General features: G+C 46.9%; 12 protein-coding genes and 1 long non-coding RNA gene across 30 annotated transcripts; 8 read left to right on the forward strand and 5 right to left on the reverse strand.

Annotated features, from left to right (window-relative positions):
• Positions 1–8,170: 8,170 nt before the first annotated feature.
• LOC120811806 (inositol monophosphatase 1) lies at positions 8,171–11,853 on the reverse strand. Of its 2 annotated transcripts, XM_040167456.2 has the most exons (9): positions 10,919–11,853; positions 9,847–9,942; positions 9,626–9,765; positions 9,439–9,543; positions 9,285–9,330; positions 9,096–9,204; positions 8,880–8,988; positions 8,470–8,621; positions 8,171–8,378 (listed from the first exon to the last, which is right to left on the reverse strand). In XM_040167456.2, exons 1-9 carry the CDS (start codon positions 11,048–11,050, stop codon positions 8,251–8,253), a joined length of 1,017 nt encoding a protein of 338 aa, XP_040023390.2. In that variant the 5' UTR covers positions 11,051–11,853; the 3' UTR covers positions 8,171–8,250. The 2 variants fall into 2 exon arrangements, with proteins under 2 accessions (XP_040023390.2, XP_077952219.1); XM_078096093.1 differs by having other exon boundaries at positions 9,626–9,942; positions 10,919–11,367.
• A 1,916-nt stretch (positions 11,854–13,769) lies between these two features.
• impa2 (inositol monophosphatase 2) lies at positions 13,770–17,915 on the reverse strand. Of its 2 annotated transcripts, none has more exons than XM_040167459.2 (9): positions 17,799–17,915; positions 17,371–17,502; positions 16,628–16,761; positions 16,273–16,377; positions 15,772–15,817; positions 15,506–15,614; positions 15,271–15,379; positions 14,808–14,959; positions 13,770–14,590 (listed from the first exon to the last, which is right to left on the reverse strand). In XM_040167459.2, exons 2-9 carry the CDS (start codon positions 17,431–17,433, stop codon positions 14,472–14,474), a joined length of 837 nt encoding a protein of 278 aa, XP_040023393.2. In that variant the 5' UTR covers positions 17,434–17,502; positions 17,799–17,915; the 3' UTR covers positions 13,770–14,471. The 2 variants fall into 2 exon arrangements, with proteins under 2 accessions (XP_040023393.2, XP_040023395.2); XM_040167461.2 differs by having other exon boundaries at positions 17,737–17,850.
• A 1,508-nt stretch (positions 17,916–19,423) lies between these two features.
• Positions 19,424–22,543, forward strand: LOC120811807 (ADP-ribosyl cyclase/cyclic ADP-ribose hydrolase 1-like). Its single transcript, XM_078096094.1, has 10 exons — positions 19,424–19,692; positions 19,937–20,019; positions 20,115–20,238; positions 20,388–20,511; positions 20,590–20,725; positions 20,830–20,912; positions 21,026–21,099; positions 21,182–21,274; positions 21,639–21,725; positions 21,804–22,543. The coding sequence occupies exons 2-10, from the start codon at positions 19,992–19,994 to the stop codon at positions 21,892–21,894; spliced, it is 840 nt and encodes a 279-aa protein (XP_077952220.1). The 5' UTR covers positions 19,424–19,692; positions 19,937–19,991; the 3' UTR covers positions 21,895–22,543.
• Positions 22,544–23,213: 670 nt separating this feature from the next.
• Positions 23,214–27,078, forward strand: LOC120811891 (ADP-ribosyl cyclase/cyclic ADP-ribose hydrolase 1). Its single transcript, XM_040167628.2, has 8 exons — positions 23,214–23,451; positions 24,339–24,465; positions 24,567–24,702; positions 24,810–24,892; positions 26,124–26,197; positions 26,440–26,526; positions 26,604–26,687; positions 26,775–27,078. The coding sequence occupies exons 1-8, from the start codon at positions 23,264–23,266 to the stop codon at positions 26,830–26,832; spliced, it is 837 nt and encodes a 278-aa protein (XP_040023562.2). The 5' UTR covers positions 23,214–23,263; the 3' UTR covers positions 26,833–27,078.
• Positions 27,079–29,802: 2,724 nt separating this feature from the next.
• Positions 29,803–37,756, forward strand: LOC144390076 (ADP-ribosyl cyclase/cyclic ADP-ribose hydrolase 1-like). Of its 2 annotated transcripts, XM_078096096.1 has the most exons (9): positions 29,803–29,983; positions 30,439–30,565; positions 30,668–30,803; positions 31,794–31,876; positions 35,392–35,465; positions 35,916–36,002; positions 36,107–36,190; positions 36,284–36,351; positions 36,576–37,756. In XM_078096096.1, the coding sequence occupies exons 1-8, from the start codon at positions 29,820–29,822 to the stop codon at positions 36,339–36,341; spliced, it is 813 nt and encodes a 270-aa protein (XP_077952222.1). In that variant the 5' UTR covers positions 29,803–29,819; the 3' UTR covers positions 36,342–36,351; positions 36,576–37,756. The 2 variants fall into 2 exon arrangements, with proteins under 2 accessions (XP_077952222.1, XP_077952221.1); XM_078096095.1 differs by lacking the exon at positions 36,576–37,756 and having other exon boundaries at positions 36,284–36,494.
• Positions 32,674–34,208, reverse strand: LOC144390078 (uncharacterized). 2 transcript variants are annotated; one of them, XR_013454146.1, is made up of 3 exons: positions 33,288–34,208; positions 32,967–32,998; positions 32,674–32,828 (listed from the first exon to the last, which is right to left on the reverse strand). It is a non-coding gene; the product is annotated as an uncharacterized LOC144390078 (long non-coding RNA). The 2 variants fall into 2 exon arrangements; XR_013454145.1 differs by lacking the exon at positions 33,288–34,208 and having other exon boundaries at positions 32,967–33,046.
• An 8,338-nt stretch (positions 37,757–46,094) lies between the features above and the next one.
• LOC120811890 (ADP-ribosyl cyclase/cyclic ADP-ribose hydrolase 1-like) lies at positions 46,095–49,893 on the forward strand. The gene is made up of 8 exons (XM_040167627.2): positions 46,095–46,287; positions 46,885–47,035; positions 47,128–47,263; positions 47,688–47,770; positions 48,804–48,877; positions 49,293–49,379; positions 49,502–49,585; positions 49,673–49,893. The coding sequence occupies exons 1-8, from the start codon at positions 46,112–46,114 to the stop codon at positions 49,722–49,724; spliced, it is 843 nt and encodes a 280-aa protein (XP_040023561.2). The 5' UTR covers positions 46,095–46,111; the 3' UTR covers positions 49,725–49,893.
• An 8,932-nt stretch (positions 49,894–58,825) lies between these two features.
• LOC120812094 (TNFAIP3-interacting protein 1) lies at positions 58,826–62,308 on the forward strand. The gene is made up of 10 exons (XM_040167922.2): positions 58,826–58,956; positions 59,551–59,642; positions 59,764–59,833; positions 60,088–60,150; positions 60,237–60,302; positions 60,424–60,507; positions 60,607–60,711; positions 60,797–60,874; positions 61,357–61,482; positions 61,576–62,308. The coding sequence occupies exons 1-10, from the start codon at positions 58,921–58,923 to the stop codon at positions 61,660–61,662; spliced, it is 807 nt and encodes a 268-aa protein (XP_040023856.2). The 5' UTR covers positions 58,826–58,920; the 3' UTR covers positions 61,663–62,308.
• A 1,047-nt stretch (positions 62,309–63,355) lies between these two features.
• On the reverse strand, positions 63,356–78,421 carry LOC144383050 (F-box/LRR-repeat protein 7-like). The gene is made up of 4 exons (XM_078096111.1): positions 77,968–78,421; positions 75,043–75,132; positions 65,423–66,028; positions 63,356–64,741 (listed from the first exon to the last, which is right to left on the reverse strand). Exons 1-4 carry the CDS (start codon positions 78,002–78,004, stop codon positions 64,005–64,007), a joined length of 1,470 nt encoding a protein of 489 aa, XP_077952237.1. The 5' UTR covers positions 78,005–78,421; the 3' UTR covers positions 63,356–64,004.
• A 961-nt stretch (positions 78,422–79,382) lies between these two features.
• med1l (mediator complex subunit 1-like) lies at positions 79,383–84,551 on the reverse strand. Of its 14 annotated transcripts, none has more exons than XM_078096106.1 (17): positions 83,738–84,551; positions 83,530–83,621; positions 82,547–82,622; positions 82,405–82,459; positions 82,177–82,303; positions 82,072–82,100; positions 81,927–81,998; positions 81,766–81,840; positions 81,595–81,671; positions 81,454–81,516; positions 81,221–81,356; positions 80,969–81,093; positions 80,685–80,797; positions 80,358–80,562; positions 80,163–80,258; positions 79,909–80,011; positions 79,383–79,765 (listed from the first exon to the last, which is right to left on the reverse strand). In XM_078096106.1, exons 2-17 carry the CDS (start codon positions 83,611–83,613, stop codon positions 79,468–79,470), a joined length of 1,734 nt encoding a protein of 577 aa, XP_077952232.1. In that variant the 5' UTR covers positions 83,614–83,621; positions 83,738–84,551; the 3' UTR covers positions 79,383–79,467. The 14 variants fall into 14 exon arrangements, with proteins under 14 accessions (XP_077952232.1, XP_077952231.1, XP_077952229.1 ...); XM_078096105.1 differs by having other exon boundaries at positions 80,163–80,261; XM_078096103.1 differs by having other exon boundaries at positions 81,221–81,380.
• Positions 83,967–89,396, forward strand: ralaa (v-ral simian leukemia viral oncogene homolog Aa (ras related)). Its single transcript, XM_040166592.2, has 5 exons — positions 83,967–84,168; positions 85,636–85,851; positions 85,935–86,143; positions 86,323–86,497; positions 86,591–89,396. Exons 2-5 carry the CDS (start codon positions 85,738–85,740, stop codon positions 86,711–86,713), a joined length of 621 nt encoding a protein of 206 aa, XP_040022526.1. The 5' UTR covers positions 83,967–84,168; positions 85,636–85,737; the 3' UTR covers positions 86,714–89,396.
• A 721-nt stretch (positions 89,397–90,117) lies between these two features.
• cdk13 (cyclin dependent kinase 13) lies at positions 90,118–98,018 on the forward strand. The gene is made up of 14 exons (XM_040166583.2): positions 90,118–92,254; positions 92,487–93,047; positions 93,128–93,286; positions 93,376–93,515; positions 93,656–93,826; positions 93,939–94,128; positions 94,224–94,280; positions 94,408–94,509; positions 94,596–94,673; positions 95,059–95,175; positions 95,257–95,388; positions 95,459–95,643; positions 95,936–96,424; positions 96,596–98,018. Exons 1-14 carry the CDS (start codon positions 91,113–91,115, stop codon positions 97,270–97,272), a joined length of 4,200 nt encoding a protein of 1,399 aa, XP_040022517.2. The 5' UTR covers positions 90,118–91,112; the 3' UTR covers positions 97,273–98,018.
• Positions 98,019–112,578: 14,560 nt separating this feature from the next.
• LOC144390024 (uncharacterized) lies at positions 112,579–117,224 on the forward strand. The gene is made up of 2 exons (XM_078095900.1): positions 112,579–116,930; positions 117,068–117,224. Exons 1-2 carry the CDS (start codon positions 112,586–112,588, stop codon positions 117,169–117,171), a joined length of 4,449 nt encoding a protein of 1,482 aa, XP_077952026.1. The 5' UTR covers positions 112,579–112,585; the 3' UTR covers positions 117,172–117,224.
• The last annotated feature ends 21,759 nt before the right edge of the window (positions 117,225–138,983 follow it).

A 138,983-nucleotide genomic window follows, 5' to 3' on the forward strand; every position in this document is an offset into this window, starting at 1 on the left:
TCGCCTACTTTTAATTTGAAATAAGAGCGCTGCTCCTGTTAAGGAAGTGCATTTCTTGCCGTCGGTGTAATTTAATCATTTAGGATTTACTGAATAATGGTACAAATCCCACCGGACATACTCGCATTAATCTGCTGCTATAGAATCCTGTTCAGGAAATGTTTGCCAGAATTTTCTCAATATACTAAATTCTGGAACAAAAACCCTCCAAACATCAATCCACCACCACTGTGTCACCCTAAGAATAACTTGAAACATAAACGTTAGATATTTCACATTTTCTCTTCTCCGGGTCAGCGACACCCAAGCTGTGCCTCTTCGTTTGACTCCCAAACCACTGGGGAGCCGTTTGCGTCCTTCCGCTGCACGTGGCATTTGCCCGCAATCGATTTGTCTCAGACCACCTTCATGGACCCTCGCGGTACGGAGCGCTTGGTGTGCTCCCGTTGAACCAGCGGAGGATCTTTGAAGGGCTGAAGACAGTCGAGGCAAATGACTCTGTTTGAAAACCATTTGCAGGTCGACGTGATTCCACCGCACCTCCGGAGGCCACAACTGTCCATCAGCCAGCCGAATAACGGCGGGGAAGAGAGCGCCACGCAACAGATGAAATGATGAATGCAGTAGCTATGCTGAGAAATGAGCAAAATGAATTCTCCTGGCCTTCTAGATCGGTTGGATAATACGAGCGACAGTATTTTCTCTTCACTGTCAACACGTAATTAGCTATTTTATGTTGGTCATAGAAAGTCTGCCTTTTTGTGGCACCTCTCACCAGTGCTTTGTTCATTCCTGCTCTTCCTCATGCTAACGATCGCTCTCACTATCACGCAGAAAGGCTCCTTTTCACGTAATCCACGTCTGTAATCAGTTTTTCTTCCTTTTTCCTTCCAGCGCGCCGTCGAAATCAGCCGGCGTGACCTCAGAATAATTTCTGTCGCGACTCGAGGCCAAAAGTCCGGGGGTCCCGACCGCTTACAAGGACTAGCCGTCCTCGCCGTGAGCCCGGAGCCCGTCCGCCTCTACCGGTCCGTCCGGCCCCCCCCGGAGGGCCGCCGGTAAACACGGCACGTCGACGCCGAGGCCAATTAGCCCGCGAGAGCAGCCTAGCGAGAGGCCTGCTGCAGAGGGGAGGGGGACTTAATTCAAAGAGCAGACTCTGTGAGAGCGCAGCTCTCCTAATCGCCAAAAAGAGCTCCGGTCCCGGGAGGAACATTCAGGCTTTCAAGAAATATAAAAGGAGTTTGTTGTTTGTAAAAAAAAACGGGTGGAGGAGCGGGGGGGGGACGATGCTCAATAGTGATTTTATATAATCATGTGGTGTTCGAATATGAAAAAATAACAAGCAAGGGAGCGAGTATCCGAAAGGGGGGGGGGGGGGCGTCGGGCCGTGACCCTTGGAGGCAGATCCACCTCCAAACTTCTTCTATCCACCGAGCCGGAGCACGTTCGGCTTCAGGCGAGTGAGGCGATTTTTGAATTGAGTTTTGGTCTCCAGTTCAGCGCGGCGACGGTTGAGGCTCGTAAACCCGCGACGGCGCGGACGGTGTGAGAAACCCGAGGTTAACGGGAGAGCATGTTTACCACTAAACCGTTTAATTAGAGCCACGCGGTATCCAAGCAACAGTAACGGGGCGCCGGGTTGAATCAGCTATTCAGTGGGGCTTTCTGTTGTCTCTCCAGGCGACCTCTGACCCGGACCTCCGCTCCGGACCCGTCACACCCGAAACCACCAGAGCGAGATGCGCAGCGTGGGCGATGTGTGTGAGCGGCTTCAAGAAGATACGACTGCAGGGTTGGTTTGTGGTTTTCAGACTTTTATTTAATTGTAAAAGTTTCTGCAGGAAATAATACACGAGAGCCCAAAAAAACATTCATGAAACCTCAGATTTGATACAAAACATTTACAATACAATATTAAATAATTGTATGCATGCTACATTTGGTCTCGTTGACTTTTGATCCGCTGTTCTGACGCGTCGCTCGACGTTTCCGCCGAGAGGATCCATCCGCCGCGTAACGCTTCTCCTTTTCTTCTTTGTTATCTCGCGTGTCACGCTGGTTGATCGTGGACTTTCTGCTCGACTCAGGCCATAAACCTTGAGAGACACGTGCGGCCTAACAAGCCTGAAGCAGGTCTGCTCTCTCTCTCTCTCTCTCTCTCTCTCTCTCTCTCTCTCTCTCTCTCTCTCTCTCTCGTTCTGTCTCCCCGCTTCAGAAAATGAGAGGAGCTCCTCACAAAATGTGACTCTTAACAGAAGCCCGGTCGTCCCCGAGGACACTGAGCCAGCGCGATCTGCCCGTCTGTCTCTTGTGACAAACCAACATCTTTCACCCGCGCGGCTCCTCTGGTGCTTTTCCCTTTTTCTTCCAGCAAAATTCTTCCCGATAACCCCTTTGCGCCCCCCCCCCCCCCCCCCCCCGTGGACGGCACTCGACGTCCATTTAAGCAAACGTGTCGAAAGGTCACAGAGCAGATGTAATTATTTTGTTTGTTATTCAGAATATTCCCCTCTGACTCGCAGGTTTCCGCTCATAGGGGAGGGGGGGTAGGGGGGGGGGGGGGAGTCGTGCAAAGCTCCGTTTTACCAGGTGAGCCGGCGGGCGATCCCTAAATCCTTCGGAGGCTGTATCCATTACGGGATCCAGGAGGGGCGGGTAGGCGCCGCTTGGCCGCACACACACACACACACACACACATCCTCTCTTTACACTCTAACTGGCAATTGTTAAATTCACACCCGTATCATTCTTCTTCACCATCTAGAGCCCTGTCAGGTATCTGCTCGTGGGCCAAACCCCCCCCCCGCGGCCGCCGGCGTCCAATCCTACAGTCTGATGGCGTCGCCCTGCCTTTTTCTTTTTCTTATTACACAGCGGCCTTAAAGATTCATGAGGGAACTTGCGTTGAAACAAGCTTAATATCCATCCCGCCTCACGCTAGCAACAACACGGCCGGGCGGAGGCGAGTGAATCATAGTGCCCCAGTGACTTGGAAGTGCCCGGATATGCAAATGCACGAGTTGGTGCAATAGATTATTCAAATGCATGGTGGCTTTGCCTCCCACCCCCTCCCCCCACTGCTGTAATGACTCCCTTCTCTCCGGATTCGAGGAGGGGGGGGTGGTGGGGGGGACCCAGTCACGAGGGTGACGCGCGGCGACGCGGCCTCGCCGGGGGCCTCGGCGGGACCACCCGCACGCGAAGGGCTGCCTGACACGCTGTACACCGATGTATAAATCGGCTTAGAGACATTTTGGGGAATTTAATTAGATGCTTGTTGTTTACGACCGAATGATTTGTTGTCGGCCGTGAAAGCCAAACAGAAGACGATGTGGTTTGAATAATGACGCTTAAATCCATTTGCACCATTTGCTTGGTTGACGAGGGTGACACGGAGGGTCCGGTTAGCCTAGCCTAGCTTAGCTTAGCTTAGCACACAGCTTCAAAGAAAACTCCACTTGGTAGCTTTGAAGCTCGCTGATTAAATACATACGATCTTTTTAGTTCAATCAGTATTTTCCTGTTTTTCATGCAGCTTTGGAATTTTTAATGTTCCGAAACGACAGCCGACTTAAGATAGTCGACATTTTCTCATCAAACGGCGTTTCCTTGTTTTTCTTCCCAGAGAAGATATACATGTACGTCACGCTCGGTTACACAGAGAAAACTTACAGTTTGAACAATTTAATTTCATATCGCCAGATGTCTCCTTTAACTCTCCAATTAAGAGTTTGAAAACTTTCGTGAGATCCACCACTCCTGTCAATTAAAAGTGCCAAAGTGCGAGGTGAGGCTGGCACATTCTGCATGGCTATTTGTCAAATCAGCAACTAATAGGAACCCCAGTTTGATCCATCTGCCACCGGTCTGAGGCTGTAACTGCTAATTACTAACGCCTACGCGGGGATATCGATTCCTCGTCCTCACATCGCAAACATGTTGAATGGCACGGAGAAACCAGTGGCGACAGGCCGCCACGTTGGCGCGGCATCACGCCGGAGGAGGGTGACTCCGCCACGAAACCACTTAGGAGCGTAACACATCAGGACAGGCGGCCAGTGGTTACCGAGGAGGGAAGGCGCACACTCCGCGAGGCCGCGAGTACGGCGTCAGCAGACGTGATTAAATCTGTGCTATGAAAAAAAGCAGATGTATAGAGTGCGTGTTTAGCAGATCGATAACGATGGACGTAGAAGACAAAGGAGACCAAAGGAGAAAATAGAGCACTTAGGCGAGCAATTACTCTGTCAGGGAAACCTCAAAGGGGCATAAAAAAAAGAAAAGAAATCCCGTTAAAATAAATGTAAGAACGGCTTCGAGCGCTATTACTTAGGATTATCACTATTGATTTTGTCTGTATCTGTGCGCGCGGCTAATATCTCCCATCGATTTCCCGCTTTTGATGGACGCCGCTCACACGCGGCGTCTCTTAACGCCCGGTTCAGGATTCCGTTTGCCACGTCCGGAACCGCTTCCTCCGGATTGTTAGGCGCATCGACCCGCCGCAGAAAGAAAGCATGAGTTTCGGATCGCTCGGCGGAAACGTGTCTCAACTCAGCGTAATGCAGTTGAGAAAAAAAAAAACCCAAAACAACCGGGACCCCGAGTCAGCGTGGCCGTCGGCCAGGACGAGCTAATTTCTCTGGCGCCGCTTCAGATGCTTTGCACTTACTGACTGACAAAAACCCAGGGAGGGGGAAAGAAAGAGGAAGCAGCGCTCACTGTGCAACGGTACTTCATTACGCCGGGTGTCCGCCGCTGTGGACCGGAGCACTTACAGCAACCACGGGCCTCCATCACCCAACGGTGACAGCTAATGCTAACTAGCACGAATTAAAAGGCTTCCTGTCTCTTCCACTCGGATTTACGGTTGCTGTTGTTTACTGTGCCGCTGCTCGCTGGACCCACGGGACTTGCAGACTCAATCTTTCTGCAGCCCTCTGTGCTTCTTGCTCTGTTGGAGCAGAAACGACCGAGTCTTGGTGGTTATCTGAGGGGCTCTCGCACTCCCGATGGTCCGGTGTTCAATTTCATTACACTCACCGACGCACTTAGACATTAATAGTAGGAAATCAGGAATTCAGGCAGCATTGCTTCTTTGCTCTCTTAAACTCCCGGCGCCATTGATTCCATTGCCCAATATACAACATATACTCTGCATTATTGATTGCTGAATACATACATCATAATCGAGCCGTTACATCGTAGATCATTTCTACAGATTGGACGAGTGCCTCCTCCCATTTGGGGAGGACAGAGATCCCCGGGGCTCTTGTTTCCTCTGCTTGGGACCCGGTAGCCCGCCGCCACTCCTCTTCTCCAGATTGCGTCTCTCGAGAGGTTTAGCGGTACCTTCTCGGTCACTGTTTCTGAATTCGTCCCCCCTGGAGCCACGTCGGCACATTTTCCCTCCGTAAAGGCACTTGAAGGGAGAATGATGGAGGACGTGTCAATGTGCTCCCTCTTCCCTTGTCACGATGATGCATGCAGTGGCAGCCGCAAATCTGGTGCATGAGGAGCAGGGTCGAGACGCTCAGTCAATTAGTTCACATCGACAAAATAATGTTTTGCACCTAAATCAATGCAGCGGATTTAAGAAACATCTCAGGCTACGCTGACGTACTTTCGAATGTTTCTAGTAAAACAAATATTTAGTTTTGGATTGTTGACTGAATAAGATGTTGAGCAATTAACCAGAGAATGGAAACCTGGCCCTCCGGTATCAGGTCCAGACTCATTCGCCTGCCGTCCTCCGTGCGTATGGGTTCATCCACTCTGCCGCACACGGTCACATCCGAGATGCAGAGGCACGTGTCAGCTCGTTCCATAGAAAGCTCCACCACTCTCCTCCCTTTGCTCGGGCCGCCGCCATGGAAGCAATCAGGCCGATGCAGCAACAACCGGGAACCAGCTCTGCTTCCACGCCTTAATATCACAGTGTCACTTCTCTGGACCTCGCCGTCCCTCGCCCGGCGCAACTTAAACCGCCTCAGCAGTCTGGCTTTTAATTGAATCCGACAGCACCTGAAAAGAGCTGAAAATCAGCAGATAGCCGGAGTCTCTCTGCAAACAGCAGCACCTTCGGGCCGGGCAATCATAACACCCACAGATGAACCACGGCTTAATTTGGTAGAGATTGTACCTGTTACAGTATTTGTCCAAAGGACAATTTACCGTTGATTCTTCGGCCAGAGTGACGGAGCGAAAAGCTCCAACAAGCAAGAAGATGATTGGAAATAATGAAATAATGAAGCGAACGTGACGTCGCTCATTCACACCACTGAATACGGCTAAGAGCATTTCAACAGTTATACGTAGAAGTATAACGGTCCTCAAAATAAAGCCGAATGATGGTTCATTTAAAATCAAAAGGTGTTTATTCTATAACGAAACCGGGACGAGGATCTCAGGGATTGTCTGGCTGCGCAAACCACATCATGCGGCGCGTTATAAACCAATGTCTTTATTATACACTGCCTCTAAATGCCTAATTAGGCTTCAAATGATGACTTTAATATTCAAAATATGTAAATGATTTCTAATAGAGTATAATCTAGACAAATAAAACAATTTATTCCGTTGCATCATTTCACAATAGAATGATTGGGAGGTTAAAAGATACATAAAGTACTCGCATCGTTACAGAATAAATGACATATTTAGTGTGTAAATACATTCATAAGTTAGGCCAATACAATGCATCAAATGTTAGTGAACTCAACTCTACTATTGAATTATTCGTTGTTGAGATGTGCTTGCATTAAAAATGTCACGAATAAGAATACAGAAAAAGTTTAAATGAATATGTTAAATTATTTTTTTCTGACCTCCGTGGCATTTACTGTATTGTCCTTCAAGGCAAATTCCAGCCATCTGGTACCCCGGGCGAGCGCAGGCAAATGTTAAAATGTACTATATTTGCAACCATCATCCGGCTCGGCTCCTGTGCAACACATCATCTCACCCCGTTCTCCTCACATGATGATGGAAAAAAGCTCCATATTTCACATCTGATGCTCAAAGTACTGACAGACAAACAGCATCTCTATTATAACATCACACACACACACACACACCATACACCATACACCACGGCAGCGGCAGATGTATAGTAGCATAATTATACAAAGAAATTGCAGTTATTTATATTTCAAAGGCACCAGTTCAACCCCCCCCCCCCTCACACACTCCCCCCGCCGCCTCCTGCTGTTATTTCTGCTGCTGTTGTTGTTCCTGCTGTTTGTGTTGCTGCTGCTGGAGCCGCAGCTCCGTCGCTGTTAGTTTTCGCTCTCAGCGTGCTCATCCACCTTTTCACTCCCCATGTGTGACCGATCTCGTAGCCAGCTGTTAATTTACAGGGAAAAATGAAGAAGAAAAAAAAAAAGCGAGCAACAATGGAAAAATAAGGGCGTTGCCTCAAGGGTGTGGTCATTTATTTATTTATTTTATTTCCCCTCATTGTTCGACTTAAAAAGCAGCTCCAGAGCCCGTTGAGGAGCTTTAATGTGGCCAAGTCCACGACATGAACTTAAAACAAATATTAAGTTCCACCACTGATGTCAAATGAGGGCATCTGTCTGCTGATGCATTACTGGCCTCTAGTGGCGATTGGTGGCGTCGGCGTAATAAATATACCCCTGAAACAGAGGCTCTCGGGCAATACGGTGATCTGTAAGTTATTCCTGTGACACTCGACAGGGCCGGTGTTTGTAAAGTCACTTCGCCATCGACTCGGCTCGGCGTTGCACTAATGAGAGTAATCACCCCGGCAGAATTCCTCTCGTTTCCATCAGATAATTACACATTAGCGTCACGCGAGACGGCGGGAGGAGAGACAAATTCAGTGATTGGGAATCCAGTCAGAACAAGCATCAGACTCACAGCAGCTTCTCGAGCGATCCGTGGGGCTTTGAATTGGGAGAAAATGAAGCGCCAATGAGAACGCAGACGAGCGCCGTTCACTTGCGATGTCTTTCAGAAGCGGGAAGCAAAAGGATGTTTGAGCAGAAAGAGCTGGTGGGCCGGAAACGGATCAAGACGACAGCGGCTTCCCAATTCACTGATTGTCATGAGAAGAGAGTGGAATGTAACCTGGACGCCACTTGAAATGAAATGATTTTCTTTAGTTTAAAAATGTGCAGCCAGTGAAACAGCCAGTATGCAAATGCCAACAAAAAAAGAGAATCTTTATTCAGGACATACAGCGTTAAACTTGACTTGTTCCTCTCGTACTCAGTTTATTTTTCCTCATTTCTTCTGCACTGGAGCGTCGTCCCTCACAACTGGGAAGATCTCAATCTCCTTGATGATCCTCCGAGCAATAACGTCGTTGTTCGCTGACATCATCCTCCGAGACATCAGATCGAAGGGCCCCCCTGGGTGGTCAAACAGAGCTGTTACTATTTTGCTGCACAATACCCTTGATAGTTTTCGGGGGGGGGTCTCTTTTCCAGAGCCTGAACGCACCGTCCACATCCAGGATGAGTCCTCCGGCTTCCTGGACGATAACCGCTCCGGCGGCAATGTCCCAGCAGTGGATCCCGATCTCGAAGAAGGCCTCCACCGCCCCCGACGCCACCAGGCACATGTTGGTGGCAGCTGTGCCCGACCCCCGCAGCCTGTCGGGACGCACCGGTTTGGAGTTGAATGAGTAAGCAAGGTTACAAACCTCTCTTCTTATCAGTTTATTGGAAAAAAATAGAAGATATTTTGCAACTGTAGGTCGTTCAGCCCCTTTAATGTTCATATTTAACACTACATAACTCATGAATTAACAATTGAGGGCGGGGCTAACTCATGATTGACGGGTCAATGCCACAGCGTTGTCTGGTCTGGGAGTTGTTTGTGTTATTGTTCAGGTGACATTCTGCACTCACCCATGCACTGGGATGCGGAGGATCTTCTGCATGGTGGAGAAGATCTTGGTCACTTTTTCTATGCTGCGGTCGGTTCCGTGCTCCGAGATGATAATGGACTTGTTGATATCTTCAACGACAGAAAGCCAAAAGGTTACAGGTGTGACACACGCACACAAGCTTCCAGTCTTCCGGATTGAATGTGTGCGACCTTTTTTGGAAACACGGCCGCGGTACCTTTTACATCGGACACCTGAATCTGCTCATCGTCGCAGAAAGCTCCCTGCCCCCTCCGCGCTTTGTACATTTTGTCTTCCAAGCAGCTGTACACCACACCGAACTCCAGCTGAAAAGAAAGACCGTCCTTTGACCTCGCTCATCTGGATGAAGCACTTTTAAACGGCTGTCGAGATGGATTTCACATACCTGCTTATTGACGGCAAACGCGATGGACACCGCGACGAAGGGGAATCTGTGAGGAAAAAGGTACTTTAGTCTTGTGCATCCTGGAACATCACGAACATCACCGTTCCAGGACCGTTTTCCAGTGAATGTGCCTTCAACGCATCTGCCGTCTCACCCATGCACAAAGTTCGTGGTGCCGTCGACGGGGTCTATGATCCACGTGGGCTTATCAGTCAAGATACACGCCTCCCCCTTAGAGACGGACTCTTCTCCAATGAAACTGCAGCACGGAAGAACCGATGACAAATATCAATAAATGCAACAAACATAGACATGCGTCTGTGTGTGTGTGTGAGACTGACCAGTGTGTGCCATCGCCGAATTGCTCCTTAAGAGACCCGATGATGATCTTCTCCACCCTCTCGTCAGTCTTGGTGACGAGGTCCACGGCGGAGCTCTTTGTCTGGATCTTTATTTCCTCCTCCCCGGCTTTCCTGATGACCTGAACGAAGAGCAGAGCGTTGGCGCGCGGCTCGGGGGTTAACGTGGGTGAAGTAGGGCGCGGCTCATTCTTTTTACGTACCGCTCCAGCCGCTCTTGCAACCTGAACAGCGAAGTCGTAGGCGGTCTGCCACGGGTCTGCCATGGTGTGTGCACGGGGGTCTTTGCTGAGGAGAGCCTGTAAAAGGAAGAAAGCTTGTAAAAGTGCAACTCGGACTCATAAATGCATCGACGGGGGCGTTTGTCCTTCATCAGAAACATAACACACTTTACAAAAATATGGTTATTAGCACCTTGTCAAATGTGTTGCTAACGACGACCGTCTCTGAGGACCCACAATGCAATACTTTTAATCCCGCGTGCTTAGCACACTGCTCTTACAATAGAGTTGCGCAACACTTTGCGTCTTTGTAACAAACCACCACCGGGGGCCACGCGCAGGTTCCACATTTTAAAATGTAAAGAAACGGTAGATTTCAGTGAATGATGAAGGAATTAAACGCACGTGAACTCCATTTCCTGAAAATTATATTTGATGATTTAAATACTTGATTTTGAAATTTGTTTTACAAGTTTAAACATGATTTACAGATTAGTTGCGGTGTTAATGTGGGAGTACACGCACTAATGCTGCAGCGTGAAAATACTCTGCTACGTTTAAAAGACTTCAAGTCTGTGAGTTTTATCAAGAAAAATAAGTGCGAAGCCGTCATGGTGCCAGTCAGTGTCTTTATATCACTGCTGAGGAAGTCTTTAACTCCTTTGTATATATCGTGATCAGTAATGCATCATGTTCTAGAATCTATGAGAAACATTTAGTTTTTTACTGGATGGAAATAAGATGAAAACAAAGAAAGTTACACATTCGTAAGAAGCAGCTTTGAGTTGCATACGATGAGAAATGTTGCTCTCATCAATATTTACAGTACTTCTCACTTATGTAACGCAGCGGCAAATATTCTACTTTCGGGCAACTTGTCTGACGGCTTTGGTGACTTTTCAGAATACGATTCCCACCTCAGAGTGTTTTCGGTGATGAGTTACACAAAAGCAACAACACGTGTTTGCCCAATTATCCATCCACTCCATCCAATTATCCATGCAGACACACACACAGGTATCATTGGAAAAAGGAAGAAGAAAAAAAACCTCACCTTGTGAAGAAAGACGGACCAGCTGTCAGTAGCTCCAGGATAACAGTGCACAGTCTTTTGAAGAGCCTTAAGTTCCTTATTGGAGAGATTAAGCAACTTATTTTTTCTCTTCTTTTTTTTTCTCTCTGGCATGACACAATGGGAAAAGTACCAGCACCGCCCTCCTGCAGGAAACCGACCCAAAGGAAGAGGCAACGATACGAAGGCCGACCTGCAACAACACGATGTGCTCAGCGCGCATCAATGTGAGCAAGTGGAAAATTTCACCAGTTTTTTTCAGGGCAACACACCCTGCTGCGTACTTCCTTTAGCCACATATGTGCATGCTAAAGCTGACATGGGTGGCAGTCACAGACGTTGGCATGAGTCACTCTTTGCGTTGATATTGGTGCATAAACCAGATTCGACGAGGAAACAAAAGCCCCGTCACTTGTGTACTTCCCGACACTTTCACAGCTATTGTGTTTTTCCTTTACGACCTCACGTGGCGTCCAGCGGGTGGAAAATACCACGAAAAGGTCTCCTGGCGCGTCAATGCGTGCATGCATGCCTCCTTCTCATTGTGCAATATCCTCGTAAAGTGGATGAAACTATTTTCCTCACACGGGTCGAGATGCGTCTGCACCGACATGCATGCGTCAAAATGTTTATCACAAGTGTTCACGCCTGAGCGCAAAACCGCTATCGCAATTAATTCAATAAGGAGCTGTTGCAACATCAAACAGCAATGCTGTGCGAGTAATTAAAAGAAGCATTTTCATAAATCCATTCGCTCCCACAGATACAGTGAATGTGCCATTTTAAACTAATTCATTTAAATGCAAGTTGCCCTTAAGTCCTGCGGAGTGCAGACTGCTTCGTGCTACGTCCCGTCAAACGCCGCGGGAGGTTCCCGTCGCCGGAAGTCACACCTTGCTGCAAGACGGATTGTTGAATCACCGGTAAGATCTCCATGTCTCAATGTGATCGCATTGTGCATGTCGACATGCCTACGGCCGGGAACCTGGGGGAGGGGGGGGGGTGACCAAGGGGGGTAAACATCTGCACACACCACATACATTTGTCATTATGTTTAATGGCCTTTTAAGAGCATGCATGTCTACATGTCGCAGGCACCTGAATTCCATCCGTTTTGGTTTTTTATTTCCGCGGCTCGTTCAGACATGACGTGAGTCACAGCCACACCTTGCATAACTCCACTCTGTGTGTTGAAATACCCGCTTCAACGGTCTGCTGTGCCGCATTAGCACAGAAAGAGGGTGAGCACCAACCGCACGAATTATCCCTGCTTGACCTCCTTGGTCTGGTCTGGATCTCCGTCTGATCCTTCTGGGGATCCAGAGCCGCCAAAACAAACCCATGAACCCCCCGCCAGATGGGTGTGCGTGGTAAAGTTTTAGTTTGACCCGCAGCAGCAGAGGAGCAGTCGTCGCCCCGCCGTGCACTAAATATGAGGCGTTGGGGGGGGGGGGGACACGCTGAGGGAAGTGATGGGACGAGCAAGACAAATACATCAGTCCCGCTGTCTCGCCGGCAGGTTCGTAATGAATAATTTATCCGGGGTGGCCGATGTTTTGGGTTGTTCGGTTCCCCCCCCCAGAATCACAGCTGTATTTGAGGCCTGCCACCCCGCTGGAGAGGCTGAAGGTCGACGGTACCTCCTGAAAGATGAGCGGCAGCTGCGAACACGTTTTTTTCACGCGTCCCCGCGTGGCCTTCGAATTGCGAACTGATGGCGCATCGTTCTGAAACGCCTGCAGGGCTCGACTCTCGCAACTCCCGGGGGAACATCTGTGCCCGCGCCCCTTTTTTTTAGCAAAGAGCAACGGCTGACGCTTCCGAACGGGCACAGGAACAAAGCTAAAGACCGGGACGCGGCAACGCAGGTGGAGTCGACAGGAGGTCGACGTTGCTCTCAGCTGGCTGAGCCTGGAAATCGGTCCCGGCGCTGGCGATTACGCCTGCCCCCCCCCTCCCCCCCGCTGCAGACTAAACACGGACCATTGATTCCTTGGGAGGGGGGCCCCCCTGCAGAACGGGACCCGCGTTTGCTCAAGTGTTTAACAAAAGAAAAGAAAAACATTGGTTAGTCATCAGCCAACGCAAGCTGCAAAAATAAAGAACTGACGGCAGTCTGTGGAGAGCCAAACTGGGCTATTTCCCAGAGAAGAAACGCCTGGGGGGGGTTAGTCGGCTGCTTTGCATGTGCAGTGTCTGCAGCACTGACTGAAAGGGCAGCAGAGAATGTCACATGGTGTAAATGCTTTCATCTCTTCACTAAATCACAGCGGGTGAAGCAGTGTGAGAGTTTTCTTTTCCACATGTTTCAGTGTCAGAGGCCTGTTTTCTGTTTACTGTTCATTTGGTTTGCTACAAGAGACACTTGCTTTCTTCAGAGATTTTTTATTTTTTTTTTAAATGAGAAAAAAATCCGTTTTCTAGGTTGGACGTCTACTCGAGGTCAGAACACAGTGGGACTGTCAGCGAGGTGTTCAGACTGGACTTTCCCATCTCCAGAGCAGTGCTGGATGATGTCCGATTGGAGGCGACGCCGGCTGGTGCAGAAGCTGCTGTTTCGTCTCGAGGAATCGGCCGTGGCAGATTTCCTTTTAACGCTGGCAACCGTTTCTTCACAAACGAATGACAGCAAACTCCTTTTTTCGTCAAAGAAATTCAACGTTTTGTGCACAAATGCCGGCGCTCAGGTTTTACTTCTTTCGCTAATGGTAGTCTTCGGTCTACGAGCGCAGCCGACGTGTGGATGCATGCTGACAGCTGTCCCGGCACGGCTTTAATGACATGCATTTATCCGTCTGCGGTGTGTCAGGAAGAGGCGGGGCCTCGCACGAGGTATATATAGGCCTCTTTATTCGCTCCTCCATCCAGTCGGCGTATTGCAGCCCGAACGAGAAGAAGTTATACAACAAAGTATTTATATACAAACCACGTTTGAAGTACAGGTTGCTGGATCAACTCGCGATGGCACTCAAAGATATTTACATAAAGATATTTGTGTATATAAGAGTGCACGTTGTGTTGTCGTGGAATGTGGATCAGCATGCAGCAGAACGCTGTGCAGAGGCCTCAGGCGACTGACTACACGTAATAAAGGGGCTAGTTCCTGGCTAACACGAGCTCAGCCAATCATCATTTAGCAGAAGACAGACGGACCAGCCAATAAATGTCACTCACATTCAACCAAATACAAAACCGAAGATTAAATCTGACACAAATAAGCAATAATATTGGTCAAACCCTGAAAACATTTACACTAAAATAGAGATTAGTGCCGTAAAGAGGAATTGTTCCATGAATAAATATATGACAGGAAATGGCAATAAAAGTGTGAGTATCAGGAAACACATTTCTTAAATACTAGGACTGAAAAGTCTAAATGTGTGAGAGGCAGAATGTAGAAACACAACAGGGACTTCTACAGAAAGCAGAAACAACGTACGTCCCGAATATCTTAAGTTCAGGGTTCTACCTCTTACGGCTAAAAGCATAATCGTAAACACAGAAGCAGGTCGGCAGAAGAGATGCTGCAGACGCGCTATCCATCCGTGTCGTCACGCCCGACGCGCAGCTCAGCGACCTGCTTGGCGATGCGTTCTGCTACGGCTCTGCTGCTGGCGACGATCAGCCTCCGGGACATCAGATCAAACGGTCCACCTGCAGGAGAGGAACGTCACCTCCACCCTTCTGCTGCTTTTTTTGGTCATAGTTTCATATCGTTTTAATTTGGATTTCGACACAGTTTGACCCCAATGTGAGCAAAGAGGACGGAGCATCCAGAGAGGCGTTTGGAAAGTGGTTCCACCTCAATGCCGCACGCACACACACACACGCACACACACACACGGCTTAAATATACAGAAATATGCCTCACCTGAAATGTCCATGATGACCCCCCCGGCCTCGGTAACCACCGCCGCCCCTCCGGCCATGTCCCAGCAGTGGATGCCCATGTGGTAGTAGGCGTCGGCCGAGCCGCACGCCACCAGGCACATGTTGACGGCCGCGCTGCCCGGCGAGCGGATGCTGAGGACGCACATGGGATTCCTGCTTATTTAAAGTTCCCTCATTGCTTCTCTCAGTTAGGACGGTTTCTAACACGCTTTGCTGATGGCGTCATCAGGCTGCCGGCGCGTCGCCTCATCGAGCGTTTAAAAATAAACACCGCTGCTTCACATTAAAAGCGTGACCCACTGGCGAAACACGGCGGGGGGGGGGGGGGGGGCTTTATTGTGAAGAGTCGACAGGAAACATGTTTACTGATGATTGATTGTGTCTAATTCGAGTAATGGCGCTCGGAGGAGCCGGCGTCGGCTGTAGCGCGTGCGCGTGTTTACCCGTGCACGGGGATGGTGAGGATGCTCTCGACGTTGGCCAACATCGTTTGGAAACGTGCGGGATCCTTGTCGAAGTTCATCTCCGTCAGCACCAGCGATCGGCTGATGTCTTCGATGACACGGACAAAACACCAGTAAAACACCAGCTGAACTAAAGAACACAGAGAGGCAGCTCGCCGACTTTGGCGCCACCTGCTGGACTTGTTGAAGGAGTGACGCCACTATCGGCGTTTACCTTCCTGCCCGGACACTTTGATGGGGGCTCCGTTGCAGAACGCCCCCTTCCCTTTGCGCGCCGTGTACATCTTGTCCTCGATGCAGCTGTAGACGACCCCGAACTCGATCTGAGGGCGAGACGCAGGGGGGCTGAGAATAGAACTACCGTGCCGCTCATCAGAAACACGCTGGGTTACTGCGGTAATGAATCTTTTGGTTTCGCCTAATTAAGATGTTACAGTGTCAAAAGCAAACGCTTGACTCGCCAACAGTAAAGCTCCGTACCTCTTTCTTCACGGTGAAGCCGATGGATACGGACACAAAGGGGAACCTGCATGAAAAGGAATTTTTAATATAAGAAAAGCATTCCTTTAATGAACTCCCTTTAGGTTTAAGCTCGGGAGGATTCAATTTCTGTTATCGGTTCAGTTTCATCTACATTGTCTAATTATACCTGACGGAGAGGACAATCCGAGAGAGAACCCAATTAAAAGATAAAAAGAAATAGGAGATAAACTAAATCCAGTGGCCGATCGGGCTTCTTAATGGCTCGTATGAGGCTTAATGTACAGCGAGCGGGTCGTTACTGCCTAATGAAGTCAGGGTTCAGAGGGTAAGCCGGTACCCCGACATGAGGTACTTTAATACAATATAGGAATCTAAATATCTCTCGTTCTCTTTTATTAAGAAAAGTATATTGTGTCCCTGTCACTGGGTATTGTATCCATGGCAACTGCAACACAGAGCAGCGGCTTGATACGAAGACCAATCAGAGTCGAGTTGTACCGGTGAACAAAGTTGGTGGTGCCATCGATGGGGTCGATGATCCAGGTGGGATCGTCCGTCAGGACGCTGGCGGCGCCTGCTGCTACCGACTCCTCGCCTATGAAGCTTGGAATCAGAAAGAAAATAAACTATTTGGACGGACCACTTGATGTCAGTATTAACAAATGACACGGAGCGTATTTAGTTCCTCTCTTTGTGTGAAAAAGAAATGCCGCCAACGTATAGAAAACTATCATCCACACGAAGAACCAAATAAGTAAAATGTAATTGAAGGCATGAAAACAAGGACCAAACTTTAAGGGATAAAGAGATGTAAAAATACACCGTCACTCCTCATGTCCCTCTGGTCAAGTACCTGTGAGTGGGGAACTTCTCCTTGATGGAGGAGATAATGAGCTGCTCCACTCGCTGGTCCGTCTCGGTCACCAGGTCCACTGGCGAGCTCTTCTGCATGACGGCGATGTCTTTCTGCAGCGCCTCGCGGATCATCTGGCAGAAACACGACAAACTCAGCGAGGGCGTTTTCTCGGGACGACCGCCCGCTACTTTAAGTCAGACGTGTCGCGTGTGATATGAGATAATAATGAAACGTCTTCACCGTTTCATGGTAACTTTAGGAAAATAAAAGATAACATTACTCTTTAATATGAACCTGGAGAAGTTAACTTCCTGACTCAAATTTGTAACAAAAAGGGAATATTGCTATAAACTCTTATTTTCTCTTTGCTGTAAGAAAGTCTTGTTCAGTCTATATTATTTTTTACAGTGTATTTGGAATGCTGTATGACCAACCTCATGTAATGTATACAAAAAATACCTTTTTTATCTTTTAACACCTTTTGAGGGAATGTTCTGACCATCTTTTGAGATGCTTGAACACCGGTCTGACCTCAAATTAAAAATGCAGAATTTTCCTTAGTTAATTTGCATTCATTTGCAATATTAAAACTCCTCTCAGGCCCCTTTCTTGGGGGCCAATGTGAATATTGAAACATTAAATTATCTTCTTGGATCTCATTTGATCACATCCGGCATCTGCAAGTCCCTTGCATACACGTTGCGTGGAAACAAACAGCAAAGGGGGGATTCTTCATTCACCTCGCCGGCCTTTTTGGTGACTTCCACACACAGATCCAAACACTCCTGCCAAGGATCACTCATGTTGAATCGGGGACGAGGAGCCAGAAGACTCGAGATTCCCAGATAATGACGGATTGAAACGTGTGTTTCCTGTTGAGGGGAAAAACCCACACGCGGGCTTAGTTTACAATAAACAAACAAAAACAATAATAAACAAAAGCAGCCGCAGACGAATCGGTCTTTGGACGAAAGAAGCGAGTCCAGTGAGTCAAGTCAAGTTAGCTTAACGTGCTAGCTAGCTTTGAAACTAATAAAGTTAACGCGTCACCACTTCTACGTAACGTTACAGGTTGGGCCAGGCAGCTTTGTAACGTCTTAATTTACGCTTTAATAGATTACAGTAGCGAGCGGGTCGATAAACTAAAGGTAACGTTAACTCGACCCACCTCCGCGCAGGATCCACTTCCGCACGGACTTTTAACATGCGCATGGCGGGGCGGGACTTTTGGTGGCTTCTCTCGCTCTCATTGGTTGAAAAGATTCAACCGGAAAAACAATCGCTGGTGTCATTGGCTAGAATGCTGTCGTCTCTCCACACAGGAAATTGGTGCATTTTAAATATTGTCATTTACTTGTTGGCATGTATGTATCAGAAGGCTGTAATAATGGATTATTCGGTGCGCTCTTTTTGTTATATTGTATTTGTATACTGTACTGAGCAGCAGGACTAAAAGTTGGTGTGGAGTAAATCAGCTGTCTTACCATGTTTTGTCCAGCAGGGGGCAGCAGCAGCTCTCCATACGATCGGATGTACAGATTTAAAAGGAACCTTTATCGCAGCAGGTTTCCACATTTGAGAAATTCACTGTTAAAGCCAGTTTCCCTAAAGCTTAATGGACGCATTATTTAATATACAAATTTGCATACGACTCCAGAACTATAAAGGTACTTTTTGTCACTTGGCTTTTCGGCACTTCTTAAATCAGTTTAATATTTTTAGCTGTAGGTTTCAGGAAACACGTTTAGGAATCATCAGGATTGTGGTAAAAATACTACATTATTTGCTTTATTTCTGGATTAAGTTATTCTGGTGTTAAGCTTCCTTTTGATTGAGTTAATAATTCACAGACTTCCCCAACCAGCAAGATATTTGGTTCTGCTTCCAAGAAACACATTTACACGCAGCGTACTGTACATTCAGAGGAATTACATCACACTACCGTTATAGCCCGGAGCTACACTGCATTTTGTCAACGACGCAGTGACGAATGTTTGAGAAGAGTGATCACACCTTGTCTCGCTTTTCTTTTAGGCTGTATTTGGTTATTAACCTTAAATAATGATGTCTCCCTGTGCGTGGTGCTAACAAAACAAATTAGCTTTTAAACAAAAGGGCACCATGAAATGTGTCTTACAGATTTACCCTCAGGCAGACGTTATCTCACAAAGATGTGGCAGCAATTCTCCATCATCATAAGCAGTTGAGGAAAAGTTGATCTTAAATCAGACCCATCTGTACAAACTGTATCCAAATTTCAACGAAATAAGTATTATTTTTATTAACAAAAAGGATATTGTGACGGCATGTGGAAGTTCCTGGTAAGTGTCCGCATGGTAACTCACCATCCGATCACACGCTGACACACACGCTGACAATTACCAGCATTGCCGTCACGCATGATATTTATTCATTGAAACCTTGGGTCAAGCATAACAAATCACTGAGCTTCCCCTCATTTCAAGTGATGCCAGGAAATTCACAGAGAAGATAAGACAAGACATAAGACTTTTAGGTTTTTTAGTTTTAAGCCTTCCAAGAAAAGTCTGATGAATGAAAATCACTCTTTAGTTGATGCATATGAACATATAAACATACGAATCCAGTTCTCATTGAACGATTAACCTGTGAAAAAAGCAGCAGGAAAAATGCATTGCAAACAACACTTATTCATAATGCCCTATGAATAAAGTTGATAGTACCAAAAAATATCATTTTTCAGGGCTTCCAAAACATGCAGACAGCCACAAACTCTTCCTCCAGCCCTTCTCACCACGACCCGGAGAACAGCGCACACTCTGTGTGGGGAGATTCTTATTGGGACCATAATGGGAGTCATGAGGATCTACTCTTTTCGACAGGAAGCTGTAAACAAAAAAAAAAAGAAACATCTCGTCTGTCCTCAAAGTACGACTCGGTGGCCTGTGTTTGTGGACACACAAAGACAAGCCCCTCGCTCGCGTCAACCAGGGACGTAGCAGAGCAACCGGACTCGGCCTGTGCACAAATGTGACCCGTGAGTCGAGACCTTTATCTCAAGTTGACCTTCTGCACGGAACAAGGTGAGCGTTTACCTCCTTCCTGTGGGATTGCAGCACTGGGAGTGTGCGCCGACTTCCTCGCGGTGTGTTCTGACTGCATGTTCTCAGTTACTTGAAACCAATTCCCATGAACGGTCTTATTGTTTGCTAAACGTCGGTTATACCACGTCAGTCAACCATGCAGAGCAAACACGCACCTTGCGAGTTCCTGAGAACAGCGTGTTTGTCATCAGAGGTAACAATTTACTGCTGTTAACCACAATAGGCTGGAGTACAGCGTGTAGCGACAAGAGGCCGATGCCCTCCGGTGTCTCGCTGCCATGAGCTCCTTTCAAACATCTTTCTTCGGCAAGTCACTTTCCCCCATTCATCTCCCACTCCTCCTTTTTGATTTGCCCTGCGCACGTTTGAACGAGATGTTTTTAATCCTCCTCTTCTCAAAGGGTTTTTCATCAGCCAGCTGTGCGTCGGTCAACTGAGAGCACAGCTGGGCACCACGCCGAACATTAAGCACATTGTGGTTGGACGGTGCTACAATTACATCACTCTAGTTAACCCCAGCTTGAGGTAACGTACGTTGCACAAGGACTTTCGTTATTGCAACACTTCTACAAACCTCGAGTGGGACTTTTAATATTTAGATTATTTTTAGCGAAAAAAGTCGAAAATTGATATTCTGCCAATGGACCAGCCGCCTGACAGGCTTCTGTGCGTAGGATTGACTGTGAGGAGATCTGGCGACGGTTTGAGGAGTCGGTCGTCTTCCGGTCCTCGTTCAACGCGACGGTGGATTACCGTCAGATGTTCGATGCCATTCCTCAAACGTGGCCTTGTAATACGGTGAGACAGGCTCTCACACCGGACATTCGTCATTCACAGATGCCCCTTTAGATGACCTCTTTGGCCTCGTGTCTATAGTGTCTCTTCTGGAGCAAAACCAGGAACCTGATGCACAGCTACGCAGCTGTGGAGCGTCACTTCTGGACCTTGGAGGACACGCTGGTTGGCTTCATGTTCAACGACCTGGTCTGGTGCGGACAGGAGAAACACTCCGGTACCTCGTTTGTAACGAGACGGCTGAAACTGAATTAAAAATTTGAATATCATCCAGGTGGGGGCCACTTGTTTTCAACTAAAAGCTGTGAATTTGACACGCAGGCTTTGGTTTCAGTTCCTGTCCGCCTTGGGCGGCGAGTACACATCACCCAGTGTATTCCCTGTGGAGGCACGCCTCACAGAACGTGAGTTTACGGTCCAAACCCACCTGTCGTTTGTCATTCGTGTGCGACACACTGCTCCAAAATTGGCTGTGTGACCATTTCTCCCAACGTGACTTTCCTCCCCCATTCGTCAGTTTGCGGAAATGGCGTGCGGCAACATCACTGTATTGCTGAATGGGTCCATTTCCAACGCCTTCAACAGGGAAAGGTAGAGAAATAAATGAAGACGCAAGTGTTTTATTAAAGGTGTTGGTTGAAAATGGATGAATCGTACATTTGTTTCTTCACAGCATGTTTGGAAGTGTCGAACTGGACGGTCTGGACCCCTGCAGAGTGGATTACGTCAACATAAAGGTGGTGACCAACCTGGAGGGACCTTTCACGTGAGGATAAAAACAGCAGTAAACCGCTGGATCTCCACCATGACTTATTATCTTCCACGTTTGCTTCTCTAACCCATCGAGAGGAGCCTCTAGAGGACAGCTTCCAAAATCCATGTGTTCCCATGAGAAGACTATATTTCCTGCTACGACAATAAAGCTGAAGTGAATCGTTGCTTGAAAAACGGATGAACTTAACTGAGGCGGTTTTCTTAAAGGCTTTGAGCTGAACCTTAAGTATAAAAACAATAAAATGAATGTTATTAACTATAATAAACCTTTGCTATTGCCATTAGTTCCAGCTCTACGAATGGTGACGTAATATTTAAATCAACAGCTCAAGTTCCCTTTGGTTCTTCTTCCGTAGAGAATCATGTAGTGAAGGGTCCATCGCAGACTTGATCCAGGTCTTGCGGTCCAGAGGCTTCCGCTGGACCTGCACACACAACGACGAGTAAGTGACGTCCGTGGAAGGAAAGGACACAAGTTGCTTCCCTCGAACATGCGTACTGATATAGATGTTTGTCCGCAGGACCCTGATGATCCTTCAGTGTGTTCAGAACCCCGAGCAGTCCTCCTGCCAACGATGTGCAAGCGGCTTCTCGCACGGACGCGACCTCTAGTCGGCCTGAATCACCCACAGATTCATGTGGCTGTTAAGACTGAAGGTGGACAAAAATGAATTGGCAGCTCAAAGATTTCCCGAAGCAAAGTGCTTCGGTTTGCCCCTCGTTCTCTTCACTGGATTCCATTTCATCAGCCGATCAAGTCAGAGAATTAAACCATTTTCTGCAGCTATATGATATCTGACTATTATTATGGGTTAAAAGGCTCTCACACATCCACATGCTGTCAGATCCTGGTGGAATCAAAGCTTTGAGATATAAACGCTCCACCCTCTGCTCCTCCGTCACCGTCTGCAGCCACGGCCGAGGACCAGAGCCGGCCGCTTACAACCTGCCGTCCCTCCAGGAGTTTCTCCCCTCCAGGTCTCTGAGTCGGGCCAGAAAGATTGTAGCCGACTCCGCTCTCTCCGTGGGGACAAACGGTTTGGTTCCCAATTCGTCCGGCTGGATGCTGCAGCCCATTGGGACTCAAAGAGCTGCTGTCTGCATGTGGACTCATCAACAAAGCCTGTACATACACTTTAATAACATGCTGGTTTGTTTGTTATATTTTATTGGAAGTTTTCCTATTTTCTGTTTTCAAGTCATGTGTTTTACTGTCACCCTGTGTTTAACTTTTTGGCAATAAAACGGTTTGATTTCTGACTTTGCAGAGATGAAAGAACCAGAGCAGACAGGTTAAGCAACCACTTAAAAACCACAAAGTCAGGGGAGGTGAGACTGGTCCAAAATTACTTTATGTTGCGTCACATTCATCAAGTTTACCATTGATGGAAATGAGTAAATGGTTGTATATCATTCACGAATTAGGGTCCGCAATAAATAAATAAAGACTATTGCATAGAAAAAAACGGATGACTAATATAGTTAGTATATATATATATATATATATATATATATATATATATATATATTTATTAAATAAATAAAGACTATTGCATAGAAAAAAACGGATGACTAATATAGTTAGTATATATATATATATATATATATATATATATATATATATATATATATATATATATATATATATAAAAGATTCTGCACAGATACAGAGTTGCTTGGTGAGTTCTCGGTTTGGGGGCACACTTGATTTTTTTTTTTGCTTTAGCCCATCCATCTCAGTCCTATATATATATATATATATATATATATATATATATATATATATATATATATATATATATATATATATATATATATATCACATCTACATGATCTATTTGGCATCCTCGCAACTCCCTTCGGGAGCCCCCATGGCTTGCGGGCACAACGCACGCGCTCAGCAAGTGCACCAGCCCCCCCTCCCCATAAATAGAAGCGCGGCCCCGCACGACGTCTCACTACACAGCAAACAAGTGGCGCAATGCAGCGCGCAGAGTCCGGTCCCGCGGAGAGGATACGCAGGAGACGCCGCCTCGTCGGCATCGGGGTCGCGGTCCTGGTCCTGGTGCTGCTGGGCGTCGTGGTCGCCGTGGCGGTGACTCTGTCGTTGCGGGGGAATACGCGCACGTTTAAGGAGACGTTCGTCGCGAGGTGCGAGGACTTCAATGGGTGAGTTTAAAAACCAGTGTACGTGCACGTAGCGGTTAGTGTAATAATAATAATAATAATAATAAACCACGCAGCAATGAGACTTAAGTCAGTTTGGCTTAATACACTTTAAGATTTGCTCAATATTTGCTGTAAGTAAATAAGTAATTCTAAGATATATATATATAAGATATATATATATATTATGACGAATATTACAAATATATTTTATATAATTGACTATACAATAGTCAACAATTGTGTTTCTGAAACACGGAATAATATTTGTAAATTAAAATATCTGTGCAAAATCTATGCTTTTCCTACACGTCCTTTCCGCCTGTCTCAGCTGAACTTGGGCCAGGTCCCAAAAGGCGGGTCTAAGAAGCAGTTTAGCCAATCACTGATTAAGCTAAATGAGTGACATATAATATCATTTTGGCGTCCTAAACTACACGCAGCGCTGGTCGGGACGAGACGCTCCTACAACATTCAACATAACATTGATACAAGACTCATTGACAGCGAGGGACAGAATTCAGTCCACATTCAGTCCTCCATTGGAGTTGTTTTGTGAAGCACGTACTTAAGAAAAAAAAAACTCCATCAATAAAATCTCTACCGTTGTAAATAAACTGTTTGAAAACTTCTTCCTTGTTGGTCATGTCCACATCATATCTAAAGTAGATATTGACTTGACTACAGTCAATAAGACAACAACATCAGGTCAATTAATCATTGATAAGAAGAGCAAGCAAAGCAAAACACACACCTGCGTGCTTCACAGGCCGCTCCACGAGCACGTTAACACTCGCCTCCATTGTGCGACTACCCTCCTACGATACTTTAACCTTTCCCAGCACAAAGGGGCCGATCAGCGTCTCTGAGACGTCTGCTTTGTTCTCCAGAACCGACTGTGAGAAGATCTGGGGCCTGTTTGAGGAGGCCTACGTGGGACGGGACCCTTGCAAAGTTCCCGTGGCAGCCTACTGGCCTTTGATCGCCGCCGCCCCCTTCACACCCAAATGCAACCAGGTGAACGCCGCTCGTCACGTGCGCGGTATCGCCTCTTAATCAATGCAGCACAATAGGTTCAACTTGTGTGCGTTTCTGTTTTGACGGGTCGGGGGGGATAGAGGATTTTCTGGAGCAAAACGAAGGCTGTGGTCCATGACTTCACTAAGAAGAGAAAGTGTTTTGAGACCGTGGAGGACACCCTGCTGGGATCGGTGCTGGACGGGCAGACCTGGTGCGGAAAGGAGGGCAGCAATGGTGAGACACTTTGTTTGTGCAGACTTTAGCAGTACGTGACGTCTCAGGGCTCCTGTGTTCTTTTACTCAAGTGAACATAAGTGTCGTCTCTGTGCTCGTCGCTATAGAAACGTTTGCTACCGGCTGCCCAGGATGGACCGACTGTGAAACCAGCGCCGTTCGCTCCTTTTGGAACGGAGCCTCCGCTGCAGTAAGTCATCAACAAGGACTCTCTGGTTCTGGCAACAACACGACACACGTGTGCTCGAGCAGCGGCCACAATAACGCACACGTGGAGCACGAGGTCAAACACCTCCTGTGATCAGGAAGAGAGCGGAGGAGAGGAATCAGTCAGCCGGCCCGCTTCCTCATCAATGAGGCTTTGTGCCGGTCTCCATGGAGACGCACCGCCGGGCTCTCTCCTGCACGAGCCGACCCACACACACCAGAACCAACACACACCAGAACCTACACACACCGGAACCTACACACACGAGAACCAACACACACCTGAACCAACACACACCAGAACCTACACACACCAGAACCTACACACACCAGAACCAACACACACCAGAACCTACACACACCAGAACCTACACACACGGTCTGGTATGTCTGGGTCTCATTCCGTTATAAAGCCACCAACACATACACACACTTTTAACCATAGTTCCCAATACAAAGCAATAAAAACACACAGATTTAATTCCGAGGGCCAAATGTTTGGGTTTAAGTTGTTGGTTGAGACTAGTGAATATGGATATGAGTCATAAGGCTCCCAACCTAAACAAACAGCTAAAGTTCACGCTTTCAAAATTAAACTGAGATGTTTGTCAGCGTCCTTGTTTCTGCTGCCTCCAGCCGGCCTAAAATGACAGTTCAGCTCTTGGTGGTTTAAAAATAACAACGATAGGAATTTTGAGCCTCCTGCCAACAATAATAAAAGATTAAAATACATAAATAACCATTGATGTTTTCCTATTGGCTTTAACAGTAGATCTAAGTATGTTAAAAATGCAACTCCGTCAGCACTAAATTAACTCTGCAAAAGAAGTCGTCGAGCTGTAGTTGGAATCTAAGGTGAAGTCCAGGACCGGACATTTAAAGTACTACTTTCTTCATAAAAAAATGAAAAAGGCCTTGGGGAGAAACACGGACGGGGAACACAAGCAAACAAACTCAGCGCCATAAACAAGACACTCAGCAGCACCGTAGGAAAATAAGTCAATGAACCGACACAGGACAAGAGACGCACGGTTTAAAGACACTGGGACGGTGCAGGTGATTGGACGCGGGAGACAATCGCCCACAGGAGAACACACCAGGGCAGGAAGTGAAGCTAACCCAGGGACACCAGAGGCAGGAAACTACTAAATGAAACAGGAAACAAACCCACACCGTGACAGCTGCATTTCCTCTAAAGTCGTCCTCTTGCTCAGTTTGCAGACGCCGCCTGCGGCGACGTCACAGTGATGCTCAACGGGGCCGCCGCCACGCCGTTCTATAATAAAAGGTGGGTGCTTATCAAAAGCTGAAGCTGGAAATAAAACAGAAAAGCTCAGTATGTAGTTGTGGCTGGAACGTTATTTAATGTCCCTTAATAAAGCATTTCAAAATAATAAAAAGCCACACTTCTGAATATCAAGACCATGGAACATGTGCAAGTCATTTTCTTTGATATTCCCTGTTGTTGTTGTTGTTGTTGTTGTCTCCCACCTTGCTGAGTAACAGCTGCTCTTTTGTCCTCGCTGTCAGTGTGTTTGCGACCATCGAGGTGCCGCGGTTCCGCCCCCCCAAGGTGCAAAGCCTGAAGGTCGTCCTGGTCACACAGGAGAACTCGCTGTAAGATTTCCGCCTCCTTGAATTTGAGTCGTTTCCCTCCGTCGATCCAAAAGTCACGTTTTCTGTTCCCTCTTCAGCACGAGCTGCGAGAACGAGTCTTTGAAGGACTTGCAGAGGAAGCTGGATGGAGGGATTACGTACAGCTGCAAGGCAGTGCCTGAGTACGTACAGCGTGTTTGTGTGAGAGGACGTGTCCATGTGTCCAGTGTGTGGACCCCATGTCACTCTCTCTCTCTCTCTCTCTGCAGGGCTCAGATCAACGACTGCAGCTCCCATCCAGAGAAGCCCTGCGGATCCTGTTGGTGAACTAAACAAAATAATGAAAGATGAAGCCATGCGCCGTGAATTCTTTTTGTACGTCGGCCAGTTTGACTTAATGTGAAATGCTTTGTAAAAGCCCCTCTTACCTTTTTAGTTTTTATGACTATACACGTTTTTATAATGTTTTTATTAAATGCTAAGTTGTGAGGGGAAACAGCAGTGCTGCGTCTCCCTCACGCCTGGTGGCGGAACATTTAAAATGCCTTTTAATAAAATGTTACGATGCCATCATGTGAAATTGTCTTCAGCTTCTTCTGATTGTTTATGTGAAACATATTTTGCACAAATCCCCCAAAACAATAACAAATGGGGGTATATTAAAGTTGTGTGACAGAATGAGACTCAGTATGTAGTTTATTTATATATTTTTATATGTCAATAGTTATTTAGTAATCAGTATTTCTTTTGCCACAATATTCATAAAGTATATGAATTTGGGGGATTTGTTTAAGCAAATTAAAAAATATGTTTATAGCGAGATTTCTTACTTAAGTATAACAACACAAGAAAATTAAAATTATTTGATTTAAGCAGAAGAGCAGGCCTTGGGGTGGAAATTATAATACATGGGATAATGATTAGTGTTAGAATTGTAGTGTTGTGTTATTGGATATTAGTTATTACATTAGCATGTTATATTATAAATAACTGCAATATCAATTAAACACAATTTATAGTTTATTACTGTACACACGACATTCTGCCACAATGCAAAGTTATGGATTTCTTGATCTTGATTTTGGACCAGATAAACAGAGTTAAACGGTTAAGATGTGATGAACTGTGCTGATTTAGGACAGTGATTCTCGACCTTTGCTTGGGAAAATAAAAATTAGAATTAACAGCTGGCTGTTTTGTTTTTTCATTAAACTTGTTTTTGTGTTGGTATACGTATTCTGTCTCCATACTATCTCAGGTTCAAACTGCAGTATATTTTCATTAAATAAATTTGAGAAGTTAAGAATGTTCCTCGATTTGGGTCGCGGCTTGTCATTAAGGGGTGATGGGGGGTCCCGGAGCTAGACCAGTTGAGAACCACTGCTTTGGGATGCGTTATCCGGCCATCAGATGGAGCCGGAGGAGAGAAATGACCCGTCTGCTCTTTGCGCCTCGCGCCACAGCGCGAGGAAACGTCACTCGCAACGTTGTAGTTGTAAAGCCTGTAAAGCAAAGTGAAGCGCCACTCTGCCCCCTGCTGGCTACACGGGGGAATGTACTTTATATACCAACGTAACGTATTTCATTTCATTTCATTACATTACATTACATTATTATTTCAGTTCCCGGCAAAACGGTTAATTTCATGCTCAAAATCACACATTGTTAACTAAACACTATTTGTCATAACACAAAAATACACAAAACATCACCAAAACACCCACACATATTGTCTTCCAACAGGAACATTTAGGCAATCATAGCACAATGTCATAAAAACACCAACATCAGACAGAATTACTGTACAGTATGTGTCTCAGAACATAGATCATAAATCGGAATCAGTAAAGGCATTTTGTTTCTTAATGATTGACACATCTCAGTGGTAGTAGCTTTATAGAATGTACGGTTGCTGTATTGAAAAAAGCAGACAGATAATTGCTGCAGGCTTTATTTGCAACAGGACATTACTGCACGATATGCAATATAGCTGCCATTTATATTACTGTAAGTGAAAATACTACGTAAATGGAACCCTACGTAATCCCATCCGCCTGGTCTTCCGCATTTGGCCACACGTTATCATCCACATCACACTTGATATCTTCACTGGCGAGGCATCTTGGGAAAAGGGGAGTGTTGGAGCCATAATGCAGGTTTTGGGGCTTTTGTTCATGTTTAGGGAAACGCCAGATGATTTGGGACGTGCAGTTCCTGCATTTGACCACAGGGCGGCTCATTGCCGTGGAAATGCATTTAAGTGGGTGCTGTGAACACAGGTGAGGATGAGAAGCAGTCACCATGTCGACAATAGCCAGTTCCTGTCTTTCATTTACTGTGAACTGTATTGACACACAAGTGTATACGGACCAAACTGTGAATCATTTCGCATTGCTTTCAGACAGAATTCATTCAATCACCACATTTTTTAATCTGGGTCGGCTTTGAGCTAAAATTATTATTATTATACAATTAGCTTGGACTGATTTTTCTTTGATTTTCTATATTTCAAAATAATGACTGAGGAAATTGAAATTTGTCATCATTCTGATTTAAATATGCTTTTATCGGTTTTGAAAGCAGTGTGTTTTAACATATGAAAAGTATCCTGCAAATATACATTTTTTTCAGTTTATGGAGTATGAATGATAAAAGGATTTTGAAAAATTGGTGATTGAATGCATTTTGTCTAAAAGTAATGTAAGCAAAATGATTCAGTTTGTTGCATGTTTAACATTCTGGACAAAAAATTTCTGACTGGCAAATATGAGGCTTATTAAAGGGTTATTAAAACTCTTATCTTATCTGGTCATACATTAGCATTTAATGTAATTTAGTTTTTTTTGTATTATTATTCAAACGGTGAAGAGTTAACAGAATAAGAGCAGACAAGTCAAGAAACCACAAAGCCAGGTGAGGGAATGGTCCAAAATGAGTTTATGCTGCACCACAAATACATAAATGTTCTTATACTGTTTCATTCACGAATTCGGGTCAGCAATAAATAAAGACTTTTTATTATTATTATTATTATTATTATTATTGCATAACTGCATGAACTGCTTGAAAAGAAAAAATATATATAATGGAACAGATGTGGAAAAAGTCTAATTAATTAATTATTATATTATGGGACAGAACGAAGGGAGAAAACTGTAGTATGTATTTTATTTATATATTATAATGCGTCTTAGGGGCGATTTCTTACGTAAGTATAGATAACAGCAAGCAAGTCAGCAAGTGCACCAGCCCCCTCCCCGCGAATGAAAGCGCGGCTCCGCGCGACGTCTCATTGACAGCAAACAACCGGTCCAATGGGTGACACAGAGTCCTGTCTCCCGGAGGGGATATGCACGAGACGCCGCAACATCGGCATCGGCATCGCGGTCACGGTGATCATCGTGGTCGCCGTGGCGGTGACTGTGTCGATGCGCACGTTTAAGCGCGGCTTCATCCAGAGGTGCGAGAAATTCAAGGGGTGAGTATTTCAAAACTTCACGTGCATGTAGCGGTTTGTTGGGACAGGTCCCAAAGGCCGGTCTAAGAAGCGGTTTAGCCAATCAGTCCACATTCAGTCCTCCATTGGAGTTGTTTTGTGAAGAACGTATTTAAAAAGAAAAAAGAGCTCCATCAATAAAATCTCTACCGTTGTAAAGAAACTGTTTGAAAACTTGTAGTCATGTCCACATCATATCTAAAGTAGATATTGACTTGACTACAGTCAATAAGACAACAACATCAGGTCAATTAATCATTGATAAGAAGAGCAAGCAAAGCAAAACACACAAAACACACACCTGCGTGCTTCACAGGCCGCTCCACGAGCACGTTAACACTCGCCTCCATTGTGCGACTACCCTCCTACGATACTTTAACCTTTCCCAGCACAAAGGGGCCGATCAGCGTCGCTGAGACGTCTGCTTTGTTCTCCAGAACCGACTGTGAGAAGATCTGGGGCCTGTTTGAGGAGGCCTACGTGGGACGGGACCCTTCCAAAGTTCCCGTGGCAGCCTACGGGCCTTTGATCGCCGCCGCCCCCTTCACACCCAAATGCAACCAGGTGAACGCCGCTCGTCACGTGCGCGGTATCGCCTCTTAATCAATGCAGCACAATAGGTTCAACTTGTGTTCCGTTTCTGTTTTGACGGGTCGGGGGGGTTAGATGCTGTTCTGGAGCGATACGAAGGCTGTGGTCCGTGCCTTCACTAAGAAGAGAAAGTGTTTTGTGACCTTGGAGGACACCCTGCTGGGATCGGTGCTGGACAAGCAGACCTGGTGCGGAAAGGAGGACAGCAATGGTGAGACACTTTGTTTGTGCAGACAACATCATTGCAGACTATTATCTACTAAAAAATAGATTAAAAGATGAATGACGGAAGAAAAGTAGCGGCAGCTCTTTAACAATATATGTTAATGTGCAATATGATGTCATATATAAAATGAATGATTATTTAAAAAGGCTTTTCATGACGTTTGGATTGAAAAAGTTCCCAATATTGTCATGATCCTAAGACGCGGAAGCAGATATGCGAGTGAAAACCAAGTTTATTAGGTCAGAGTCAATGAATGCCTCCTGGTGGTGGGTGGCGCATGAGCGGGGAGGTCAGCCCGTAGCCCGGGGAGAGGGATGATGATGATGAGCACCGGATTAGAGGGATCCAGCGACGACAAACTCAGGAACACGGGAACACCATACAAAGCAGGAGACTGGCACGCCGACAGGAACACGACACACACGGGAGACATCAAACAACGATCTGACAATGAGAGGAGGGACACTGAGAGTCTTATTGGGTGGCGAAAAGAGCTACAGCTGGCACGCAAAGTGTGATCAGCTGTTCTGTTGATTACGCTGCTGACTCCGCCCACTTCACACAGCCCCACATAACACACGATACCAGGAGAGGGCGCTGGATTCATGAACCGTGACAAATATAGCCCAAACTCTTAAAGGAAGAAAAAATTACAAATGACACAGTTCTAGTAGATAAAAGTGTTTTCTATCATGCTGGTAGTGAGAGCATCTTCATCTTTGTAATAATAGCACACAAAATATCTCAAAAAATCACCAATCAAAAATCTCCATCCATTATTTCTATTAATAAAACATCATACAAGTTTCCTTAACAAAGACAAACGTGTACACACAATTTCCAGAACAGTATTACAAATTTTTTAAAATGTATAAATAAGTCTCTTATTGTCCGTCTCAGTACGTGACGTCTCAGGGCTCCTTTGTTCTTTTACTCAAGTGAACATAAGTGTCGTCTCTGTGCTCGTCGCTATAGAAACGTTTGCTACCGGCTGCCCAGGATGGGACGAATGTGAAACCAGCGCCGTTCGCTCCTTTTGGAACGGAGCCTCCGCTGCAGTAAGTCATCAACAAGGACTTTCTGGTTCTGGCAACAACACGACACACGTGTGCTCGAGCAGCGGCCACAATAACGCACACGTGGAGCACGAGGTCAAACACCTCCTGTGATCAGGAAGAGAGCGGAGGAGAGGAATCAGTCAGCCGGCCCGCTTCCTCATCAATGAGGCTTTGTGTCGGTCTCCATGGAGACGCACCGCCGGGCTCTCTCCTGCACGAGCCGACCCACACACACCAGAACCAACACACACCAGAACCTACACACACCGGAACCTACACACACCAGAACCTACACACACGAGAACCAACACACACCTGAACCAACACACACCAGAACCTACACACACCAGAACCCACACACACCAGAACCAACACACACCAGAACCTACACACACCGGAACCTACACAGTAAAATCGCCAGTGTTAATACAACACTTAAAGAGTCAATTTTAACACTACCTCAGTGAACATATGGTCCCTATCTACAGAGTGTTAAATGTACACTGAACACAGAGTTAAATTTCCAGAGTCAATTTTACTCTGGTAAGAGTTAAAATTTTACACTAGGTGCAGTGTAGTGTAATAATATTAACTCTAAGAAGTGTCAATCAAGTTTTACACTATGTAAGAAGTAACACCCATAGTGTTATTCACATGTAACACTAAAAGAAATAACCTTTCCAGTGTTAAACCTACTTTACACTATGTTGATTACGAAATCACTCCAAAGAGTGTTGATTTTTAACCAACTCCTACCAGTGTTGCATATCTACGCAGGGGGAAAAACACACAGACAATTGTATCCATACTGCAATACATATTTATTCCAAGTAAACATGAAATATTGGCATCAAAAGTAAACCTAAAACATGTAAAGCTCACATCTTATCACAGTGGCAAAGATCTTGGTTGGTGCTGGATGACAGGACTGTTTTGATCAACATGATGGTATCTGCAAAGACAGCAAACTGAAATCAACATTATGATCTACAACCCCATACAAGCTGACAACCTGAAAATACCCTATTTCAGCTTTAAAAATCACAAACACAACTACATTTTCGGTCAAGTACATCAACTTATTACTTACCACCAGAGCACCACAGTACATTAAAGAACAATCTGAAAGAAAAAAGGAAAATATACATATTAAGTAACTACGTAACTACGTAACTACGTAGACCCCTCCGCCGTAGCCTGACGTGCACCTCCGAAAAAATCTAACTGCGAGTCGAGTTGACGTGGATCGCAAGTGCTGTGATTGGTCCGCTCAGAACGTAATTTGCGGCAGTTGCTGACATTTTAAAGTATCGAAAGTGCACTTGCTCGTCCAGGTCCCTCAGTGGGTGAACCAGTGTTGTAAATTCACGTCTTCTCCGTAGCCTGCGCTTCAATATGAGCTTCGGCTCACCAAGGATTCGGCACCCGCAGAAACACACAGCCACACCCGCCGCCGCCGTAACGCGGAAGCATAAATTAAGCTTACAGCAGCTACAGCCATAGACATAAAGAATAGACATCGCCCGCTGCTGCCTAGTGGTGCTGACGAGCCGCGGGGCCGCCAGCTTGGACCGGTCACCCGCTCCTCTCAGTGCCAGCTGGCGCAACGAAGTGTCAGCGCGTCACTCGCTGAATACAAAAGCGGATGTTCACGGCATTTTGTAGGCATGACACCGAAAACATGATTCGGCGTATTTTAATATTCATAGTAGTCGTAACAGTAATAATATTCTGGTATATAATATAATAAAAAATATTTGTTTGCGCCTCAGCAGCCAATGCAGCGTCTACTCTTTATATGTCTATGGCTACAGCAGCAGCTAACGGGAACCGAGCCTCTCGGAGCCGCGGCTCCGTTCACGTTAACTGGGTCGACTCGGTGCATTCCGCCGTCTGCCGGTGAACTAGCGGGTCCTATGAGCACGTCCGCACGTCCGCGACATGTCCCGCTATGCTCGACCAAATTGTGACGTGACGCTAAAGCGATTTGCTCCGGCTCAAATAGAAATAATAAATATGACTGCTTCAACAAATTTTTGTCGTCATTTTACTGAAATAAATGTGCAAGCATGACACATAACACACCAGGACAGCTCGTCCTCGCTGACATTAACGTTACCTCGTGTCGTTTTTGTTCAGTTTGGTGTTGCGAGTTCAGACATGTGGCTGCTACATTTAAGCTAACCGCCGACCCGATAATCACGTTAGCCATTTGAAATTCGGTATTTGAAGACACGTACCCAACATTGACTAGTGTGGTGAATGAAAACGTCCCTTTATTCTTATACAGATTCTACTGGAATGAAGAAAAACAACGGGAATAGTTTATAGTAGAAAGACTTACCACAGTATTTGATGCGAGGAAGATGGCGATGCCAGAATCCACATTCTCAGTTTGACCGGGAAAGTTGGTGGGCGGGGCTCTCCAGAGTATTTTTAGTGATACTCTGGAAGGTATCTTGCTCTAATCAGTGTTGAATCAGGGCCTGAGAGAGTCAATAACACTGACAGAGTAAAACCTCTGTTAACTCCGATTATTTTCACCAACACTGGAAGTTTTCTGGTTCAATTTTACTCTGTCCATTGTTGGAAGAACTCCGGAAGAATTAAAATAGTTTGACACTGCCTTTTTGACACTGGCAAATTTACTGTGTACACATAAACCCAGAACCTACACACACCAGAACCTACACACAACAGAACCTACACACACCAGAACCAACACATAAACCCAGAACCTACACACACCAGAACCAACACACACCAGAACCTACACACACCGGAACCTACACATAAACCCAGAACCTACACACACCAGAACCCACACACACCAGAACCAACACATAAACCCAGAACCTACACACACCAGAACCCACACACACCAGAACCTACACACACCAGAACCAACACACACCAGAACCCACACACACCAGAACCAACACACACCTGAACCTACACACACCAGAACCCACACACACCTGAACCCACACACACCAGAACCTACACACACCAGAACCTACACACACCATGTTACAAATGCAACTCCGTCAGTACTAAATTAGGAAGCATTGCATGTTTGTGTAACTCCTGCATGAATCTTAAATGTCTTAATAAACTCTGCAAAAGAAGTCGTCAGGCAGTTGGAATCTAAGGTGCCGTCACGAGGAAAGTCCAGGACCGGACATTTAAAGTACTACTTTCTTCATAAAAAAATGAAAAAGGCCTTGGGGAGAAACACGGACGGGGAACACAAGCAAACAAACTCAGCGCCATAAACAAGACACTCAGCAGCACCGTAGGAAACCCAGTCAATGAACCGACACAGGACAAGAGACGCACGGTTTAAAGACACTGGGACGGTGCAGGTGATTGGACGCGGGAGACAATCGCCCACAGGAGAACACACCAGGGCAGGAAGTGATGCTAACCCAGGGGGCAGGAAACTACTAAATGAAACAGGAAACAAACCCACACCGTGACAGCTGCATTTCCTCTAAAGTCGTCCTCTCGCTCAGTTTGCAGACGCCGCCTGCGGCGACGTCACAGTGATGCTCAACGGGGCCGCCGCCACGCCGTTCTATGATAAAAGGTGGGTGCTCTGCTCCTCCTGCCAAATAGAACTACCGTTAGCATGTCTTTACATTCTCATGAGATTGATTTTGTGGGTTATGTGTTACATGTTATGCCTGGTTTTCAAAAAATTACTGAATCACAGTTTTGTTTTAAAATCGTATGATTCTGCTCCAATTTTTTTTAAATGGGTGTAGATATGTTTTAATTATTAGATACTTTGATAAAAAAGGTCAGCAAGAAATTAAACACAATTAAATAAAGCGTGTTGTTGTGGCTGGAATGTTATGTCCCTTAATAAAGGATTTAAAAATAATAAGAAGCCAAACTTCTGAATATCAAGTCCATGAAACATGTGCAAGTCATTTTCTTTGATATCCCCTGTGTTGTTCTTGTTGTTGTTGTTGTTGTTGTTGTTGTTGTCTCCCACCTTGCTGAGTAACAGCTGCTATTTTGTCCTCGCTGTCAGTGTGTTTGCGACCATCGAGGTGCCGCGGTTCTACTCCCCCAGGGTGCGAAGCCTGAACGTCGTCCTGGTCACAAAGAAGAACTCGGTGTAAGATTTCTGCCTTTTGGATCTTCAATACCGAATGTGTTGAGTGCGTAAAGAATCCGAGTCATTAGTCGATCCTTAAGTCACGTTTTCTGTTCCTTCTTCAGCACGAGCTGCGAGAACGAGTCTTTGAAGGACTTGCAGAGGAAGCTGGATGGAGGAATTACGTACAGCTGCAAGGCAGTGCCTGAGTACGTACAGCGTGTTTGTGTGAGAGGGCGTCTCCATGTGTCCAGTGTGTGGACCCCATGTCTCTCTCTCTCTCTCTCTCTCTCTCTCTGCAGGGCTCAGATCAACGACTGCATCCCAGATCCGGAGAATGCCTGTGCAGTCTGTTGGTGAACTAAACAAAGTAATTAAAGATGAAGCGATGTGCCGTAAATTCTTTTTGTACCTGGGGCAGTTTGACTTAATGTGTAAAGGAATGTGCCACCTTTTGTGAAACATGATAATACACCTTTTCAAAATGTTTCATTACATCTTAAGGGTAATGGGGATCTGGGGATCAGGTTGATTGGGGACTTTAAATTGCCCGTAGGTGAATGTGAGTGTGAATGGTTGTATGTGCCTGTGTAGCCCTGCGATTGGCTGGCGACCAATTCAGGTTGAACCCCGTCTTTCGCCCGAAGTTGGCTGGGATGGACTCCAGCCCCCCTGCAACCCTGTGTGCAGGATAAGCGGTTTGACGATGGATGGATGGATATTTATACACAAATGGAGGTAAATTAAAGTTGGACAGAGACAGAGCTGAGCACACACACGCTGCTATGTGCTCTTTAATTTCAATGTTAGAATCAAAGCTTTGAGTCTGGTTCAAACGCTCCACCCTCTGCTCCTCCGTCACCGTCTGGTACGCTGCAGCCACGGCCGAGGACCAGAGCCGGCTGCGAATTGATAGAAATTAGTAAATTTTTGTATAGATATCATTCACGAATTAGGGTCGGCAATAAATAAACAAAGACTTATTATTGCATAGAAGGAACTGCATGACTTTCAACTGAAAGAAAAAAAATATTATATATATATATACTGTATATAATTGAACAGATGTACAAAAGGTCTAAATAATGAATTTATCGTTTTTTATTATTATTATTATGTGACAGAAGGACACAAGAAGACTCAGTAGGTAGTTCATTTATATATTTTTATGTCAATATTTTTTTAGCATTTATTTCACCCCAATATTTATAAAGAATGCTGGATTTATTTAAGCAAATGCAAAAATATTTTCATGGGGAGATTTCTTACTTAAGTAACACTCTAGTAATACCCTTGAACAAGAACATTATTTATACGTCTTATGTTAGGGATTTAAGCAGAAGAGCACGCATAGCGGTAGAAATTATAATAAGTAGGATAATGATTAGTGCATTTCAGTGTCCGCTCTTTACCACATAACATTAACGGTAGTGGAAGCATCTCTACAAAAGTATGAAAAATAATAATTTACAACAACAACATATTTACAACTTTCTTGTTTATTAGAACAGTATAAGTTTGAGCAAAAATAGCATCCAAACAACAAATTCAAACATTCAAGCCAAAATAAAATATACAAGTCAAAATAGAATGGATAGGTTGATAATTTGTAAAGAGAATTAAATAAAAAATACCCCATATTAATACAAAAAACTTGAACGAGAGTGAGACACAGACATGGTTGGGTGGTCAGTGAGTGAATGACTGAAATATGAAGAATTGTGTGTGTGTGTGTGTGTGTGTTACATGCCAGACGGGGACGGTCTGCATGTGTTCTTGTCGTTCTCCCTCCTGCTCATTGGTTTCTCTCCCTCAGTGATTATGCTGATTGGCCAACTCCAGACACAGGTGGAAAGCAATCAGCAGTTCCGGTGGCAGTCCATAAAGGAAGACTCCTGAGAAGTGAAAGGGGGGGTGTTCTGTGCTGCGGGTGGTGGCCAGTCTTCCTGTACGTGAGCTTTAGCTGGCTGCTAGCAAAACTGGAGTTTTGTAAGGTGGAGGTTGAGGACCTTAGTAAGTTGGGGTACCCTGTACATTCTTGCACGTAGGTATACCTTTGTATAGACACACTAGGTGTAGTGGTTGTTGCCTCCTGTGTAACGTTTTCCTTTAGTCCTTTTTTAGAGAAGGAGGTAAGGTATTTTGTTTGACTTGTTTTGGATGAAGAGCCAGTGGTGAGCTAGGCCTCGTTTTGTTATATTCATTTCATTTGTTTGGCACAACCTGTAGGTCCCATCTTCCACCATCTCCCTCCCTCTTGTTGGGAGCCATCTTTTCTGGTAAAGTGCCCTTGAAGTCTTCTACCAGTATTAATTGTCGAAGGGACTCAAAATTATCCTTTACTTCACTGGCAGCACACCATTTATCAAACAGTACCCCTTTCTCTCTAGCAAACTCCACAAAAGTTTGTTCACTAGTCTTTTTATGGTTCCTGAACTTTTGTCGGTATGCCTCAGGCACGAGCTCATAGGCACGCAAAATTGCCTCCTTGAGCATTTCATACTTCAAACACTCTTCTAATGAAAGAGATGACACAACCTCCTGGGCTTTACCCACCAGTTTACATTGAAGCAATATCGGCCACATGTCCTTGGGCCAGACCAGGGCAGTAGCTATTCTCTCAAAAGCGTTGAAGTAGGAGTCAACCTCAGACTCCCGAAATGTTGGCACAAGTGCAATGTTCTTGCTGACATCAAAACCTGTTTGGTTGTGGCTGGTATGGGAAGATTTTGAGGTGTGTGTCGACTGTGGTCCCGCAGCAATTCTCATGGCCTCTATGTCCAGCTGACGCAGCTTGACTTCTTTTTCAGCCGCTATCTCCAGCCTGCGTACCTGTAATTGAAGATCATAGTCTGCTTTACGCACCATTTCCTTTTCCTGGGCTTCGAGCTGAAGGCGGGCTAGGCGGACCTTCAGCCTGGCATCGCTTACTTTCCTTGTTTGGTCACATTTGGAATGTGCAAATAACATTCAGATCTCTACTCACAATGTACTCCTATCAGTACTTTCAAGTAAGCTATCTGGCCCCGGTGATGGCAGGTGCACAAATCAGCTGGACAATTTGTCTAAGCTGTAATGCAAGTTGCCACACTTCATTTTCAACTGGACTTTGAATCTCTCTGTGTCACCTATCAAGACTGGCAGGACCCTGAGTAGCATCCAATTCTGGACAGCAGAATTTATTTGCAAGTAAGTGAACTCCTTCTGTTCAATGACACGGCTGATATACAATGACCAGGTCATATGATACCATACCTTCAAAAAGATCATGGCCCAAGCAAGGCGGTAAACCAGGATTACAAACATGAAAAAGTTAATTGAACTTGAAATCATATTTAACATCAATAGATGAGTCTAAATCATTTGCAATTATTGGATGCACATTATTTTCATATATGGGATAAATGTTGCACGATCTATGTAACAAAATCTTCAAAAGTGAGTTTTCAATTGTTACGGCTGCCGACGGCAACCTCAGGTGAACAGGGAGTCAGGCTGCAACCTCCCACGACGCAGAGGGAAGACCGAAGCGGATCCGCCTGGAAGACTCCCAGCCAACCAGAAGAGGGCATTGGAGTGCGCGCCAGGCTTAAAAGGCCAAACGAATTGCAGCTGGGGGCGGCTACCAGATCCAGAGAGTGACTGTGAGAGCGAGGAAGAGGGCCAGGGCCAGGCACCACTGAAACACTGCACCTCACAGAACGTGTGTTAGCCACATTAGGAGCAGGGGTGCCATTGGGATGTATCTTTATGTTTTGGTTAATGTAAGTAAGGATTTTTGTTACTTGTTGGTTTTGTCATAGTCTTCCTTCTGAAGGTCTCCTTTTGTTCTATTCGGTTTTTGATTTACACGGCACCCCCGGCCCCTTCCCTCAGTTTGTACGCTCTTGTGTTTGATTCTTGTCTCCAAGAATAAATATTCTTTTCCACCCAACAAAAAAGTCTGGGTTTATGTATGCGTCCGTCTCCCCCTAGCGACTGGACGTAACACAATGAAACCACCGATGTTGTGTAATCCCAGATTATCTCTAGCATAGAGTGCCTTTCACCTGCCCATCCAGCGTGGCTATCCCATTATCCTCTCCATTTCTGAGATCTGCAACAAGTGTTATCTAAAGGCTTTTTCTTGGCCAAAGTACTTGTAATCCTGGTCCCCACATAGCAGAGCCACTACATGAGACCTGTTATGAGGTGCTATACTGGCAAGACTAACGTACACTGCAAGAACTTTATGCTTCTTTTTGCCTGAGCCAAGTGGTTTGGCAACTTCAAATGTATCCTGATATAGTACCAAACCCAAGGCATCATCTGATTGAAACAACAAATTACTTGTCATATTACTACGATCCCATACATCCCCAAAATGTCTTTTGGTCCATAACAAGACAGCATCTGCTGCTTTTGTGCATGAACTTGCTGTCTGACTGAGTCACACTGAAGAAGTGACTGACGAGGTGCATACTGAACAAAGCATTCCTTTCCAGATTCATTCTGCCCAAGATAAAAAAAAACATAGTTGTCTTTAGAGTATAAGTGTTGCAAACCCCAAAAAGATCATGTGATTTCAAGGCATCTTAAACATTACATTACATTACATTACATGTCATTTAGCGGACGCTTTTATCCAAAGCGACGTACAATAAGTGCATTCAACCATAGGGTACAAACTCAGAACAAGAAACAAGAAAGTGCAATTTCCTCAAATAAGCCAATTTACAATTTGCTATAGATGAGTGACGTTACAAGTACAATTTAAGTGCTACAATTTGTTAGTCTTTAGTCGAGGTAGAGTCTGAAGAGGTGTGTCTTTAGTTTGCGGTGGAAGATGTGAAGGCTCTCTGCGGTCCTGATGTCTTTAGAGAGCTCGTTCCACCATTTCGGCGCAAGGACAGCGAAGAGTCGAGACCTAGTCGAGTGTTTTGCTCTCAGTGAGGGAGGGACGAGTAGTTTTGCAGATGCAGAGCGGAGAGTGCGGGTTGGGATGTTTGACCATGTCCTGGATGTAAGCTGGACCCGATCCATTCACAGCATGGTACGTGAGCACCAATGTTTTGAACTGGATGCGGGCGGCCACCGGTAGCCAGTGAAGAGAGCGGAGGAGTGGAGTAGTGTGGGAGAATATCGGAAGGTTGAGAACCAGTCAAGCTGCTGCATTCATTCGGTTGATTTTCAGATGGTGGGCGGACATCCACTGAGAGATGTCAGTTAGACAGGCAGAGATCCGAGCCGCCACCTGGGTGTCCGAGTGAGGAAAGCGTAAACATTCTTAACGTCACCATCAGGAATCCTTAAAGTTGCCAGCTTTTCCTCAGTTTATGAAAACTGAAACAGATGAGATTGACTCATGTCATGCACTGCCTGGACATCTGATGCTCGGTGTAACTGTAGATGAGAGCAACAACTTAGCTTGAAGTTTAAAGTAAAACAAAGTTCAAAGTTCTTCAGGAAAAGTGGCCCATCTGTGCTTTCTGGAAACACTTCTTCCTGGTCTCTTTCTGTGTCATCATTAAGATTGGAAGCCTCTGCTTCTCCATGAGAGCCCCCTGCTTGCTCAACAGTATTCTCTCATTAGCGTTACCTCTATCTGATGTTGTCGGGCTTAAAAGATTATCAACTGCACAGCGTTTATGTGTTCTTGACAAGTCTGATGAAAATGTGGATATCCGATATCTCAGTAAAAACTTTACAACAGTTTTGGAATTGGACATAAGACTGGTCTTGAGTGAGTTTTGGAGGTTAGATTAACTGTTTGGCCAAAATTAATCTTTGTAATCTACTGTTTGAAGACTTTTGAAAATGTGGTTTCAGTATTGAACAATCCTTGCTAGCAATTGAAAAAACAGGTGCATTGTTTGCCTCTGAAATGTGAAATTACCTCAAAGAAATGTATTATCTATGTAGCTGAGGGTTTATGGTGTGCAATTGAAAACAACGTAATATCAGTGCAGTGAAAGCCGCATTGTTTGCCTCTGAAATGTATATTGCAGGTGCAATACAAGTACCTCAAATAAATGTATAGCCGAGGGTTTATGATGTGCAATTGAAAGGTACATGGCACAACGCACATGTTCAGCGAGTGCACCACTGCCCCCCCCCCCCCCCCCCCTCCCCCCATCCTCATCCCTCGTCGCGGTTGCCGTGGCGTTGCCTCTGGCGTTTTGGGCTGAAAATGTGCACATTCCAGAGCATTTTCATTATGATGTGTGAGGAGTTCAAAGGGTGCGCTTAATAAAACTTCACATGCATGTAGCGGTTAGTGTAAGATAAACCACGCAACACTGAAAGTGAGAGTTCAGTTGGGAAAACAGTTACATGTTAAACATTTACAGGAAGTAAGCATACTAAGGTTAAGGGTCCAAGTGTTGCTACGGTCTGGCTCCTCCACCACAACAAGTGACGGATGATTACGGCAATTAAGGTTTTTTAACAAAAAAAGTTGATTACATAAATATAAACCAGACTTTTGAAAAAAAACGGCATTGATGGAAGAGAGGCTTGTCGCCCCCCCAGTCGCACCGGGTGTCTTCAGGAAGAATGGGGCCCCGACACATCAGGTTGGGCGTCTCTTAAAGGCTGGCTGCGCTGGCCAGCCGCCTCCAATCTGGTAAACAGCCTCACCCTCCAACCACCCAGGAACATGCAAGACAGACAGACACACACCAACGGTCCTGGGACCCTCACAGTATGCATGAAACGGCAGTCTAACAGGGCTAAAAGGTCATTTCTGGGGAGAGTTTCTTAGCTTGCATTAGACGGGCAGGTGACACTTTTTTTTAATTATATTTTCCATCCCATTCATATCAATCAGTGAGTTTTGGATGAACAAACGGATGGATTGATAACTCTAGTAATCCACGATAGAAATGCTCTTGTGCAGCATTCAGCAAATAAACCGCACTTCAAAACACACAAATCCCACCTGCGTGCTTCACGGGCCGCTGCACGAGCGCGTTACCACTCGCCTCCATTGTGCAACTACCCTCCTATACCGATAAACAAAGGTACCTTTCTCCTTTATCTTCCAGATACGACTGTCAGAAGATCTGGGGCCTGTTTGAGCGGGCCCACGTGGGACGGGACCCTTGTGAAGTTCCTGTGGAAGCCTTCAAGCCTTTGATCGGCGCCGTGCCTTTCACACCCGAATGCAACCCGGGTAAACATCATCACGTTCACGCGTTCGCCTCTTAATCAATGCAACGCAATAGGTTCAACTTCTGTTTTGTGACCTTGCAGGACACCCTGCTGGGATCGGTGATGAGTAATCCTCTGTGGAATAGAGGATTTATAAGGAGGTAACGTGCTTTTCTAAATCCGTGGACAATGTCTCCTCACTTCCCCTGCAGAGCACCAGCTTTCCCTCATTGGTCAGGTGAAGTTGGCGCATGTTGCATGTGAAGGAGTACATTGTTTGCCTCTGTATACTATATACTACCAATACTGCAGGTGCAATACAACTACCTCAAAAAACGTTTATAGTACGTCTTTACTTAGTAATACAACAATAGACACGTGTTCCCTTTTTATCTTTCCATCTCCCCCTTTACAATAAAAGCATCTACACTGCAACACCAGTGAAATAATAGCTCACATCTACATTATTTATTTGGCACCCTCGCAACTTACTTCGGACAGCCTGCGTGGCCACGGGCACAACGCACGTGCACGAGCGCACCGGCCCCCCTCCTCTCACAGTTTTTTTCAATCGCTAACGAGCGTTTGTCCAAACAGTTGTCACATTTTTAAAACTCTAAACACAATTATCACAGCATCGGTGTTTTGTGGCCATACCATTCACACATTTCATGTCGTTTTCACACAATATGCAGTCAGTCAACACATGTCCACAACATTTTTCTTAACAGACAAGCCATACCTCCCAACAAAACGATGGATTGTTTTAGTAGTATTCACAAATGTTAACACACTATCCCACAATACCAAAAACAATATTCCAACCCGTAGATACAGTATAAAAACCTCTGCTTCTGCAATGATATCAGTTCAAAAACAATATATCTCAGCTCTTCCACCCTCTGGGGAAAGAGGAAAGCTCCTCAATTATGATCAAGAGCTTGCCATTGTAGAAATGGTTATTGCAAATAATGCAATTAAACTGCATGAAATTAAAATTACAATTGTGGAGGACCATGAGATATTTGCCAATATAGAAAGCATCAGCCTCACAACCATTACGCGGACATTGTCCAAACACAGAGTGCGGATGAAGCAGCTCTACACTGTTCCCTTTGAGAGGAACAGTGAGAGAGTCAAGGAGCTACGACGACAATATGTCCAGGTATAGTGTATATTCAATTCAATGTCCAGTTATATAAGCTTTGCACTTTGCAAGTAGGTAACCTACACAGTAATGGGTTACAGTACAGTTTGGTAGACACTAATGGCATGACATAAACTTTGTTTCAGAGAGTTATGGAAGTGGAGGCCAACCAGACCCCATTTACATCGCTGAGGCAGGATTCAATCTGTCCAAAAGGCGTCGACGTGGACGAAATATAATTGGAAAAAGGGCCACAGTTGATGTGCCAGGACAGAGAGGGGCAAACATTACTATGTGTGGAGCAATGTCAAATGCAGGATTACTCCTTTACAGATGCCAGGTTGGACCCTATAATACAGAGCGCCTCCTTGCGTTTCTTAATGATCTCCACCAGCGCCTGGTACCAGAGCAGGGTCAGGAGGGTGAAAACATGAGGACCTTTGTAATTACCTGGGACAATGTTGCTTTCCATCATTCACAAGCAATAACAGCATGGTTTGAAGTCCACCCAATACTGGTGAGTCTCTTGCTTCCACCCTATTCACCTTTCCTCAACCCCATAGAGGAGTTCTTTTCTGCATGGAGGTGGAAGGTCTATGACCATCAGCCACATGACCAGATGTCCCTCCTTGAAGCCATGGATGCTGGCTGCAGGGACATCACAGTTCAAGATTGCCAAGGGTGGATCCGACATGCCAAGCGGTTTGATCCCAGGTGCATCGCCTTAGATGATGTCAGATGTGATGTTGACGAAAACATGTGCCCGAACCCTGAAGATCGCAGGGATTAGATGCATACATTGTTTGCTATTTTTAGTTCCCCCCTTTTCATCTGGGCTTTTGGCTGTTGTTGTTTTTTTCAGAATGCTCGTGTGTTTCATGGATATTTTGTTACATTACATTACATTACATGTCATTTAGCGGACGCTTTTATCCAAAGCGACGTACAATAAGTGCATTCATCCATAGGGTACAAACGCAGGAGAACAGTTAAAATAAAATAAAATAAACCTTTTCTGTTCTATTATACTGCTTCTACTGTACCTTCTTTGGTAAACAGTTAAGAAAAAATAACTGATTTGCTTTTTACTGGAATGCGTTTGAATGTGAACATTACTGTACATGTGCGCATACAGTTTCAAACCAATAAATTTGGTGTAAATGGTGGATTGCATGTTACCTGAAACATAAAAGTCTATGCAATTTTTATAATGTCAACAATAGCCAGAATTTTGAAACCTGGTGTACTTCGTTGGACTGCATAAGTGAAAACAAATGTTATTCTTTGACAGAATAATTTCATTTTGAGTCAGATTTCCAGTGTTTTGGTAAAGTTAGTGTGTGCAGAGAAAGATGTGTTCTGTGTTGAAATTAAGAGTTGGTATATATTTAACAAAATGTGTTTTTGAGAAGAAAATTATCAATTTGGCCAAGTGTGTCTTGTAGGTGTGAGTCTGTGTTAAGAGTTTAGAAAAAATTTCTGAAGTATGGGTAAGTGCTTGTTAGCGATTGAAAAAAACTGTATATATTATAGTGCAAGGCAATTTCTTACGTAAGTATAGATAACACACTCATGCACAAGTAAAGTAAAGAAGAGTTATTGTCAGTGTTGTTAATGTACATTTACGATAATACATCATATTTTGTTGGAATCATTTTGCGTAAAATCTGCAAAGTAGCTTAATTTCAGTTTATTTGAGTAAAAAGTTCATCCTCGCAACTCACTTCGGGCCCCTCGAGGGACTCCTGCTGGAAGGCTCCGCGCACGCGCTCAGCAAGTGCACCAGCCCCCTCCCCGGTAAATAAAAGCGCGGCCCCGCGCGACGTCTCATTGACAGCAAACAATAGGTCCAATGGGTGACACAGAGTCCGGTCCCGCGCAGAGGATACGCAAGAGACGCCGCAACATCGGCATCGGCATCGCGGTCGCGGTCCTGGTTCTGGTGATCATCGTGGTCGCCGTGGCGGTGCCTCTGTCGTTGCGCACGTTTAAGCGCGGCTTCATCCAGAGGTGCGAGGACTTCAAGGAGTGAGTATTTTAAAAGTTCCCGTGCATGAGGCTGTTAGTGTAAAATAAACCACGCAGCACTGAGACTTAAGAACAAGTCAGTTTGGAATACAGCTTAAGATATGTTCAATATTTGGAGTAAGTATTCTAAGGTTAAAGCCGGCTGGTCCAGGATGGCCCCACCTTGATCCACAAAATATATAAATATATCTATATAATAATATTCCAAATACATTTTACAAATGGTCAATATTTCTGTATTTATGTTTTTGAAACATGGAATGTACAGAGTAATATTGTTAACAACATAACAATGATGTGACTTATGGCAGTGAGGGACAGAATTTAGTCCACATTCAGTCCTACAACAATTGGTGTTGTTTTGTAAAGCACGTATTTAAAAAAAAAAGAGCTCCATCAATAAAATCCTTACCATCATAAAGAAACTACGTGAAAACTTGTTCCTTGTTCATCCTGTCCACCTCATATCGAAAGTAGATATTGACTTTACAATCAATAAGACGACATGTAATCAAGTCATTGATCAGAAGAGCAAGCAAAGCGAAACCTCTGGACTCAACTCAAGCTTTTAACTTCTTCCTTTTTAACATTTCCCAGCAAAAAGGGGCTGATCCGCTCCAAATACGACTGTGAGAAGATCTGGGGCCTGTTTGAGGAGGCCTACGTGGGACGGGACCCTTGTAAAGTTCCCGTGGAAGCCTTCAAGCCTTTGCTCAACGCCGTCCCCTTCAAACGCAAATGCAACCAGGTAAACGCCGCTCGTCACGTGCACGACATCGCCTCTCGGTCAATGCAGCACAATAGGTTCAACATCTGTGCGTTTCTGTTCGGTGGAGTTAGACGATGCTCTGGAGCAAGACGAAGGCTGTGGTCCATGACTTCACCAAGAAGAGAAAGTGTTTTGAGACCTTGGAGGACACCCTGCTGGGATCAGTGCTGGACGAAATGAACTGGTGCGGAAAGGAGGGCAGCAATGGTGAGACACTTTGTGCAGATTACATCATTGCAGAATTTAATATTATCTACTAAAAATTGATTAAAAGCTGAATGACAGAAAGAAGAGTAGCAGCAGCTCTTTAACAATATATATATATATAATATAATATTTGGATTGGAAAAGGAAAAAAGAACAAATGTCACAGTTCAAGGAGGTAAAATAGTTTTCTATCATGCTGGTAGTGAGAGCATCTTCATCTTTGCAGTAATAGCACGCAAAATATCTTCAAAAAGCATTAGCCAATCAAAAAAGGGAGAGTGGTTTCTTCCAGAAGGATCTCCATCCATTCTATTTATTAAAAATAATATCCTACAAGTTTCCTCACCCAAGACAAACATAACTCCTGTTTTCTTTTTTTCAAGTTAACATACAGTAAGTGTCGACTCTGTGCTCGTCGCTATAGAAACATTTACTACCGGCTGCCCAGAAAGGACCGACTGTGTGTTCAACGCCCGTGACTCTTTTTGGAACGGAGCCTCCGCTGCAGTAAGTCATCAACAAGGACTCTCTGGTTCTGGCAACAACACGACACACGTGTGCTCGAGCAGCGGCCACAATAACGCACACGTGGAGCACGAGGTCAAACACCTCCTGTGATCAGGAAGAGAGCGGAGGAGAGGAATCAGTCAGCCGGCCCGCTTCCTCATCAATGAGGCTTTGTGTCGGTCTCCATGGAGACGCACCGCCGGGCTCTCTCCTGCACGAGCCGACCCACACACACCAGAACCAACACACACCAGAACCTACACACACCAGAACCCACACACACCTGAACCAACACACACCAGAACCTACACACACCAGAACCCACACACAACAGAACCTACACACACCAGAACCAACACACACCAGAACCAACACACACCAGAACCAACACACACAGGGTCTGGTATGTCTGGGTCTCATTCCGTTATGAAACCACCAACACATACGCACACTTTTAACCATAGTTCTCATAACAAAGCAACAAAAACACATAGATTTAATCGCAAAGGGCCAAATGTTTGGGTTTAAATTGTTGGTTGAGACTAACTGTTTGAGTGAATATTGAGCAATATTGAGCAATGTCTGTCAGCGTCCTTGTTTCTCCGGCCTCCAGCTGGCCAAAAATGACAGTTCAGCGCTTGGCTTTTACAGTAGAAGTATGTTAAAAATTCCGTCAGTACTAAATTAGGAAGCATTGCATGTTTGTGTAACTCCTGCATGAATCTTAAATGTCTTAATAAACTCTGCAAAAGAAGTCGTCAGGCAGTTGGAATCTAAGGTGCCGTCATGGGGAAAGTGCAGGACCGGAGACAGGAGGACTCAGACGCAGATTTAAACTTTATTCATTCAAAAATATAAAAGGCCTTGGAGAAAAACGAGCAAACAAACTCACCATAGACAAGACACGTCGGAAACTCAGTCAATGAACCGACAAAGGACAAGAGACACACGGTTTAAAGACACTGGGAAGGTGCAGGTGATTTGGAACAATTAGGGACAGCTGCATTTCCTCTAAAGTCGTCCTCTTGCTCAGTTTGCAGACGCCGCCTGCGGCGACGTCACAGTGATGCTCGCCGGGTCAGTCGCCACGCCGTTCTATGATAAAAGGTGGGTGCTCTGTTTCTCCTCCTGCCAAATACTATTAGCATGTCTTTACATTCTCATGAGATTGATTTTTTGGGTTATGCAGCATATGTTATTCCTAGTTTTAAAAAATTGAGTGACTGAATTTAAAATCGTGTGATTCTGGTCCAAATGTCTTAAATGTGTGTAGACATGTTTTAGTTATTAGATACTTTGATAAAAAACGTCAGCAGGAAGTAAAACAGAATTAGAAAAATCTTATTGTGTTGTTGTGGTTGGAAGATTGTTTATATGTTTAATAAAGCATTTCAAAATAATAAAAAGCCAAACTGCTGAGTATCAAGTCCATGAAACATTTCATATCCCCTCCGGTATTCTTGTTGTTGTTGTTGTCTCCCACCTTGCTGAGTAACAGCTGCTATTTTGTCCTCGCTGTCAGTGTGTTTGCGACCATCGAGGTGCCGCGGTTCTACTCCCCCAGGGTGCGAAGCCTGAAGGTCGTCCTGGTCACAAAGAAGAACTCGGTGTAAGATTTCTGCCTCCTTGTCTCCTTCGTCCTTTTGGATCTTCAATACCGAATGTGTTGAGTGCGTAAAGAATCCGAGTCATTAGTCGATCCTTAAGTCACGTTTTCTGTTCCCTCTTCAGCACAAACTGTGACAACGAGTCTTTAAAGGACTTGCAGAGGAAGCTGGGAAAAGGAATTAAGTACAACTGCACGAAAATGCCTGAGTACGTACAGCGTGTTTGTGTGAGAGGACGTCTCCATGTGTCCAGTGTGTGGACCCCATGTCACTCTCTCTCTCTCTCTCTCTGCAGGGATAAGATTTACGACTGGATCTCAGATCCAGAGGACTGCGTACCCTGTTAGTGAACCAAACTAAATAATTAACGATGGAGCAATGTGCCAAAAATATTTTTTTTATCTGGGCCAGTTTGATTTAATGTCAATAAATCTTAAGTTGTAAGGGGAAACAGCAGTGCTGCCGTCTCCCTCACGGTGGTGGCTGAACATTTAAAATGTCTTTTAATAACATTTTATAATGCAATCATGTAAAATTGTCTTCAGCTTGTTATGATTGTTACATAAACAAGTGTACTATTGATGGAAATGAGTAAATGTTTGTATCGATATCATTCACAAATAATCCGTAATAAATAAAGACTTATTATTGCATAGACGAAAATATGTTAATGGGGAGAAATCTTATTTACAGTTTTTTTCAATCGCTAACAAGCACTTACCCATACTTCAGAAATTTTTTCTAAACTCTTAACACAGACTCACACCTACAAGACACACTTGGCCAAATTGATAATTTTCTTCTCAAAAACACATTTTGTTAAATATATACCAACTCTTAATTTCAAAACAGAACACATCTTTCTCTGCACACACTAACTTTACCAAAACAGTGGAAATCTGACTCAAAATGAAATTATTCTGTCAAAGAATAAAATTTGTTTTCACTTATGCAGTCCAACGAAGTACACCAGGTTTCAAAATTCTGGCTATTGTTGACATTATAAAAATTGCATAGACTTTTATGTTTCAGGTAACATGCAATCCACCATTTACACCAAATTTATTGGTTTGAAACTGTATGCGCACATGTACAATAATGTTCACATTCAAACGCATTCCAGTAAAAAGCAAATCAGTTATTTTTTCTTAACTGTTTACCAAAGAAGGTACAGTAGAAACAGTATAATAGAACAGAAAAGGTTTATTTTATTTTATTTTAACTGTTCTCCTGAGTTTGTACCCTATGGTTGAATGCACTTATTGTACGTCGCTTTGGATAAAAGCGTCCGCTAAATGACATGTAATGTAATGTAATGTAACAAAATATCCATGAAACACACGAGCATTCTGAAAAAAACAACAACAGCCAAAAGCCCAGATGAAAAGGGGGGAACTAAAAATAGCAAACAATGTATGCATCTAATCCCTGCGATCTTCAGGGTTCGGCCACATGTTTTCATCAACATCACATCTGACATCATCTAAGGCGATGCACCTGGGATCAAACCGCTTGGCATGTCGGATCCACCCGTGGCAATCTTGAACTGTGATGTCCCTGCAGCCAGCATCCATGGCTTCAAGGAGGGACATCTGGTCATGTGGCTGATGGTCATAGACCTTCCACCTCCATGCAGAAAGGAACTCCTCTTCCTGCACCTGCACCTCTCACTGCACCTCCTTTTACATCTCTCACTGGACCTGCACCTCTTACTCTTCCTCTCACTGCACCTCCTACTGCACCTCTCACTGCTCCTCTTCCTGCACCTGCACCTCCTTCTACATCTCTCACTGGTCCTGCACCTCTCACTGCACCTCTTACTCTTCCTCTCACTGCTCCTCTTCCTGCACCTGCACCTCCTTCTGCACCTGCACCTCCTTCTTCACCTGCACCTCTCACTGGACCTGGTCTTCTCCCTGGGCCCTTGCTCTTCCTCTTCCTCGTCCAGACATTACAGTGTTTGTCTTTTTCTGTTTCCAAAAACATCACTCCTCAAAGTCCTCCTTAAATAAGCCAGACTGGAATCAGCTGTTGTTGGCCCAATTTACCCAACATAAATCAGCTGTCAATTATTCAATAGTTTGTTCTTTATCAGCTGAGATATATTGTTTTTGAACTGATATCATTGCAGAAGCAGAGGTTTTTATACTGTATCTACGGTTTGGAATATTGTTTTTGCTATTGTGGGATGGTGTGTGTTAACATTTGTGAATACTACTAAAACAATCCATCGTTTTGTTGGGAGGTATGGCTTGTCTGTTGTGGACTTGTGCCAAATAAAGAATGTTTATGTGAGCTATTATTTCACTGGTGTTGCAGTGTAGATGCTTTTATTGTGAAGGGGGAGATGGAAAGATGAAAAGGGAGCACGTGTCTATTGTTGTATTACTAAGTAGAGACGCACTATAAACGCTCGCCTACACAGATAATACGTTTTTTGAGGTAGTTGTATTGCACCTGCAGTATTAGTAGTATATAGTATACAGAGGCAAACAATGTACTCCTTCACATGCAACATGCGCCAACTTCACCTGACCAATGAGGGAAAGCTGGTGCTCTGCAGGGGAAGTGAGGAGACATTGTCCACGGATTTAGAAAAGCACGTTACCTCCTTATAAATCCTCTATTCCACAGAGGATTACCCACAATCCTTCCTGTCTTTTGGTCCGTACATGTACCACCGTGTAGCAGCAGGTGGCGCAGTTCATCCATTTTTGCAGGATTTATATCGAACCGTTTTAACTTTGTTACACATGGGTTATAGTTTCTATTCTTCACAATTCGTTTTTACATTGTAGAATTGTCACATGTGTTCTCTTGTCCTCTTTTAAGAACTTGGGGCGAAATGATTCCAGTCTGGCTTATTTAAGGAAGACTTTGAGGAGTGATGCTTTTGGAAACAGAAACAGAAACAAACACTGTGATGCAGCGGGTCCCAAACTCGAGAATGCCGCGGCCCAATTTGAAATCTGAAAATCTTTCGCGGCCCACCCGAACCTTTAATCACAACTCTGATGAAAACATAATGATTAAATGACCTTAAGAATTTAACCAAAACAAAACAAAAGTTCGTCTCGCGCGAGGTCTTTGCTCGCTTGTGAAACGTGAGCTTCGTTGCTCGCGGGGAGAATCTCTGCTCGCGCTCGAGGGAGTTTTCTACGCGCTCGCTGTGGTTCTGTCTGACAGGTGGAGACGGTGCGTTCAGGGTCCGATCGATGCCGCGAGGTGCGTCCGCTCCCGCTGCCCACTCCCCCCCCCCCCCCCCCCCCCCCCCCTCTCGCCATCCACGCCTTAAATCTTCGGCTCCTTTTAGAATAACTTATTCTCACATAAGTGTCGTCTCTGTGCTCGTCGCTATAGAAACGTTTGCTACCGGCTGCCCGGGATGGACCGACTGTGAGACCAGCGCCGTTCGCTCCTTTTGGAACGGAGCCTCCGTTGCTGTAAGTCATCAACAAGGACTTTCTGGTTCTGGCAACAAGACGACACACGTGTGCTCGAGCAGCGGCCCCAATAACGCACACGTGGAGCACGAGGTCAAACACCTCCTGTGATCAGGAAGAGAGCGGAGGAGAGGAATCAGTCAGCCGGCCCGCTTCCTCATCAATGAGGCTTTGTGCCGGTCTCCATGGAGACGCACCGCCGGGCTCTCTCCTGCACGAGCCGACCCACACACACCAGAACCAACACACACCAGAACCTACACACACCGGAACCTACACACACCAGAACCTACACACACCAGAACCTACACACACCAGAACCAACACACACCAGAACCTACACACACCAGAACCCACACACACCAGAACCAACACACACCAGAACCTACACACACCGGAACCTACACATAAACCCAGAACCTACACACACCAGAACCAACACACACCAGAACCCACACACACCAGAACCTACACACACCGGAACCTACACATAAACCCAGAACCCACACACACCAGAACCAACACACACCAGAACCCACACACACCAGAACCTATACACACCAGAACCTACACACACCAGAACCTACACACACCAGAACCTACACACACCAGAACCCACACACACCAGAACCTACACACACGAGAACCAACACACACCTGAACCAACACACACCAGAACCTACACACACCAGAACCTACACACACCAGAACCAACACACACCTGAACCTACACACACCAGAACCTACACACACCAGAACCTACACACACCTGAACCAACACACACCAGAACCAACACACACCTGAACCAACACACACCAGAACCAACACACACCTGAACCTACACACACCAGAACCTACACACACCTGAACCTACACACACCAGAACCTACACACACCAGAACCAACACACACCAGAACCCACACACACCAGAACCTACACACACCAGAACCAACACACACCTGAACCTACACACACCAGAACCCACACACACCTGAACCCACACACACCAGAACCAACACACACCAGAACCAACACACACCAGAACCCACACACACCAGAACCAACACACACCAGAACCCACACACACCAGAACCAACACACACCAGAACCCACACACACCAGAACCAACACACACCAGAACCTACACACACCAGAACCCACACACACCAGAACCAACACACACCAGAACCAACACACAACAGAACCGACACACACCAGAACCAACACACACCAGAACCAACACACACCAGAACCCACACACACCAGAACCAACACACACCAGAACCTACACACACCAGAACCCGCACACACCAGAACCAACACACACCAAAACCTACACACACCAGAACCCACACACACCAGAACCTATACACACCAGAACCAACACACAACAGAACCAACACACACCAGAACCCACACACACCAGAACCTATACACACGAGAACCAACACACACCTGAACCAACACACACCAGAACCAACACACACCAGAACCTACACACACCAGAACCAACACACACCAGAACCTATACACACCAGAACCAACACACAACAGAACCAACACACACCAGAACCTACACACAACAGAACCTGCACACACCAGAACCTACAGACACCAGAACCAACACACACAAGAACCCACACACAACAGAACCTGCACACACCAGAACCAACACACAACAGAACCCACACACACCAGAACCAACACACACCAGAACCCACACACACCAGAACCTACACACACCAGAACCAACACACAACAGAACCGACACACACCAGAACCAACACACACCAGAACCAACACACACCAGAACCTACACACAACAGAACCCACACACACCAGAACCCACACACACCAGAACCAACACACACAAGAACCCACACACACCAGAACCAACACACACCAGAACCTACACACACCAGAACCAACACACACCAGAACCTACACACAACAGAACCCACACACACCAGAACCCACACACACCAGAACCAACACACACAAGAACCCACACACACCAGAACCAACACACACCAGAACCTACACACACCAGAACCTACACACAACAGAACCTGCACACACCAGAACCAACACACACCAGAACCTACACACAACAGAACCTACACACAACAGAACCTGCACACACCAGAACCAACACACACCAGAACCTACACACAACAGAACCTACACACACCAGAACCTACACACAACAGAACCCACACACACCAGAACCTACACACAACAGAACCAACACACACGTTCTGGTATGTCTGGGTCTCATTGTAATCACAGTTCCTAAAACAAAGCAACAAAACCACACAGATTTAATCCATCATTTCAAACTTGTTTTCACAAAATATCTATGCTGGAAAGGTGACGTTTGCTCACCTGGTGAGATTCCTTCTAAACACCAAAAATAAGCATTCACCAGAACAGATGGACTTCTTTCAGTTGATTTGCTTGCATCCACTGCTGCATGAATCATGAATGCCTTAATGCCTTAAACACTGCAAAGGAAGTCGGCCTGTAGTTTGAATGCAAGGTGCATTTCCTCTAAAGTCGTCCTCATGCTCAGTTTGCAGAAGCCGCCTGTGGCGACGTCACAGTGATGCTCAACGGGGATAACACCACGCCATTCAATTCTTCAAGGTAAGGGTGCTCTGTAGTGATGGCAAAGTGAAGCTTTCTGAACCAGTGAAGCTTTCCAGCCAATTGTATCAGAAAAAGGTTCATTCATTCAATGCATCGCAAACTCTATGGTGACCTCTGCTGTTGAAAACCTATAGTGCAAATGTTCTGAAGTATGTATGTATGTTTGTGATCATACTAGCAGAAGAATTAATAGAATATATATATATAAAAAGAGAGAGCATGGGGGACGCTGAACTCAGCTGGTGGTCAGCACTGTGGCCTCATAGCATGAAGGTCTTAGGTTTGCATCGTCTCAGCGGTCTTTCTGCAGATTTGATCACTTTTTCTGTTAACCCATAACAAAGTCATAAACGAACCAAACTTTATGAATGTTTTTGTGACAAAGAAGCATCTGTTCCAATCACTCTATCGGAGAAAAATATGACTTGTAGAAATAACGGGAAACCTAAGAGGGCCATGACATTATGTTCTTAAGTGTATGTAAACCTTTGAACACAACTGTATGAACAGAACTAGTGGCACAACCCGCTTTTGATCCTGAATATTATGTGCGCACCAAGTCTGGACTCAGTGATTCATTACTCTTGAGAACGCTTTTTCTTCAGGATGACTGTATCTTGGTTTGCAATTTACGTTATTTTATATTTACTTTGTAATTGACGATAGCAGAAGTTAAAATCCATTGCAAACAATTGTATTTTTTGCAATGAAATTCTGGCAAACACAGCTGCCTGCAATTTACTTTGAGCGTTGTAATAAAGAAATCTTACAGCACTGTGTTTATCTAAGGACTGTAATTAGAGTGACAGTATAATAGCTGTTTGAAATTGTATCATATTTCGATGTAATTTATACAGCTTTACAATACACCTTTTCATTTGGAGAAAATTAAAAAATGTGAAATTTACAGTGGACAAAACACCATCCCATGATGTCCTACACGTTGTCACTGTCATTTCTCACTATTTTCAAATTACCATCAACCACTTTATAATATTTTTGTTTTTATATAGTCATTTTCCCTAAAGAAATAACAGTTTTGAACTGTGAAATTTACTGCCAAAAAACATACCGTAATGTCTCATACGTTGTGGTTGTCGTTTTTACGGTGAAGTTCTGGCAACCATTTTTTTTTTACAGTGTAGTACAATGAAATGTACATAATGGAAGATAATAAAAACCTTTGTATACAGTTATTCCTTATGGCGCGATAAAGATCCCACATCTAGACCATCGCACATGTGCCTAAAAAAATCGATTATAGTGTGGGAACCGAAAGCGCTTGTGTGTGTGTGTGTGTGTGTGTGTGTGTGTGTGTGTGTGTGTGTGTGTGTCTGTATGCATGTGAGACACAGACAGGAACACACAGTGTGAATGTCTTAGAGTGAGCTCACTGTGGCAGGAAGAAGAAGCCCAGTAATAACCTCCTCTTTCCTTTCTAGGGACACTGAGTGTTGTGTCACACGTACCGTAAACGGACAGCGGTGGGTGCTGGGAACACCCTGCACAGCTGTTACATGAAGAAAGCCGGAAGCCCCCCCCCCCCCCTCCATCAACCCCCCCATCGACTGTAAAAATAATGACATGGGGTGACAACTACTGCAATGTCGGTAACCACCACCACGCTTTTAGTCACCGAGCTTCTGAAACTACAAGCGCTTCTGAGACAGTGATCGGATGCCGATGATGACGATTCCACGCAGCCTTCTACAGCCGGCCGTTAAACTAAAGCCGCTTTACATCTGAGGCACTTCCTGTGACACCAGCGAATGATAATCATTGCGAGCAGTAGCCGTAACCATGCGGAACAACAGCGCTGCATACATGATTTTTTTATTTCAATGGCTTGTGATCTACCGGCGCTGCGTTGCTGAACGAACTGGTGCCCCTGGTCTAACGCATCCGCTCGCTCGCAGAGTGCGCCCCCCGGTGGGCTTTTTAGGGATAGCAGCTACTTACTTAGCAGAAATGCAATTTATGTCTTTCTGTAATTGTCACAGTAACAAAGTCATCCGGCGGGCCGCACTGGACCCCCCCCGGCGGGCCGGATTTGGCCCGCAGGCCTTAAGTTTGACACATGTGTGTTAGACGAAAAGCGTTTAAAACCTAAAATAATTCACAGTTGTGTCCGTCTCCCAGAGCCGGTGGTAACTTTGCTTGTGTCTCGAGTGCGTAGAGCCTTATTCTCCCTATTTACGGTGAACTTCACGGGTTAGGCTGCCTTACAGTCTTATGGCTGCATAAAATCAACCAACAGCAAATGAAGCTGCGGCCAAAAAAATGTCACCGCACTTTAAAGTTACATTAACGCACTGATTTGAAATTTAATTTCTCACCATGTCGGCACATGTTCTCTGACATATTGCAGAAAAGACAGATGTTCTCTTGGTGAAGTGGGATATCCCACACTACTCTGCAGAAACCTCCCTGACCTCTGCTAAAACCTAAAAGAACAAGTGGAACCTCCGACTTCACCTCGACAAATGTGCCCAGTCATCATTGGCGGTAAAAGTGGCACATGGGTTTTTTTCAGCCGGTTTTCATTCGGGCATCAGCTGTCTTTTGCTTTAACCAGTGGGTGGGTTACTTCAATAAGCAAAGCAGGCTCCAGAAACACGCGGAGATCACAGAGGAGTATCGATGACTGCAGGAGGAGCAGCGGCGGGGTTTCCCTTCTCCTCCTTCCCTGAAACGACCCGCCCCGACCGGCCGAACGACGTGTGATTTTCCCACAGCCTCAAACACGTTAGTTTCCTTTTTGTGTGTGTGTGTGTGTGTGTGTGTGTGTGTGTGTGTGTGTGTGTGTGTGCGTGTGTGTGTGTGTGAGAGAGACAGTTTCACTTTGACATCCGCGCCTTTGAAACGTTTTCCGGCTTTTACGTGTGAGCAGTTCAACGACGCAGGAAGAAAACGTCACCCCGCGGGGGGCCGCTGTAAAGAGAATGGCGAATCGAATCAAAATATTTGGATTCTCGTGAATAAAAAGTGTACTAATTTGGTCTGTTTTTTAGTGCCTAAAATGCCTTTTAAAAGCACTTAACAAATATATTATTATAAGTATTAATATAATTAGTATTTAGCCATAGTGTTTTAAAATATAATAATAAAATATTTTAAAAATAATTTCTTGACAATCACATATTCTTTCAAAATAAAAGGGTCCTACTAATACAGCTGCAGGAGCAAATAAAATCGTCGTTATTTCACTCATTGATTCATTAAAAATAAATGGCTACTAACGTTTAATGGACCCAAAAAAACACAGTGGCTCATTTATTGCAGCGCAGTCAGCTATTTCTCTTAGTCACCGATCCGTCCTGACATGACCAATTACCGGTTGTACTTTCCTTTCCTTCGATACAACCGGACGCTTCCGGTTCATCCACGTCACCGAGCCGCGCTATAACTTCACGTGCGGAACACGTTGCTTCTTCACACCACAGCTGTTGATGCGTCTGAGCATGTCGGGGAGAAGTAGCAACATGGTGAGATGTTTGCTCTCTTTTCATTATTAAGTCTGTTTAGTTTACTTTTGCACCGTTTAGAGAAAATCCTCCTCAAGGTGGGGCTCGGCTGTACGTTATGTTTAATTTTAGGACGGTTTATCGCGTGAGATGATGCGGTGTGAAAAGACTTTTCACAGGTGTTGAGATGCTTCAGTCTGTGTGGGTTTGGAGTCAGTTGTCACGATGTGTTATTTTTGCCACGTGCACACGTGGTCCACGCTTTATTTTCATGTATCTAATTTGTTAATCTATTCGCGTATTGTTATTGAAATAATTTCGATATTTATTTATTACTATGATAAGTCCATAAAATAAATATTTTTTGTCTTTTGGTATACTGTGTTGCTATTTCATATTTCATATTTATATCATATATTTAACATAATTATTTTCTCTTGATCTTTTCTTTTGTTAATAGCAAGTGAACTAAAGTGTATCTTTTAAAACAACCAAAGTCAAGAAAAGCAAAGTGCTATAATACAATGCCATTTCTAACATAGAATAAACATTATATGGAAAATGATGAGGAATATCTTCAAGGTGTAACGTATGTCTCCATCTGTGTTTTCACAGTCACAAAATGAAAACCCGGCGGACGGACCCCCTGTGGAGAGATCACGGACCACGTACCAGAGACTGTATCCGTCCCTGCCCGACACAGACAGGTGAGATCTCACACCGGATTTTAATGAGGTTTGCAGGCGTACATTAATAAATGTTTTCATGCACTGTGATGAAATAAATGGACACAGTTTTTAATTTCATAATGTCATCAAATGTTTTCAGGTTCAACGTTTGTGTGGCGGCAGAAAAGCTTCACACGGCTGCAGTTAATCCCCCCGGCAGAACCCCTCAGGTAATATCACCAGCCGCAGCGTAGTGAGATACGTCCGAGGGGATTATATTCACCAGCCGATTCTCTCACCACAAAGTAAAAACAACGTGTTCTTTTGGGGCTTAGTGACTGGAAACGCTTCGAAGCAAAACTTCCAAAAATATGCAAAAGGAAGTTCGTGGATACCAGCGATGTTGCACAATAGTTGGTGCAGTCATAGATGGAATTACTGTGTGCCACATTTTAATAGTTCCTCTTTTTTTCTTTGTACTCAGTCACAGGCGTCAGCGGGAGGCATGAAAGCACAGATGCTTCTTTTGGAGGAGCAGAAGCAGGAGGTGAGTACGTTCATGTTCACCCCAACAAACACACGTGTACTTTTCTTTGTGCGGTGAATAAATCCTGTTTGTTCCCTTTTCCTCAGCTTCTGTCTATTAACACAAAATGGGCAAAAGAGTACCGCACCATGGCGCGGTACTACAAAGCGAGGGTAAATTCCCACAACCTGCTTTTATTGAGCACTTTTTGAATTTTCGAGTCAGCTTTCTGATGACATTGTGTCTTTTCCGTGCTTTCATGCCTTTATGTCTTTTTCTCTGCCGATCGCTCAGATCCAGCATTTAAATGAACTACTGCAACGTGGCCACTCTGGAGAGGAGATGTGCGAAGAGGGAGGAAATAACCATAAAGAGAATGTAAATGCAGCCTCTATTTTTTGATTTGAGCATTTTAATGAACTCAAATCTGTGAGGAAAAAAAAAATATGTGTGTAATATCTTGATCTCTTCCCACAGACTGAAGACAAGTTACTGAAGGAGGCAGAGGGGCTGCGAGCACAAAACAGCACTTTGACACAAAAAGGGCAGCGTCAGCAGGACGAGATCAGACGACTGAACAAGGTGAGGCCTGACGCGATTCCTATTAGAGCAAAGGGGGTTTGAGTGTGATGGTGGTATCACAGCTGCTTTGACATGTTTCCTGCAGGCTCTAGAAGAAGCACTTAAGACTACTCAACCTCTCAGTGTGAGCAGTGAAACGCTACAAGATGTGTGGAAACATCAGGTGAGCTTTGTTCATATTTCCAGCTTCTGTATTGTTTCTTGCCAGTAGTTTGTTGAGAAGATTGGTACCAATCTCAAATGTGGAAGTGAAGCTGCAGGTAAAGTTTAGTTTAGCATAAAGCCAAGGAGGAAGGGGAAATAACTAGCCAGAGGTTATGACCAGGACCTCTAAAACGCACCCATTCATGTGTTATACGCTGAGTTTTAAGAAAAAGTCCAAATATGTTGTGTTGAAAAATATCATGGGGAAAAACAAGTAAATTAATATTACTGAAAAAAAGGTATGACGAAAAAAGTCAACTGTGTGGTCGAAAAATGTAATCGAAAAAAATAAATATTAGGTTTAAAATATTTCTTATTTGCTTATTATCTTATTTTCTTATATCAAATTTTTAGGTGAAACATTAAAACACGTCAAATTAAGATAAATTTATAATCTATACTCATTTTTGAATCCTTGTTTTATGTCTCCCTGCTGTTTAGGCAGACGTCTACAAAGAAGACTTTTTGAAGGAGCGCAGCGACAGGGAGAAGCTTATGGAGAAGCATCTGAAACAAGAGAAACAGTTTAGAAAGGTTCACAGTGAACTATGTGCCCTCAAATCTCAGGTACAACAATGCTGCTTTTCTGCCGTCTTCACCACAGAAAATATCAAACAAAGGCACGAAGACTTCAACGAAGCGCCTCTCTTGTTTTCACAGCTGAGGTCACCGCAGCCGGTACTCGCCGCCTGTCCACACCGTGAGGTCCGGCTGCAAGGAGGCCTCCCGCTCCACAGCAAACCCTGAGGGTCCACGACGTCCTCGCTCCTTCGCTCCAGGACGTGAGCTCCGTTCCGTTTCAGTCATGGGACCGTTTAGCTTCAGGAGGCCGATCGAGCGGCAGCACGACGCGGAAAACTCACTTAAGCAGCCTGTGAAACAGAAATGTGTCCCTCCCAGTGTAAACGCTTCCCGGGAGGAGAAAAGCAGCACTGAGGGGGGGAAAAAAAAACACTCTACCCATCGCGTGCAAAGTTCTGCTACGTCAGCCGTGAGGGACACATCATCTATTGCACTACAAACACTATTGACTTCATCCAAAGTGCAACATGGATGAGGGAGCTCCTTGCCACCACACAGTGCAGGAAGTGGACCCGACAGACAACAGTCGCAGTGCATCATGGGAGGAGGCTGACGTCGGATCACCCGCATCCATCTGGCGTATGAAGCAGCTCTGTGGAACGCACTTTAAGAAGATGGATAACGAGCGCCACGTGGCCAAGTCATTCAGCATTACCTCGTTAACACCCAAGGCCTTTCAGAGGAGAGATAGAGGTCGTGGGAAGCGACCCCAAATTATATTTGATAATTTATTTTAAAGTACATTTTAAAATGTTTGTTTCCTCAGTGTTTTTGTTCATCATAAACAAAATAAAGCGTTGAATGTCTCCATCGTCTTGTTGTTCTCTCCTAGCGATACTTGCATTGTGACCTTTGAAAGTAAACTTCTAAAGGAAATTAGGTTAAAACAATGAAAAGTATGAGAAGGAATGTACCTGCACCTGAATGGCCGCTGGGAGGCAGCAGACACAAATGGTGAAACCGACGGCTCCAGAATGCATCAGATCGTCTCTGGATTCCAAAGATTTGCAATATTCTGTAAAGATTTCAGATCAAGCAAAAACATTTCAGATATCAACATTTCCTCCCTTAAAACGAGGTACTGCACAACCTCGAGGCCTTCGAATCGGATCAAAAAGGAGCATTTCAAAATTCTCAAGAATTCTCCCTTATCTGTCAACCCCAAATAAAATGACATCCACTTGAATTAAATCAAACTGTTGCACAGTCGGTGCTATGAATCAAATCCATACTCATAATAAATCTGACTAAACAATTCTCTCAAGACTTCAGACCCCTTTGAGACAACCTGCAATGAGACTTACCACAAATCCAATTAACACCGGATACTAGACACACTTGTGGTGCAAATGATCACATGCAACACTTAATCCCCACTCTGTTGCAGTAATACGCAGTATAAATGTGTGTAAATGGTTTGTTTTACACTGTGCAACACCAGTGTAGCGGCAAGAACATTAAGGACACTGCTTGTGTGAATTATTGTGAGAAATTCGATAGTGGTAAATAAATAGCTAATTAATTAGGAATAACATTGTTATGCATAATGATTAGTATTTAATCTATGAATGGGTTCAAACCTCTTTTATGTGCACAGACCCTAAATAAATGCTTTAAACCACATCCTGGTCAGCGGCTGGAGGTTTAACCATCGTCACGCTGTATCCTACTGACACCTGGAGACACGGTGTGCAGGGTTTCAGTGTTAACACGCTGCTTCTTGCAGTTCAGTCCTTAAATCATCCAAACACGGTGTTACTGGGGAGTCTCTAGTCACTTTAATGACTCAAATGTGCAGGATTAAATCAGTTAAGACTGCAACTCAGGACCTGAGTAAAACGCTCACAGTCGAGGAGGCGGCTTTTGAAGAAGTTTATTGGCACAGTTATAGCAGCAACGTGTTCTTTGTTCATTTGTCTCAACAACCGTTTGTTTATATTTGGCTTTAAAATAAAAAGTCTCCGGTTAATAGTTTCAATTTACAGCAAATTAAAAAACGATGACGCTCATTTGAAGTGATTGTCGGCACAAATGCATGAAGTGCACATGCGACGTCAACAAAGCGAAACCAAGAATGAGCTCTGTTTCGTAGCTACATTCTTAGAGGTTTTAGTCTGAAGATACTCGCCGTTTATAAATAGATGCAGTATAATTATGGTTATGTTTCAGGGCTGTAAGGTGTTGACATAAAATATATAACAACGCCGCTACGTGGTGACACAACTGTACCCGGCGCTCCGTGTCGTGGCACGTTGCTATGTTGTAAAGTGTGAAGCCGTTGTACACTGAAATACTGTACTTCTCTGCCATTATACAGATAAATACGTTAAATACAGTCTACGGAAGTGTCCCCGGTGCACCCACAGCCACCGGGCGCACTCAAGGCGCGGCATCGGCTTCCCACCAGCTCCGACGACATCGCCCGCCGGACTCTTCCGACTCCATAGCGGGAATATCAGAACATCCACTTGTCAGAGGACCCCGGGCCCGAGGGCTCCCACCGGCCCTCAGTAGAAAGCCGGGTTCGTGTGCTCGATGACGCAGCGCCGGCAGTGGCGTCTCACGAACCGCAGGGCCTCCGGCGACACCTCGCAGTCCTGCACGTTGAGGAGCTGCAGCTCGCAGCAGTTGGCCGCCAGGGCCTTGAGGCCTCGGCCCGTCACGCTCTCGCAGGCCCTGAGGCTCACCCGCCTCAGGCCTTGGCAGTACATGGCCAGCTGCTCCAGGCCGCCGTCCGACACCAGCGGGCACTTGCCCACGTCCAGGGACTTGAGCCGCGGGCAGCTCCTGGCCAGGTGGCTCAGGCCGTGGTCCGTGAGCCCCTCGCAGCCCCTGGCGTTCAGGTAGCGCAGCCTCGGGCAGTAGCGGGCCACGTAGCGGACGCCCACGTCGGTGATGCGCGTGCAGTGGGCCACGCTCAGGTAGCGCAGGCAGCCCTCCAGGCGGGCGACTTCCCGCAGGCCGAAGTCCCCCACCAGGCGGCAGTCGCTGAGGCTGAGCTCCCGTATCGAGGGGCAGTGGACGGACAGGTGGCGCAGGGCCTCGTCCGTCAGCCGGGTGCAGCGGCGCAAGTACAGATGCGTCAGGCGGGGGCAGTGCGAGGCGATAGTTCGCAGGCCCTCGTCCTCGAGGGAAAAACAATCGGTCATGTCCAGGTAGTGGATGGAGATCTGCTGGCCGTGAAGTGGAGAGAGCTGCAGCGAGGCCTCCTGGGTGAGGCTGATGCACGTGACCTTGGAGCAGCCTGGAGGAGGAAGAGGAGGTTGTCAAAAGAGTCGATTTTGTTTAAAAGGGACAAGATCGTAGTGTCTTAAAACAACATTCAGGCGTCTCACACCACGAGGAGGCAAATTTATTGTTCAAGTCGTATTCTGAGTCGCCACCCGAGGGCGCCAGTAAAACCTGCTGTGTCTGCAGCAACAAGAAGCACCAACTGTTTGAGTCCGAACAAGTCCAAGAAAACCTAAAGGGTGGTGAAGGAGAATCAAAGGCTACGGTTTTCACCATTTGAAATAATGCACTACATTTCCTTTATTCTGTGCCATTTTAAATAAAAGCCACAAGTAGGCTACTTTTACACCAAAGGGCTAACTTCCTGGTGCTAATGGCGCAGACGTTGCTCTGCCACCAGATTCACGAAGTTGGAAGAAATGTTATTTGTGTCACTTAATGAAGGCAGCAGACAGCTCTCCTTTACTCACGTCGAGGTGAGTTCTGCTTTCCGCTAAAGGAAGCCTTTCTTCTCACACGCGGGAGCTTTAGGTCGGCTTAAAGTCTGCTCCTCTAATGGTTTCACCAGCTCCACTCGAAACAAATGAGAGGGACTCAGGAGGGGAATTCATTTTGTATGGATGTCGGGGAGAGAGAGACCATTACCGGGCCATTACTGCGAGGTTACAGAAGTACATTTCTCTTTCTCTCTTACCTGAGAGGTTCAGGTGCTCCAGGCTCGGGCAGCGGGACACCACCTCAAACACGGCCTCGTTGGAGACGTTGTAACAGCCGGCGACCTCCAGGCGGCGCAGCTCCGGGCAGCAGTGAGCCACCACGTGCAGCCCCCGGTCGGTGAGCCTTTTGCAGCCGTTCACCACCACCGTCTCCAGGGTCAGACACACGTTGGGGGTGTCCTGGCACAGCCGGTGGGTCAGGACCCTGATGGCCCGGTCGGCGTGGAGCAGCTCTCCGGTCAGCCGGACGGTGCCCCACAGCCGGGGGTCCCACGCCAGGTTGTACCAGCGGCGGCACACGCGCGCGCAGCGGCACAGCTGATTGGTGGGCAGGTGGGAGAAGATCTGTAGCAGGGCGTGGTCGGGCAGGAGGTCCACGGGGGCGTGGTGGTGGCTTTTGGAATGGCGCGAGCGGGTGTGGGTGCCGGGCTGGGAGTGGACCACGGCGACGGTCTCGGCGCGGGCCGAGGAGGAGGACGAGTTGGTGTCATGGCCGTTACTGGAGAGGGAGGAGGACTTGGACGGCAGGATGAGGCCGGGGCTCGGGGTGCTCAGGGTCCGGGTGCTGGAGTCTAAACCTAAACCTAAGAGAGGGGCAGAGAAAAGCTTGTTTGGGATTTGAACTTAAAACAGTTAAAAAGCTAAAGAAAAGGGATTGAAAAGTGCATCACAATGGTGCCACACATCCACACCAGCTATTATCGTCAACAAGGAGGCGTTTCCATAGATCCCCACGCGGTGTTTTGGGGTGTTTGGGAAAAGATGCGTCGGAGGCGCCTCTCCCATCAGATGAACTCCTCGAAGCGCCCAGCTGAGGAGCTTCGGTGCTGGGGCCGACATTGTACGGTTATCCCTTTCGTAAACACGGAGGCCCCCCCCCCCTCCCCCGACAGATGTGCGCTCTGAAGACGCAGCTGCGGTGATCGGGGGGCTGGATCCCATCCCGGTGGCGTGAGCCCTCGGCTTCGTAAGCCGGGGCGTCGGGATCGCGCACCCGGGGTCGACGGCTGTCACGCTGAGTGCTCCTCTCCGATGATATCTGCGTCTCCTCGTCGCCCCTCCAACTGGTCTTGGGCTCGGTTGAATTGATGGTCATCGCTAAAAGCATTTCAAGTAATGGTGCGTATGATGTCACTTGCTGTCCACTACAAGTCTGCAGGCCTTATGGGCAAAAAAACAGGACATATATGTGAAAGTCGCGTGTAACGATAAAAGAGGATCTCAACTTTTTAAGTTTTGAGTTAAAGGCTTTGACTTTTACAGGGGGGGGGGAAATGTGTCGTATCATTCTAGGAACCAGGAACTAGGAACTCAATAAGTTTAGACACATTTCTTTAGTAAGTCACTTACGTCACGAAAGTCATGCAAAATAAGTTGCGCGGGACGTGGACAGTGGTCTCCTGTGTTCAACCCACCTCTACCGACTATACCTCGACCAGGTACCTGCTTATAACACTTTGGCTTGTGTTTGTGTAGTTTGGCTTTCTTGAGGGAATTGTACTTCTTGTTCTGGGTCTGTACCCTCTTGGACCGACAGTCAGCCGGATCGGCATCGTCATGACGAATGGGCCGCATCCCGCCCGTCAGACAGGACAGCTGGGCAGTGACACCGTCCTGCAGATCTGTATTCCAGACCTGGGGAATCCGCCTCCCGCCTGGCCTCTGATGACATCCACAGGCCGGCCCTCCCGGGAACATGTCCACCGGTTCACGGCTACTTTGCAAACTCCTCTCTCGTGGGCCCTAAAAGGTCTCGTTGGGCTGCAGGTTCGGGGAAGAACTGTGAGAGTCCAATACGCATCGCGTGATAAGACCTGCACTCGGTATAGGCCTAATACATCACATTCTTGGGTGGTCTGCAAATGATTAGCTCAACTTTTAATGTCTGGGATTGTTTTGTTTACCCTGGCCTGTGTATTTCTATCTTAATACAAAGGATTTAACGGTTTGAGGCCCTTACAAACACTTCATCTATTTCGAATTTCACACACCTGTCCAAATATATCATGGCAGTGGTTGGTGCAAAGGCTTTTTAATGCTTATTCAAGCACGCTGCGAGGATTGCAAGATTCCCGAGTTAATACCTAGTTATCAACGAATTATCCAACATGGGCTGGAAACCGCACACTGTGCATCACAGAGCTGTATGAAATCAGTGTATTTTGGCCAAAGGATCGCCTGCTGTGACCTTTTCCCATTAAATAATAGGAATATTAATGCTATAAGCTCATATATTTACCGTTTGAAAGTTGAATTAAAGTGTCAACCCTCAGGCAAAGATCAACCAAAGTCTCCAACATGCGGGAGGAGATCGGATTGCACCGCTTGAGTCTCGCTGAATGCGTGTCTTTGTCGTCCAAACCCGAGCTAACGCGATGGATTCCGCACGCGGGGGACGAACTCGTCTGCCACTGGCCGAGGACAGACGTCCAAAATTGCGTAGTCACATGTGTCACTGATCAGAAGAGAGCTCCGAGCGGAGAAACACAGCGCTACTAATTAGACTGCATCCTCTCCTCCACCTCCCTCGAGTCACACGTCCACACAGCTGGAGGGAAAGTTAATTGAAGACAGCTTTGCAGATTAGCTCGGTTACGCTTGATTTTAGAGAGAGAGCGCTTGGGTCTCTTTGAGAACACTGTATTATTTTTTCCGAGTGGGAAAAGGCATCTTTTTATCCAATCACCAACGACTACTCGATACTGTAAATTATCTTGAGATTGAAATATTTTCTCTTCTTTCACACTTTGTCATTTCTGAGGAAGTGGTCAACTTTTTTCTGAAGTTGAAGAACCTCAAGTCGATTTTCAGCATGTGACATCTGTTGCAATCAACAGATGTTTTTTGAAGGCCTAAATATATTATAAGCATTTGATCAGGTGCCGAAAGTCTTGCCACAGCCTGACAAAAATCAAACCCTGCATCCTTTTAAATGAGAAGTGCCGTGGACAGCAGATCCATCTCCATGACAACCAAGTCAACTCACTTAATGAAGACCATCTGAAAATTCAAAGCTCCAGAAACAGTTGCCTCGGGTGATATTTGCTCTCAGCGCCAAAGTAGCCATGAAAGAAGGAACTTTGGAATCTGTGGAAGTTAACCAGTGGGGTGTTGTTTTATATGCGTGTATCACTGCAGACCTATCATTAACGGAACAGATACCGTGCAGCTGTTAAAATGCTCTTCAAGGGGACTGTAAGTGCAGATGGTGGGAGACTCAATTCAGTTTAGGAAATCAGAGGAGAAGCAGTGAAACATCTGGTCTTCACCCTCTACAAAGCACAACGGAACAGTGGTGAAATGAAAGAGAAAGTCATGCATTCTGAATGTGCGCGTAGCCACAGAGAGGCATACTTGGCTGAAATCACTGCCACTAATATCCAAATTTAAGCTGATCCGCAGCAGGATCCCATTAACATCACCTTACTTCTGAGACACATCTGGATCGGGCTTTGATGCCAGAAGTTTAATGTAAATCAATGGAAGTGATCACTGAAAGGACAACGTGCTCGCGTGAGGAGGAGGATGATGATGCAGCTGCGCGTTCGAAGTGATGTCGCTTTAATAGCAAGAATTTCTTCTTTTTTTTTTTTAAAGTAACACACAAAAACAGATTCAAGGGCCTCTGTAAGAAAACATCGGCGAGAGGGAAAGAGAGAGGGAAGATAAATTGGCAGAAGAGTCTGCAGACTTTGCAGAGACGGAGACAAGTGCAGAGTGGCAATCCGGTCAATGCAGAGTTTGACGCAGTCTGGTCATAAACCGACGCCGCGGGGTTCCTTTTTCAGCATCTCGCGCTGCTGTCGGGCTCTGCTGAGGCCCCCGCCGGCAGCTCGCTGTGTTATTACCTCTGCATCTGGCAGGACAGACCGATCCATTACCGCAATGCCATTAGCCCGGTGACATGTTGCTGCTCTGCCTCTCCCCCCACCCTCCTCCCCGAGAGCGTGACCGGCCGCGTGGTGCACGTTAGAACCCAGAGACGCTCGTTTTTCGACTCGACAGTCATGAAAATCAAATTCTGAATGAAAAAGTGCCCGCTAATAAAAAAAGGCGACCAGCAGAATGATTTTGCACTAAACCGCTACGTGCTGCGACTTTTCTTTTTGGGGTTTTTTTTTAAAGGGGAAACATCCGACTGAGAGGGAGAACTCCGTGGGATAAGAAACATCTGGGTCTGTCTTGGGTTTTATTGAATACATGGAAGTTGATCTTACCGTGCCGTGTGGCGGGCCGGGCTATCAGCAAAGCCTTCACTACAGGAAGGTGTTACGTCACCGGGCAACCTGAGAGACAATAGGGCCTTCTGGTTCCTTCACAATGTGCACACTTGGACAGGAAACAGACTCCCTCAGCTTCACACAACCCCCATAACTCCACCACCACTTCTGCACCGCGGCTACTCTCACACTCACTCAGCCTCTGGATTCAGTTGTTGTTGGGTTTTTTTAAAGCTCGGGTGCACGTGAGCCAAGAACTATTACGCTCTTTGCCCCGCAACGCGACTAATTTCCCCAGCGGAGTTTTCAGCCCTTTAAAGCCCTCCTGTCAGTTCAAAAGACGCAAACGTCTCCACGTGCAGAGGAGGACAGCCATGTCTTAAAGCCAAATTCAAAAGGCGCGATGCACTCGATGTCAAAAACCAGCATCTGCGTGCGTCTGTCCACCGCAGCACACGTTTTCCAGAATAAAGATGGCGGTCCAGACTCTGAAGCCAAACCTTTGGCAAATCATTGAAATCCACTCAAAGATGACTTTTTTTTTGTTGCTTTTCTGTGCAGTTCATGTGTGTGTGTGTGTGTGTGTGTGTGTGTGTGTGTGTGTGTGTGTGTGAGCGTTATAGAGCGCCGAGTGACACTCGTGTTGAATGACTCAGGAGGGTAACGTTGGCTACGCGCAGCAAACAGCGAGAAGAACCGCTCGTCAGACAGGAATGGAAAAGCCAGCGCTGGCCTGAGCTTTGCTTGGTGGTGATGAGGAGCAAATGTAATGATCTCATGTGGTTGAGGCGACAGAACAAGGGAAGAGCTGGGTAGTTCTGGTCAAACTCTCCATGAAAAAACGGTCCAATTTAACTCCCAAGCGGTTCCTTTAGATGAGTGAAAAACTAAAACTGCTTCATAAAACCAGCTCAAGGGTAAGCATGCTGGTCATTGTGAATATATACATTAAATCCTAACCCTTAAAATTGAAGCAGTAAGTAAGTTTTAAAAAGCCTGAAAGATACAACTTTGCCTGGAGAGTAGACTCTTTCCCCTTTAACCAAATATAATGTTAATTCAGGCCGTTTACCTCCGATGGAAGTGTGCTTTTGATCTGAGTTCACGAGCCGACACTAATGGTTCTGGTCCCTGAGAACCAGCGTGTTCTTCATTTAAAAGTCCAATTTCTGTGCTTCACGTGAACGATTCTGGTGTTATTTACACCCACAAAACGGCGTTTCGGTCCGACCACGACCCCCTTCAACTTTTCCGCTCATTTTCTGTAGCCTTGCAGCTTCAGCCACTTTGCTGCTTACGTAATGAAACAAACCACAGAGTGAGAAGAGGGGGGGGGGGGGGGGGGGGGCGAGTCCAATGTGTCGGTTCAGCTGGTCCGCAACCGTGCTCACCAGCCGCCACATAAAGGCCCCAAGACCCAGGTGAAAAAAAAAAAAACACCCACCCGTGAGCCAAAACCTGAAAAAAAAGGGACTGAAAAAAAAAAAAACCTGACGGCGTTGAAAACAACAGGGCCGGCGTCTCCCCTCCCCGGGACCGAGAAGGGACGAGCGGTAACCGGAGAGGAGTTATGTGATCTGCCCCTCCTTCCCCTCCTCCATCCCCTCCTCCGTCCCCTCCTCCATCCCCTCCGCCGCGGTGCAGAAAAGGAACTTGTGCTCCACCAATACAGCCGGCGCTGAATGAGTACGAGCTTCTGGAGGCTACGAATTCCCGAGCAGAGAAAGGAGAACTATCTCCAACCCTACTTCCTCTAATCCTCCGTAAAACAGTCAACCACCTGCCAAACATTTCCCTCTGAAGAAACAGATCCTCCTTCATACGCAGACAAACCACCTTTCCGACGCGACTGAAGGTCCAACGCAGACGAGCGGCACCATCGGCGCTGCAGACACATTCGTCACGCGAGCTCCAGGTTGGCCCAGCGAGAGGTCGGCCTGCCAAGTCTTCCGCAGTAATGAAAGATTAAAAAGTAGTGACAGCTTAAATCTGCCCTTCCGCCTTCGAGAACGTCCCCGGCGGGGGGGCCGCGACACGCGCGAACGCCTGGCCGGCCCGGCCTCTTCCATTCTTGGCCCGGCCAGAATCAACAGTGAAAGGCGATACGTGGGGCTTGAGTAAACACCAGCAGATGGGTCGCCAGTGAGCGAGGGCGGCCCGCGGATGAAGTGCGAGGGATCTGCGACGCCTTCGGGAGGGCAGAAATATGAACTTGTCGGACGTGCGGTTCAGACGGCATGGCTGAACCTCCACCATGGATATGTGTGTAGTGTGTGAGGCTGTAACGGTTATGAGAGAGTTTGTGGTTGCATCATCACCGAGCCAAATAAAAAGGCTTTTATTAGTATAAATAATCTAAAACACCTGAGCGAGTGTTGTGAGAATTGCATTTGCAAAATTCCAGTGAGGAACCCAAAAGATCTACTTTTTAAAAAGGTTTTTCATGAACTGCCTGCAACGATTCTCTGTAGGAAACAGAATCTAAAGGTTATTGCACATAAATCCTCTGTTTTCTGCTGTGGAAGGACACAGTCAGCTTTTCCCGTCACTCTTATCACTGTTGCTGTGGTCCTTGGCCGACGCAGAGGAAGTCGGCATGTTCATTGTTCCCACCGCCCCCCCCCTCACGTCCGTTCCTCAGCTACCTTCCCGGTGCCGTTACAAACGGCCGAAAGGAGCTGACCCGACCCTGAAGCAAAAGGCCGCTTTGACATCTGCGGGTCCCGCGTTGCCTCCCAATCCCGGCGCGGCGCCGAATTGGCTGATACGCGGCGAAGAAGACACGCAGGCCGAAAACCTCTCTGGGCACCAACCCCCCCCCCCGGGGAGGCCCAGACGGGGTCCCAAGCGCGACCCTCCTCACCCCCGGTGGGAGATACTGAGTTTCATCCCACAGGAAGGATTTACTGTGCCTTTCAGTCTGCGGCCAATAAGCAGCTGGGTCAGGCCGCCACAAGCGTCTGAATAACAAATGAAAAACAGACACTTTGCAGAACGTCTGCCAGATGATCGGTTGGTTTTCAGGAGCAGAACCAGTGTAACTTCCAAAATGTTGATTTTTGGGGGGGGGAACACATGTTACAGAAAATGGCCTCCTCCATCTTCATGCCGATATCCGGGCTGGACAATGATTCAATAGTTCACTGAGTTTAATTCCAGGGCTTGGAGATGATTATCGCATCTCTCGGTCTCTTCTGGTGACAGAAATCTTTATTTGTGGAGGAGTTAAGCATTTCTCGTCTACAGCGGCTTTGGTTTGTATCCAACACACACGGCCTTAAAGGGAAGATTATGTGTCTCTCAACAGAGGAAATTACTTTTACAAAAAAAAGAAGTTGAATCCATGAACATTCTCAACATTGAATAATAGCTGTGGTTTACTTTGTCTGGTGTGACCTGCAGCGTTTGGGGGATGACGCTGGTTAACTTGGATTGTGCCGTGTTGACACACTGTTTGGTGATTCTTCTCTACTTGTGACACTGTCACATAAAGCTTTTCATAATAACTATAAATGTAACCTTTAACAACCACGGTGGCTTTGAGCAAAAGTTATATCTTTAAGTGAAATTGCATGGTTCAGTTGTCCAAAAATAATATTTCAACTGCAGTTAAACATCCATTTGTTTATTATCAATTGGGCTCCATTCGACTTTAGAAAAACCTGGAGCAAATATATTTAAATATATATATTTCATTTATTAAAAAGACTACCTTAACTTAAAGGAATAATCCTGCCAATGCCGCTTGATCTCAACTATACAGAACACAACTCTTTTGTCCCTTTTTCTGACTACCGAAAATGTAGTGTTACGCATCAGCCATGGACAGAATCCAAGGCGGCTGTGCGTGAACGAGCTCCGCTACCTTTCTTCTGCCGCTGACATTAACCAACGGACTAATTGACCGGCAGTGACGGGCGTGCGCGCACGGTGTGAGGCCTCGTCCGAAAGACCCAGCGTGTGGTGGAAACGGCCCAGACTGCTTCCTGATCAGTGCAGCGGAGCGCAGGACCGGGCGGGCGAGGCGGAACCCGGACCGTGCAATCCGCCACGGTGAGTGTGTGAACGTGGTGTGTGCATGTGTGTGTGTGTGTGTGTTTTTAAGTAGGGGGGATTTGACTGTGGCCACGGTGGTTCCAGGACATGTAATTACTCCCACTTAGCATGGAGGGAAAAAAAAAAAACACACACACAGGCGGGAAATATGATCGGAAAGCCACTAGTCATGTTCTTCACTCTATATATATATATATATATGTATATATTTCTATCTGTGTGCAGGGACACACATTTAAAACAATTGCCGATTTCCCCCCCAAAATACTGGAGTTGGGCTTCTCGACGCAGAGATCCAAGTGAGTCAGCACTTCCAGCGAAATCCGATGAGTCACCCGCCTCGGGGCTAATGCGCAGGCGCAGGAGGGCGACCTCTTGTTCCGCGAGGTTAATCGGTGAATTAACCTCGCTGGAAACCGAGCCGTTGAAACGCGAGGGAGATCGTCGGCCGAGCGACGCTTGGGAACGCGTGCTGTAGCTGCCGTTTGTTTTCTTGTGGGCAGCTTCGACGCCACGGGAAGACCGCGTGCGTCCTGCCGGGGCAGATTTGAGATTGCCGATGGCGACGCACGAGAGGCTGGTGGCGAGCGAGCGCGCGGTAGAACACACACTTTGAGCTTCCCCCTCCTCAAAGTCAATGACGACTCGTCGGGTTCGGGGTCTCTTTTCCTGCTCGCTTGAAGTTCAACACACTCCCAAAAGCCGCGACCCCTGACGAGACGGGTGTTTTCCTCGGGACCGGGTGGAGACCAAAAAGGGGATAAAAAAAGGGGTTTTAGCAACGCATGTTTCTCCGCGTCGGCTGGATGTCAAAATAAGTTTGCGTACGTCTTTGAATCTGTCGGCTAATGTGTTCGTGTTTGTGTTTGCAGCTTTTCAGAAGAGACGGGAATTCAAATAACTCCGGTTTAGTGTAATGAAATCTTGACAGTTTGTCTGTGCGAGGAGGGGAGAGACGGCCGCAGGGTAACAAAGGGTGAAGCTCCTCTCCCATGTTTTACTCCACCACACCTTCCCCAGCACCGCCCCCTCCCTGGCAACGCTTTGAGCCCGATACGGCCACAGTTTAGATAAGCATTCTTCCACAGTGAGGAGTCAGGCGTGTTTTCTTTCTCTCTTTTTTTGTTCCTGCTCAAACGAAGCCTGAGAAAGGCCTTTGGTTTCTGATGGGAGCTGTGAGTTTGTTTTCCGTTTATACCGGGAACACGCAGGTTTCTCTCCAAAAATAGGCAGCGCAGAAAGTGGATGAGGAGGACAGAGAGGGGTGGTGGGAGGAGGAGGAGGAGATGGGGAGTTTGGTTAATGAGCACCAGATGCCTTACCTTCGGTGGTAGCCGCATTCTTTGGAGCTTTGGTTGGTGTGTGATCTGTACTCGAACTGATGTCAGAAGAGATGCTTGAGCTCCCTTTACCTGCGGGGGGAAAAACACAACTGCTGGGACACAGTATGGCAACTTTGGGATGACAAACTGCAGTTACGATTTATCTCTTTTTTTTTTCTTCACACAGCCTTTGATCCCTTCAAGTCGAGCGAAAACTCTTTTTATGGTTAATTCCTATTTGACGGAGACAAGGTGTTTCATGATGTATGTAATACGGTGAGGATGAAGGAAGTTTTCATGACTTCACTTTTGGATGAATGGTTGGGCTTGGCGCGTGCACAAAGTCTTCACTGGTTAGTTTGAGTGAGGCTCCGTTTTTTTTTAATGTTTGGACGAGGAATGACTTCTCCATAAATCCCCCCCCCCCGCCAGAACCTCCTTCGGCTCAAGAGTCCAGCGAGGCTTCGGCAGCAGATTCGGCCTCACCTCTGCTGCTCCGCTGGGAACAAAGCGAGGCGGACTCTCCTGAAGGGACACTACCGCTTCAGTCCAAAGGGGTCTCCAAGATCAACGCAAGACGAAAAGTTCTTCTGACTTCAGTTATGCTCATAAAGACGTACGGCGAGCGGCTCATTCTCCTTCAGGCCGTACAACTGCCACATGGAGGGGCAGAACCTTCCCTCTACCGGCCTTGCGTTGTTAGATTGCTGCACAGCAACACATTTTCAAAAGAGCTATTCTTTGACTGTGTGCCCGTGATGCCGGAGCGAATCAGGCCGGACCGCCGCGGCGGGTTTTGCGGCGCTTCATTCCTCTGTCACATCATAAATGCAGCTCTGCGGCTTTTCCTGAGACTAAGTGCGCGCCTCTCGCCCAGCACGGGGAAGTATTCTCACCCACGCGCGCACATCACGCGCACACCAGACAGTTCCCGAAATAGGCCGCGCGTATAAAAGTTTACGTAGGGATGCAATCAAGCAAAATGCAGAAAACGGTGCCTCCGCGTTCAGCCACACGAAAGACACGCGATCACGTATGATCTCTCATTTTACGCCGACGCAGCTCGTTTGCTGGGGCTCCGAGCTCGTTCCACTTTTTCTAATAGCAGAGCAGAGGGAACACGGCTGGAGGCCCCCGGCGACCTTCAGCTGGTAAAAAGGCCTCGGTTCCTCCGCGCGTGAGGATCCGCGCCACGCCGATGGGTTTCTGTTTGTCGCAGAGGAGCAACTTTGAGGGAAGCTCCTGCTCCCCGTCTTGTGCCGATACCTTGGGTTCAACATTCTGTTTTGTGGAAGGACTGTGGTTCTAACTCATGTTCAACAAAATAAATATGACTGGCACGATTTGTAAGATCTTCATGGAACCACTGCCAGATGGGAGCTTGTTTTTTTGGACAGTTTTGAATGAAACAACATTTTATCTTCTTGTGTGTCCCTGCACTTAACCAGAAAATTGTTCAGATCCTTGTGAACACACTAAAGATGGAAGTTTTAAATGGGGAACATCTGCAGGAACATCGAGCAGATGCCTCCACTAGAGGCTCTGCTGGGTTTAGAGTGTAAGGCTCATGCGTATGTTGAAATGAAGAATAAACACTGTGAAAAGTAATGTCTGCTGTCCTACTCAGAGGAATAAAAAAGAAATAATCAGTTGTCATGAAGCGGATTGAGCAAGAGGAGGAGCCACGTATGTGCTGGGATCTGGTCACCTGACCTGGTGGAGCTGGTCCCCTTGTTATGTTTAACGTCACGACGTCCAATCTGTTCGGTGCAGTTATTGACTTAGGAAGAGAGCTCACTGGAATGTTATTTATACAAACATCTCTGCTCCTGAGACCAAAATAATGTGGCCGAGTGGGAATACAGGTTTTTTTTTCTGAATAAGTAATGTTGATTAGATGGAAAAGACGGCCGGTGAGTGAAGAGGCAGAGTAATACAAACACTAATATGGAAGTTTAACTATGCATGTCCCGCTGAGCTCATCAATAAGTTCATGCTGTGTTTTTTACCAATAAATGGCTTTTGGAGGGAATATATATATATAAATATTACATAAATAAGATTCTACATGTACTACGCATAAGAAGAAAGGAGGATTTTTCTTTTCCTCTTCTGCATGTTTTTGTCGACATATGGATAATGTTGCAGGGGCCAACATGCACAACATGGCTGCCAAATCAAGTAACAGATGGGTTTTTAAGAGATTCGCGATGAAAAATTTTCAGGATTGGCTCTTTATCAAGATAAGACTGACTAAGTGCCAACAGGCCCAAACACTGGTGTCCTTTGACCCGCCTCCACTAAACCTGCAGACAACCACGCTTTGAGAAGTCCATAAATTAATGCACGGTGTCATCTGAAGATCTGGCTGCCAAGTCGGCTCTTTTTGACTGATTATGTGCAGATATTTCATGTATATATTTCATCACGTTTGCTAGTAAATGACATCCCTCTGTCTCAGTTTCATTATGGTACATACAAGTTACAGTAGCAGATTTTTGTATGAACTCCAAATTGTATACTGTACTAAGTGTTTAAAATAGACCACCAGATGTCACTCTGGATAAACGAAGAATATCAACTCATCGTTGATATTATCCCCAGGGGTATTAGCAGAATAATGATATACACGTATAAATAAAAAGTAGTCAATTTAAAGTAAAAAAATGCCACATCAGCACGCATTCTCACAATGTGCAGATGTTTGAATGGAGTTTGGTGCAAACAGAAAACGGTCTGCGGGGATTTGGGAGTTTTCAGCTGGTCCATTAATGTCTATTAGGCCGATCTCCAGGAAGCTACACGCACAAGAAGCATACATTGTTCTCTCTCGTTCTAGTTGCTGCAGATCGCTGTGTGCGGACTTCGATGCGGCGTTGAAACGGGGGGTGGGGGGGTTTTAAAGGCGGCGATGAGAGCACTTACCCTCGCTTCCATACTGTTTTCCATTGTTCGCACCCATTTCAAAGAAAAGATAATCTACGCGCAACACTCGGTGAATCCAACGCAGTTAAATTCCACAGAGGAACCCGGTGCTTCCATGAAGAGAGACGCGACGCAGGCCCGCCAGCCCCGACTCCAAATAGTCAATCCAGATGTGGAGCACGGGACGCCTCGGCATTACGCAAACCCAGAGTCCAGACTGGAGCTTCCAGCGGCGCAGACTTCATATATCTGAACGTCCGCGGGACAAAGAGCGCTGAAAGGCTACACGCACGCACGCACGCACGGACCCGCGCGCGCGCACGCGCAAATCCCCTTTTGGAGGAGTTGGAGAGAGAAGTTTTTTTTTTTTGTGAAGTGGCCCAAATGGCAAGCAGCTGTTTATCAGGCTGCGCGCGGCCAGACGACTCGGGGAGGACCCGCGGCTCTCCTCCTCGGGACCCGGACTTAAAGAGACCGCAGGCCGGCGGGGACATGCGGGCATTTAACCAAAGAAGCCCACGACGGGACAGGAATTCATTTCACTTCATTAGGAGTCACCAACTCACATGCCGGAGTAAAAGTGCACAAATCTTTAACGATACTTTAGGGAAGTGAAAAGTAAAATTTCTGCCCCTGAAGTGAGTAGAAGAAGCCTATAAAGTAGCTTAATACCTTCTTTCCACCCGTGGAATGACACAATCACAGTTCATAACTTACACAATGGAAGCAGTCAGTGTACCATTAAGTTATTCCTCCTTAAGTACGTAATTAACATTTAAGCATTATATCATCACAGGTGTGACTTTAAGATTTCCAGCCAATCAGAGTGAAGGACACATCATCTCTAAATGTTCTGAGGATACAGGCCCGCTGACAGAGGAGAATGGTCTAACCACATATTTGGGAATGTGTCTATGAATAGCAGTCGTACAGGTCATCGGATATCTAGGAGTAAAGCTGCAGGACAAAACCAGTTGTCTGCTGTCGACAGGTGACTTAATATCCTGGATGCATGTTGACATTCCTTTCTAAATGCACACAGGATTAACGTGGTATTTTGATATATACTTATATCAAATACAGATTAGAGTGGCCCCTTTAAAGTGTAGAGAAGTTACTTAATGCTTCTGTACAGTCGGTTTAAACTATGGACCAGCGCATGTCACTCTTGGCAAAACGGTTTAAATTGAATTTGGGAACATTCCTGGCTGGAGAGAGAAAACGGTTCCAAATTGAAGTTGAAGAGGTCGTAGGGCAAGTTTCAAGCTGCTCGCTGATGTCCGGGACGAACTAAACGAAGCTACAGACCCAAGGAAGCAATCGTCCACGCCGGAATGCGTCGTATCAAACGCTTGGACCTCCCGCAGAAGCTGTGATTGTTCACTGGATTCAAAAAAGAAAACTGCTGCATCAACTTTGTCTTTGCCAAAACCTTTATTCATTGGAGAAAGCGGCCCGAGTCACGCCATTGCATGCGAGTGATTCAGTTGCACGCGACGCTCACTGGTCACCCGGTGTGAAAACATCCGCGCGAGCGAACGGGTCGGGGTACGAGGCGCCAGCAGGACTCGCGGTTATTTCAGGAAGGAGCTCAGATTCGGCCACGGCGAGGCCTTCCTCCGGCCCCGCTGCACTCTGGGGGCGTGCGGTCAGGGCGCCGCTGGGGGCGGTCACGGTGGTGCTCGAGCGGTGATTTTCGGCCTCTGGGGTGGCCGGACGGCCGGGAGAGAGCGGAGCAGAGGAGGACTCCTCCAGCCTGCCGTGTAACGCCTTCAAGGTCACGGGAACGGACATGAACCTGAAAACGAGGTTAGAGAAAGAGAGAGACCAGGAACGCAAAGATCACTGGAACACAAGTCGATTTCACGCTGCTGCAAATCAGAACGATCTCAATCCCCGTGATGAAGGCCTGGAACTATCGTCCTCTTTAATGAGCCACACCTCTTCGTGACAGTGGAAAGGTATTCATCTACAGAGGGATCCACCATTCCGGAGCCGAACAAAGTGCAAGTGATCTGGCTGGAATCACAGACGTTCACCAGCACTGAGAGGAGAAGAGGACGGCAACAATAAGCCACACACGTTTTCTGTCCAAGTCTCTTAATTCATAAAGAACTGGGAGGCCAAGAGCATACAAATCGTAAAACATCAGATAAAAGATAAAAGGTCTTTGTTGTATATTCTGAAATGCTCACAAACGGCAAGCGAGTCGGCGTCAGGTCGCTGGAAGGTCACAGAAAAGCTGGTCTCAGACTCCGGGAGGACCTCCAAGTGCAGGTCAGGCACCGAACCTGCTTTGACGGAATCCATCAACAAACCATCACGTCGCGTTCGCCCGCCGCTGTTCCAGCGGTACCGGCTTTCACGACCTGCAAAAAACGCGCCCCTACCTGCTGCGCCGTCCCCCGGAGGGCCGATGCAGCTCCTCAGCAGCGTGTTGATGGCGCTCTGGTGCCGGAGCAGCTGCAGCAGCGCCGGCACGTGGGCCGGGTGGGTGAAGGGGATGCTGTCCACCGCCGCCGCTCTCTGGGCAGGCGCCTCCCCCCACGCCGCCGCGAGGAGGACGTAGCGGTGCAGCGCGCCACCGGGAAGAGGCTGCGCAGAGAAGCCATTGATTCCCCTTTCTGGAAAGGCTGGAATTATTTAGCCCGGCGCGAGCGCCGTTACATTTATTGTTGGGATTCCTCGCAAGTGCGTCAATGAACATACATCCGTACCACTGTAAAGATGGTATCCTGCTCATCTGGCAGCTCCCCGGGGCCGTTTGAACGCCCCGTCAGAAGCTTGGGTAAGGGTGCCCACTGCAGGTCAACATCTGGTATGGGAATATCTAGCAAACATCACAGTGGCGGAACAACGGGGAGTCAGAGGGGGCGATCCTTCTGGGCCATTCCTTCAAATTATAATACGTAACTTAATGCATCATGTGCTTTAAAAAGAGGTTAAACGGCGCTTTACATGGTGAAACCTAAATTATTACTTTTTTTAAAAACACACTGACCTGTAATGTGGCGGAGCTTGTCGACAAACGACAACGTCATTGGTACTGCCGGCTGCAGTTTGAGGAGGAAGCAGGCGGGCAGCGTCTCGTGAGGCGCCTCGGCAGACGACAGGAACACAGGATGACTAACCACACGCCACACAAGTTCACCACGTCAGCACCGCCGGCGCTCACATTCACCGCGGCGTGCCAAAGCAACAAAAAAACAAAAAAGACACGTGGGAGCGATTCAAAAAAACGGCAACACGTCACCCCTGGGGATCCAGCTGTGGAGGCTGTGGGAGCAGCGATGCCATCTGAAGCCTGTGAGCCGCGTCGCTGACACCCACGGTCACCCGGGCGGCCTGGACCGGCGGCTCCGTGGCGGCCGTTTCTTCAAAAAGAAGAGCTTTAGGGGGAAATGGAACAAATGCTGAGGCCCTAAAAGATGCCTCGTGCGTTCAAATGTTAACGGGTCTGTAGACCAAATGCGTTTGACAGCTCACGTCGATCTGAGGTCTTCATTCCATCAGTCGGAGGTGCGTAGAATTGGATCGTCATGGGGAAATCTAAAGCGATAAAACAAACGTGAGCTGAAGGAAGTGATGCGGCCGTTCTTTACGCCGCCGTTTCTCCTCTTCGTCTACCTTCTTTTTCAGCTATCAGACACCCACTTCTGCCGTGGTTCATCACGTCCACTCGGGGGTCCGAGTCCTTCGGCACGCTGGAAAAAATAAACATCTGCATGAATAAAATCCACTAAAAGTTGATTTGTTGCAGCTCTGATTTGTGGCCCTTGTGTTTTTAAAGTCCTTCACCTTGGCAGTTGGGAGATATGCTGCAAGTCTTTCCAGAGCCATTGCATGGATGAAAACAATTTCAATCGAGTTTCACTGAAACATCAAAAAAAGAAGAAATAGTCAAATGACTCCAGGTGATTATAAACGGTTAATTCTTTATGTTTAAAGAGCAGGTAGACCTGTCTCCTGGGATGTCGTACTGCGTGAAGAGGCCCGCCAACTTCACGGAGAACTCTGCAAACTCTTTTGACCTGCGGCGTCGGAAAGCGAGCAAACTGCCAGCGTGTAAAACAGGGCGTCGCTGTGTGACCGTCATGCGCTTACCTCAGCAGCTGGAGAAAGGACTCGCTGGGCTGCAAGACAATTGCATCTCGTTATCACTCGCGGTAAAGGGGGAGAGTGGAGTGAGAGGCCGCGCAGTCCACTTACGACGGGGGCTTTTCCGTGTGGGGCCACCTTCACCTCCTCCACCCCGCCGTAGGGCAGCAACACCACCTCCAGGTAGAACAGATCCGCCGTCAGGTAGCACGTGGCCTCGGTGAGGTGGAAGCCCATTCTGAGGGGAGACAGAGAGGGAAGGCGGGGGGGGGGGGGGGGGGGATGTGTGCCAAAGATTTAAATGGTAAAATACCTGGAGTTTAAAGCCAACGCTCTAACCCTTGTTGTTTGGCAATCATCTCCAGACGGGACCTCATGGTTTTCATAGAGGACACTGAAACAAACAGACCAACTTACGCTCACGTCAAGAACACACGTGTGCTGAAACACACAGTGAATCATGGGTGTGTCGTTTGTTTACCGTTAAACACGTCCTGGAGCCTTTCCAGAGATCTAACCAGCGGCCTACAGGGTTTGGATTTGTCCTTGGGTTTGTCCTGTTTGGACACAAAGGGACGACACAAAAACAACAATGGTCCGGTTGTGTAGCAAAGTCATCTTTGTGTAAACGGTCTTTGGTCCCGCCAGCCCATCCCGTGACCCCCTTTGGGTGCTCTGCACTCTGGGATAGTTGCGTTTTTAAAAAAACCTGCAGCAATACATTCTACAAGTGCTTTTTTTTTTTTTTTTTCTTGAGAGGCCTGGTCCTATAAAAGTTCTATTCAGCATCGCTGCTGGCACGAAGCTGCATGACTAACCCCAGATGCCTTATCCCCCTTGGACCACACATCACTTCAGACCACCAGCTAATCACGATTCTTTACGAGACTCCGGAGACTGACCACTGCCAAGCTCCACTTTGCATTAATCCCAAAGTATTATCCATCCCACCGCCCCAGCCATGACAAATAGAAAGAAAACAAACACGCCCTCTCATAGCCTAAAGCACACGTCTTGTTTTCCCAGTGCTAAATCCACATTACACATTGCGGCCCTTTTGTCAGGCGGAAACGACACTGGAGTCTGTGAAGCATCGCGTGTTCGGCCCTGATCTCAAAGCCTGATCGTATCCATCTGCATCTTTCCGAGAACAAACGTTAATTTGAGTGTCAAATGTATTAAAAACAAAGCCACGGCCAGAAGACAAATCTAAAAAAAACAGCAACTGTGTGTTGTTTCAAAAGGGCTCTGCACTCATAGTATACGCCATGTGGTCCAAGTTAGCGTCCACGCACAAACTGACCCAACAACAAAGACGTTGTGTGTTGATGGTCAGATGAGGTCATTCCCAGTGCATCACCACACCAGTTCCCCATTTGCAAATCGGCATCATCTTAACCAATAAAGTGTTAAACTTTATGTCCATTCAGTGCATATATCTCATATATGTGGAATTGATTTCACCATGCATCTTCTGACGAGTTGGAAGGTTTCATTCCAGGTTTTCTCTGCAAATTTCAAGTGCAGTTTGGAGATTTTGGACTCCATGACTAAAGCTGCACACAAAGGGGAACAAACGGCAGTCGTTAAAACAGCAGCACACACATTTTTTTGTAGTTTTCAAGTAGTTTACGGTTGGATATCGACTGATAAAACGTTAAACCAACATCACCTTCCTCCTGCAAGTCACCCCTGCTGATTTGACAACCGTCTGCACCTGAACACACGGGCCAACATGTACGAGCATCCGACCAATCAAATGCACGTTCAATAAACTGCCCTTAATGTCCAACAACGATCCAAACTCATGTGGGCATTGCGTCATTATTTTAAACTGTTGGTGGGAGACGCTTTTATGATGAGTGACGAACCGATTCGCACACGCACTGACACACACGCACAAAGAGGTGAAGAGGAGCGTCGCCTGGTTCTCGCGGGCGGGCGTTGTCAGACGGAGCCGAGGAGCCGCAGGACGCGCAGCCACACCGCGGCTGAGTCTCTGGAGCGAGCCAGGCGGAGCTAGCCATGAGCTAACGGAGCACCGCGGCTAAACCGATCCTCCGTGTAACGACGAACCGAGGGGAACACGGGTCCGTGTGCCGGGTAGGTGATGTCAGTGAAGTCGACGCTGCCGTTGCAACGCCTCGTTACGTCCCCGTTTGTTGTCTTCTTAAAAAAATATATGTATTTGTACATTTTTACCGCGACGTAATTGGGTTGGGAGTAGCTGCTCGTTATCGGTTGCTAGCATTCCCCCTTTTTTGTGGCTACCGAACAGCTGTTGCCGGGTAACCGATTTTAAGTGTGTATGCGTGTTTTTTTTTTTCTTCTTTTTTTTAATGCGTTATCTGAATAACCTATATATATTCACCTAAATAACGTGACGGTGACGTTTGCCTTGCGTGAGTCGGCTAGTTAGCTTGTTAGCCAAATCGTAGTCAACCTGCTAGCTAACTGTTAGTTCACCTGCTGTTTGACATGGCACCAGCTAACATAACATGCTAACAAGTTGGCACGATTGGAGGAGAACTGCGTGTTGATATTCGTGATTCCGGTTGTAACAACGAGGTGAAATGGTCACTTGGTTCAGGTGATTTTACTGGGTTGATGACGTGCCTGTGTATCGAACTGCAGGTAACGTTAATGAGCCAATTTCAAAATCAGCTTAGAATTAACCTTTAGTCACGTGGTTATAATGACACTTTAAATGCTAAAGGTGGTTGCTATGATCCACCGATATATATATATATACACCATTTGTTAAGAGTTAACTTGCATTTCTTTGCCTTTTTTTTAAATGATTAAAGTGAAAGGATATTTCATCCTGTAGTAAATCGTATTATTGACTTTTAGTGCATTCACCCTCTTTTTGTTAATGTGTATAATGACCTGCTGGCTGCACTCCCATCTTCATCAGAGGAGGTCTGAGTGGACCTGTGATGAGGAGAGCGCATTTCATGTCAGATTTTTATCCAGTCCTGTCAAAAATGTGTCTTCTGTCATCCAGAACCTTAAAACAAATATATTTCTCTGCTGAATAGATTTCAAAGAGACGTTTTAGGTTAATGGAATTGGCCCACTGTGTGCAATGGCAGTAAAGTCTACTTCTCTATATTTCATCACTGTTGTGAGTAGTGGCTTTGCAAACAAGGCGAGGCAGCTTCTTAATTTTCTGATCTATCTGCATAACGGTACTGGGAAACACTGCCTAATTACTTTTAGGTAAAGAAACCGTATGAAGTAAAAAGCTACATAAGGGGAAATGTAATCTTTCTGCAGGAGCATACCAATGATAAATAACACAGATCATAAAGCCGTTTTTTAAGGCACCAATTCAGTGCAGATGCTCATCATCACGTTTCATCTTTCTGCAGTCTTAAGCAAGAACCGAGCATACGCCACTGCACTGATGTCATATTTACAGTGTAGTGCCAGTTTCTCCTGGTTATAAGAGGCAGTCATGGCATCGCAATCTTAGCTGCAGGAATAGATTCAAGAGCCTCGTAAATGATCCAAAATCTCTGGATTTCTTTTTCTCATTTACCTTTTTTTCCCCTATTTCCTCCCCAGGAATAATAAGTCGGCCCCCTTGTTGCAGCTGGACTTTTATAGCCTTCCTCTCCCGATCCTTCCCGTTACCTTTCACGCTCGGATCTCTCGCAAAGCACAGCCATGGCAGCTGCTAAGCCGAAAGGGCAGAACTCTCTAGCCCTTCACAAAGTGATCATGGTGGGCAGTGGAGGGGTGGGGAAGTCCGCCCTCACGCTCCAGTTCATGTATGATGAGGTGAGCCATTTGCACCACAAGCAGCAGTGTTCCTTCTTTGCACAGTTGTTGGTGTGAATATATGTATTTGTTTTGCTTTGCAGTTTGTGGAAGACTACGAGCCCACCAAGGCAGACAGCTACAGGAAGAAAGTGGTGCTGGACGGAGAAGAGGTGCAGATCGACATCCTCGACACGGCTGGACAAGAGGACTACGCAGCCATCCGAGATAACTACTTCCGCAGCGGCGAGGGTTTCCTCTGCGTGTTCTCCATCACGGAACTGGAATCATTCGCAGCGACTGTCGACTTCAGGTCCGCTAGCAAACGAGAGAGTTTAACATCCTTTAGATTTTACCGAGTGTGACCACTGTGCGTCTTCCCTCTGCTAAAATGCAAAAGCTTTATTCATCTTTATTCATTTTCCCATTTCAGAACATCATTCGAGGCGCCTGTATGTTTTTCTGATTCTACCTCGTTCACCCTCTTTGCAGAGAGCAGATTCTGCGAGTGAAGGAGGATGAAAACGTGCCGTTCCTCTTAGTTGGGAACAAGTCTGATTTGGACGACCGGCGGCAGGTCAGCGCCGACGAGGCGAAGGCCCGCGCCGAGCAGTGGGGCGTGTGCTACGTGGAGACCTCTGCTAAAACCCGGGCCAATGTGGACAAGGTACGTAGGACTAGCGGGAGTTTACGCCGTTGGTGTCTGTCCAAACAAGGTGGTGTCAACTCCTCCCCCTTTTTTTTGGTTTTTTTTAAACAGGTGTTCTTTGACCTGATGAGAGAGATCCGAGCGAGGAAAATGGAGGACAGCAAAGAGAAGAACGGGAAAAAGAAAAGTAAAAGTTTGGCCAAGAGAATTCGTGAGAGATGCTGTATTTTATAGTGGTAAAGAGGGCAGGGTGGCTGCTTATGTACAAATCCATTTCTCAGACTTTTGCATTTATTTTGTGCCCACACCTGACTATGACTTTCTGACTGCGTGTCGGGGAGTAGTAAGGTGCCCCCCCCCACACTCACCATTTATAGCTCTAACTCTATGTGCTGACACTCCAAATACCTGATGTGTCTTCCCTGTCTCTTGTCTCTCTTTCAATCCGACCACATTACAAAGTCAGGCTGGTGTTTGGTTTTAGGCCTAAGCCCCAAAAATGTTACCAAACCTTTCATTGTAAAGTACGATGTGTATAATATATTCAGACAAATGCGCAGAAGAAGCCAATGCGAGCGTCAGAGCCGAGGTTTGGGCGGGATAGTGGGGGAGAAGATGTACGTGGACAGACTCTGTGTCAACCCAGAATTCATCAAGTGCCACCAAGGAAATGTACGTTGAACGAGGGAATCTGAGAAGCGCTTCAATTGAAAGGTTGTTACGAAGAGCGCAAGTGTGATGCCATTCCCAGTTATCAATTCTTCCACGTGGTACAGTTATGGAGTCCAACCTTTTCTTCCATTTGTTGTCCTCCGTCCCGGCAACCAGCGTAAGCTAGCAGAGCACCGATGGTTCCGTTTTCTTCCCCTTTCGCGTCGTTTAATCCTCTCAAATGCACAAAACGTTGATCGTTCTTCGAAATCTGTGAGTGATTTTCTAACACTTTTTTTCAGTAACATTTCAGATGTTTTACCTCATTTCGCCAACAACTTTCTCTGCCTTTTTTTTTTTTTTTCTTTTGATAAATGAATCCCAGGTGCTCCCGATAAAAGGCGGTTCCACAACACTACGTCCTCCCCTGCTGTTTGTAAACCCATCGGGGAAAGTCGGGTAAAGATTTATTTTTCCAGATTTAGCTTTTTCTGGCTCTGGATTTTAATCACCATCCGTGTAGTTCCTCTTTTTTTCTTTTAACCTAAACGTATTCCTTTTTAATAAGGAATTGATCAATTCGAAGGCATACAATGTCAAAATGAAGGCAGGCTCGATAGAAGTAAAGTGGTACCTGTCCAAAAAGTTGCTCCCATACACCAAAGAAGTGTGCTAGCTAGAAACAGACAAGTGCCCACTCATTACTGATGTGAATGACAACTTTCTGCAGAGAGCAAGAGGAGGAAACACTGCACAGCTTGTTTCAGATCTCCCCGTGCACACAGCTGAGGAACTTTAATTCTGAACGGCTTGGGAATGAAATGCAAGGCTACGGGCGGTTTAGTCATTCCCTTTACAGTGCATCACTGTTGCCTCTCTGTCCATTGTGAATGTGAATAACCCCCCCCCCCCCCCACACACACACACACCAACCCCCTCCTTTCTGCCCCCATCCTGTTTGCCTGTAATCTTAGCCTGCCAGTGATGTGCAGAGTTTAAAAGGTCATTCTGCTTTGTTTACCTTCTGCTTCCCACCCGGCCTGTTCATTTTCTTATGCAGTAGTCATTTTACAGGCAAATAAGGATTAAAGCAGTGGGGGGGGGAATGAAGAATTGCCTGGACCAAAACCCACTGTGAAGTCCCCCCCTCACCCGCTCGGCTCGCTTAGTTTCTCTTTTATGACTGAACCAATTTATGTCTTTTAGCTTATTTAAAGTTTAACTTATTTTTTACTATCAAAGTGTGACCACTATCCAGGGGTTATTGCCACGGCAACGGCTCACCATTTACATGAGGATTTCCTCACCCAATAGGAAGCCCAACACTGGAGTCTATGCAAAAGAATGTATCATTGTAATTGCAAAGAGGACGAGAACAAGAAAGTTGGAGACAATTCAAACCAGTGTCGGCAAGAGACTAGAAGCATTTAAACTGAAATGCCGATTAGAGATCTGACCCCAGCGCATATGCTTTTATGTTTGAAAACACTGAACATTGTTAATACAGTAACACTAATTAACTCATGGCTTTGATTACAGGCTTTGTTTGTCATACATGTCATTGTTTTATTCATACAAGGGAAAAAATGCAAAAGAATGTCCGTGGGATTTCATGTAAACTGAAAAGCACAGAGTTTTAAAATGTAAAGATATGTGACGCGAAACCCCAAATGTTGGGAAGTCGTGGCAACAGAATGTTTAGAAAGTAGTTTGAGTAAATGTTTTAAGGGCTAACCTCCAGCACGCCGCACCGTGATGGAAACGCAGCTGAAAGTTGAAGTGACAGGCGCAGAAAGCGACGTGAGCGAACCGCCATTTTATCAACTGCCGTGTGTCCTCATCGTTGGGGAGAAGCCACCACCGTAGTGCTTGTTTGCTCGCAACATATGCATATAAAACTATTGTTTTGGTGCTTTTATCATTCTTCATGTTAATATGGCCGAACGGATTTAATTGGGGATTCTAAAACCGACATTTGTGTGAACGCCATGAAGAAGCGGTCCTTCGGCGTATTAACATATTTTGTTTTGCCTTTTATATAAGTACCCTTGGAAATAAAGCGTAAATATCAGTGTATTTGATTGGGTGTATGTATGCCATCAATTCAACATCTCCTTCATGTTCATTTCATATGAACTCAACCACTGATGTAGACTGTTTGTGAAGGCAAGACGTGAAGCTTTGATTTCAGTTATTTTTGTTTGTTAGTGAGGTACTTTGAAATGAGAAATAAAGTGGATATTACTAATGACATTTTTCAAATGTATTATTCAGATGTTCTTTGTCTTTTTGTTCTTTGTATTTCTGTGATCACACTGCAGAACACGGCCTTTTATATCAATCAAGTCAAGGCCAATTGAAAAATGTATATTAGTTACTGTCAATATTTTTTTCCTGTCACTTTAAACTTTAATGTACATTTACATGCACTCAGACGGCTTGGCTTAGACCATATTTCTGTGTTTACACAGACACAAACTTAAAGTAGTTGGTGTAGTCCTGTTTCATAACAGTGGAACTAATGTAAACTACTGCCAACATATTTGAATCAAGTGTGTATAAAATTGGCACCATGCCCACATTAAATATAAACACATGGTCTGTGTAATGTGGAAATCTTTAGAGTATTTTAATATATTATTTTATATTTATTTTTCTACAATACCAGTAATACGTTTAATGACTGCATCTCAATGTCACTCATGTCAGACAATAACATTGTAGCAGCTGCACATCACCCGGTTATATTCTCAGTATTTTAACATTTTTTATGAAATAATAGATTATCTCCCTAAATAAATATCTGTATCCGCAAGTTTTCCAAAGATCTCATATGTAGTTCATGAAATAAGAAACCAAAAACATACTTTGCCTTTTGTATGAATTGATGAGTCTATTTCTACATTATTTGTTTGTTATATTGTGGCAGTAGGGGGGGGGTCTCTTGGCTGTGACGTAACCGCTGACGAGGATTACGCATGCGGGTATCATTGGTTCACACCGACGCACAAGGCCTGTAGTTCGAAAGCCGTCTCGGGCCTGGCGAATTGCGCCGCTAGCAACATTGCGAACAAAGTTACAATATTTGGAAATATATTCATGGGATAGTGGGGCATTTTGTCACGGAAACACGGTTGCTGCTTTTAGATCACGTGGCGGTGAGAGGTAGCAATGGCCCGGCGAGATGCGTGAGAGCAGGCGTGTTTTTTTAAACAGCATTGTTATAAGGCATCCCGACTGAGTTGCATTGAACTCCACGCAAGGAGAAAGGGAAGCTAGCTGGCTAAGGTGCTAGCTGGCTAGCGGCGGCTATCCAGCCAACTCGTGTGCTATTCACTTCCTTGTTGCACATTGGAGTGTGATGGAAGGCGAGAAGAAGTTTGTGGAGGGGAGACGGAGTTTTTTTACTTCGACTTTAACGCGATCTGGATATTGGCTTTACATGCTCGCATGAGCGGCAACCTTGCAGAAGAACTGGATTTTAGACTTCCAGTGGCGTCAGGCCTGTGCTTTGACCATGAGATGGAATGCGACTGTCTAGCTGTACACAGTTAGCTATTGGAGGCTAGCTGGCTAACCCGACTGCTATTAGCTAGCAAAACTGCGAGCTTTCCGTCCTGGAGTACAACGTTTGAGAACCAACTGTTTCTATAACTAAACGGCATATTGTGGATTTTATGTGGCGGAATCTACAGGCACAAAGTGTCATGAAGTAACTACCTTTGGGGGTAACTTTATTTTCTTTAATCTGATACGAGCTAGCGTCGTAATGCTAATATTAGCTAACGCTAGCTACCTGTCCTGATTGTGAGTTTGCTGTAACGTTAGCTAACTAGCCTGTCGACGTTTCACCGCTAAGCCAATGTTTTTGTTCCACGACACAACAAGGAGCATAGTTTAACTAGCGAATACAATATACAGATTCTTCTCAACGTGGCTCTGAGGAGGGGGTGGGGGGGGGTTCATTTTATTTTTTAGATAAATGCCTAATTCGGAGGTGCTTCGCGAGGGTCGCGGACGGAGCCCCTCTGCTCAGAGGAATGCTAACAGACAGGACAGGCGCAGTAAGCCGGGGAGCGGCGCTGCTCAGCGAGACAAACACCGTGAGAAGAGGCGCCTGTCGGCTTCTCGCAGAAAGAAACGCAGGCCGACCAAGGGGAGAGACGTGTGGCACGCCGGCGTCACGGGAGACCCCGACGTTGATCGAAAGGGCGCTTTCGGTAAGGACGCTGAACTTCGGACACTGGTAGAGTATGACGACGTTAGCTCCCAGTCGGAGCGGTTTTCTGGCAGCCCTTCTCCCAAACTGGACCCCCACGCTGACCGGCTTTCGGTGGATCGACTGAGCGATGCTGACTTGGGTGACAGTAACGGACCGGCTTCTCCAGACAGAAGTCGCCCGAGAAACCGGGAGGCGGCGTGCAAGGAGGCACAAAGCCGGGGGGCGTCCGAGAGGAGCAAGCAAGAGAAGGAGCAGAGCCGGAAAAGGGACCGCCAGAGCCGCGAGAGAGACTCCTCCAAAGTTAGGAGTGGAGGCAGCCTCGGTGGCTCCAAAACCCCCAGAGACACTACAAGGAGCAATGACAGGAATGGCAAAAGGACATCTTCCTCCCAGGCCTCGCAATCTGCAGACAAACGGGATTCAAAAAGGCCGAAGAGTAAAACGAGATCTGATAAAGAGCAGCCATCTGCATACAGAGAGGCTCCACAAGCTTACAGGGATGAGCGTGAAGACCTCCGGGCGTACAGGAGAAGTCCCGGTCTCAAAGGAGAAAGTCCCTATGGGACGTCTTATTCATATAGCTACCAGTCTCCCGCTGGTTACAACCAGCAAATATCGAGAAGAAGTCCAACTTACGGGAGCAAAAGAGTGTCCCCCAGTTCCACATACTACAACCGGGATGCCGATGGCTACGGGGCGTACGGGGCGCCCAAGTCACCCAGTTCCTACTCCACCAACAAGAGGAAGCGGTCTCCGACGAGCCCGGCGACCTGGCGCAGGTCCCCGAGCTACGGCCGACACAGTCCTTTTGACCAAGGGGAGTTTGCTTCGAGTCCTTATGGAAACCGCAGGAGGTCTCGAAGTCCATACAGAAAGTCCATGAGCCCAAGTCCAGATGTCAGGTCAGTTCTTACAAAGTCGGTGGGATGCTGCGTGTACACACAACAAAGTTAGAACATTTTATATTTATTTTTGCTTTGTCATATTGGCCGTCCCAAAAACCTTTGACCAGCACTTGACATTTGTGTTGTCATTCTTTTGTAATCTCTTGTAATTGTCTCACACAAGCAATTAAATATGCCACGAGGTTTGTAGAGTTGAAACAAAATCTAAAAGTGTCTATTTTCTCTCCAGGCGATCTGCTCGATCCCGTAGCCGAAGTCCGTATGCACCCGCGAGGCGCTCGCGCTCCCGTAGCCGTCACCGGCACTCGCGCTCCCGCAGTCGCCCCTCCAGCCTCTCGCCGAGCACGCTCACCTTCAAAACCAGTCTCGCCGCGGAACTCAGCAAGCAGAAGAAGGTAAAAGCCGCGGAAGCGGCGGCCAAGGCCAAGAACTCCAGCAACACGTCTACTCCTACCAAGGGTTCCTCGTCGGCCCACCAACCCAGCCCCAAGTCCAATCACACGTCCAGAAAAGGCCGCCCGCCGTCTCCACCGCCGCCGGAGAAAGGTCCCAGGACCCCCACGTCGAGCCTGCCGCAGTCCCCCGCCGACAGGTCGGCCAAGAGGGCCGCCGAGCACCAGACCGGCAGGGACGGCAAGGGGAAAGATGACTGTGTGCTTCGGGACAAGAGGAAAGCACCAGCAGCTGCACCGAGCAAAGAGAAGGAACGAGCCACCGGGCCAATCATCTCCGCTCTATCGTCCCTGCCGCTGCCCCCAATGGTTCTTGAGCACATCAGTAAAGGAGAAAGGTATGGATGTGTCATCGAGCCAACTGAGCAGCAATTCTTGTTAATAGTCGGCACTCAATCCCTTCTCTCTGTGTCTCCAGCCTGAAGGACAGCTTGCTCTCGGGGAAGAAAAAGTCAGAGAGAAAGGCTCGTCCGCTACTTTCCGACTTGCCCCTCCCCCCCGAACTTCCGGGTGGCACGTCCTCCCCGCACAGCCCACCCGACGACAAAAAGCCCCAAACCCTTCGCCGGAGACCAAAGTATGTCACGGAGCAGTTGTGATCTTAACCCGTCGTCTGCTGCATGTTCACCGAGCTTCCGCTGAAATATGTTTTCTTTGATTTCCTAGAATCTGTGGCCCAAGACACGGCGAGATAAAGGAAACGGAGATCGATTGGGGCAAACGCTGCGTCGATAAGTTTGAGATTATTGGAATCACGGGGGAAGGCACCTACGGTCAGGTGTACAAAGCTAAAGACAAAGACACTGGTGAGTGAAGATGCATGTTCATCTTGTTACCCCGCGTGTAAATAGGGGTCCATTTGCAGGGATCTCTAGAGGCGAAATGTAAGCAATCGTAGATGAGCATCTGTTTAGGGTGAGACACGACTCTGCGTTCTGCTCCATAGCTGAAATGGTGGCTTTGAAGAAAGTTCGGCTGGACAACGAAAAGGAGGGCTTCCCGATCACCGCCATCAGAGAGATTAAGATTTTGCGACAACTCAACCACAAGAGCATCATAAACATGAAGGAGATCGTCACAGACAAGGAGGATGCTCTGGATTTCAAGAACGATAAAGGTGCTGCATGTTTTTTTATTTTTTTATTTATATCCGACAACACAATGTGGCTTTGTGTAACACGGTGGCTGTTTTTTTTCTCTGAATGACTAAATCTTTCCTCTCATCTCAGGCGCGTTCTACCTTGTGTTTGAATACATGGACCACGACCTGATGGGTCTGCTGGAGTCCGGTCTGGTCCATTTCACCGAGAGCCACATCAAGTCGTTCATGCGACAGCTGCTCGAGGGCCTCGATTACTGCCACAAGAAGAACTTTCTGCACAGAGACATCAAGTGTTCCAATATTCTGCTCAATAACAAGTGAGTCCTCCGTATGAGCGGCGTTCACGGTTCATTGCACAGTCGCGCATTCTTTCCCCCGACTACGTTAATTATCGCTTCTTCCTCCTATTCAGAGGTCAAATAAAGCTGGCAGATTTTGGTCTTGCTCGGCTGTATAACTCTGAAGAGAGGTGAGTCTCCGATGTTCCTAGTATATATACGTACAGTAGATATCCACCACAGCATTTCAAGAGCTCTTGCCTTTGCAATTTTGTGTGATGATACAAACAATACGTGTCTCTCGTTGTCCCCTTTCAGTCGCCCGTACACCAATAAAGTGATCACACTATGGTACCGTCCCCCCGAGCTGCTTCTGGGAGAAGAGCGGTACACGCCTGCTATTGATGTGTGGAGCTGCGGGTAAGAACTTCACTCGCCGAGTCGACCTCTTGTCACTTGATAATCCTGCCCTGTCGGTGATGATCTGTATGTTGTTTTGGCTTTAGATGCATTCTGGGAGAACTGTTCACGAAGAAACCAATATTTCAAGCAAATCAGGAGCTCGCCCAGTTGGAGCTAATCAGGTGAGTTCGGTCGCACCGACTGACCATTGGTTTCCGAAACAGGAGAAAGCGGTTCTCTTTATATAATAATGTTACGCAACCACAAGATGTTTTCTTATGACTGACCCTGTTCGAGGAACGGTTGCGGTTGTGATTAATCTAATGGGGGCGGATCGCCCCCGCCGGGCAAATCCAAACGTTTGTACCGATTCCTCTTTTTGCTTTGAGCTCTGCGGCGTGTCAAATGGAATAATCTACAAACTGTTTTTGTGTTGGAGACCAATTGTTTTTTTTTTAATTGAAGCAACGAGTCGGGCCAGTTTTCTGGGCGTAGTCGTGCAGACATTGTGTGATCTGCCGAGTCCCATCAGGTCCACACGTTTCACAATCCCTCTCTGTCTTTCAGCCGAATATGTGGCAGCCCCTGTCCCGCCGTCTGGCCGGATGTAATAAAACTCCCCTTCTTCAACACCATGAAACCAAAGAAGCAGTACAGGAGACGCTTACGGGAGGAGTTTGCGTTGTAAGTTCCCTTCTATGGCGTCCGATAGAATCCCTCTAGCAGCGCACCGTACTGAACCCGCGCGCCTCTGTTGTTGTCCAGCATCCCTCCGTCCGCCCTGGACCTGTTTGACCACATGTTGAACCTGGACCCCAGCAAGCGCTGTACAGCCGAACAGGCGCTGGGCAGCGAGTTCCTCAAGGACGTGGACCCGGACAAGATGCCCCCGCCAGAGTAGGTTTTCCTCCTCTTTGCGCCCACGGCGTTCGTTGCTACGCAGTGTCTTATTCTTTGTTCTCTCCAGTCTTCCACTGTGGCAGGACTGTCACGAGCTGTGGAGCAAGAAACGCCGGCGGCAGAAGCAGATGCCGGAGGAAGCGGCGGCCCCCAAGGCGCCCCGCAAGGAGCTGGGCCTCGACGACAGCCGCAGCAACACACCCCAGGGCCTCCCCCCCGCCAAGGCTCAGAACGCAGCTGCTTCCACGCTGGGTGAGTCAAACCAACGTTTGCATTTGTTATTTAGCGATATTATTAATCAACTGGCCGGCCAGCGTTTCTGAGATTGAAGGGAGACGAGGAGTGGCGCTGATGTCGTGGTTCGCAATCTTTGATGTAACGAGCCTCGGTCGCTCAGCGCCTTCATTTTGCCTCCAACTTCCAGCTCTTTCAAATCTCCGCTTCAGAAAAAGCTTGTAAATGATCCCGAGGGGTTAAATCCGTTCTCTATGTGCGTTACCGAGGTCCAGAATGTCTCCGAGTGACGCCTCCTGTCTCCTTGCAGACCCAAAGGTTACGAGCTCCCAGCTAACGCAGGAGCAGCTGGCGGTCCTCCTGAACTTCCTCGGCCACCCCAAGAGCTCCGTCAACACGGCCCAGTTGGCCCAGTGCATGGGCACCAAGGTCAACCAGGAAACACTACAGCAGCTCTCCAAAGCCCTGGGGCCCTGCGACCCGACGGAGCCTCCTCCTCAGCCCGCGCCGCCGAAGCCTCCCCAGCCCGCGGCCCCCCCTGCCGGCGTGCCCCGCACCCCGCCCATGCCCAAGCCGCCCTCGCCCCCCGCGTCCGCGCCGCCGGCTATCCCGGACGGAGAGGCCGCGGCGGCCACGCAGACGGCCATGACGATGCTGCTGGCCCAGCTCCTGCAAGCTCAGCAGGCGCCGCGGCAGGACGCGAGCGGCGACGGCGGAGCGGAGGGCGCCAACCCGGCGCCGGCGCTGCCTCCGCCTCCGGAGGTCAAGCAGCCTCCGGAGCCCAGCCCCGTCTCTCCCGGTAACCCGTAGTCCGTGCAACTGAACAGTCAACAAGTAAAAGACATCATTCAACACCTGTCTGTCCACTCGGACAAGAAGCCGCTACATTCACATTAAAGCAGCACACACGCTTCTTACGTAAGAAAACGATTAGAAAAACCTTCCAACGCAGTTTATTTCTGTCTTTCAGTGTCTGAAGCAGGTGGCGTCTCCATCCTGCCCCCAAACCAGAGGCCCCCCGAGCCTCCAGAGCCCCCTCCACATGCTGACCTGGACTACCGGCAGCCTCCGCCCGAACCCAAGACTGGCCACGCTCCACCTATTGCGTCTGCCGTTGGAGGCGATGGAGGAAGACCCCCGGAGCCAGACTACCCGCCGCTCCCCACCGCAGAGGGACCTGGATACGGCGGAGACTACATCCACCCGCCTCCGCCCCCCTTCACCCCGGCAGGGTTCGGAGACGGCTACATGGGTCACATGCTGGGCGGAGGCCTGCCCCCTCACGCCCTGAGGGAAGTGTTCAGCGGACACGGGACGGCCGGCGGCTCCTCGTCCGCCGCGGGCCCCCCCCCGGGCCACACGGACCCCTACCCCCCGGGCGCCGGAGGCAGAAGCATGGTGTTCACCGGGGACCAGGACCACCGCTTTAAGTACAATCACAGCCCGCTACCCGTGGAGGGGCAGCCTAACCCCGGCGCCATCCACCTGTACAACCACGCCATGGCCCGGAAGGACGGCGGACCGCCCCCGCCGCCGGGACAAGCCTGGGGCTCCCCGTCCCAATTGGGGGCTCCGCCGCTGCCCCTCGGCTTTGCCCCACACGTGAACTCGACGGCGGCGATCAGGGGACGAGGCCTTCCTTTCTGACAGACTGGAGATATGAAGTGGGAGGAGCCTGTTTGAGCACGACGCCCCTCAGGCCAGGGGAGCTGTCGGAGGGGAAAAGTCCATTTGTTTTAAGGCATCGGATTCCTCCTCCGTTTGGAATGTGGAGCGTGTTGCTGAACGGCGGCCGAACAACACCAGAGGAGCTTTTCTTGCTCGTACCATTTTCCTATTTTTTTGTAATCTGTTCTGCTGTCTTTTAAATTAAACTTTTACCTTTTTTTTTTTGTGTGTACATTTATCAGGCTGGGTACATTTTAAATCTCTACCGTAGCCTTTCCGTAATTGCTCCAGAGCAGATTAGTATTAATGTTTTGCACTACTGACTGAAGTAGGCGGAAACTATTTTAGCTATCAGAAGAAATTGATGGTGTGCTTTATATGCACAATTAATAATGAATTAATATGACCAGTAATGTTCTCTTTTTATTACGACAGTTATTCTGTTGAAGCGGCGATGGCTCAGCTCATTGGGCTATTTGGGGAATTAGGTCTGTTGGTGTCAGACGGACAGGAAGCACTTAGGCTGCAGAAAATCTGATCCGGCTTTATTGAGAAAGGCTCTTATGCTAAATTCCACATGCCTTTTTGCCAATAAGTGTTGTAAAATCATGAACAGAACAAAACACACAACCGAGAAAAAAAACTGTCTTTTCTTTTTGTACTGAAATTATTTTGTCCCCCTCTCTCCTCCTTTGGCAAATGTTTATTAAAAAAAGAAATGCCAACAACGAATGATTGTATTTTTCACAGTTCTACTATAAATGTGTGGCTGTGCCGTCATCACAGATCGCACCACTGGGTGGCAGCGTCAGGTCAAATATCCCCACAGTGCATGAACGTGGCCCCGACCGACATTCACCGTGAAAACACACCTTTCCTCTGTAGCTCGGTCCCGACGTGTGTGTGTATATAATATATATATATATATATATCATCCATGAAATGACGGCGGCTCGAGTAAATCAATAGCCACTTGTAACATGGAACAGCAGGTTAGCGCTGCTCATGCAGATACCGAGCGGTTCATCTGTCGGGATGAAACAAAGGATTCCAACAGCAGTTGGACTCAATTGTGAAGCTCTTTAACTGGATTCTTCGAAAGGAAGAACCGCTTCTCAGAGATCGCAAACCAGACGTCTTGAATTCTCCCTCTCAATGCCAACTTTGATACGAATTTCACAGGAAGTCAATCAACCTTTTTGCCATCAAGTAAAATGTTTCTGTCGAATGTATTCTTAAAAAAAAAAAGAACCTGATGCAATTCATTGCACATCACATTCAAAAGATGAGGCTGATGAAGCATCACATCTGGCGTGAATACATGAAACAGTGTCTCTTCAGAGATATCAGCTGAGTTGGAACAATTCATAATGTACCTCTTTCCACATTCCTTGATATTGCAGATTATTATTAAAGGAACATGTCCTTCCATTGAATTTCTACTTCAAAAGCCATAATAATTAAACAGATCCAAGTCAAGGCACTTGTATATAAATATTGGGAGTCCTCTGAATGAGCCTTAAACTAGGTCTCACTGCTCCTAAAGCTCCTTATTAACGTAGATGAGCTGCAGGATCCGCTCAGCAGGCCGAGGCCCCGAGTCCGCTGGGCTGAAGCCGCACGGAGACACACTCCGTCCCTTTGTCTCACCAGCGCGTCCACGCCCCAGTTTTGCCGCACGTCACTTTGCCGGCGATGAAAAAGTGATTATCTCAGAGGGGTTCCGTTCTGCAAAGCTAATTCGGAACGTGGACGGGAGCTGGCGTGTGATTAATTCGGCGTGGATGATGGATGGCTGAGAGCGAGCGGCAGCTCGGCACTTCTTGTGTGAGTGACTTGAGAAACAGTGAGCACAGTTAAAGAGCAGAAGGGGGGAGTGAGACAGGAAACGTCTTTACAACCACAGCGCAGCATTTGGTTAAGTTCGCACCGATTATTTGACCCTGAGGGAAAACAAATCCTTTGGTCCCAGACGTAAATTCCAATTAGATGAAAAACATGCTGCTAACATTAGTTCATCAACATGTAGGGACAATAAACCAGTGTTAAAAAGTATATAAAAGTAAACATTACATTTACATGCTCAGGGTTGTATGTACGGTAAATATGAAGCTAGCAGCTGGTTAGCTTAGCAGAAAATAACCTAAATTGTATCAAATTTAACTTCCTTTGAAATTCAGCCATTAAAGTGCTTCATCTAGTTTGTTTTTCCAAAACATGGACGAGGCCGTGTTATTCCGCAGGTATCCAGTTTGTGTTCCACGCTAAGCTAAACAACAACAAGCTAGCTTAATATTTGTGTTTCTTCCAATGGGATCAATGTATTTGAGGAGGACGGTAAAAGTGGCTGCACGAGCGTTTCCAATAACAGAGAAAACCAAAACTTCACACACGCTTAAATCACTTTAAAGGTCCTAAATTGTCTCGATTCAATCAATATCTGCTAAACCCTCAATCTCTTAAAAATGCCACCATCAGCAAAAACACCCCGCGCTCGACTTTAACACACATGCACATGGTTGTGCAGTGCATGCACGCACACACACACACACACACACACACACACACTCTTAACACCTGTACTGCCCGGCTGCTGCACCGCGTGGTGCTAAAGGACTGGAAAGAAAAAAAAGCACAAGCATCCCAATCCATCAAGTAGATTTCATAACTGAGACTTTGAATTAAGCTGAGATTTGCCATGATGAACTGAACCGTGATGTGACCCACACCTTGAAGACGTGCCTCATCTAATGGCTGTTTGATCGCCGAGTGGTCAAACGTCGTTGTATTTGTGTGTGAAGGGAGTGAAACGGACAGAACATCCACAGCTGACATTTTTAGAGAATGTTTTGTTTACAAGATTTTTGTTCTTTTTTTTTCCTTCGGAGTGATTTCCTCCTGCGGCTGCGTTTAAAGTAGTTTTTCAATTAAAAATCTAAAATCTAAAAGTGGTCGAAGCAAAACAATACGGCCGCACTCTTCCGCGCGCATGCACACAGCAAAAACGCTCGCGGCGTCAGTAATCACGCCCGCTGCACGTCATCTGAGCTCCGGTAGAACATTACAGGTTGTTAATCTCTCTGGGCGAACGTGTTTCGTTAGAGACTCTGCGTTAACCGTCCATTTCACAGATAGTGATTTAGCTAATATTCTCCGAACGGGGAGAGCGAAGCCTTCGGCGGCGATCAATCACGACGCCGTGAGAAAGGGCAGCTTTTACATCCTGCTGCTGCGCTTTCGGGTCCGCGAGGCCCTCCAAAGGTCGCGCTGCGCTGACCTTTACCGCGTCACTGTCACTGTGTCACACGTGGCGGCGGAGGAGGCCTGGTCACCTGAAGGAAATGTCACATCTTTGATCCCGACGTCTGTCAACGTGGCCGCCGTCCGACAGTTTTCTTATCTAGATTTCGCCTGAATGAAATGTTTTAACTTAACGTGTGCAGGTGAAGTTCCTCGCTGCGACCTCCCCCCCCTCCCCCCCTCCCCTCCGACCCCCCGACATCCCGATTAACTCCAACCATGTAGACAAAGGGCGCTCCAATCACGTGCAGCAGAACTGACCCGGAAATGTCACGCTCAGCTTCACTTCCCACTCCGTTGACATGTAAGGTCAGGCTCTGGTAAGTCATTACAAAAGGGAATTTAGGGCCTGCCAATCAGCACCGACTGCCCCCCCCTCCTCCCCCGCCCCCCCCCCCGGACCTGTCCAAGAAGCAAGGACGTGCACAAGGCCGGGGCTGAAGCTGTTTGCGCTTACGGGCTCCAGCTTTTCCTCAGAGGTCTCAAAATAACTTTGGGTGTCATCTCCCCTCAGAGTGATACTTCCTGACAGTTGTCGGAATAAATCCATGCAAAAGGAGGATTGTTAACACTGCAACAGGGGGGGTGTAGTTTGTTTTCCTTTGGGAATGATCACGTTTTTTTTTTCTATTGACCTACAGATATTGAGGCATTGCATGATGACAAAATGATCGGACCGGATCACCAGAGAGTGTTGGCGTCCTCTACAGCCCCCTTGAGCAGCCCCCCCCCCCCCCCCCGTTATGACTGTGCACGACACAGTTCAGGAGGGCACGTCACAGCCGGAGTTGTTAGAGAGCATTCATTCAAAGCAGGAACACTCGGACACAGCTGCATGTTTGCACCGAGGTGCTTGTTTGTTTGCTCTTTATTGCGTATTCCGGCTTTGGTTGCGTCCGCGTGTGAACGGTGGTTTGGATTTGGAGTGAAATGGAATCCCCGCTGTGCGTTATGCTCTCTGGAGTCTTACTTTCTCTTTTGATTTGTCTCGATTTTTCCTGACGTTTCCTGACGATTTTTCCTGCGTTAAATCATTTTATGTTTGTTCTCTTCTGCATGTTTTTACTTTACTTCTCGCAACTGGTTGAATTCCATCATCCCCTCTCCCTCAAAACAAAATAATTACAATGAGTTTTTTCAGCCGTTGTCAATGAACTGCGGCTCTGACTGCGTCGGTGATTGGTTGTGTTATTGGTAATCTGCTCCTCTGTTTATTTGATGACGCTACGGATCAATATTGTGCTGTAATTGGACCGTCTGTGTGTTCTTTAATCACTTCGTAAAGACACGTCTTTAAAACGGATTGTGGTAAACAACGTTTTCCGTTAACAACAAATCTCACGAAACTGGATGATCTGTGACGAAGGGGACGAGTGTTTTTATGAAGACGCGTCCCGGCCCGTCCGAACCGCGGCAAAAACAATCTCCGGAGTAAATTGCCAGAGCAAATCCAGCGGCTTCTCCGCAAATGTGCAAAGAAATATGAAATCAAGCATGAAATATGCAAGATGCAATCCAGAGAATTATTGAGGCTCGAATGGAGGCGGCGTGGGTGGGAGGGGACGGATACAAAAACAGGCGCCCACTCGGCGTGCGTAAAGAGGTCAATAGGTCAACGAGACATCTCGCTTGTGAGCCGCTGGTCCAGGTGCCGCTCGCTCTGCAGGCGTGTGCAGGGACTCCAACAGCGACGTCTTATAAAGCTGCAGATGAACCGCCGACGTCTTCCCGAGCAAACAACCTGTCAGACAGAAACATGAGCCCTCACACCCAGGAGGCACATTCACCTGGAGGGAGACCCCCCCCCCCCCCCTCACAGACTCCTGAACCCGGCACCATGAAGATAGTAAAATCGTTGTTTGAGGCTTTTTGAAATGCAGAAGCAGGGAAGGTGATTGACAACGTCTGGGGAACATCCCGTCGTGCTGCAGGGAGGAATTTTAAAAATTCATACCGGCGGGTTGTTTTTTTTAGTAATGCTCCTTTTGTGCATAAAACCAACAGAAAAAAAACAAACAAAGTGGGGCTTGATTCAGAATAAACTCATGAAACATCAAATATTTGCCTCTAAACATGTATTAATTATAAACATTCATGCATATTCCTTATGCATCTCAATAGTAATATGCTCCCCTTGTTGATTGGTCTTTTTTCAAATGTTCTACTTTGTAAAACCATAACATTACCATGATGATTGTTAATATATGGGCGTGCATTTAATCATTTCGCTAACAAGGGGGGCGACTCCTCCTACACGTCTGTAACACCTCTCACCTCCAGCTTTGCACTTATGATACGGTCAACACACACACACACACGCAGCGTTCACTTGGACTTGTAAATTGAGTTTGACATTTCAAATCAGGGCCACAATCCCCGGATATGCCAGTCGACACCAGTCTCATCCCTTTTGTCTTCGGAGGCAAGGATGAATCAGAGGACTTATCAAATTAAGGCTCACCCCTGCGGGTTCTCGTGTACATTCATTTCTCGGCGATATAATTGGTTTTGGGCGGCTCTCTCCCTTTTCCTTCAGATGGGTCAGTTGATTCCAGCGAGGCAAATAAATCCACATTCACACAGTAGCTGGTTGAGCCCTCAGACAGAATATACAACATTAAAGATGCTGCGCTGTGAACCGTGCCGCAGTGATGCCAGGTGAACGACTGGCCCTGGGGGGGGGGTTTGAATGTGGAGGCAGAATGATTAGAATATGAAAAGGGGGTCCAATTACAGTGTGCATGTTCTTTTTAATGGTCTGCTGGAAGTCACAAGATAGTGTGATAGGTATGGAGCGTGTTCAGTTAGGAATGCTCTCTTCTGAAATCACAAAATCAATAATATGAAACAGTATTTTTCCACAGATTGGAGGGGTTTCGTTTCCGTTTCCGTTTGGTGTTTTGTCAAACTCCACATCTGGAGCATTGTGTTTTAAAAACATTATGTATAATGGATGGTTCAAACATCTGCTCCGACGGTCTTGACTCTTTCTTACAACAATATACGCAGACTTCAGCCAGAGAGCGCCAATGTGCATAATTATTCACAATATACGACTTTTCGCTTAGTGTCTCTTTGAGGTTTGAGCCGTTTGTGCTGTCCGGTGTTTAGGTCTTAACGGGAGTCCGATTTCAGGTAAATGAAGCCATAAATATGGGTGGAGTTACAAGAAACCCGTTTATGACCCCGTTTCTGCCGTAACAGCACTTTGTGCCGAGTGCTGAGATGAGAACAAACTGTATGTTTAGCGCCCGAGCAGCAGTCTCTGTCTGTGTGATTAATGACATTCTAATCGCCCACAAGGACCGGGGGTGATGGAGAGGAACCAGAAAGCCTCCTCACCGACCGGATGTGGAGGAGCAACCCGATGACACGCAGAAAGACGTAATAACGTGTTATTTTCCTATTTAAACACCAATCTTGTTGGCAGAGGTTTCAACCTGTTTACCTCATACCTCATGTTGTTTTCTACTTCTCGATATTTACATCCTACTTTATGCTATTTCAAGTTTGGCCACGACAGTCTCAGTTTCTTTTCAGGCTCATTTACTCTCAGCGGCGGCTTCAACGTGTCAACAACAACAACTGCCATCAATCACGTTTCGCAGCAGTGAGCCAACCTCGGGCCGTACGTTTCAGCATTTAAAAAGAAGAAGAAAAAACTGGGTTTCAAATGAACGTGCGCGTTCGGGAGCCCAGCCAGAGCTAACGGCGTCTTACTTCCAGTTTCTGCCTCCCTGGTTTCCCACATATTTTGGCTGTGAGGTAAATATGTGACTGCCAGTCGCAACCCAGTGGAGCCTGCCGACGAGTCCAATGCAAGGTGCTTTCATTAGCTGTGATCTGCAGGATCGACGTTAAATGAAGCGTGATGGCAGAAAAGAGGAAGCTTTTAGGGGCTTCAAACTGGTGTTCAATTCTCAGCCAAGTAGCTCGTCACCAGTGCAAAGAACTTGGGTTAAAAAAAAAAAACTTTTATGATGAGAAGCAACACAGTGCCGCAGTTTCTCATTTACCGAAACTAACTTTTTTTTATTCAATCATTGGAACGTAAAAGGTATCAAAATTTGCAAAATTAAGACTATTTTAGGTCTGGTTTAGATCTGTTTCCTTAAATAAAGTACATTATAAATAATATATTTGTTTACCTCCTTATTAAAAACTGCTGTCAAAACTGGAGCCAAAAATAGACTTTGTGTGTTTCCAGTTTCAGAATCCCTCCCATTTCCTCCGAGATGAAAATCCCGCGTGGGATTTATTGCCAGGAGTCACCGTAGCTTTCGGTGATGTATCTTCTGCCACTCTGTGCATTAACGCTGTGACCTTTTCTTCCCATTTCACCGGCAACGTGGCGCAAGCTGGTAAGAAAGACGGATAAGTGGAGGAGGAAATCTGTCAAGAGGAGAGAAATTCCGTCCACCGGGCCTCTCCGCAGAACCCACCGCAAACACCTCCAACCGCCATCGCACCATGTGTGTGATGTACTGAGGGTGGAGATGAACCGGGAGTGATCTGGGGGAGGAGCACAAAGGGGTCGGCAAACGTTGAGAAATGAGACGGGACAGGAGCGAAGGCGGAGGGATGGACTCCTTCCTTCATTTGGCTTCTTTTGTCTGAGCCGTTGCATAATAGATCGGATTGATTACGTTGTCGCTGGCGGTGTTATCCCCCCTTTTGAGGGCATTTAATATTTGATTCAGTGGCTTATTCGTGCTCTCGATTCTTTTTCGCGACGCAATTTGGCTCCGTGCTCGCCGTCAATTCATCTCGTGCGGTCCTCACTGCCATTGGCTGAATGTGGCTGCCAATTATTCAGGTTTATAATGTGCTTTTAATGTTTTCCCCCTTTTCTGTCTGTGTGTACAGTATGTGCTCTTTTTTTCCTGCAGAATAGGTACTGTTACTTTCAACAATCAAAAGGCAAATTGATGATGCTTCTGTATGTTTCACCCCCAAAAAGAAGAAGTGCTCGTGCTCTGTTACGGTGAATCCACGCTGTTGGGAGTCAGCAGCGATGGTTCAGTATTGCTCCAAATCTGCTGCAGGGTCGTCTGTAACAGGCTGTTACTCCCCACATCACAGCCCCGCGACTCCAGGTGTTTACTGTGTTGAGGAACCAGACACACAGACGCTGAGTCAAGCCCCATCGAGCCCACGAGAGAAGATCACTCATGTAGGAAGCACCGGTTTCTGGCTCAGTTAGACAGTCAAATGTGGCGGCTGTGTGCGTGTCGAACTGGAAACCAACGCATTCATGAACTGAAAGTTTGATGTAGAACCTGAGAAAATACAAGCAGGGATGAAAAAGCCCAAACAAAAACCCAAACATGTAATTCCTTAAAAGTTTGGCTGGGTGGTATTTAAAGGGACCGGAGCGAGAATCCGAACCTCCCAAACGAGCTGATGCAGCTTCTGTTTTTCACCGACTTCTACTCGGCTACGTAAATCTCCTGGAACGCGTGTGGAGATGCGAGCACGCGCTGGTGCGTTGGAGCAGCTGCGCGGGGTGAACTGCATGCTGGGACGGCGGAGGGCCTCCCCCCCCCCGGCTCTCGTAGCCATGGCAGCGACGGTAAGGGCGCCGTCTCTTCGGATGACCTCCATTCGCCGCGGCGCAAAGTGCGGGTGACAGTTGTCGCCGTGGTATCCGGCGGGAACATTTTCCAGCCAGTTTCAGCGGGAGGGCGGGAGGGAGGGAGGGAGGCACGGGGGAGGGAGGGGGGCATTCGACAGCATGAGCTGCAACGGGAGGCCGAGGAGTAGCTGTGAACCATCCACCAAAACACACACACACACACACGCGCGGCATCAAGCTGCCTAAACAAGATGTGACACGTGCCGCGTTCCCTAATGCCGGCCCACCACCAGTTATCAGGCAGCTCCCCCAGCGCCGTGCTAACCCAAGCGCATATTGAAAAAACACCTCCACACACATGGCCACATGGGTCACTATTAACCTCCTTTGTGCCGGTCGGCCTCCACATTTTCCCCAACCTGAACAAAACACACGTGTGTGAACTGCTTCCACTTGTTAGGCTCCAGGAATAAATCCAGACAGTGTCGGCGAAAGCGTTTAGGAATGCATGAGCCGCAACACGGAATTTTATACCTCGTCTTATTCACCGCAATTCATATTTCATGGGGAAGTAGAACATGCATTTTTTCCCCGGGAGGAGAGAGGCGGAAGGCGGTTCGTATTCCTTTCACTCTGCACTTCACGTTTCGGATTTCAGGGCTCTGTGGCACGCGGACGCGCAGCCACATGCACGGATTCTCTCCGCCTCACCTTGACCCTGCTTCACCTTCGGGCGGAGCTAAGCTAAGCTCATTGTCTCCTGGCTGTGGTTTCACATTGTCCATTTCAACCACACGCACATACATTTATTACATGGCCATTACATCACAAGAATGCCGATATGAATCCCATTCTAACTAATATTCTACCACCATCCTTTTTTTTGTATTTTGGATACTGGTCCATGCAGAGAAAATAGCTAGACACGAAGCGGTTTCATAAAAAGAAATATAAATATATTTATTCCTCGGCCGCTTATCGCCCAGCAAATGTCGAGAAAAGTATTAATATGTAACATCCTGCAGGGCTCTCCCGGACACTTGCCATTGCTCCAAAGAGGGAGAGAGCCCGGTGTTATCGAGGCTCGGCAGTGTGACTTGGCGATGGTATCGGCCCCCGCTGACTGGATCCCATTAGGCGATGCCCACATCTATGTCTACTGAACATATTGGCTCGCACTGCGGGGGGAAACGCGGCGAGTGATAGGCCCGCGGCGATGACACACGAGCCATCACCCACCATCCAGAGAGGCGTATCAGCACGCGCACGTTAGTCCACTGCCAACCTGATGCCGAGCTGCAAAGATTTTCAGGAAGTCTCTCTCGCTCTCAAACAAATCACACTTCGCTGAAAAACCCAGCACTTATGAAAAACGGCAATATTCTTTTTTCACAGCTTGCCCGAGCGCCCAGTAGGAAGAGGCCTTCGTTGTGCTCCCCTTGCCTCTGTGTACACAAAGCTGCTGATTTAAGCAGAAGATTTGCATTGCAAAGACAATAAATGTACCAATTCAAAAAACAGAACGCGGGCGTAATGAGACGGCAGATAAACGATGAGTAACGAGAGGCTCTGTGAGAGACGCCGTGGTCCCCGGAGGTCATCGATGCCGCTTTGAAGGCGCTAAGCTGAGAATCTGCATCGCACTGTTTTAATGGCTCGGACTCACAAAGTGATCCACGATTAAATGGAAATCAATGGATTCACCTGCTGGGGTTTGGCAGGATCAAAGCTGTACAAAGAATGTTAACAGAGGCAAGATGCAAATGACACTTCAGAATTCATGCTAAGCTAGGCTAACTTTGAGCATCATATTTCGAGTGGCGTCAATCTTCTTGTCTGACTCTCTGCAAGAAAAACAACAACAGTATTTTATTTTATTTGTTGCAATGACAATAAATGAAAAGAGAGACTTTTTAAAGTCCTCCACTCTTCACAGACATCACAGTTTCCTAAAATAACACACCCACCCCAAAGAACGTTGCACATATACAGTTTATACGGTAATACGGTAAAATAAACTAGGACGGCTGACCAACGCAGGCTGAGATGCGTGTCGCGGCTTTAACAGCCGCCTCGTTCCTGTGCGGCGGCTTACGGGCCGATAGTTCCCCCGTAGCTCAGACGGACACATTGTGAAGCCTTTAAGGATTATCTAGGCAACAAGCTGCGGAGACACAGCCAAACAAAATCCTAATTAAGGCAACACGGCGTTTCCATGCGTATAGATATGGAACCAGTCGTGGGTCCCTTATCCTGTTTTATTAATTTAAGTTTATGGATGCTTAATAAATAGAGCGTGCTAACAGTGTCAATCGTAAAAAACACAGTCTGTCTCACAGAATTAAGTTGCAGGTAACTGTTTTAAGCTTCCCCAGCTGAAATATTTGGTACAGCGTGTGTGTTATTTGAATAACAGTGTGTAAGAGTGAAGGAGTACTTTTCTTAAAAGCTCAACATTAGTATGAACTCTGAAATATTCTGCTCTAAGAACAGAAATGGGAGGTGCTGCCAGATTTTTCCTGAAAGCCTAAATTATTTGGTCTATTTATAGGCTGTTTACCAATGAGCGAAAACGTTAAAAATGCCGTCTGGTTCAGTAATTCATTCATTTGTTCTGCCTCCATTCATACACTCATAAATTGAATGTTACTTTCAATACGTTACGTACAACTCTGCTGAGTTTTAACCATCAGCCGCTCAAGCGCCGTGGAGGTCAGCGGATTGTCGTCGTTGGATGCACATGAGGGGGGGGGGGGGGGTCTCGCCTTGCCGGGGGCCTTGTGGAGCTTCAGTAGCGTCTCTTTCAAAGTAAAAAGCCGCCGTGGAAACGATATGTTTGCAAAGCGCGCTCAGAATCCAATTAATTCCCCATCGAAAACCTTGTGAGATGCGCCGCGGCTGCTGTGGGCAGGAACAACGGAGAGAAAAAAAATAAACGGAATGAAATCGATAAGGAAACGTGAGTCGCCATTGACCGACGTGGGGAGGAGTAGCTTGTGTTTTGCACGTGGCTGGAAGGAGAAAGTGTCCAGTCATGCAGGAAATAAGAGCGAGTGATTTAGAGTCTCTGTCAGGCGTCCCGTCCACCTGAGACTCACATCATTCTGGGTGTTCGGCAGCCCGCTGATGGATGAACAGACTTTTATTGCTTTTTTTTCCTGGCCTTTGATCATCCCGTTGTGGACATCTCATCTGCACAGCCGCCGCCTTCTTCGCTGTGCACCACGTTGTGCAGAGAGAGAGAGAGAGAGCCCAGGTTTCAGGAGGCAACTTGGAGGGGAATTTGAACATCTCTCTTTTGGATTCTGTGCATTTTGTTTGAGGGCGAGAGATCGTTGCTCTGGTTGATTAAACCTCTGCAACTCAAACCGCCTCACGGCCTTGGTGCACACACACACATTTAAAACAAACCCCAGCGACACCCTTATTCCATTGCACTCTGCTCGGCAATGAACTACTTACAGTGATTTAAAGCCGTAGCAGCGACAGCCTCATTGATCGAGGTGGACACGGCATGAAGAACACCTACAAATCAGCGAGTAGTGTTGACTGGCTTCCCCCATCGCATCGGATCAGCGGGGCCACGCGTCCGGCTTCTCATCCTCAACAATTATCTATTCCGTGTCATCTTTTAATGCGCCGCCTCTAACCGGTCCTCCCTCCCCCCCGATTAGTGGCTGCATTTATTTACACTCGTGTCACATCTTGGCCCACATAACAGGCAATTGTGACACGATGCAAAGAAATGAGTTAATGGCCAATTTTCAGATCACGACACTAATTGATTTTGACAGCATCAATTGCTATTCGACCCTGATCGCGTTATGGTTACTGCGAAACATTTTATGTAATTGTTCAGGTATATATTAGGAAGTGCTGTAATTATTTGGCCTAATTCTGGTACAGTTTGTGTGATTTTCGCTAACAAAACCGTTGGCTATTCCACAAAATAGGTCCCCCCCCTCGCTTGTGTGTGGTATGATTTAACATCGCTGAGCTCAATACGCAATTACTGATAACTGCCCGACCAAACAAATCCAAGCTGGTATGAATGGAATGCAAAAGATTCAGGTTTGGAATTCGTCGAGAAGAAAGCCCTCAAGGTTTAGTGCCTTTGGCCCTTTGGTGAGAAAGACAGAATTTAAAAGTCTATCTGCTAAAATGCATTTCACTAAAGATGTAGAGGTTATATGAGGTTATTCGTGGGAATTACACTGCTCCACATCTCTTTTTATTCCTATTTACTGTCTCCTCTAATCATCCTGCTCCTCTTGCTCCTGCTAAGTGAGGCGTCACAGACTCGTCGATGGATGCCTGTATGCAGCGTGAGTTCAGGTTACATCAATTCTGCATTTTTACTCTTTGCAAACATCTTACACCTCCTTCCACCATCTGGAGCTGCCAGCGTTCAGGGTGTTTTGTGAAGATTTACAGCGAGTGCTGTGAGCAGTGAACTGAGAGGCTGTCAACAAAACCAGCAGAAACGCTGGCTGCAGGTGAACCAAATAAACAGTGAAGCGAAACGAGTTTTTCCAACGTGCTAATTAAGATATTTCATAGTTCTCAAAAGAACTCTGGGCAAAAAATAGACAGAATAGCATGCACAAACTATTTTACCGGCGTACGATTAAGGGTCCTTGAAGAGTTGGCTCGAAGAAGGAGGCAAACAATGCAGGTCTCAAAATGGAGCCTTAAAATGAGCTTTGCAACACGTTGGTTCGGATTCAAGGACACACCAAATGGGCTTTGGTGCAGTGTGCCTCACCGAAATGTATTTTCCTACACAAATACGTTTAAAAGGCAACATTTAAGTAATAGTCCGTGACACATCAAGTGTTCTCCATAATCACAATACCAACCGAAAGAATCCCAGTGATGAATTAACTTCACTGTGACGACGGCACAAAACCCCGTCGTGCACAGCCGCGTGCCCCTTCACGGAATGTTCTGAATGGAAATTCACTACCGCGTCTGGTATGGCATTAAATCCTCTCTCTATTCCTCTGCAGGAGTTCCCTCTTCACCTGGAGCAAAGCTCATTTCACTGGAAAATTGGCTCCACCACTCAGCACCCACACTCCTTCATTCTCTCCGCCTGCCTCTCTAAATTCAGCCGTTATTGTAGTGCCTTAAGCGCTAATCCAATTAGCTACATGAAGCAAATGGAGCTATCTCTCATTCTAGCTCGTCACCTGTGCGCGGGCCGAGGGGGGGGGGGGGGGGGGGGGTCTGGAGGGAATGGGCGACACCTTGCATGGGCATTTTTTAAAGGCTGCAGACAAGGATTTTTGACTTTAAAGCAAACCATCGTCGGGAAGTGACTGTTGTGGAAGGGAAAGCACAACCGTCCCCCCCCACCCCCACCTCCAAACACCGGCAGATACGTTTGCTCACGGCCACAGTTTTCCGATCGGCCTTCGAGGCTTCACCATTTGGCGATTAATCCTGAGCGCCTCTCTCGGCTGACGCGTTTGACCCCCCGTGGCCTCGGGCGCACGCTCGGACTCTCGCTGCGGTTTATTAGACGCTGTAAACACATCTCGGGTCGCTCTCGGCAGTCAGTCGGAATGCTTCGCTTAATGCCAGATGGGAGTCAGAGCTCAGAATGTCTGAAATCAGCGTGGGCGGCGGGTTCGGAAACTACCTGCAGCGGTGATTCAACCGCTTGGAAGGTCCCCTGGAAAAACAGCTATTTCTGGTCGGTGAAGTGGTGGAATGAGCTCAGTGTGACGTGCTAATTAACTTTGGAAACATATGACCTTTGCAACAAAAAATATGTAAATGAAAGCATGAATTATTTAATTGTTATTATTTTATTTAATTAAAATGTTATTCCTTTGTTTTTAAACTAACCCAGAGCCTTATATTATATATATATATATATATATATATTGTGGCAACCCACGGGTGCAGGTCCCTAGGAGCACCAATCAGCACCAAGGTCAGGGGACTAAAAGGGGATACGCCCCGCCCCCCCCCCGGGAGACAACGAGCGGCACAGCTGCGGCTCATGAGGCTGATGAAGGTGAGCCCCACTATAAAGGACCAACCGTTCCAACAGCCAAGGAGAACTAGACGTGAGTAGGAGCTGACGTCAGGCCGAGGCCTGCGCTAACACATATGCGTTAACCCCTAAGGACTTTTCTTCTGTTTTCCCTGCAGTGAGGAGATCGAGTGCTGGACCGTCGAGCGGGACCGAAGGACCCAAACCCTCCAAAGAGGAAGAACTTACTTTGGCTTTTTTTTCTTTTTGTTTGGACGTTTAGAAATAAATCAAACCTTTTTTGTGCAACCACTCGTGACTCCCAGCAGATTCTTTTTGCCCACCCCCGTGGATTGCCACATATGGTGGAGGATGCAGGCACATCTTTAGTTCCACCGCTGTAACCCCGAAAGCAGGAGGCTATGGGAGAAGCAATGGAGGCCGCGATGGCCAGGCTTCTCCAAGCCCAGGCGCAGCAGGTGCAGAGCATGGCAGCCCTTCAGGGGACATTCGACCGGCTGGCTGAGAACTTAACCCCAAGGGCCCCTCACGCGTCCCCAACAGCTCTACTCACAAAGCAGACCCCCGGAGACGATGTGGAGGCCTTCCTTGAGGTCTTCGAACGAACGGCAGAACGTGAAGGCTGGCCGGAAGACAGGTGGGCACACATTCTGGCGCCTTTTCTGACAGGGGACGCCCAGAGGGCGTACCAAGACCTCGGGACCAGGGAGGCTACAGACTACCCAACGCTGAAGGGGGCCATCCTGGCCCACTATGGGCACAATTTAGCCGGCCGCGCCCAGCGGGTCCACGATTGGGTGTACGACCCCCAGGGTCCCGTGCGGAGCCAGGTGGTGCGCCTGGGGAGGCTTACCCGTAGCTGGTTGGTGACCGGGGAGGGTCCAGCTGCCATCGACCGCGTCGTTATGGACCGCTGCATCCGGGCCCTGCCTCTCGACGCCAAGCGATGGGCAGCCCAGAACCACCCCGCGTCGGTGGACGAGCTGATTAACCTACTGGAGAACCATCGGGTCAGCCAGCAGATGACGGCGGGGACATGCCCTGCTCCCCGAGGCCTTGAGGGACGGGCTCCGATCCGGCCATCAGCAACCCTTCTTCGCCCGGCTCCGAGAACCGCTCCGCGCCCAACACCCGACAGGTCTGAGTGGAGATGTTTTTCGTGCGGCCAGTTAGGACATATTGCCCGGCAGTGCCCTGCGGGCGATGTGCCCATGCCCTCCGCCAGCACGGAGGAACAGCACCGCCCAGGGAGGTGCCTCATGACTACCTGTTGGACCCCCCCAATACCCGGCGCCGCAACTGTGCCGGTTCGGGTCGGGAACCAGGACACCTCAGCCCTGATAGATTCGGGTAGTGTGGTTACCCTGATCCGCCCTGAGTGGGCGGAAGGAGAAGAGGGGCCACGCATCGAGGTGACCTGCGTCCATGGGGACCTCAAGGCATATCCAACGAGATGGATCCAGGTGTGTACCCCCCGGGGATCTTTTTCCATACGGGCTGGGCTGGTTCCCGACCTCCCGGTCCCCATGATCATTGGACGCGACTGCCCCATTTTTGAGAGATTTTGGGGTCTGCGACCGAGGGGAGGGCACGATAGGGCCTCCCAGCCAAGACCCATCCGACGCGGGAGACCCAGGGCTGCCTGTGCGGCCCACGCTCCGTCCGGTTCGTCCGACGAGGGCCCCCCGGAAGAGGCAAGACCCCTTCCCCCCTCGCCTTCGACTGCACCAGGAGGCTCCAACCGGGCGGGGGGCCGAACCCCCGATACGGACACCGCTACGGAGGGATCCCAAATCCCCAGAGGGGGGGAGGGCGGGAGCCTTACGGAGTTCTCAGAATTCCCCTTAGTCGCGGACGGGATGGGGAACAGAAAGGGCCAGTTTGCTACAGCCCAGAAAGAAGACGACACCCTGAAACACGCCTGGGCTCGGGTGCTCGCCCACGACGGACAGCCCATCGACCCGGTGAGTGCCTTGTCTTACCCCTTCTTTGTTACAAAAAATTCATTGCTGTATAGGATGTGCCAGAAAGGAGGGCAGACAGTCGAACAGTTAGTAGTCCCTCGCCCCTACACCAGTAAGGTATTGTATCTGGCCCACTCCCACCTTATGGGCGCTCACCTAGGGATGGATAAGACACGGGAGAGGATAGAAACCCGGTTTTACTGGCCCGGCATGAAAAGGGCAGTCGTGGATTATTGCGCCGGCTGCCCAGAGTGCCAACTAGTGGCCCCCCGGCCCTCAGTGAGGCACCCGCTAATCCCCCTGCCAATTATCGAAGAACCATTCGAGCGACTTGCCATGGACATTGTAGGTCCACTGCCCAAAACTAGTAGGGGTCATCGATACATCCTAGTGATCATAGACTATGCAACCAGATACCCGGAAGCTCTACCACTGCGAGCTGCCACCGCCAAAGCGGTGGGTAAAGAATTGTTCTTATTGTTCAGTAGGGTAGGAATAGCAAAGGAAATCCTCACTGACCAGGGCACTTGTTTCATGTCAAGGGTTTTAAAAGAAATGTTAAGACTGCTACAGGTGAAGCAACTACGAACATCAGTTTATCACCCCCAAACGGACGGCCTGGTAGAACGGTTCAACCAGACGCTAAAACGGATGCTTAAGAAGGTAATGGAGGCCGATGGGAAGAACTGGGACCAATTGCTACCCTACGTTCTGTTTGGGGTAAGAGAAGTGCCTCAGGCGTCCACAGGGTTCTCCCCGTTCGAGCTGCTGTACGGGAGAAGACCCCGCGGACTTTTAGACGTCGCTAAGGAAGCCTGGGAGAGTCAGCCTTCACCCCATCGCACCATCATCGAGCACGTGGACCAAATGAGGACCCGGATGGCCCAAGTCTGGCCAGTAGTGAGGGAACACCTGCAACAGGCACAGCAGGCCCAAGCCAGAGTGTACAATCGGGGTGCCCAGGTACGTGCCTTCCAACCAGGAGAACGTGTTCTTGTGTTGGTCCCCAGCGCAGACTGCAAGTTCCTGGCTAAGTGGCAGGGACCCTATGAGGTGGTGACACGGGTCAATGAAGCCAACTATCAGGTACGTCAGCCTGGCCGGCGCAGGCCCCTACAACTCTACCATGTTAACCTTCTTAAAAAATGGCAGAGTCTTCCAGGACCGCCGGCGCCACCCACCCCGGCCCTTACCGCTCGGATCCCGTTACCGAATGTGCCCATGGGAGACCATCTCAGCCCGAGTCAGCTGCAAGACCTACGTGAGGTAGTGTGGCAGCACCTGGATGTCTTCTCCGACCTGCCGGGCAGGACCGCCGTGGCCACCCATGACATAAGGACCGAGCCAGGAGTAACGGTTCGGGTGAAGCCGTATCGTGTCCCCGAGGCGAGGAGAGAGGCCATCAGGCAGGAGGTGAGTAGAATGCTCCAGCTGGGGGTCATTGAGGAGTCCCACAGTGCCTGGTCCAGCCCAGTGGTACTGGTGCCCAAGCCAGATGGCTCTTACCGTTTTTGCAATGACTTTCGTAGACTCAATGACGCCTCCCAGTTCGATGCCTATCCTATGCCCAGGGTGGATGAACTGATAGACCGGCTGGGAACGGCCCGTTTCATCTCCACCTTGGACCTCACCAAAGGCTACTGGCAGGTGCCGCTGACAACTCGGGCCAGAGAGAAGACGGCCTTCGCCACCCCCGAAGGCCTATATCAGTACACCGTGTTGCCCTTTGGTGTCCATGGAGCCCCCGCCACATTCCAGCGGTTAATGGACAAGATTCTCCGGCCGCACCAAGGGTATGCCGCAGCCTATATCGATGACATTGTAATTCACAGCGACGACTGGGAGACTCACCTGAGCCGACTGAGAGCTGTTCTGGGGGCCCTTCGCGGGGCAGGCCTCACGGCAAACCCAAAGAAGTGCCGGCTGGGCCTAGAGGAAGCTTCTTACCTGGGCTACCGCATAGGACGGGGCAACGTGCGACCCCAGGATGCCAAGGTAGAGGCCATTCTCAGCTGGCCAAGACCCAAGACCAAGCGCCAGGTCAAATCATTCCTAGGTTTGGTGGGGTATTACCAGAGGTTCATTCCCCGCTACGCAACTATGGCAGCCCCCTTGCATGACCTGACGAGAAAACGGGGGCCGGACAAGGTCAAATGGAACACCGAAGCTAACGGGGCCTTTGAGTGCCTACGACAGGCTTTGTGCACCAAACCGGTGCTAGTAACGCCTGCCTTCTCTCTCCCATTCCTAGTCCACACAGATGCGTCGGAAGTGGGACTGGGCGCAGTACTATCTCAGGTACGAGACGGAGAGGAGCACCCGGTGATGTATATCAGCCGAAAGTTTCTGCCAAACGAACGCGCTTACTCTACTGTGGAGAAGGAGGCGCTCGCCATAAAATGGGCACTGGACAAGCTTCGCTACTACCTCCTGGGGCGGAGTTTCACCCTGGTGACCGACCATGCCCCCCTGAAATGGATGGCGCAGGCAAAGGACTCCAACGCCAGGGTCACCCGCTGGTTCCTGACCCTCCAGGACTATAAATTCACGGTGGAGCACCGACCAGGGAAGGAACATGCTAACGCGGATGCACTGTCCCGGCGGGACGTTTGTATGTGGGCGGGACGGCGGGGTCCCGGCTTTCTGCTGGGGTGGGGGAGTTGTGGCAACCCACGGGTGCAGGTCCCTAGGAGCACCAATCAGCACCAAGGTCAGGGGACTAAAAGGGGATACGCCCCGCCCCCCCCCCGGGAGACAACGAGCGGCACAGCTGCGGCTCATGAGGCTGATGAAGGTGAGCCCCACTATAAAGGACCAACCGTTCCAACAGCCAAGGAGAACTAGACGTGAGTAGGAGCTGACGTCAGGCCGAGGCCTGCGCTAACACATATGCGTTAACCCCTAAGGACTTTTCTTCTGTTTTCCCTGCAGTGAGGAGATCGAGTGCTGGACCGTCGAGCGGGACCGAAGGACCCAAACCCTCCAAAGAGGAAGAACTTACTTTGGCTTTTTTTTCTTTTTGTTTGGACGTTTAGAAATAAATCAAACCTTTTTTGTGCAACCACTCGTGACTCCCAGCAGATTCTTTTTGCCCACCCCCGTGGATTGCCACAATATATATTCTATATTATTTTATTCCTCTTGCACTGTTGTCTTATCGTCCATTGTCGTACTGTCCGCACCAACCGCCAAGTCAAAGTCCTTGTATGTCTGACATATTGTGGCAATAAATGTTTCCTGATTCCTGAAAGACTTTAAATGTTTCAATTCAAGATGCATTATGTCTGGATTATTTGTCGATGTCCTCTCTTTTTCTTGTGTGTCTATTGATATCCAGAAAGATACCGAGGCCAATTATTTGTTTGTGAAAACATTCCTGGCAACAGATGGGATCTGACGCGCCGGAGTTGCTGCATAAAAACATCCTTCCCCTCCACGAGCAATCTGCTGATTGCAGTGATTCCACTGAAGGGAAAAATTGAGTTGATTGTGGTCCAACATTTCAACATTATAAATGCTGGTAAAAGCACTCGCCGACAGTGAAGCTGTGCTCAGAACCGCTTCTCCCAACGCATCATTTCTGGCCAAAATAAAACGAATGAAACCCAAACATTTTGCATCGTAAACCTTAAAATGAAAATACAATAGAAATGGGAGAAAAGTGGGTCCTGGGTTCGCCCCCCGCCCACAGTCCAGAGACATGCCCCGGGGGGCTTATTGGTGACTCTAAATTGGCCGTAGGTGGGTAAATGCATGTTTGTCTCTTTCGCCCCGTGTTGACTGGGATTGACTCCAGACCCCCGACCCCCCCCCTGCGAACCTCTGTGGATACGCGATAAATAAGGCGACTGACTGACTTTCAATTACCGTCACATGGACAGAAAATGGACCTGGTTTGATCAATTTTCTTATAGAAACACGGCCAACAGAGGACACCAGCAAACAGTGTGTCAGGTAGAAAGCTTCTGTCCGAGGATCCTGTGTGTTCTGTGGAAAGGTGACGTTGCCCTCTTTCCCGTTGCAACATAAAAGCCCGCAGCACCGCTGCTGTCTTCCCATGTCAAACCCTCCCCCGACGCCGGCTGCTTTCTGCACATTACCTTCTCCGTTCTCTGGTATTTCTGCACGCAGGGCCGCGGAGACGTTTGCAGCATTGTGCTGTTCCCTGCATGGCACCGGCAGACCTTGCCTCTGGTGTCGGCCGCCTCGTTGACGACCCGGTGCCGCGTCACGATGACAGTTCGGTCTTTTGCCCTCTGTGCTTTTTGTACGCGTATCTAGCATGTGGTGGAGTGGAACGTGATGAAGTGGACGCGCAGGGAACCAAACGCCTTCCGGTGATTCAGTCTGTTTCGACTGAGAGAGATCGACCTTACCTACCTCTTGATTTCCCAATGCCTTTCATTTTTTGCACTATAATGTGTTGTATGTTCTACAGAGGTTTGGCTGATGCTGTATTACAGAAGGGCTCTGGCGTTTTTTCCCCAGAATGAGCATTAATAGGAGCAGCAGATATAAACACAGAACACAAAACTAGGACTCATCAGAAGCCGGGTGCTGCATTCATTCATTCACATTTTACTGCCGCGGTCGTCAGAATTAATTGCTGAAATCAGAAATTCAACTGTGGTGCATCATCCGAGTTCAAAACAAAAACTTTCGCCGCAAAGAAAGTGTTTTGAAATGCTTCTCGTTTTCTCACAGGCGAGGAGAAGACCGGCAGCTGTGTGCCCGACAAACGCCATTCCACATGGCGATAGTGAAACACAGGAGGCTAATTGGGACCACGTCCAAACCCCTGCCCGTGTAAGCGGCCACTCTCCTGGCTGAGGACACTTACGGCCTGTAATTACAGCGCTGCAGAGCGATCGCCCGCTAATGTGCAATCGCTGGTTGGAAGCTGACATTAAAGATAAACTAACCACATCTGGTTCAAACAAGCATCCTTGTAAATATAACCGTGTTGCAGCGGCCGTCCCTCCAATTACTCCTTTGAGCCCCCCGCTGAAAAATGAAATGAAAAAATAATAATCGCACCACTTTCACGGCACACCATTAACACTGTTTGTCAAATTTTTCAATTTTTCAAAGCAGGAACATCCAGAATGTGTGAGACTTTAGCACGAAGGATACTGCACACACACACATGTCAATATTTGATAGCTGTCTCACACCATATTAATTTTGCAGCAGAAGGTATACTGTTCACGTCAGCAGGCGCTGAATTATTCAGAGTGAGGTGGATCAAATCAGCCTCGGGTAATAATAGTAATAATAATAAGATATTTTTTACATTATTGGTGTATTTACCTTCATTATTTCCCTGATTCAAAATGAAACAGGACTAGAACCCACATGCCAGATTCTCACCGGACCCACTGCTTGACGCTGTGTGAGGCTTAGTGTGCAGCGAGGCACAGCGCGGTGGGGAGAAGTGGGTCCCTTGAGCTCTCTAAACTGTCACTGGTGCTTTGTATAACGCATAATATTCTGGGATCCTCCCTCATGCTTGTCCTCTGTGAAGGCAAACTCACTAACTTTACAGTCTGTAACAACGTGAACCTGTGAGAAAGACTGCGTCATTCTAAATATCCAACTGGTGCCTTTGATGGTATCGTCTCTTAATTTTCAGAACTGTATTATAAACTGTATCACTCATCATGAATGAGAAGCAGTGGCCAAAGTCGCTAGTGCAGACACAGAATTGCTCAGATAAAATTGGAAATGAAACAGATGTTGTCATTTAAATATATCTATTCCAGCATCACAAAACACTGACATTACCATTCGATCTCTGAAATTCAATAAAATTGTAAATCGGACGGAGATGTATCAGTCATTTCATGCCGTTCCTTTGAAAAGTCAGAAAGAAAAACACTTTGAGCTGCTATCTTGGAACACTTTCACAAAGAGATACACATTGAATTATCTATAAAATGTGGTGGTGAAAGCTAACTTCTTTATTGTTCACAATACCATGGGACCTGCAATTGAGCCTTGAGGAACCCCAAAAAGGAAACATGATGGTCCCAAGCGAAAGGTAAATATATTTTCCATCGGTCAATTAAGATGAGAACCATTTAGGAGATTTAACCATTCCCATGCTTAACATTATCTATGACAACTGAACAGTCAGCGGCTACAAGCCATCAAGAGTGGAGCATTTCCAAGCGATTTAATTTGGCGACGATCCTGCAGAAGATTTCAAAGATCCCAAGGATTTTCTGTTTTTAAAACTCCCTTTAAAAGCAGCTCAAAGGTCTGTAATAATTAATGTTGGAACGTCTTCATTCAGTTCTTGATTTGACTTGATTCACGAAGCCTCCACCAGGTGCAGAGCCCAACCTCCAAAAAACAACAGCTTTCATTTCACAGATGTTGTGAACTATGAAGATTAAGACTGATTAAACACGGTCTTCCCACACAGAAACAGCCGGGTGATTAGGAATGCAGATTAGGCTTTGGACAGTTGTTTACTGACAATTTTTGCATGGCAGAGGAAATGGTTTTAAATGACTTTTGGACGAATTAATAGTCTCAATAAGACGCTGAACTTTGGCTACATTAAAAGCGACACCGGCAGATGGGAACTCGTAATGACCGGTTAAGCTTTTGTAAGATTTAAGACGAGGACTGCTAAGAGTTTCGCTTTTTTATTCCTCCTCAGAAATAGAAAAACAAATAAAGGATTGTTTAAAGGGAAACGTTTTGTTTTCACTAAAGTTTTGTTCCAGTGAGCTGGACAAAGAGATAAAACAGTGGTAGCAGACCGTGTACTGTAGAGGTCAAATTATGAGTAACTGTATTCTGTTACAATTTAAATAGATGGTATTCAGAATACAGTTACATCAATGGATTACATGACAGTAATCACATAATCATATAACATGAAAACGAATAAAAATTCAAGCTACTAATCTTTGCGCGATCAGTAGCTGCTAATGGAGTCTGAAGAGGAGCACAACAGAGCCAGGGCAGGAAGGCTTTTCTATCCTGGAACATCAATAAACATTTCATGTTAAAGAAAGAGAAGGGAGGACGGAATATAACTGCAGTGCAAACTCCGCTTGCCAGCAACCGACCTGCTCTCAGCGTCAAAAGACTCTAAAAACGGCTAATATTTATTGTATATGTTAGAAAGACAAACAACAGGTCCTTGCTCTGACTACTTCTGTACTTGGGCCCAAAACAGCCTCTTCCATAATAGGGGAAACATAAACCACCAATCATTTTTCTAATATATTAATAATATTAGCTGTTTTTAAATGGGAAAAGAGGTGCTCAGGCAAATGATGTAAATTCTTCAATGTTTATGTGTGTATGTATATATACAGTACGCGATAGCTGTAAAGTATTATGATACCTGCTATCCAAAGCATCTATTGTTTTATTTGTGACTTAAATTATATACAATTGCGTCGTTTCACACCAGCACCTTGGAACCCACACTCAGGGACCCCCGTGGAGTGAACGCCTGTGTGGTTGTCCCACCCATCCACCTCCATGCCGCCAACTGCAACAGGTCTTTTTCCATGTTCAACATGGCGTCACTAGTGGATGCGGAAATATATTTCAGAATGACCCAGTTGAGGAGCTCCGGCAGGTTAAATTTGCATTATTCGTTGAATAATCAAAATCCATCCAAGTCCTTAAAGGCTTTTTCTGGTAGGACCAGAGGCTGAAATCCAATTGTGACACACATGCAGGAATGTTTTATTGAATCTTAAGAGTCATTGAATGTGACGTGAACCCACTGAGGGACTGCTCTGCTCCCTCTCTGCCAACCCAATACTATTTATTTTTGAGAGTACAACTTGTTTTGCTGGTGGACGTCTGCGACATTCATCCTTGACTCAACGCACTTGACGTCGTCACTCCTCCGACGCGAGCGGCCGGGACTAGCTCATAGAAGCGCGCGGCGTGCGACGCTGGGACACAGTCTGACCGGGACGCTCTCACTCTGCAAAGCAAACAGTGACAGAGCGCAGGGAGACGTTTCAAATGGGCCAAACAGCAGGCGCACGTAATCGTCAATAATGAGCTTCAATTACCAGAACCAGCACTCCTGCCAGGAGGGCAGGACCCCCGAGCCTCGTGACACAAGCCGCCGCGCAGTCGCCGCCATGTTGTATCAGCGCTTTTCTCCCTTCTTTTTTGACCACGTGTGTGCCACATAAATAAGGTCTTTTTACTTGGGTTATTTTACTGTCACTGACTTTGACCTTAAAGGCGTTCAATGTGTGAAAGGTTTATTAATACAAAAGAAAGGAAAATATGTATCCGGTACACTGTGACGAAAATAATTAAGAACAATACGTGTGTGTGTATTTCACTGAACCACACACACACACACACGCATGCACTCGCACACACAGCGTTTTAGTTGGAACATTTTTGAAGCTGCGAGCTTTTGAACCAGAGCCGGTCCGTCCCGGCTGTGATGACTAAGAAACCCCAAATGCCCACGAGCTTAAAGATATGGCACGATGAATCAGCGTCTACCGCCGGATGATCATTTTGCTTCACAGGAGCAATTATCACGTTCGGCACGACTAATTTAATAGAACATAAATTAGCGCGGTCCTCCTCAGGCGTCGGACTTTGTCTATGTTCACTTACATTAACTTCAAGCTCAAACCGGCGATGTTTTAATAAATTAGATCCTTTGTCAAACTCAAGTGGCCGGTTATTTTGAATGTGAAACCTTTTGTGATGCTTAGAAAACGCAAACCTTCCTAGCGTTGCACATGTTGAATAAGAAATGCAGCTTTGCTTCGGGTGGAGGTGCCATCATCTCTTTGACCTTTGTTTAATAGGTGTAGTAAATTAAAAAAACGTACCTTTATTTTATTTCAACTAACCTCTAAAAACCAACTAAACGTGTTCAGTAAAAGTGTTAAAAGTGCCATGAAAGAAAAGTCTGTGTTCAACATGTCTCACTGTTTATGATGCGCTATTTGCTATTTACTACGCTCATTCTTTCCTAGAATCGCAATTCGGCTCATTTTATGAATGCAGAAATTATAATCACACAATACCACAAATTTAAAATGCGGGGAAAAGGTTTTTTTTGTCGAGCCTCACAGTGTTCAGCAACTAAAGAAGCCAAACGTGAAACAATCTTCTCCCCAGAAATGAGTGAAATACGTCTGCACAAAGGTCTCGTCCAGGTATCTTAAACATGCAGCTTTCCGCAGTGATCAAGATGTACAGTCCACTGTCTCAGTATCTCATTTCAAACCAGCGGTGTGTTGCATTCCCTCAATACAATTTATTATGAAGCTTTATCACGGCGCATCTGTCCTCAGTGTGATTATTCGTCTTTGAAAATTCACGCAGAAAGAGATGAAGACGGGGGTTGAAAGAGGTGAAATGAATGTCGGCCGCAAAGGCGATATCAGCCATCTTGGTCCAAATGTCAGCCGGGCTCCTTTTTTCTTTTTCTTCTGATAAAGAAACAGTTATCAGAACGCTTCTTACTGCCGCTGCCATGGTGACGGGGAGGGAGAGGAGAGGCCAATCAGGGGCGAGGCGATAACGCTGCACGCTTTGCTATTGTGGGAGGACATTGTTTATACCTAAAGCCTGCGTGGCTTTTTGAAAAAATGCGTCTGTATTTGTTGAAAAAGAGGGGGAATAAGACAAGATTACAGGGGAGACTAGAATCCGTAATGTTGTTTTAAAAACGACGTGTTCAGCCCTTTGCCGTATTCCAGAGCTGTACATTAAATGCATTAAGTCTTTTTATGTTGACCAAATTGCTTTTTTGAGTTCCTCCGCTGGGATTGGGGAGGATTTCACTTCATCCAGAAATGGCCGAAACGTCTAAACCACCAGTTGAACATTTAATCCTTTTTAGTGGAAACGAAAACAAAAAAAAAACAAAGCAGTGCCTTAATTCACTGGTTTACTGAAAAGGAAATGCAACAGGAAAAAAAAGCCAACGGATGGAAGTATTTCTTCCACCGACAATGTCTCTCTTTCCCTCTTTACGTTGAGTGATTAAAACCTCAATGACACACGCACATTTCTAGTATTCACAGGAATGATGCAACACTGGCAAATACTCTCCAGCACCGCGATAAATGATGCAAATATTACACTCTCCGAGAATAGGTTGGAATTTTATACTTCAACGCACAAGACATCAGAAAGAAACAACATCCAAAGGCCTCCAGGCATCAAAGCGTGGAAGCTTTTACCCAAAGTCCTTCATTCTTAGTGCGTACTTCACCACTTTCCCATATTTCGCATAACAATGAATCGAATGAACTGAATCAGATTTTGCTTTAACATTAAAGTCTTCAAAAAAATAGGCCTGTAGGACGGAGATCGCATCAAGATTACCTTCTGAAACACTGACAGTTTAATTAACTCCAGGCGACGCGAGGCGAGTAAAACAGCGCCGATGCTAATCGCTCGCGGCCGCGCGCTAATGGCCGACGCCCTAATCGCTGCGTCCCACGCCGCCGTGGCGCGCTGTCGGTGACGTCATCAGTCCCGCGTACGAGCACCGGTATTCGTGGCCGCCGGGCGCCAGACAGTCTCACGGCGGCTTCCTGTTGCCCGTGCCGACAGGAACTAGGCTCCGTGGTTTGAAATGTAGCCCAAGGGACCGTTGTCACGTGGCGTCTGCGTCTTTTCGCCACTGTGCTATTAAAGTGCTGGAGCACAGAGAACCTTAGTGGCGTCTCCATGCAGATGGTCCTTGTTTAATTGATCCGGGATTAAAAACTGCTCTCTGATATCGCCGCCCTTTAGTTTTGTTGCTCAGAGCGTTGATAGTTGAAAAAACGGCATTGAGAAACCTTTGAGTTTCTGAACAAGCCCAAAATAAAAACCTAACTTAGAGTCTTTATGATCTTTATAGTTATGGTCTGGTAAAAGTAATGTTCAAGTCGCTGACGGAATCTGCAAGGCTGGATCGCAAGATGTAACTGATATATAAATAAATATGTTCTTTTTTTTGGATGCTCTGTTATAAATATTTAAAAATGCCACTGAAAACATTTTCAAAACATTTATTTTCTTCTCTAAAAGGTCACAGCCGCACAATGAAAATATGTGTTTTAATAATTACACGCCCGCGTCTGTGAAACACAGGAATGCCGAGTGGATTGGTGTCTAATTTAATCTAATTCACTCTGCATTGGTGCACGAATGCAGCATAATGACGGCGTAGGAGGCTTCTCAGTCACTGCAGCGCGTTCGTCTCCACGTTTCACGTCCATCCGAACACGGATGCTGTCACATGACGACAGACGGTCTTACATTGACGTGCCGCCGTTGGTCCGGTACATTGTGATCAGATTAACAAACAGCAGAAGTGCATTAAATGCAGCTTCCTCCTCCGCAACCTTGGTCCACACGTCGTTTAATATGCATTTAACTGTCGAGAGAGAGAAAAAAAAGGGACGAAAGGGAAAAATAGGCATTTGGTCCACAAAGCGGTTTCTCTCATGAATGTCAATTAGACATCTTCAAAGGCTCTTTTTATCTTAAAAAACAACGCGACCTTCTACGACTTCCCCTTTGAAAAATAGAAAAGGTCTGGGAAAGGTTCCAGACACGTGGGGTCAAAGGTCACCCGGCCCGGGCGCTTGATTTCTCCGCCTCCTCGGAGATCAAAAAGGTGCGCGGCCGGGCGCCGTAGGGAACGCGGCATCCGGCCGGCTAATCCAATTAGGTGTGTTTGTTGGCGTTTGCGCGGCGGCCCGAGCCGCAGCGGGAGGAGCCTGATTAGGCCGCCGCACGGCCGGACGAAAGCCGGCTTATGAGCGTATTTACAGCGAGCGGCAGCTCAATTACTCAGCGCGCGGAAGAGATGAAATGACTTTCTCCTGTTATTAATGACCCACGCCTGGGCTTATTTATGAAGGGATACTTGTGCGTATCAGGCGGAAGATGAAGGAGCATGAGATTGAAGACGTTCGCCTTTATAGTGATTCGGGCTTAATTAAAAAGTTTTGTGAAGTCCAAACAAAAAGATTGCCTCTTTACACTTCGTCCTACTTACGTTAAAGATATTTCCATTTCAATTTAAGACGCTAGATTGCCTAATTTCAATCATTTATGAAATGTATTACTTTCGTTGGAGTTTACTTTTGCCGCGAGCAAACATTTAATCCTCAGATACCAAGCCGGCTTTTTTAAGTCTCTTCCCCCTGTTTAAGAGGGAATAGACTCCCATTTAGGTAGAACTCTGACCCTCCGTAGTAGCAGGAGGAGTCACGCGGGCCGTTCCTCCACAGGACGAGAGAAGGACCTTGTGTGAAGCGCGGGGATGTCGAGAGGCGGCTGCATTAATGAATAGAGTGGCGCGGTGAAAGCAAAGATCTCCTCAAGGCTCAAATCCCCGCATGACTCTGAAAATGTTATTTCATCTCACGAAATTGTCTGGATGCGTTTGAATAACTTAGAGCCCACATTAGCGGCTGCTTATGACTCCTGTCGGCCAAATCAACCTTTTCTCCTTTTTGATTTAAGGTGAAAGCGTTCTAATGAAGTTGAAGTAGTGGTTCTCGCACGGCTTGTAGAGCTTTGTCTCCTTCAGCCGGTCGCTAAACATCCCGGTGCAAATGCTAATCATGGAGCCGCACGCAGGTACCGGCCTCCTCTGTGCGGCGGTGTTCGTTATCTGATTGATTGATGAGCAAACACGTTTCTTGGACTCTTGTGCGTTCTCATTTCTTGTTTCCTTCAAGTTATTGTCAAATCTACACAGAACCTTTCATTATATTTTTCACTACGTTTCTCGGTTTCAAAACCTCCGCCAAGGCTGCAGGAAGGAGGCGTTGATGCGTCAAAAGGGGCGCTGAACTGTTTTTTTCAGACGAGACAACGAGGCATGATTGAAAAAAAAAAAACATGGATGTTTTCACCGTTCGCCCAAAGAGACGGGACCTTGAAATTAAAGCACGATTCGATTTTTTTTTTTCTCATGAACTGGCTGTCAAACCAATTACAAAACAAGCCTTTCAACACAATCATTTTTTTAAAGAAGGGATTTTTTTTCCCTATAAAATACAGCACAAAACAAGGCAGTGCAGTTCAATTTTAAAAGCTTTAGAACCTCAAGGGCATCTCTGAAACACAAAATGCTATTTTATGTTTTGGAGTGGTTTGTTGTTCTGGGATCTTTTAAAAAAAATCTCATGTCAGTTTTGTCTTTTCTAAACACACATTTGGCCCATTTAATCCTGCCATAGTTATTTCACCCAAACCCTGAACTTTATTTTGAAATGACGCCCATGTAACAAAGGTCAGTCGACACGTGTTGCCGGACATCTGTGGCGGAGCGAGGGAGGACTTTTAAATAGGACGCGTTCGAGCTCACGTTTGCTGAACTATCACATGAAAATCTCAGCGAAGGCCGTTTGTTCTCGCTCAAATCCGATAAACGAAACCTCCAAATCCTCCGAGGTGCTAAATCACGTCCCGCTGGGCACTCGGTCGTGTGCTAATTGAAGTGGGTACACAGCTTGATGTGTGATTACCAGGACACAAGGGGAAATTGCGCGCAATCAAACATCTCGAGGAGCCTCGCTGCGGCCGACCCTCCAGGTGACCATTTTGGTCGGCGCATCCGGGAGGAGGAAAAAGAATCAAACCCTGCCGAGACGATTTCTCTCCGCTCATTAAATCCCCCGTGGCACAATCAAGCCGCAGGGCGGGGGAGGTGGGGGGGGTAAACTTCCCGGTGATGGAGCGTGGTCGGCGGCCTCCACGGTGGAAGAGAGAAAATATAAATGAATGCTTCTCTCAATCCATCCTGCCACCACTTAGTATTTCTCCAACTGTTTCTAATAAAGTTGCCTCAAGTTGTGTGATTCCCGTTTGACCTTTCAAGCATAAAGCTACTAATATTTTGGTGCCGGTTCCATTATGGATCCTTCCGTGAGCCGGAAACCCAATTAATTTGCGATTCTCACATCAATTTTCTCTCGGAATGCCTCGTCAAGAAAGCGCCACAGGCAACTAATCTCGGCGTAATGGCAATACGTCTGTTTTCACAGCGGAAAAAAATAAATAAATCACATATATTCTCATTTCCCAGTTACTAGAGATGAGGTTTTGATAGGTCAAATAACCAAAAGGGTTTCGCACAGGCAATCAAGCTGAAGGCTTCATTTCTTTTTTTTTTCGGGAATTTGTATCACAGGAAAAACTTCATGCATCAAGAATACGGGAGGAGACGAGATGGGACGCAGCGCTGATCCAACGCACCCCGCGGTCGGAATAACTGGATGGCAAACATACAATGAAGAATCCTTGTTGGTTCTGATAACATGTATGCACAAAAACATCTAATCTGCGCCACTTGTAAAAGCCAACTCATTAGCGCACAGACTCAGATGACATTTGGATTATTGTACAATGAGGGACAAACAACCGCCAAACAGGGATTATGTCATTAATTAGTCTGCCAACGAAATGTCATGATTACTGAAGAGTTGTTTGATTAGCAAAAGAAGAGTATCATCCCGTCCCATTTAATATCTGGCACTTAGTTTTGTATTAGCGGTTATACGTCAACAATAATCTGCCCTGGAGATTAGTGTAATAACCGCAATACAGCTAAATGTGGATTCATGTGGTTTACAATGTTGCAAATGTGACATAAAAAAAATGAATAAAACTTACTTGTTTTTACTGTTTTGTCAGGTAAAGTAGTTTCATTTCAGGGGCTTTATAATCTGTCCAGCATCAATTTGTAAGCTATGTTTGTAAAAAGGAAAGGATGAATCTTTGAAACACCTGACATGCGGAGCAGTTGCGTGTACTTAATCCTGTCATGCACAGACAGCGGTTTCTTGTCATCCCGCTGCGCCTCATACGGATGCTGGAAGGAGCGTCAAGCGTCGGTAACGCGCTGGGAAGGAGACCATGCTGGGCCTCTCGAAGACGCTCCATCCCGAACCTGATGCTAACTCACCGCTGCGGTCCTCCCGCCCTGAAAGGTTAAACGTGATTCAGGGTATCTTTTAGCATTTGCAGCCAATTTGCATTTATATTTGATTAGACAAGGATCTCAATAGATTAAGAGAAGTTCGGTGATGGATGCTGATTAAGGTAACAGGCTCGAAACTATTTCACATAAGTGGACACATAAGACTCTACTCACACTAAGCGCAATGTATTAATCCACAACTTCAGACCATGAATAGAGAATGTTAGTAGTTTAAGGGTAGGCTCATGAATACAGTTATTCATCGATGATTACTTATTATGAGGGGATTGATTCTGCTGTTTCTCCAATTAGCAGTCAAGTGATTTTACCCACAAACCAACAATGAAGTTATAATCTGTCAGCTTTTGATGATGACTGCTTGCTCTTTGATGGAGAACTGTTCAAGGAGTTCATTGCTGGAAGCAAGAGACAGTCACCATGGGGGGTCAATGAGCTTCCACGTGGCCCGTTGACCAGCGGCTCCTCAGCTCATATGTTCTTTTTGGCACCACAGCATTTCTTTTATTAAATACTTTTTCATTTTCATTTTTTTTAAGATGTCTTCTGTCCGTCTGGAGTTTCTTCATTCGTGAAACACAACAGATGCAATCAGATTCATAACGGGAGCTTTGCAATAAAGGGGTATATTTTTATTTATTTGTCAGGCCTTGAGGCAACATCTTCACATATTTACCACAAAACTGAGCGCGAACCAAATAAATATTTAAAAACACATTTCATCTGAATTAATGCCGAACTCTAATGAATAAATCAGAGGGTCTTGACGATGTGTTGGTGTGGATTTTCATTTAGTGCTCTTCGATCGCTCTTCTCCTGCAGCACAGATGGTGGCAGCACGCCGACCTCAACACATTTCCTCCCCAGTTCATTTTTCCTCGTGCTAATTATGCAGGAAAAGCTTTGCTGAGCGCACATATTGAGCACAGCAGTGTCCCGTGGTTCCACCCCCACACCCCACCCGATAAGGTCGCGCTCGGGAGCAGCTCTGTACAACCACGGTCTTCTGCTTACTGCCCAGTGGAGCAGCTCAGGGCCAGATGTCTTCGGGGCACTTCAAGGGTGTCTTCAAGGAAACGTCTCTCAGCGTCAGCAGGTCGGATTTGACCTCTTGACATTACAGACACAAGCCCACATCGTTTTGCAGCTGTTATTTCACTGAAGGGCCGGGAGGGAGGTTATTATTAGGGAGACCTTATTCACTTCTTCCCACTCCGCACCATGTTCTCCTTAGCGGGACAAAGATGCATCACATGCAATGTGATTTAGTGCAGGCGCAGGCAGAGAAGCTAGGAATGCATGTATTCACACACGCATTCCTTGCCTCTCCGCTGCTATTTTGATGTAATGTATGCAAGAGGCGGCCCCGTTACAAACAATTCATCCGTCTGACGAGGAGAATTCTCCGGTTAACTGAAAGATTATGATGCAGACAGCTCTGCATCAGGGAGACTGTCGTGGTGTGTGGGCCTCCATCATTATGGCCCAAAATCTTAAAGACGCGCTCCTTGACCTCCAGAACAATGCTCCGTGCTTCGTGCAGTAAGAAGAAGTCAGAGGAGATCAAAGTCCTAATTCCTTTATTTTACTTTTTGTTTTGTGTTCGGTTTTTGACTAAAAGCAAACTCGTATTCGGCGTCCAGCAGCCTTCTGCGACCTTCCTAGTAACGGTTGCTAAGCTGTGATTGTCATTTGACGACTGCTATTCTCTGTGAAAATATGTTCCTTTTTGGTGGTTCGGTCCGTACGTCTCGTAGACTTTGGTGCTTCCTTTAGAGTCTGGATGCGTCACGTGAAACACCCTGGACCAGGAGAGGAAAAACCGACGGAGAGAAGGGTTAGAAAGCTAAGTGGTCCATCCTCCAGTATTGGCCTGGTAATGGAATATAATTGGAGAATAAATGGAGCAAGTCTGTGGGAGATGGAGAGGACGGGAAGGACAGGTTAGTGAAGTCATGTGAAGCTGCAGTTTGAGAGACAACCTTCAAATGACAGAAATGACAAAAAGGAATGGTGCGATAGAATATGTGTTTATTTCAAGCCATTTCTCACACATGCGTCAGTAGAGAAAAATTGGGAAATATCTACATTTATTGTACTTGCAGTATTTTAGAGATTTTCCCCTGAACCATGTGCCCCCTGTCACACAAAACAAGACGTCTTTTGTGAAGCAACCAGCAGGCATTAAACCCCCAGCTCACAGCAGACACTTGTGTACGCTCTCATTTCCAGATGTTATACGCAAGTGCAAAGAGACTCCAAATCCATAACGCAGCTTGAAACGGATATTTTTTATTTCATTAGTTTGTTGTCTTTTTATCTGACAATGTGCAATCGACGCTCGGCTCTTGAGGCTTTTTGAAATCTTTTTTTGATTCTTTCTTGCAACACCACAGGAACACCGCGCCAGAGAAAAAGATCTCAAAATATTTCAGAGTAAACATGGTTGGAGGTAGGATGCTCTGCGTGATACGCGGAGCTCTTAGTAGCTGGTAAGAGGTTTGCAGGCTCAAGTCCCGAGTTATGAGATGACATGACCATTACATATGCACTGCATTATAATATGTGATGATTGATGGGGAGAAACCAAGCCGCTCTATTTAAAATCTGTCGTTCCTCAAACCTATACAGCCAAAAATAGACAAAGGCTTTTTTTCATAACCACAGCTGTGATACTTGAACTGCACAGTAGGTATCGGACCAGACAGTCAATCACTAAGATACACAAACCTATTGGCTTGCGCTTTGTTTGATTGCTGAAAGAGCAATCTTAGAACTAACTCAAGTGTATTAGCTGAGTTTAAGAATTATACTGAAAACCTGGTTTTACTGAAGAACACACTGCCCATCCAGAAGGAAAACCCATTATGTGCGTTGGCCGCTCCGCACCTTTTTAGATGAAGGACTTCAAAGTCAGTATCAGAGTTGAAAGACAGGGCGCGGGTACAGAGAACGGGCGGTAGAAAGCAATTTAACTATGAACTCACCCTGAAAGAACCTCCGGTCCGTCAATCAGCCGACGCGGCGCCTTCACCGAGCTTCTGCCGGCAACGCTGAAAGTGTAATGCTTAGCGTCCCGCCACAGACCGGTAATAAGATCTCTGGGCAATCTGATTGAATTATTCTGATGGTTTTCAGTGGGTTTGTGCCTGGGGCCCTGACATCCCTCACTGATAAAGCCTGGCTATGAAAGAAAATAGGCTCGTGTGATTGATGTACAAACACAATGTGAGGACGGTCCATTTGGACGGGATAGCGGGAGGTCCTCAATGGATCGTTTCCAATTCGGTCGATTCACCTTAAAATGTGTCCTTTTCCAGCGTTTTTCTAGTGGACTTAAAAAAAAAACTGTTCATGTTTTATTCCTCATCTCTGCCGCCAGGTGTTGCACCTTTTGAACCAGCCCTTTGTTTCAGCATCTAACTCGCATTAGTAATGAGTCTCCGAGGACCGGAGTTAGATATGAGAAGTTGGAGCTGCTTGATAAACACTGAATAGCAGCCATCTGCCGGCTGCCTCTGGATGCTTTCTGGATGCGGAAAATGGTAAGGAGCTTTGAAAATGCAAATAAACAGCGGCTCACAAACAACAAACAACTTTAATTGGATCAAATTAATGATTTAGCTGAGCGGTAGCTGACTCAAGGCACTCATTGTGACTAATCTGTATCAAGTGATGCACTGATGGCTGTGGAAATGCTCGTATATGAATGAATAGATGGAATATGTAGATGTATATTTAGATGGGATGCATTTCCATGTTCAGCCGTGGCACGTCTTCCAGTTTATAAACTAATTCCATTTGATTTATGGCTGAGGCGATGTAGTGTTCCTCGGCTACTATATTAGGAGCTCTGAGCTAATTGAAAGAGTTGTGAATCATAATTTGCTTGCAAAGCAGCAACGGGGTCAGAGTCGTCTCCCTGCAGCTACAGCAAACCAGACCTGATATTTGCCATGTTTCGGTCGCACTTAGGGGTATACATAGCATAAGGAAACTGCTGCCAATGCCTCTCCCTGGAAGCCGGGAAAACAAGCACATGAAATGAACACATTTTCTCTGTTATAATGATGTCGGAGTAAAAGCGGAATTCCTGGAGGCGGGATGTTTGAAAACCCCAAAACCAACTACAGGTGTTACCAGTTACTACAAGTGGTAAAATGGAAAAATTATGATTACGATCCTTTTAATTCGGGTGAGCTGATCCATTAAAATCACAACAAAATGCTTTCAAAAAACAAACAAAAGCTATCAACAACTTGCGATAAGCTTTTCGTTTTAAACTTGACATCGATTGTTTTATCCCTTGCTGAGTAATTACCGCGGCATGACGTGCTGCTTCGCCCGCGCGCCTTTCGCCCGGTCGTTCCTTTTCTATTTGTTGCCTTCACAAAAGAGGGAACGCGTGAGCAATTTCATTCACCTTCAACATCGCTCGCTCCATTTTCAACTCCTCTGGATTTGGTTTCAGTCGGAGAAACTTCAGAGGCACAAACCCGGTGTTTGATCCCAATGCAGCCCGGGACCGTTACCGTGGCGATAATGGGATTGGAGGGTGGGATTTGAAACGTTTCCACAGAATGCAGTTCATTCAAGGATCGGTGGCTGTAATATCTGCGCTGCATCCGCTGCTCACCTTTGATGCTGCGATTGATTAAGTGCTGTGACGTTTGAAAAGAGCCAACTTCCATTCGGGCGAGATTCGTCGGACGATTTAGACATTTCCACGCGCCTGTCAGAAGCTAACGAGCAAACTGGAGACCGTAATTGCTTTTCAAATTGCTTCTTTGAGCGGTGGCTGACCCAATTAGTTTTGGGATTGTGTTTGTTACAGTATCACCGTCTTAACTGTTGCGACTCATCTGTGTGAATATTTAACTCATATTGGTAGTAAATTAGATCTGTATTTGTTACGTGTCAGCCTGCCTGATTAGTTAATTATGTTTGCACTGCCAAGTGTCGCCGTGCTGCATGTCCGGCCCTCGAGTTACACCACCTTCCCCTTCGGTTTCATCCAATGTTTAAGCAAGTCAATGCAAACACGGAAAGGAAAGGAGCAGTAAGAAAGGGACTGATGCTGATGCATTTCGGTCTGTCAATAATTACATGTTTGACATCATGGGGTATGCAAGCAGACGTCATCTTCAGTGAGCCATAAGTATCCGGAGCCTTTGTAGGATTACAGACAGAAAAAGATTTATCGGAAAATTTAGTATCTAATCTGAATTGATTGTCGTCGTCATTGAGCCGGAAAAGCCTCTGGCCTTCAAAACTTTGGACCTTGCATTGATACTCCAAATGACCCCACAAGCAATAAGCATCAGTCCCTCAGTGTTCAGGCGGTCATGTTCCAATTAGCTAAACTGTGTTGGCCCCGTGAAAAGATGGAGGCCTCGCCGCAGGAGTTAAAAAAGGAAATGTTCCCAATCAGCCGCCGTCAACACAAACAAACTCGGACTGTGATCGTTCCTCATCCTGTGCACAGAGACATCAAATCTATAAACTACTTCACTTCAACATTTAAAGTCTTTTGGAAAAACAACGTGATTCGACTGACCGTTGCAGGAACAACTCAAAGTGTCGAGCTCGGGCGGCTCGATGGTGACTTATCGCCGCGGCAACAGGAAACAAGAACTTCACAGTACAATGCAGGTGAAACCAGTAGTAGTATAGTACAGGTTGAAATGTTTCCCTCTTTCGAAATGATCACTTCAATTGACAACGCAGAGATGTTTTCAAAGCGTGGCGCTGAGCGGCAGATGAGACCTCGGACGACCAGCTGATCGCTGCAGAACCAGCTTGGAGGTGACCCAGATGAGACGCTCCACCGTAATCAGGCCCCGGAGGTAATCGAGGCGGGACATTATCTGCTCGGCTGCTTCTCCGCAGCATCTGGACGCCTCGGCCACCTGGCCCGACGCCTCTCCGCTGCCTCCTTCTTCACGCCGTTTGTTTTCCTTCCTCGCCCTGATTTTGCTGAACAGCCGCAGTCAGATGTGCTCGCAAGCACCACGGCTCAACTTAGTTTGACTCTATTTATTCTAAACACCAGCTGCCATTTTTGGGATTACAAATAGATCTGAAATTGTTCAGGTAATCTATCAGTGTCATTGTAGATCCAGTGATTTATTAACCTTTTTGCAAAAATATACGCAGAATATCGCAGGTAGATTTGACTTGAATAATAACGTCCAAATAAATACATGAAAACATGCATTCGCTGCAAAAACGAATGAATAAATTTAAAATGTTTTATTATTTTCAGCAAAATAACAAATAAAAAACAATAGCTGCTTAGAAAATGAGTTTTTTGAGGGAATATATACAAAAGTCAGCCCATCTTTCGGTGGGACGAGACCAGATGTGATGTGATGGGGATTGAACCCGACGGCCAACACTCCCACATCCATGCCCGGCCTTCATTCTTCTTTTACCTACACACGTTTTGATACAGTACGCTGCACCGCAGCGATGCAATCATCGCCACCATATCTGTCCACAGGTTTCCCAGACGGACAGATAAAGAAAACACCTGATCGAAGTGCTCAAAAGCGCCTCGGCGATGGCTGCTATGATGACACACTCGCACGCCGGCAACAACACTCGCACTGTGAAAACAATACATGTCGTCTCCTGCTGGCAATGAAAGGTTGTTTCAACACCTCAACCCACATCAAGAAGACAACATAGCGTTTGAAATTGTACCGTGACAATCCCTGAACTTGACAATTGGACCTCTCCACGGGGTGTCCAGGTCTGATCCACCGTCGGATAAAACCCTCCTATGTTCACCTGATCCGCAGCTTCGTTTCATGAATCGAGTGGCATTCTTCACTTATACACTAACACCTGGTTTAGCAAATAAGGAAACTCTAAGCGGAGTTAAAGGCCATTGGTAATTAGCATAATTGGTGTGACGCCGGAGATGTTTATTCATTCATGCACCGGATTTTGATTCAAAAATACCCTTTTAAACTCTTCCTGGCTTATTAGTCCGTCCAAACAACCACCACCTTCCAAACAAGTCAGTCATACTCATGAATGACGTCGGCGGGAAATAACAACCGTCATTATTGTTATTTTGGGGGGGGGGGGCGGGGGGGATACATTTCCTGACAGGTCCTCAGTGTTCCCACGTCCGTCGACACAACGCGGTGTGCGCGTGAAAAGAGACTGTCATCCGCATCAGTGACACCCGCCGCGAGCCTTAACCCGCTAATAAAGATTTTCCCAGAGCAAATGGGATGAAGTGAGGAGTGCAGGTACTGAACGCGGGGGAAAATGCTTGTGCGCTCAGACAAATCGTTCTCCCAAAATGACATTCAGGCTGATCTCGCGGAGGCTGCTGCTGTAATACGCTGTGAAATTGATTCCACGAAGGGAATCATGATCTAATCTTGTCTACAAAAACAAGGTGGCTCGTTCGACGGATGAAGCGCCTGGACGGAAACAAACCGCCGAGATGCGCCGTCCCAGTTCAGCTGCTGTTATAGAGCATTTTTTTGTCTTAAACCAGTCTGAAGCCCTGACTGGGGTCCTTTTCCCATTCAGCCATGTAATAGTTCTATTATTACCATCTCTATTGAAGTGTGGACACAACGCCTCTTTGTTTCTCTGAGAGTGAATCCTCATGAGCAACAAACCCTCTTGGTCTTGGTTGTAATCGCAACGCGCCGTCCGATTACCTCCCGCCGAGCCGACTCACCCACCGCCATCAAGCACGGCGAAGGAGCATTTAATAATATGAAACAATCTCTTGATGCTTTTGGGACCCAAAGGGAAACATGCATGAGGCCGAGCCGCCAGGAGGCGACGGCGTTTGACTGATCTTCGTGCACCGTTGGCTCTGCCTGCGTTCGTCCAGTTCTTCGTGCGGCGTGCTGGGGGGGGGGGGGTCGGGTGTTGCTGGTGGGTTAGAAGCTCGGGTCGGACAGGTCGATGTGGGCCTCGAGCCCTTCCGACTCAATCCATTCAGGAAGGTTTGGGGGGGATAACTTTATTGCAACCTATTTTGATTTTTTTTTTGTACTTCTCTGCCAATATTGAGATCCATCCTGAATTTACCTGCAAATGAGGTGTTCAGTCAGGTGAGACAGGGCCACGCTGGCTCTGGGTCTATGTGTCTACCACCTGCGGGGGGGGGGGGGGGGGGTCCACTGGCTCGCACCTCTCATCACGTCTTGTGACAGCTGCAGCTCAAAAGGTGTTTTGTGAGATGAGGTGGAGGGTGTGAAGTACAGAGTGCAGGAAGAACAACACATGTTGCAATGAATAAAGCAGCTGCCCGTGATTCTCTCAGATTTAGTTCCCTTTTTTGGAGGCCTTTTTTGTTTGGGTTTGTAGCCAAAGAAAAGAAGCAAAGATTAAAAGGCCTGGTTGGTGCAGTGGTGGCTCTCTGATGACAAAGGCTCATTTCATCAGAATATTAGACGTTAAGACGCCTCCACCTAATTGGCAGTAAGAAGCCCTCCAGACGGGCCCTATTCTTCGGGTTTGCGGTTAATTGTCCAGAGCGTGATTGCTAAGCGAGAGATCCCCTCACTTATCAAATGAAGTGGGACAGTGGAGTACCCGGTGCTTATTACAGTGGAATAGGTCGTGCCGAAGGTAAGAGCATACAGCCCTGAAGGAACACTTCATGGAGACGATGAAAGCAACGGAAATCTCTTTTCCTCAGCAGTCGGACCTCTCATCAAGATACGACGGAAACCGGAGAGTCCCGTTCTGACACAGAGCGCCAAAAGGATTTGGAATGCGTTTTTTTGAGGAGGAACAGGAACAGAGTCCCATTTAGCGTTGGGTAGACACACAAATATTTCTTACAGAAACGGCGGAAATACTTCCTCATGTTTTATGCACGAGGGGAGCAGGTAGAGTACGGCCACACATGAGCTATCGCATTTGTCGGCGCTCATTTATAGCCCCCTTGCGAGAGCCTGGCTGGGCGCAGATAACGGCGGAGCCGCCCGGAGGGCAGACACACAGCGCAGTAACACGGCGGCGTCACAACACACCCGGCGGGAGACGCGGCAATGCAGGTAGACCCAGACGTCTTATTAAAATGCCACGCGCCCCCCCTCAGCGCGGCGAGGGAGCCGCTGCCGAGCAGCTGCCAGCCGGCCCGATAGCGTCGAGACTTCTCGGGTCAAAGTGTGCCGGTTTTACCATCCCTGGTGAGGGGGGGGGGGGGGGATTAAGTGAGTGATTGATTTTCAATAAAAATCTCTCACGATAGGAGCCCGGGGTTGTTATTCCGGTGTGGTGAGAACGTGGGCAGCCATGTGCATGTTTCATGTGATTGTTCATTTGGCCTTCGGGGGGGGGGGGGGGGGCACTCGAGTTCACCAGAGGGTCCTTCGTGCCAACCAGAGGGGCACTAATGGTGACCAAAGGGGCATTAGGCCGCCCAAATGCTGCTATAGAGAGACATGTGGGCGAAAATGAGGTTTCTAAATATGGGACACTTTGGCACTCGTCGCATGGGGGAAGGGGGGGGGGGGCACAGACGGTCAGGTTTTTCCTTGGCAGCGTAATTTCCATATTTTTCCCACTTAAGAGACTTTTTCAGAAGCCCTGAAGGCAATCACATGTCAAAACGCTGGTTAGAACAACACTTCCTGTTTGACCGGCTTACAGGGAGCTGGACTCAACGCGGAAAATATCCTTAGAACACAAGCTGCTCGTGATACATTTGCAGAGTCTCACCCTCGCGGCCGGACCACGATTCGAGGCTAATCTCTTTTTGAATATTAACCATGTGTTGAGAGCGATAACAGTTTGGCCGGGTGGTCATTTCGGAGCACGTGATGCTCGGGGCACGTCGTCCCGCAGTCGTCCGCCTCACAACAATTCGGCCTCTGAAGTAGTTTGCAGAGCCGT

This window comes from Gasterosteus aculeatus, chromosome 21 (assembly GCF_964276395.1).
Source record: "Gasterosteus aculeatus chromosome 21, fGasAcu3.hap1.1, whole genome shotgun sequence".
NCBI lineage: Eukaryota > Metazoa > Chordata > Actinopteri > Perciformes > Gasterosteidae > Gasterosteus > Gasterosteus aculeatus.

Bases quoted from the DNA above. Each gene is read 5' to 3' on its own strand.
- LOC144383050 (XM_078096111.1), bottom strand. From the start codon at position 78,004: ATGGGTGCGAACAATGGAAAACAGTATGGAAGCGAGG. The intron at 75,133-77,967 runs GTAAGTGCTCTC...TTCCCCCCGCAG, and splicing joins AAAACAGTATGGAAGCGAGG to GTAAAGGGAGCTCAAGCATC. The intron at 64,742-65,422 runs GTAAGAGAGAAA...TTCCTCCTCCAG, and splicing joins GGAGCACCTGAACCTCTCAG to GCTGCTCCAAGGTCACGTGC.
- med1l (XM_078096097.1), bottom strand. From the start codon at position 84,092: ATGGCTAGCTCCGCCTGGCTCGCTCCAGAGACTCAGCCGCGGTGTGGC. The intron at 81,672-81,765 runs GTGAAGGACTTT...TATTTTTTCCAG, and splicing joins CATATCTCCCAACTGCCAAG to CGTGCCGAAGGACTCGGACC. The intron at 81,381-81,453 runs GTGAGCTGTCAA...TTAGGGCCTCAG, and splicing joins AATGAAGACCTCAGATCGAC to CATTTGTTCCATTTCCCCCT.
- LOC120811891 (XM_040167628.2), top strand. From the start codon at position 23,264: ATGCAGCGCGCAGAGTCCGGTCCCGCGGAGAGGATACGCAGGAGACGC. The intron at 24,466-24,566 runs GTGAACGCCGCT...CGGGGGGGATAG, and splicing joins TCACACCCAAATGCAACCAG to AGGATTTTCTGGAGCAAAAC. The intron at 24,703-24,809 runs GTGAGACACTTT...TCGTCGCTATAG, and splicing joins CGGAAAGGAGGGCAGCAATG to AAACGTTTGCTACCGGCTGC.
- LOC120812094 (XM_040167922.2), top strand. From the start codon at position 58,921: ATGCGTCTGAGCATGTCGGGGAGAAGTAGCAACATG. The intron at 60,508-60,606 runs GTAAATGCAGCC...CTCTTCCCACAG, and splicing joins GAAATAACCATAAAGAGAAT to ACTGAAGACAAGTTACTGAA. The intron at 61,483-61,575 runs GTACAACAATGC...TTGTTTTCACAG, and splicing joins TATGTGCCCTCAAATCTCAG to CTGAGGTCACCGCAGCCGGT.
- LOC120811806 (XM_078096093.1), bottom strand. From the start codon at position 11,050: ATGCCAGAGAGAAAAAAAAAGAAGAGAAAAAATAAGTTGCTTAATCTC. The intron at 8,622-8,879 runs GTGAGTGCAGAA...GCGTCCCGACAG, and splicing joins CTCCGCATCCCAGTGCATGG to GCTGCGGGGGTCGGGCACAG. The intron at 8,379-8,469 runs GTGCGTTCAGGC...TTGACCACCCAG, and splicing joins ACTCATCCTGGATGTGGACG to GGGGGCCCTTCGATCTGATG.
- ralaa (XM_040166592.2), top strand. From the start codon at position 85,738: ATGGCAGCTGCTAAGCCGAAAGGGCAGAACTCTCTAGCCCTTCACAAA. The intron at 85,852-85,934 runs GTGAGCCATTTG...TTTGCTTTGCAG, and splicing joins TCCAGTTCATGTATGATGAG to TTTGTGGAAGACTACGAGCC. The intron at 86,498-86,590 runs GTACGTAGGACT...TTTTTTAAACAG, and splicing joins CCCGGGCCAATGTGGACAAG to GTGTTCTTTGACCTGATGAG.
- LOC144390024 (XM_078095900.1), top strand. From the start codon at position 112,586: ATGGAGGCCGCGATGGCCAGGCTTCTCCAAGCCCAGGCGCAGCAGGTG. The intron at 116,931-117,067 runs GTGAGCCCCACT...TTTTCCCTGCAG, and splicing joins GGCTCATGAGGCTGATGAAG to TGAGGAGATCGAGTGCTGGA.
- impa2 (XM_040167459.2), bottom strand. From the start codon at position 17,433: ATGAGTGATCCTTGGCAGGAGTGTTTGGATCTGTGTGTGGAAGTCACC. The intron at 14,960-15,270 runs GTAAACACGCGC...GTGCGTCCTCAG, and splicing joins CTCACCATCCCCGTGCACGG to CATCCGCTCGCCGGGCAGCG. The intron at 14,591-14,807 runs GTGAGGCATATT...CCTCTCCTGCAG, and splicing joins GGTCATCATGGACATTTCAG to GTGGACCGTTTGATCTGATG.
- LOC120811807 (XM_078096094.1), top strand. From the start codon at position 19,992: ATGAGCTCCTTTCAAACATCTTTCTTCG. The intron at 20,913-21,025 runs GTGAGTTTACGG...CCCATTCGTCAG, and splicing joins GGAGGCACGCCTCACAGAAC to TTTGCGGAAATGGCGTGCGG. The intron at 21,275-21,638 runs GTGAGGATAAAA...CTTCTTCCGTAG, and splicing joins AACCTGGAGGGACCTTTCAC to AGAATCATGTAGTGAAGGGT.
- LOC120811890 (XM_040167627.2), top strand. From the start codon at position 46,112: ATGGGTGACACAGAGTCCGGTCCCGCGCAGAGGATACGCAAGAGACGC. The intron at 47,264-47,687 runs GTGAGACACTTT...TCGTCGCTATAG, and splicing joins CGGAAAGGAGGGCAGCAATG to AAACATTTACTACCGGCTGC. The intron at 47,771-48,803 runs GTAAGTCATCAA...CCTCTTGCTCAG, and splicing joins GGAACGGAGCCTCCGCTGCA to TTTGCAGACGCCGCCTGCGG.
- LOC144390076 (XM_078096096.1), top strand. From the start codon at position 29,820: ATGGGTGACACAGAGTCCTGTCTCCCGGAGGGGATATGCACGAGACGC. The intron at 30,566-30,667 runs GTGAACGCCGCT...CGGGGGGGTTAG, and splicing joins TCACACCCAAATGCAACCAG to ATGCTGTTCTGGAGCGATAC. The intron at 35,466-35,915 runs GTGGGTGCTCTG...CCTCGCTGTCAG, and splicing joins ACGCCGTTCTATGATAAAAG to TGTGTTTGCGACCATCGAGG.
- cdk13 (XM_040166583.2), top strand. From the start codon at position 91,113: ATGCCTAATTCGGAGGTGCTTCGCGAGGGTCGCGGACGGAGCCCCTCT. The intron at 92,255-92,486 runs GTCAGTTCTTAC...TTTTCTCTCCAG, and splicing joins AGCCCAAGTCCAGATGTCAG to GCGATCTGCTCGATCCCGTA. The intron at 94,510-94,595 runs GTAAGAACTTCA...TTTTGGCTTTAG, and splicing joins ATTGATGTGTGGAGCTGCGG to ATGCATTCTGGGAGAACTGT.